Genomic DNA, 144,179 nt, shown 5'->3' with positions numbered 1-144,179 from the left:
TTGCTGACTCCATGAAAGGTTTTTTCTTACTGAACATAGATATGCTGTTTGAATCTCTAATGCTGAGGCAGCAGTCTGTTGGTGCAGCCTTCAGTATGCTGTCTGTGTTGAGTGAATCTACTTCAGGACCCTTCCCTGAGCTATGTGATTTTGTTGTTCTTACATATCTCCATGTGTTTAGTACATTTACCATGGCATATGTCCCACTTCCTTACAAACCTCACCACTCTGTGAGAATGACAGATTAATTAACAATGCTTTTACAAGCTGCGCTTTGTCAGCTCAGTTTCTCCAGATACACCATATACATATACTCCATATACAGTAAGTGGAGTGTAACTACAATTTAGTGTAGAGCAGCAAGAGCAGCAGCAGGCCTGGCACATAGCAATTATAATGATCATTGCAAATCAATAGCATTGAAGTTGATCATCGCTTAATGAGTACTTGCCTTTCCTCTGCCTTCTGCCTTCTCCAGTTCTATCTTGTGCATTTTCTTTTTTTCCCTTTTTGTGTGCACCTACCCATTCACCAGTCACCCATTCACCATTCACACACACACACACACACGTCTTTTTATTAAACAAATAACATTGTCACAAACCAGTATTTTTATCTTTCTTTGTTTAATCTACCTACTTTAAATCTGCATTTGACCTAATTCTTCTTCTTCTTCTTCTCAATAACAATAACAATAATAATTCCATATAAAATATTTTTCTAAAATAAATTAATTTATGTAAAACAATTTATAGTTACTCTTACCCAGTCATAGCAAGATATATCATACAACTAAGGGCCTAAATACAGGACAACAAGTAAAACACATGGCAGGCAATAAAAGACAGGAAATTTTAGCATGCATCCAGCCAGATACAAGTGTATACACAGTTCTTAAATTGCTGCATTTAAATGATTATGACACTACAAACTCAAACAAATTTTACCAACATGTGACACACCATGTTAAACATCATGTTAAACATGGGAAAATACTGCTTACTCTTTTTAATAATTAAATAAATATGTGCTCATCGGAACACAGCCATGAATTTGTTTATTCTTTATTTGGTACGATGAACATTTTGAACCACGACCAATGTTCCGGATGTAACAGGTGATTTGAGGGTCAGTAATTGCACAGCTGCTTTTACCATGGCTATTTGAATAGTTCTGTCACACATTACTATGAGATGGCTGAACTGGTATGAATTTCGGAGTTAGTTCAAGCTGAATTAAAATTAATTCATGAGGTAGACTGTACAGTACTAAAATCTGTCAAGTTATCAGCCCACCAACTAAAAGTCATGCTTTGATGGATGCAAGTACAACATATTGTGCACAAAGCACAGCTGACTGAAATGATCAAAAAAGATGTAATGTAATAAAATGTAAAACAATGTAACATTGCTTTGGTGTGCAAGCGTACCATGCCTGTTAGATTCAATGTAAGTGACACAAAGCTACAAAAGGAAAAAGGGAAAAAAAAGTTAAAAAAAAAATCTTAAATTTCATTCTTTTCGAAAAGTCAACTGTTTCCTTATTCTCACCCTTTCTTGCTTGCACACTTTTAAGAGTGGTGAGAAGCTATTGTCATTCAGGACATCTCAGGGAACTCATGAACTACAGTGACAGGACTTTAGAGAATGAAAGACTCTTCACAGGAAAACGTTACGACTTGAGGACATTTTGACCTCAAAGACCTTTTGAAGAATCTTGTCTTATGTGTTGATGAGCTGTACAGGACATGTTAGAAGCTTTATCATGAAAGCTAGAGAGGGAGTAATAAAAAAGAGACACTTGCCAAGAATATGATAATTTATTAACTACTTGTAGCCTAGTAATAGCCTGATGCTACTTCATCTTCCTCTGGTCACATTATTATAGAGGGGTTTCTTGTTAAATGTTAGTTTTTAATGTGATTTCATTGTCACTACAAATGTGTAAAAAAAAATGTAATAAAAACAAGTATATAAATATTGATTTATATAAACATATAACTGTGATGTTAACTATGCACAAAATAAGACTATTCCGTATCATTTACCATTGTAAAATTTCTATTACATTAAAATTTTACTGTGTGAGAGAAATTCTGTATATGTAATCCACAAGGAACTTAACATATCCCAAAACAAGTGCATTCCTAAGCCTTTTTTTTTGCTGTTCTATCTATTGGTGGAGACTCACTGCCATGTGTTGGTGAAATTTCCTGCATTCATCTCCTAACCTTTGGGGATAGATTGACTAACTAGTGCGCACATGCTGGTTGGGTGCTTTGCCTGCAAATAGGCAATGAGCTTTTGAGTGATGGTGGAACCCTGATCAGTGCACATCTTCTGGAAGGCGTTCATGCTGATAGGGGGAGAGGCCTAAGCAGTATGTGGTTGCTTATCCATGCCGTGCTGTGAAGGGGGACCGCTGTATGCCAAGTGGCACATGCAAATTCCATTCGCTAGTTGCTAAGGGCACCGTGTGGCAAAGATGGGTTTGTGGAGAGGGGGGTTAGGGAGAGGCAGAGTGTATTTTCTTCATTTATATAAAATTGTACCCTGGCAGGGGTACATGGCAGGGTATACACTCTGCCTCTGACCCCAGCATGGGGCCTGACATTTCATGCCATTCAGCTGAGTGGTTTCAAACTGAATTGTGCAATTTCACATATTGCCAAGCATCCCTCCACATGAGCTGGCCTCTGCAGATATTACACAATGACTGCTTTAATTAGGCAGCTCTCTAAGAGGTGAACATCACACAATTTCCCTGTGATTTTTTTTGTATCATACATCAGCTTTGGTTCTGATGTCTTGAGGGTACTACTGTACTTGACTTTCCGGATAACACTTTTGTACGTCCTCAGCAAGCTTATTTCTGTCCTGCCCCACAATATAAATCTAATTAGCTTGTTTTCTCAGTGTATAAGTCTTCAGTCTAACATCTAATGCAAAACAACTCTACACCTACAATTCATGTCAGATGAGAAAAAAGTATATACATGTCCATTTCATGCCCTTGATACAGTACAAATGGAAGGTGGTAGGGGATATGTGAACTATGCAGGAATGTGGAGTGTCCCCCTTTGAAGAGTGTAACTGGACTCTATTATTAGGATATTAGGATGTATATTAAATCGCCCCTCCTACTGTGGCAGTTTTATAAAATGAAAATCAAACCTGGCATTTTGTAAACATATAACAAATCATCACATCAAGAAATTACATTATTCAAATATGTTTGGAGAATTACATAAAACACAAAAATGACACCTACATTAATCATGGTTGCCAAAACCTTGTTGTATGTTGGCACATTAATCAATGCCAAGATTGTGCTATAATGATTAGAGATTCTAGAAATTTGCATAACATCTATATGTACTTTTTACTGAAGGGAATTTCTGGGACTGAATGTCAGTATGGCTGCTACAATGTGAAACCATAGGCTACAGAAAAATATATTCTCCATATATTGACGTTTTTTGTTAAGGTGAATGGCTTGGCTGCTGGGGTTTCTAGAATGCAAGGAAAATGGGTAAGGAGAGGATCTATATACATTCAGTCTCTGCTTTCTTGAGTTATAATATTTAAAGTAATACCTCAATAATGACAGAATGCACCAAGGAAGCAGCAGTAACTGGACACTGGGGATGGCACCACAGTTTCTGCAATGAAAATGCAGATTTATAAATGCCAAACACAATGAGAAATAAGTTCCTCTAGATAAAAGTATCTGCCAAATAATATTCAGACTTGTGTTTTGAGAATGTAAAATTGCTTTCTCATAATCCTCCCAAGATGTGACCACAATCCCTCTGTGTGTACTAAATAATTTATGATGGCACAAGTTAGCAAACAAACCATATGTAGGTTAAATGTCTTCACAACTTACACTGAAAATGTTAAAGGATGATTCACGTTGGAGGGAGCACATATCAATAATTAAATACATGTTACAAACTGTACCGTGTTAGCTTATTTCAAAGCTTTAATTCAGCATCAGTAGATACATTTTCATTAGGTTAATTAAAAATCAGTTCTAGTAAGTTAAGGAGCTAGCATATATCTCAAAGCTATTTAAAAAAAAAATCTTAGAAGAGAGAGCGTTTACATCATACAATATAGTACATCGTACAATGTAGTAGTTGTGACATCTGGTGTAAATATTTAATTTGTACCTCTTAGCTATCTTCAGTGGCTGTGAAAGCTTGATTAAAAGCATCCAATACAGAAGGATTATCTGTGTAGATACCAAAAAAAATGTCATTTAAGTAGGTGTATAAAAATGTTGTTGCATAAAAGACATGCCTGGATTGATTTTTAAGGCTGTCTTCACACTTGGTCCCCTTTGCTGGTCCAAACTTGAGTGCGATTATTTCCCCCTCCCCCTGCCCCTGCTGGTCTCCTTTCACATTACATTTTTTGGTTGCGAACCCTGGTCCATTTACATCATCAACACATAAGGAATGTGCAGCTTTTATTTACCAATGCCGCTAGGCAATGACGCAAAAGGGAGGTTTACTTCCTGGTTTTAGATCGGATAGCGTTCACACCAAATGCGAACCACACTGGAGTTCAGGTGAACCGTACCCCCGTTTCCTGGGTACGTGTCCCTGTACCCAGAATAGGGGTACGGGTACGGTCCCTGGTGCGCACCCAAGTTTGGAAAATAGCATTCACATCAACAAAACAAACCAAACTGACGGCTCAAGCAGACTTGGGTCCACACCAAAAGCTCTAGTGTGAAAGCACCCTAAATTTCCCTCCTGTCCTAAAAATAGACAATGAGATGAGAGATGTGGTTGGAAAGAGAGTAGAAATACATCAAAAGGTTTTCAGAAAAAGGGCTGCTTATGCGAGCATTTTGGTGACATAAGCAGGAAGGAAACTGTTGCTGTGGTTTGGTAAATAGTGTATGTGCTCAGTATGGGCGGAGACATAATGAATTTCGCTGAGGTGCAAGAAGGAGCCTTGTGGGCAATAGATGGTGAAGTGAGGCAGGGTTTGGTATAAATGCTAAGAACTAGTTCAATTTAGTATAGTTATATATAATATATAACTATATAATAATATATTATATAATATAGACAGCAAAGATGAATTTGGCTTTTTACTTCTAAATTCAACTACGTTGTCAGGCTCTCAGGTGGAAGGACCTAGGTGCAGACAGGAATTTGGTATTTATTTGACGGCAAGCCACAAAACAGTAGTCAAAAAACAGTCCAAGTCAACACCAGAAGATCCACAAAAACAGGCAGAAATCCAAAATCACAAGGCAAGGTCAAAGTCCAAAACACAGGCAGAAAGTCAAATTAACCAGGCAGAGAAAAACAACAGGCAAGAAGAGTAACTCAAGAGGCAAAGCAGAAGAAAAAAACAGAGCATGTAGATATACACAGGTGGGAACAAAACAGGCTAATACACTGAGACAAACTGGCAGAGAAAACAGAGGGGTATGTATACACAGGCTAATAATGAGTTAACAGGGAACAGGTGAGCAGGATGGGCTTCAGGTGGTGGGTGTGGCAGAAGAGCAGATAGGCAGGACAGGAGTTGGGACAATGGAGCACTTGGGCTGTAAACAAATACAAAAGCACATGCACGCAAAAACAAAAGCAAAAGACACACCCACACTGACAGACAGGAAGACAAGGAAACACAACACAAGCAAGACATCAAGCTCAAGTACTGACACACATAGGGAAAGGATTTTCAACAATATTGCAGACGTAGAACTTTCTTGTCCATTACCTTGCCATGAAAGTGTTATTTGGTTTCACTTTGAAATGAGAAGGTTGGGATTACTGTTGCTGAAGCAAATTTTACATCTTAGTCGACTGTAAAAGTCCAGTGTCCACAAGAAATTGAGAGTGAATTCCTTTGTGAATGCTTCCAGTATAATCCACTGATGGGAAATCAGTCACAGAGCTTTGGAAGCTTGCAGTGACTTCTTTCTCAAAGCTAATGAAGGATGTACCAAGATGTTCACTCAAAAGGACCATTATACTGTCAGGTTCCACAATATAATTTCTTTCTGTGGCAGTGAAAGAAACAAATAAGAGCTCTAAAAGTAAGTAAACGCAGTTGTGGTTGATACTGACCATTGCAGCATCTGTTCAAATCATTGGCTTGAGTTTTCCTTTCAAACCCTTTTAATGCCCCCATAATGCATCTGTCCAGTTCAGAAGGCACTTTATGTGGACACAGATGTATTTGGGAGGGGTACAACATATTATTTAGCGCAGAGTTCTGCTCCATAACAGGGTGGGACTAAGCTTTTTTCACACTGCATTCACCACTGTCTTCCTATAATTCAGCAATTCAAATACACTTTGTAGCTGGGGCTAAGAATTTACAGTTAATACAGGCTCTTTGTCTCCCAGACTTGCTTGCTACCACCATGACGAGATCAAAGTGCTTGTCAAAGACTGAGACAGTGTATACTGTAGACAGTTTACTGTGCTTAGCATCTTGGGCTTGTTCTCTGATGGGAGAATCTAAGGGGGGAGGGTGGACAATGGAAGGGAGGTGTCACTTTATATTATGAATTCTAATCCAAATGTTTTACTTTATGCATTTTATCTGTATTTTATGTAAGCACATTTCACAATAACATATTGCTGAGGAAAGCTACTGGTTTTTAATGACATTGTCAGCTGCAATTTTTAATGTTTTTATTTCTAGTTTTGGATTGGAGCAGTGAAAAAAGAGTATGTGAAGCTCAAATCTAGAGCTTATGTTTGATTTGGTATTTTAAGATATGTGTTAATATGATCTGTAAATCTCTTATCAACAAATTAAAATAAAATTTTGCTTTAGAATAGGGGGTCAAAAGTCCTTATTACAAGCTAATTAATGTCTAATTAGAGATATATTGACAAAAATAGAATAATGATGACCAGTAAGTCCCTTGTAAGTTATCAATAAATGGAAATAAAACCTGGCTTTAGAATAGGGCATCATATATCCTTTTGCTTGATAATTACTGTCTTATTAGTGATCAATCGGTAAAAATGAAAAGACATTATTAACAGCTACCTCATGTGTCATATCAATCCCATGATGTAGCCTTGTAATTAGGCATGTACAGTTTAAACCCAATACATAGTAATTGTCATGTTGCTAATATGTTGCTAATTACTTGCCTCACTAACGCTTTAGTGAGTTATATTATGCATTAGTCATGATAAGCAAAGCTTTAATTGCTAACAATCGGCTAATAATGATACATATAAGGCAATTTTATGAAGTTCTTAATTATGCTTTAATAATGGCCATTATGGTGATTATTCTCTGACTTATTGGTGTCTTAGTAATTCAGTTTGCACTGCTATATAAAAGAGTTATCCATGACGTAAAATAATACCCTATAAAAAAAATAAAATATATATATATATATATATATATATATATATATATATATATATATATATATAAATTTGACAAAACAAAATAAATAATGATTCCATTTGTGAAGGGGTTAGAGCACTTTGGGTATCATCACATACGAGTGAGAGGATTAAAGAGGAGAGCTGATGTTGGCTCAGCAGGGAGGAATTCTGTATTACCTAATCTGGTTTGAACTCAATTTGAACGACACATTCATGTGTCAACATCCATTCAGTGTCATTTGTGGCTATGTATGACTCAGCTTGGTCTCATGGGATATACGTACCTCTGAACACATTTTTGCAGAGCCACAAATACGTACTCTCAGCTACATTTTGAAGTTTTGAAAAACAAATGTCCACTGGGGGGTGCTAAAGAGAAGCTCAGACTTTAATGTAACATTACGATCATTTTGCCATTGAAATGGACTGTAGTTGACTTTATGATGTTTTTTTTAAAGCTACACTGTCTTGAAGCTGTCAGTTGTCAGAATTGTAGCTGCAGGTACGTTATGTAACTAGGTGGCCAGTGAGCTGTCATCTTATGTGTTAGCTAGTTAGATTTGTATTTTTGGTGTACTTTAATTTATGTACCCAGTAGTACATAGCTATATATCGCAAGAACACTATTCGTTCTCTTTGTTTGCTTGCTAGCTAGCCAGATGATAGTGATGGTACGTTTACGACCGATCCAAATCTTTTGAACGGCTCTTTGGTACGAACGAAGGGATCCGAGTTGTACTTGAGAGCCATTCATTTTATCGTTGCACCCAAATTTGACTGTGTGTCCTAAGTTCAGTCAGTGCAGCATAGTGGTTATGGAGCAGGAATCGTAACTAAAGGGTTGGTGGTTCGATTCCCGCTGATAAAGCAAGAGATTATAGATAAATCATTTTTTCCCCCTCCCCGATTGTTTCATAGCAGTTACGCTGTAAAGCACAAATACGCAATACAAGTATCATTATTATGTGATTATTTCGCAGAAAAACCTAGTAAGCCCTGCCCCCTAAAAGAAAAGGAGCCATAAGATCCAGCTCCCTTCAAAGAGCCGTTATTCCCATCACTGCTATATAAATAGAGCAGTCGGTGTGTTTCTGTTGGTTATCACGATGTGTTGGCTACCATGCTCAAGTTGTCGTGGCCTTTGTGGGGGAAAGAAGATAGCTAGCTAGCTGATTGGTCTGCATTCGCTGCCATCACAGCCTATACCAGATGTGTAAGCTGAGCTAATATACTAGTGATAGCTGGATAGTGAACTGGCTAGGAAAGTAGGTAATGTTATATATTCGCAAAACAAATTTAACAAATCACCAATTATGAGCGCATCCATATGTGCAAACAAATGCAAAATATATTGCATTGCTTTCTATGTATTTTTACTAGGTGTGTAGGCCTAATGTTCACTGATACGAATCGGTGAATCTGTCATCATGAGCAGTTAGGCATGTTGAGCGCTTCCATGTGATTCCGTTACATTTATCATAGTAATAATAATAATAATAATAATAATAATAAAAAAAACATGACGTCTATTTCACAGAGCTTCTTTTTAACACCCCCAGTGTTTTCAAAACTGCGGCAAAATGTACCAGAGAGTACGTATTTGTGACTCTGCAAAAACGTGTTCAGAGGTACGTATATCCCATGAGACCAGGTAGAAAAAACTTTATACAGCATATTAGTAGCAGATTAGAAGTAATTTTCTACTATATTGATCAGCATGCATGCTATCGTTTTTAACTACACATGTTACGCAAAAATTCTATAATGTATATATATATATATTCAAAAAGGGAATGCGCATCAATTGGCTTGATTTAAATCAACACTTTCTCCCACCCACTAATCACGTTATAAACATGGTACAGACAGTGACTATTTTACATATTAAAAAGCTTGTAAGTGTACCTGAGGGGAGTTGAAATCAGCACTGGGTTTGTAACTTGTGATTAATCAGTGAGACAAAGTTTTGATTTGAGCACTGCAGTATATCCTCCCAATTGATAGTGCTGAGTTGACAAATAGCCACATCCAGCTGAGAAGCTACACAGGGAATCAATGGAGGCTAAAGGGTTTCCAACAATGCCTGCTTTTCTCTATTGTAGCTGTGCTGCTGGTGATACTATCTTTTTTATTGACTCTCAGTGTGAAGGATATATCAGTAGAAGCACAGGGATGCATTCTTTCTGTAGGAATCCTCAGCTGGCTTCAAACTTCAAACGCTTCCTCAAATTATCAAACTGCAGCCAACCAGCAGTCATAGGAAGAGCACGCAGCTGATGCTAATCAATGACAGACCTGACACGTTCCAGCTTTCAGAACTGTGTGAGTGTGAAGTCTGATTTACACAATTCCAAGGGCTGGCAGTGCTTTCCCAGAACTGCTGGGCACAGTGGCACAGACTTTCAAGTACAAAGAGTTATAGAACATCATGAGCTCAAATTTGCTTCTCCCTCCCATACTGTACGCCTCAGTGTGAGCATGTGTATAGATATGTCATTTTGGTGAGTAAGAGAGACATGCAAAGACTAAGATTATTTAGACCAAAATATCTCAGTCAGACTCCCTAGCTGTCTCTGGCATGTGGAATTTTCAGTTATAGCACTCTATGAAAACTAGTATAGACAAATCTCTTTTATACAGGGAAAAGTGGGCTCCAGCCAATAAAACTCCCCCCTCCCAACATAACCTGTGATGGGATAGTCAGTACGCTGAGCCAGCCTGTACATGGACCCAAGATGGAGAGTGTGAGCCCAGCCAGGCCCTGGCTGCAAGTCCTGAATGTGGCACACATGGCTACAAGTAGAACTAAACTGAAGCAGCCTGCTCCTGATGACAAGAATCCATTCTCATTCAATTCAGCTTCCTCTTCTGCATCTTCCTGGCAGCTATGGATGACCAACAAGCATAAGAACCTGGTGACCTTTCGAGGACTTTTTCAGAGCTCTTCCTTCCATGTTTGGGGAATATGGGGAGCTCCTGGCTGACCTGTCCACAAGCAGTCCTTTGTCTTTCTGTGCTGAAGAATGCATACATAAGAGTCCAAGGTAAACTCCTGAGCCACTGAGCACCCACCAGTGATACCGTTGCTGCTACTAGTTATATCCTAGTAGCCTGACATAGGTCACGGCCCTCTTGTTGGTAACTGGAGGGGAGGCATGCAGAGGAAATGCCAGCTAGGTCCTAAATATCAGAGGTGTCACTTCCACAAATAACACACACTGTTTGTCTCTCCTTGTAATCAAAGCCTAAACACTATGTGTAATACATTGAATGCAGATATCTTGCATACGGAAAGTAGTGCCTCAACAGCAGAAACCATAGCATGACAGAATTTAAATAGTCTTGCTAAATTCTTGCTAAATGCAACCAATCCACATCAGTTATGTGCTGCTTGTGGTGGAGTATGAGAAATCATGGAAACAGAAGTAATATCTTTGCAAAGCTAGGGGCTCTGCTTCCCGCCCTGTAAATCAATTCAGCACCCCCCAAAGGGAGAAAGTTGATTACGCCACCCCTTGGTTTATCTGGAGCAAAGGGGAGCTCCTGATAAAAGGCAGCAAAATAGTATGCAAAATACATGCTCACAGCACACAGTAAAGAACCCCAATATAAGCTTGGATATTCACTCAGTCTGCTGCAGTATCACGCATACCAATTTAAAGAAATTAGTTAAAAGACGAATTACAATTCAAAAAGAATAGCTTCCGATTCCAGAAGCTAGTTCCTACGCCACCCCGGCCGTGGAATTAGGAAGTGGTTCACAATCCAGGTGGTTACAGCTGTGAACACCACCGTTAGCAGAGCCAGGTTGCGGAGGGATCCAATGACTATGCTGCTATGTGCTGCAAACAACCCACAGGAATAAACCCGAGAACTCACAGGGACCCAACCAGGTAATCATTCTACCTCAGACCTACTCCAATGCAGGTGTATATATAAAAACAAGAAAGGGGCAATGAATGTCAGGTTATTATGGCTGACACACCTTGGGCCCACGGCTACACAATGATAGCTTGTATGCTCAAAATGGAATGGAGATAACAGGACTTGTAACTTTAAACTGATCATTTCTCTCAACCTGTTGTATTTAGAATGCTTACCAATTAAGTTATTAGCTGGTTGAATGATCAATATGAATAATAATGATTCCCATCATAGGCTAGTGATGCAATTGGCCATAATTGCTACTGCAAGTGATGCTCGGTGTTTGGTGCCATTAGTAGACACTCACTGTCATAGGAGTGTGTCTCCAAATTCTATATTCTGAGCATTTGCCAATATTAGTAATACGCAATTAACAAATAATATGCACAATCTTTGCATGGTTTTTCTGAATCTTGACTGTGAGTCTCTCTTGTGCTGCATGTTCAAAGCATGTGTGGTATGCATTTACAAGACAATTAAGGTCTGTAATTTTATTGTAATAAATTTAATTCTGTCATGATTTATCTTTTGTGATGTGAAGAAAAGAACGCTAATGTACCACATGAGATGCAGTTATGAGGCTTTACATTTAGTGATTTAGCAAATGCTTTTTTTTTTTTCAGAATTACCTGCCAAATGGTGTATTTATTATTATATATTTACTCAGCCAGTTAGCATGGTTGGTCATTGAAACAGACAAAAACTGAGTAAAAAAAATGCTAAGTTTAAAAATAAGATTTCTACCTCTTCTGTTCCAACCCTTTGAGCGGCAACTGCCCAGAGATCATAACAGAATATAAGTATGGTGCTAAATTAATCCAGTTGCTTGTAGCTGATGTAGTTGCCTTGTCATGCAGATATTAGTTGTTTCTCCAAAATATCTACTCTCCATGCAGCTGTCTAGGAACATCAAGCTTATAAAAAGTCACACACTGAAGAAATAATTTAACCTTTCACAGGAAAGTGCTTTGCTTAATTTTGGGAAATACCTGGGAATATTTCATTCCCACCAGTTGCTACTGTTAGCTTCAATAAACAAATAAAGTGAACCAGACTACATGAAAGTCTTTGTTGACCTCTAAACCTGCATCACATATGGTGATCAGTTTGGTGCAGAGATTCAACCAGACCAATAAGCAGAAAAACCTGTGGCTGAGTGAGCCCATTGGTATTAATCTACAGTGACTTACATATTCTCTCTGTGTAATGATTCCGTAAGCTTCATAGAAACCAAGACTCTGTTACAGTTGTCTATGGAGCAATTCATTTGAGCAGGAAGAGCAGCAATACTAAATGCCTCTTTGTTTTAGCTACTCCATCTCAGCTCAAATTTTGCACCAACAAACAGGTTATGCATAGTGAGACACTGACAGTTTGAATGGTGTTGTTTTTGAAGCACTCAAGGAAAAAGTTGTCCACATACAATACCAGTTTTATAGCCTTTTTTTTCAAGATTTTCGCATCATTGCTAACACACTGCTAACTGCCTCAATCTTTCATATGCATTATTTGAAATGGTCACACAGACTGAAAGGTTTTTACTTCCTGGCTACAGTCTTCACTGAAGCTTCAAAGTATTTCTGCATGCATATATTTAGGAGGTCAGATACAATAGTTTCTCTAGACTTTTTGTTCAAGTGAATCACATTATGAGATCACAGTATCAGATCCCTCAGTTTAATTCCTATGAAATATCAGTCTACTTTTTCAATGTACATACACAAATCAGGCAACCAAAATATGTTTAATACGGAACCCTGTATTACAGAGCAGTTTTTCATAATACTTGGAATAATTGCATTAGATTTTGATTACATTGAAAAGATATAATCATAATTCTGACTTGTTCATTACTGGGAGACTACATCCGTATCTTCTGAAATGCACTTGGGTCAGATATACACTACACTAGGAATAATAGAACATAAACACTCTGCATTCCCCAGAACTCTGGATGTGTGAAGATCTTCCTGAGAGGATAAATAATAATAGCATTATTTTAAAAAAAAACATTGCAATCTAATTCAGTAGTAATCAGTTTGACTGTGTGGGTTTCACTTTTTCAATAGAAGTTTAGTTACCAATGTACTATAATTTACACAATAATTTGCAACATGGCTTTTATCCTCAAATCACTGTAGGATACATGAATAAATTCTCCCACAATGCCTTCCCCTCTGACTGGTGACATGCCCTGTTCATAATTAATTTCACCACTTGAAATCTTAGTGTAATTGAGGTGGACTGGGGGACAATTAGTGGGGTCTAATTTCCAGGCTTGTTCCAAATCTCTCCTCACCCCCTTAACCAAGAGGGCATGTCCCACGGCTACATAGTGACAAAGGGCAGCTCGGTCAGGGAACAGCACCATTTTGTGTCTCCCCTGCCAGTTAAAATGCTATTCAATTGTGTGTGTGTTTAAAGTACATTTAACATGCAGAATACAAACAAACAGACATGCTCAGTCTGTATGATTTCCTCTGTGGTTCTAATGTGTTTATTTGTCACATGGAGTGCAAACACTTCCTCTGATGAACAACACTATCACATTTACACAACACATGTTGCATGACAAGCACCGTGCATGTCAGCTCTGACAGTACCAGAGAACACCTAGATAGCCTAGAGCATGGAGATGATGAGACAATTGCAGCTGTCAGTGTGAACAAACTTGAGTTGTAAACAGCAAGCCATTGGGATTCATAATTCCAACAATAAATAAACTGTTATTTGTTATGTGTGCCAAAGGTTAGGTTATTCTCAAGTTCTGTGCATTTATGCATTAGTTAGCCTTATCACATTACAACTATTATGTTTGGCCCAGAGGTGGAGGTAAGAGAGATCAGTATTGTAAGTCAATGAAGTTACACAAATATAAGGTTATATAGATGTAATCCGTGGGGTAAAAGGTCAACTGATTAGCAGTAAGACTGGTTGGGTAAACTTTGGCAAATCTTGACTTAATTGGGCTGGATGTTGCTTAATTTTTACGGGACAAGAAAATGATTTCCTAAATGATCATTAAAAAAAAAAACTTAGATAACCCCAGGAAGCAAAATTCATTGTTTACAAACAAGGTCTCACATTGTTACCTAGTTTCTTATACTCCCCAGGAGATAAATGTTTTTCTTGCAAAATATGCGTTGTAAAGTAGTTCATGTATTTAAATACTAATCTCATGTTGAATGGATTAGATTAAAAAAATAATCAAACAATTCAAAAATATTATCACCAGTAAGAAATCTTTAAAGTGGGTATTTCACATACAACATGAATGTATTTTCAGAGAGGGATCTTTTCCTAAATAAATATATATATAGACTAACAGTCTATAGTCACAGTACTCACTTATCCCTCAACCCACTGGGCAAAATCGGTTTATGTGCATTTATTATGAATGGATGAAACGATGTTTACTTATAGAAATACATTATACATTAAGGAAATTCAATTTTACATACTTTATTCTGCCTCTCTTAAAGGTACTCTTACTAGTGTTGCTAATTAAATATATTTGAACATACACAAAGCTGTCAGGTGTCATGGAAAATGACTAAGAATTCATTAATGATATAGTGGAGATTTTATAAAAAGCTAAGAAAGAACTCTTTCTATGCAGGCAGCCCATTTCTGGAATGTCTGTCAAATCTGTAAATGTATATAATTGTGGTCTAATATGGTGTTTTTTTCTTCTTGCAAGGAAGGTGCATAAATTGATGTTTGTCTCAAGTCAAATACAGGAAAGATTGGGATTGCATCTGTATAGACACTCAGACCTTATGTTCCATTTGATGTCAGTCATCCTACGTTGGTCATTAAATGCATATCTAAACATGCATAACTATGTATGCATAATTCAAATTTTCATGGTCACACTGCACACATTAAGCAAACTGTCTGGAGGCACACAATGAAGTGGACATTTGTGATTGTGTACATTCATACATAGTGTGTATTCAATGTAATTATACTAAACCTTATAATTTCCGTAACGCCATTATTTTACATTAAGTTTGGTATAAAAACATTAATGCAAAAACATCAAACACTATTACACATGTGTATTGAACGTTTTATTTATATTGAACGTTGTAAATTAGCGTTTCGCTACAAACACTAAACACAGTGCATCTGGTCCTCGTGCCTAAATGTATGCTACCATTCTAACATTCAGTCAGCGCATGGAGTGCCTGTGGCTTAGCAGTGTGGCGAAAAGATCATCCTATTATTCTGTCTTGTATAAATTAACAAAAAAAGAAAGAAAGAAAAAGAAATCCGCTCTCAGACGGGAACCCCACATTTAAAGCGTATAATAGCTTTAAAGTACTTTAAGTACATGTCATTTGCTAAAACTAAAAAAAAAGCACTGAGGAAAAAAGAGCCACGCTTATATTCGAAGCAAATAACTTCGTTTTACAAGTTTTGAACTAACCCAGCCCAAACATTTTAATATACTTGTAGGCCTAGTCAGTGATGTCGTATTTTTATATGTTGTTAATGTAAACATAGTACGCTGCAAATGGAGCAAGACACTACAACGCTGTGCCAACGGACTGTTTTTTTAATCGCCAGGTATGTTGTGCTGTTTGTGGTGTGCGAATGTATTCATTGCATTTGGAGGTTCATTTCTGTACCTTGTAAAGATGGGTTCAAGTGACTAGTATCTTAGCCACATGGGAATGTGTGTGCACATGTGGAATACAAAGAAACACGATAACAATCTGTCAGTTTGGGAAAAAAACCTATACAATCATTCTATATGCCCTTTTTTCCCGCGACCGGTGACGAGAGTGTGCCAACGCTGTGCCAACGGATTGTTTTTTTAATCACCAGACACATTAAAGCATGTGCATGAACAAACACAGCCTGAGGAGTCATTTGCTGCTGCACAACACACAGACCAGAGACAGAGGGTTACACCAGCTAATCAGCGCGCATGTTTGCAAAGAGGAAGGAACGAATCTTTTAGACTAGGGATTCAGTACACTCAGTTCACCTCAAAGATTCGTTCAAAAGGATTCATTCGTTCATGAACTGCACATCACTACTTTCCAGTAGGTGAGCTTACAAGCAGAACAGATGGTGAACTGTCAGTAGATTTGACATGTCGACACTGAAGAAGCCGGGATATCAAAAACGAAAAGCGAGGCAACAGAAAGCTGAGAGGGAGAAAAAGGACCGACACTTAGTCACCCAGTGTTTTCCAAAGAAAGGTATATTTATTTATGGACCTTCCTTTGGTGCCCATTAACACATAGCTACCTATCCAACATTACTATTGTGGCTTAACCACTGCCTGGATGCTAGCTAACTAACAAGTTAAGTTAACTTGCAGTGCAGTGTCATTTCAGCAGGTTAACTTTATCGCCACCGAAAATGAGATGAGTGCAATTTTGGTCCAAATATAATTAATATAGCTCAGTGAATTTGTAGCCAGCTAGTGCACGCTCTTGTTATAGCTAGCTAACTAGCACACATGCTAACTAGCTTGTTCACTAATCAGGTATGCCCTCGTCATGCACAGATGCAGCTTCAGGATTAGGAACCCTTCCCTCAACCCACCTCCCAGTTGAAGGAGAAGGAGGTGAGCAGTATGTCATTGATAATATATTTACAGCGCAATCCATGAAGCTAAAGGTCTACAAACTGATTTTGAATATTTTAATGTATGCTGTATTACCATGTGAGCAGCTAGGTATCTAGCAAGCATGGATTACAACTTTAGCCAACACATTTAGCTCATCTAGTTCTTCCAGTAATGAACATTGACAACTGGCACATTAAAATATAATGGTTAGATAGCTAGATAACAGTTAAGACAGCTCATCTGGTGTAAAGGGGGTATTGCCACTTTTGTCACCCTTTTTATGATTATTTTTTCCAATCAACCACTGCTACTAATTAAGGATACACACTGACCAAATTTGAACTACTGAATTTTTATGAATTCCTCAAAACTGATTTTGAATTGGCATGTCTTTTTGGTAGAAAATAACACTCCTCCTTAAACATAATAAAGACCCAACTCTCTGCTCAAGCTATCACCCATTATCTCTGATTAACACAGATATTAAAATCATCAGTAAGGTACTAGCCACAAGATTAGAAACAGTCATACCTTCTATAATACACCCCGATCAAACAGGCTTCATTAAAGGCAGGCATTCATCAAGTAACATGCACCGCCTATTCAATCTAATCAGTATAGCCAAAAACAAAAAACCAATACAATTATTTTGTCATTAGATGCCAAAAAAGCATTTGACCGGGTTAATTGGACGTTTTTATTCTCCACATAAGAAAGATTCGGTTTTCGGGGTCATTATTCAATGGATCAAAATTTTGTAAAACTCACTGACAGCATCAGTAATCACAAATGTACCCAGTAATCACTGGTATCACCACCATGAACACAACCCATAAGGTCAGTCTTTATGCAGATGACCTATTACTATATTCACAAAATCCTCTAACATCACTTCCAGCTATTTTCAATCTGATTGGGACATTTTCCACCATCTCAGAATATGCAATCAACTGGTCAAAATCCATTATTCTCCCAGTCAACCAGGACCAGTGGAATGCTGTCCCCCCCAATCTCTCACTTAATATCCCTACAGGTAGCATTCAATATCTCGGAATTGATATTTCCCCCAACCTTTCAGAATTGTTTGAACTGAACTTCATGCCACTTCTTAAAACCATTGGGAATCAGTTAAACCGATGGAATAACATACCACTCTCACTCTCTGGCCACATAGCTGCGGTAAAAATGTCAATCCTACCAAGAATCAACTATCTTTTCTCAGTGATTCCCGTCTTTCCAACGTCCAATTGGTTTTCTACTCTAAACTCAATAATCACAAAATTTTACTGGAAAAATAAACAACCAAGAATTAAACTCTCAGTACTTCAAGAAAGCAAATTGTGTGGTAGCTTAAATGCCCCAGAAATTTAAGCTAGAGCTAGAAAGTTAATTACTTTCTAGCTCATCAGTTACAGTACATAATGAAATGGATATCTTCAGACATGCAACAAGACCCCTGGCTTGAAACAGAACAGTCAATATGTGAAGAACTCACCATTAAAGACCTACCATTCTTGTCCCAATCAATCAAAAAACATAATTGCTATAAGACCATCACCATTTCAACAACGCTGGAGGCTTAGTGGAAAATCAGTAAGATCACCAACCACCCACTTAATCCGTGGAAACTCACACCAATTTGGAACAACCCAGATTTTTTAAATCAATAAGACCACCTTCATATTTAACTCATGGAAAAGTAAAGGAATCACCCACATACACCACCTATTTGAAAATGATAAATGTTTGACGATCCATGAACTAACACAGAAATATGACATCACCCAAGAAAACTTTTTACAGTATCTCCAACTTAAGAATGCACTTAAAAATAAAATACAACTATCCAACAATAATTTGCAGCCACCACCATTAATAGAAAACATAGCATCCATTTCAACATCTAAGAAACCTTTGTCTAAGCCATATAAACTCAAATCATCACCAAAACAAAAAACACTATCCATCCCAATTACAGACTGGGAAAAAGATTTAACAATCAAGACTGATCTCAATTTCTGGAAACAAATATGTAGCAACATCTACTCCATGTCTAACAACTCCCGACTACAGCCAATCCAGTATTCTATTATGCACAGAACACACGTCACCAATCGCAGAATGCATCTCATGGGCTTCACTGATACAGGTATCTGCCCACAATGCACCCTCAACACAATTGTTATTATCACTCTTTTTGGCAATGCACACCAACCCAAAATTTCTGGCAAACTGTAACAGTTGAACTCTCCAAATTTCTAGGCCACACTATTCTACTATCCCCATCTCTTTGCCTTCTAGGAGATCTCACAGCCATCAATCACCTTCACAAATATCACAAAACCATACTTATCACGTTGACCATAGCCAAAAAACAATACTCCTTAACTGGAAATACAGGCACAAACTCTCAATGTCACAATGGCTTAATCTGCTAATAGACTATATCTCAATGGAACGAATCTCAGCTAAAAACAATAAACAATCCAAACAATTCAGTGATACCTGGGAACCCATCCTTGTAAGCCTCAACTTGCAGACAAATTGACCCCACAGCATTCCTTTCTTTCCCTCCTTCCTAACTTATTAACTTTTTTTTTCTCCATTACCACTATTCATTGGCTATCATTATTATTATTATTATTATTATTATTATTATTATTATCATTATTATTATTATTATTATTGATATTTCTCTTCTTAGTATTGTTGTTACGGTTATCACTTATAACTTATTATTCACAATCACTACTACTATTATTATTATTGATGTTGATGATCACGATGATGAAGATTATTATTACTCTTACTGTTATTATTACTATTATTACTGTCATCATGTATGATTATGTACTGTTACAACCAGTATTATTGTTGTTATTATAATTGCTGTTATCATTATTATTGCTGTTGTTATTATTATCATTTGTCATTATTATCATTAATATTATGATTGATAACTGAAGATTATTAGACCCGATGATGGTTTGTGTTGTATGTTTTGTTTGTTATGTTTGTATGTTTATCAATAATTTTGTGTTATACTTGTTTATCTGTCAATAAAAAAAAGAAAATAACACTAATGAGAGATGCCACTCATGTACCTCTGACCATCCATACATCAATGGTCAATGACAGCATGTTAAGTATTAGATAATTAACATTAGACTACACTGGAGCTACCAGTCTACAAATTATTAAATTTTAGGTCGTCAAATGGGTTTTCTAGGTTGGTGGGTGGTCTAGTTTTGGGGGCCCAATATTATATTCTTTCAAAATTTCTAGTGGCGCCCCTGAGTCAGACTAAAGTTAGGTTACAGTCCTCTCCTCTGTATCGATGGAAAAAGCAGCAAAAATGTAATGTCGCAAAAAAGGACATATCCCTCTGCAATATTGAGGTAGTTTGTAAGAGGAAGAAATAATAACAGTAAATGTTTGAATTAAAGTGGTTTATTTTGGAATTTTTCTCATTTTTTCTGAACCTTTTGCACATCTGCACATGGTTCTCAAAAATAATTATTCAGCTTTATATTTTATTCTTGAACCATTATTGTTATCTTGTTACAGGTTCTTCTGTTCATTTTATGTCCTTATTTAAGTATTTATTTAATTGATTTAATATTGTCTGTTTTTTACATTTGCTTTTATTTTTTATACAAACTTTACTGAGGGAAGTACTGTTTATCTAAATTATTTGATTTTAATTGTAGTTGACTGTTCTGCACTTTTGCACATTGCAATTTTTTAACCAAAAGCAATTAAAGTGGTTAACTTGTTTACAGTAAATGCATTGTCTGTTGGTTTATTTTGTTACTTTTCAGTACACCACGTTCAGTATGCCACTTATTACTGTATCATTTTGAATATTAAAGTGCAAATTAACACTAGACCACTCTTGTGAGTTTGCTACCTTTTAAGATTAAAAACCATAGAAGGGTAAAAACATGCCAGGCTGACATTGGTATGATGTAAGCAACACAGCTACAACTAATAAAATTGATAATGGGTGTGGTAGATTTACAGCACGTGTGCGAATGATCAAGCATTGACAATAGTCAATAGTATTGGCGGCGCCGAGGCAGTGGGGGGGCCCCCAAATCAAATTCTGCTTAGGGCCCCATAAAGGCTTGGGCCGGCACTGTTCAATGTCTTGCGCGAGTCCCTTTCAGTTGTCATGGTTGCCACTATGATACAATACTCAGTAGCTCCCTGGAATGGGTACAGCAAGCTGTTTTCATCAGACAGTGCAGTTCTTGGTAGTGCGGGCCATCAAGTTATGTGTGGCCGGAATGTGAGAGCCAGTGCAGCTGGCTGTGCAGAGTTGCAGTTGTGCTAAGATGACTGAGGATCATCACTGGATACCAGGGATGACCCTGGAGGAAATCCAGTAATGCTGGGATATGTCAGGTTAGCAGGTGATGCCAGGACAGGACTGAGATACAAGAGATTAACCTTCCAGTTGTAGGTGAGGGTCTGGAACTATGCCCAAACTGTGTTGCTTTGCTTGCTCAAACTGGCCCAAGGCACAATGGGATGTAGGAGGAAATGTAGAAAACTGCTGTGGATTGTGCAGTTACCAAGGCAGAGAGTGTGATTGTAGGCGAGGTCATCATAGGCTACCCAGCTGGTGCTTGCTATCAGGCATGGGTCCACCTCATATTGAGCAGCTGAACAGAGTTGGAGATATCACAAATGATGATTCTATGCATGCGGAAATGGTGCTGTTTTAGAGGATCAGCTCAGACCATATGCTTACACTGGCTGCTATCCATTTCTCTAGCAACTGAAACTGTATGACCTGAAATCTGTAGAACTCATCCATCTCACTGAATTGTCGACTACTGCCAGGAGAAACATGACGTCAGTGGTTAAGATGCTTTATTCAAATCAATGGGACCGTACTGCACTCCTTAAATGATCTTCTGTCAGTAATACCTGACTATTGATCAACATATCCTGAGTCAAGGGATGCCAGTTAATTCCAAGGAGTCATGCCTGAGATACTGTAGGCATAACATTACATTTATATTATCTTAATAGCTGCTCCAAAAAATTATTGTATGAATCTACATTGAGGCTTTGGGTAAATTTATATCCATTTGATATGGATCAGGGTGACTCACAAAAACACCATACTGGATACACATTTTTTTTTATCTATTTATGCAACATCTGACTGAGCTTCTAATTTGTTTTCATGATGTCTGCATCAAATGTAGATCCCTTTCCTTTTTAATGATGTAGAATTGGGTGGTGGGAGGCCAGTTAGCCCCATTCTTTTAAGATGTGGGGGAGAGGACAGGCTGCTCAAGACCCCAGGAGAATACATGTTATACTAAAAACCTGAGGGAGGTGGTAGATCCCAGCATGGATGATTCAGGCTTTTGTCAGGGCTCCAAGCAGCACAACTGTATGAAACGTTTCACTTGGCATGAAGACTCGTCCCTTGACCAAAGCCAAGGCAGGACAGTTTGCCAGTGGCACATCAGGCAGGATTTGCAAGAAGAGGAAATAACTCCACTCTTGCCAGAGGATTTGTCATAGATCTCTATCCAGAAACAAAGAGCAGGGCTGGTCTTACCCTCTCCACTTGACCAAAAATAGCGTGAAATCCAAACAAATACATTGAAAGCAATCCTCATTGCAGTGACCCTTAGTTAATGGTACATGTGGGTGATGCATCCAAAAGCACTGCTGAGTGGAATGTGGTGAGGCACACGTGTCATATGCAGTGAATTAAGGGTTAATTGCCTTGATATGTAGGATATGAAATTATATCACCTGTCTACAGCAGTGGAGGTCTCCCTGTGACCTCACTTTAATGTCAGAGACTCAGTAAATTCATCATGCCTTTAAATTATTGTGTGAATGAAACTTGTGTCTTTCAATGCAGTAACAGTTTATTACCTGTATAAGCTCAAATAAAGATTAACTGTTCAAATAAAGATTAACTGTACAGGTTATCCTTTGTCTTTTATGAAGGGATCAAAAGATTTCCAGGCATATTCACCTGATGAACCTGTAAAATACAGTCCAGCCCCTCACACTCCCTTTCTACTTCTGATTTCTGTCTGATAAAAAATAATTTACAATAAAACAAACAACACAATTAAGCAGGAGAGTTTATTAACCTTGTGCTCACCTGTCAAGACATGCAGAAATATATTGAACTGCTGTCCTTTTTATGTTCGTCTGGTAACTCTTTCAATATGATTCCTTCCTTTCACCATTGGAATAGCGTTAGACTACTGAGAAGGTGCAGTTCCTGCTGCAGGAGGTGACATGACAATCAGAATGATTGACAGTGTATTGTAGTAACATGGCTCAACCTTTCTCCCCTCAAGTCATAAGGTGTGTCAGAGGAGTAAAAGCAAGATGTGAAATCTTTATTGCCACTTGAGTGACATACTGCTGGACGTTCTAGTCCTTGAGAAACACACCTAGTTCATCGGCTCAATACTGCATGAGAGTCAACCATACCTTGTTTACAGTAGCTAAAGATGAGCTGCTGTTAAGTCAGGATTCACAGTTTTCTTTGTGCTTACATACTCTCTAGTTTTTTTTTTTCTTTTTTGTCGCATTATTGTGAGGGACAGCACCCATTCTCGTGTGCTTTTAGAGAAGGTTGCTTCCACAATTGCAAGCACTAGCATAATCATACCTCTCTCATTTTCCACGTGTTGCTAGTTTTCAAGCATGTTTACAGACATCTGTAAATTGTGCTGGACAAGTTCATAAGCACAAACAAGCCATGCTTTAGTATCAGTTGTCATGCAAAGATAGAGTGAGGGGGAGTTTTCATCTGGCATTATCCATCTATCTATGTTGGTGACTTCTGTCATGTCTGGTTGTGATAACATTTACATCTTAGCAGGCATATAAACAGTAATTATGAAAGAAAAGGGCATAAATAAAATGACTACTCATAAAGATGGTTCTGCAGGTGCTGCTGGCTAGCTACCAACAATGAAAATGAGAGCTGCTTTTTTAAAGCACTTGCTTTGTGTTACAGGTCATCTGTCACCTTGGATGCAACTGACTCTCTGAATCACTCTCTCTGGTATGGCAATGTTCCACAGGTTTCTGAGAATTGGGTATTGAAATGAGCAAGGTGGTTTAGTAGATTGACAATGAATTTATTTAAATACAGCTGCAAGCACACAACCACAGTCTTACATGAAAAACTGTAATAAAAACAAATAAACAATGATGGTCCACTGGTTGATGACTTTGATGTCACCCCACCCCCTGATTTGCCTACCAGACTACTTTGGTTGAATTACCCTGAATTTTCCACTGACATTTAATCATAGGCTGACACAGTTACCTGTTGTTTGCCATTTTTGTGATGTGAGAGGCAATCAAGATCATGGTCAAACTGATATTATATACTCAAGAGATAAGGTTAAATGACGATGAGCGTATACATGGAACAGTGTTGGCAGGTGTGTTTTGTTCTCTATTGAAATGAAATGACAGTCGGTCTTTGTACTGTAGATATATGACTTCCTTCTCTATTGCCTTGAACACAGCCACCACTCGATACTGTAGCCAATGCACTCTCATGACACTGGCATAGATGCAGTTGTAGTTATTAACTACATTTTTGCATTTTCAGGACCTGTGTACTGGAAAAGTGATCTCCTTCTACAGTCGAGAATGTTATGGTTAATGTACTGGTAAAGACAATATGATCATTTTGTGCACAGTCACTGTTTGTCATGCCTCACATTAATGAGAAAAATATGAGAATGGCTTTAGCACTATGGGGAAATTTTCCTCTAATATTAGATACTAATTGTTACATTTCATGTAAGTATTGTATTGGCAGGTGTGCTCTGATGTTTGTTCTGTCTCTGCCTATCTGTTTCTTCAGGCTCCTGGTTTGACTGCTCCTGCCATTTCTCATCCGACTGGTCTCCATAGCTGTCCATCACCCAGCTCATCATCCAGTCATCATCCTCCACTTAGTCTTTAAAGTTTTGTGTGTGCCCCTTCTCTCTCTCTCTCTATCCCCCTCAGCCTCCATTTTGACATCGTCCTGTGCTTGTGGAATTTATGTCCCTCCCCATGGACTTTTTCCCTTGACCAGGTTTCGGACTAGGTTAGTCTGGGGTACCCTTTACACAACCACATAGGAGGATTCGCTGCTAAGTAAGAGGTGAGTGTCACTCCCTATATTTTTTGTTAGTGTAGGTATTTAGCCCTTGGTGTTAGGTTAGATAGACTGGACTGAGTTTTATTTCATTTCTTTGTCACCTCCTGTGGTCTCTACCTGTGTCAGAGTGTGTATATTTTGTATCTTTTTTGTAAACAGGACCTTCTTGTTTCTTTTTTTTGTAAATAGCACCTCCTGTAAATAAACACTGTGCACTTTCCCACACTGTTCACTGTGTCTCCCTCTCCCCCCAAACCTGCTGGGACGGTGTTGGCCCACCGAGTTTTACCCCTAGACTACCAGGGTGGGATGTAACACTAATATACTAATATTAGTCTGCAAAGACAAAATGCAAAATGTTCATCCATTTCATCTAATCGCATATTGAGCCATGCCCACATAGAAATTTTCCTCACAGCAAGATATTCAAGCAACAGTTCTAACCGCCTTAGTCACTTTATATCGTCACATCCATCTATTATCACTGATTAAAAAAGATAACCTATGTGCTGTCTGAAGCTCTGTCTGCCCCTCCCTTATTGAATGTGACTTTGTGTTGAACCTTGCAACCTTCATTTTTCCATTGTTAATATAAAATAGTAAATCTGTCTCCCAAGTTCAGATATGCAGAAAGTTAGACAACAGCAAGGAATTATTTGCTGTCTTCACTGTCCCAGAGGGAGTTTGCTTGGTGACAGCACATAAATTAAAATGCGTGGATGGAGGTCAGATCAGCAAGAAGAAATGGGTTGTCTGGATTACAACTGGGAGAATACGTGGTACACTTCTAATTTCACCCTTATAAGCAACAGTCTTGTAGCATGCCTTTTATTTTGTTAACATGCTTGCAGAGAGAATTGGAAGTAACTGCTGTAGTGATGGAACATTCTTTCCCAAACCAGGGGTCATCTAAATCACAAATGTCATTTGTGTTTGCATTGAGCAAACACATCTCCTTTGATTAAGGTTTAGGAGAAGAAAGAATCAGAAACATTTTGAATCTCTCAACTCTGAATATGCTGTATTGCTGGAACTCATGAATATTGTCTCAATATGGTACAGTTTGTACAGTATTGTTTTATACTCCCTGCCACTATAACCTTCTTTGTGTTTTCCCAGTGGCCAGCTCTGGAGTTTTTCTTGAAAATCACATCCCAGCCAGACCCAGTCTGACAAGAACGTCAGAATTAAACATCCCTCCCCAACTGTATGAACACCCCTCACTCTTCACACACGCACACACAACACAGGGCCTGTACAAGCCCATCTCTACACACACACACACACACACACACACACAATACAGAGCCTGTACAAGCCCATCACTGGGGCACATTGCAGGATAGTCAAGTGTGTGTGCCTCACCACTGTCACGGTGCATTTATAACTCATTTTCAAAGGTGGAGGGAGCGGTTGAGAGTATATCACATTGCATCAAGAAGCTTATCAATAGAAGGTAGGTTTCATAGATGTAACACAACCATGATATGCCAGTTCATTGCTTCTTTGAGTGTGACACCTCACACTCCCTTTGACTTCCAACAGCTGTTCCGTGAGTCGGGACAGAATTGCTTGCATTTTTCATTTTCAAGGTCAGACTCTGTGTGAGTGTTTTTATGAATAGTTGTAGAACGTGGACTCCTGAAGGTCTGGGTTATTCCTGGTTTGCAACAACAAAAACTAGGATACTTGACTGAAGCACAGAGAGAATCAAACCTATATACAGTAATTACCCAAAAAGAGTTTTTTCATGTTACTTCAGCTTTATTTCACAATGTTATCATTTCACTTTGACACAGTGTTCAAGAAACCCAGCAGCATCTTAACTTATTAACCCTTACTAACACTTTGTGTTTTATATTTTAATTATTGTGCACAGCACACTGGCCCTGACAGGTACACAATTAGGATTTTAAGTTGAATGGAATCTCTCTCCCTTTGTTGATGAATGAATATTTGCAGACAGTAACAATCATTATTGTAGAAGACCTACACTAGTATACAGTAGATGGTACAACGACAAAATAAATGAATAACTTTTGCTGGATGATAAATACAGTTTCATCCATTCCAAAAATCTTACTGTCTCATTCTTTCTGCCAGGAAGTTGTGAACAGAGGTCTTAATGACTGGCAGTAGAGATAGCTTATTAATCTTCTGATAAAGTATCTCTATCAGCACTGTGTGTTCACATAGTGCATATAAGAGTGACAGTAATGTTCATTTTCTTTTACAGCATTTTTATGACTGAACAACATTTCAGAGCATGAATGTTACCTATTTTATTCTCCTAACATCATTGACATATCTTTTAAATGTACCAGTGGAAAAAATGTTCTGTTACCGCAAGCTGCCCTTTGGAGAACATATTTTAGATTTAGACCATAATTTAGATTTTAGTATTTTCAACAGTTTTAGACCTTGACCTTGTAATCTTCCTTTATGTGGGCTGTAGAGGACGTGTATATCTGAAGGTATGCTTTCACTCTTCATAGTTTAAGGAGGCTATTTTACTGGAGTCAGCAATGCATGCTTTATAATTGTTTTTAAGGACTACAGTTAATAAAAACAATGAAATCTGATGCTCCAAATTCAGTACGCTGTGAAAACATGTTCTTAACCTGCTCCTAGGCAAACCTGACACACACCAGCACATCCCAGATTCAAAGCTAGCACATGATTATACTCAGGGTTGGGAGGGTTACTTTTAATATGTATTCCACTACAGATTACAGAATACTTGCCCTAAAATGTAATTTGTAACGTATTCTGTTAGATTACTCAAGGTAAGTAACGTAATCTAAATACTTTGGATTACTTTCTGAACACTGTTTTTAATTTTTAATGGTTTTTTAAAGAATGTTCATCCGATCAAGGTTCTGAACCGTTATTTTTACAATGTTCACTTAGCATTGTTGTGGCTAACATTTTGTCACCCCCATGTTACGTCTATGGGCATTTCATTGCAGTTTCTTCAGAATTGTAATGGTTAATTCAAAAACTATACATTACACAAAAACATGAGTTAGAAAAGGCATGAGCCATGCTGAACACATTGTGAGTGAGAAAGGAGTAGCTTAACAATTTAATGTATAATATGCGTAGTGTAAAATTGTTGGAGTAATCGCAGTTTTGAACATGTGAAATTTCACTTGTTTTGTCACTGTATCTACTTGTTAGCTAGTTATCTGAATAGCTAATCCAGTGTAGCCAAACTATGTAAGATAGCTAGCTAGCGATCAATATTAGCTTAAATAATGAAAAAGAGAGCTTACTTCAAGATGTTTCTTCAGGTTAGAGGTCGACTCTTTTGAAGCGGATAACAGTTTGGTTGCTGGCAAGCACAACTTGCATTGTACTGTTATGCTGCGACCTTTGCCAAATTTGAAAGTAAAATGGTCCTGGTATTTCCATGACATAAACGCGTTGCACTGGTTGCTTTCTGTCTCACTCTCCATTCTACTGTCTTGTGAGTGAGTCAGGCAGGCTGCGTGCTTTTTTCTTCTTTCTTTTTTTTATTTTTGTGAGGGGCATATGGGAGATACACCTTGGAGTTGCTTATCATTGGATAGATTTTCCAACTGAATAAACATTAAATGAAAAAAATAAATGGAATTAAATGAAAAAAATCCAATGTAATCCCTTCAGTAATTTAAATATTTTTAAAATGTAACTAATTTGATTAAAATCAATTTAAATGGCAACTGTAACGGAATACAGTTACTCATATTTTGTATTTTAAATACATAACACCATTTAATGTATTCCATTACTCCCCAAACCTGCTTATACTTAACAGGGATAACATTTTCTGTGCATCATTTTCATTTTCTGTGTGTGTACAACAGGTGATTGTGTAGAGAGGGTACTTTGTGTTGTGTGTCCATTTCTTTAAAGTGCAACTACAGCAAGTTGTGTGCTTGGTGATCATCCACAAGAAACTGTCACCATAAAATCATGTTGTTCTGCACTGTCCTTAACAATCTGTTTATCAAGCAAATATGAGCAGGAGACAAAGGGATTCTCTTTCAACCACTATGACATCTTGATTAAGAATGTGACTGCTAATGGGCCCACCCCTCTCAGTGGCACTCATGAAAATGACAAGATATCAAATGACTGAGAGACACTATTCATGACAATATTAATCCACCATCAGTCCTGCTTTTCACTGGTAAGTAAGCATGTAGTAATGCCATTCCATTAAGTAGCCTGTTCATTAACCAACTGTGATCCCCAGTCAGCAACATGGTGGTAAGGCACAGAGATTAGAGCCAAAAGATTGACAGCATGATTATCCAGTGGGGTACTACTGTTATACTTTTGGGCAAGGTACTTAATCAATGGATGCTCCATTACAATACCGTAAAACTTCCAATAATAGCCGAGTCTCCAATAAACGCAGGCCTCTAATAATTGCCGGTATGTGCGACCCTTTCAGTTAAATAAACGCCTGCCTCAAATAAATGCCGGGGAAAATTACTTTTCGTGACTATATAAAACGAAAGAGCAGTGGGTTAAAATGTGAAAATAAACAAAAATATTCTGCCTATTGTGGTTTTATGAGAGCAGAAAATAAAGTAGGCTAATTTTAACATTACGGCATAGCACTGACAGCTGAAATGTTACATGGAATTTGGTTTTTGTAAATTAAATCGTTTTGCAAGCATAATTTTAGCCAGTGTGTTTCCTATGTCTTTTGTTGGGGATGCTTTAGGCCTATTTCTTAATGACTTTGCAGCACAAACAAATAATTTTTTACATTAGGATAAATTAGGTTGTTTTAGTAAATTCAATTTGCCTTGTTCATCTGTTCACGAATTAGATTAAACTAGGGCTGTCAACGTTAACGCGTTAACACTCGTTCGCGATTAATCGCGAAAGTTTAACGCGTTAATGTTTTAACGCAAATTAATCATATTATCAAATTTGACCGCAACTAACTGATCACATGTAACTTATTTGTTATGGTATGTAGCGCGCGTGTTACCTTATATGGTTCGTTATGTTTTCATTTGCGTTATTAAGTTTCTTATAGATTTCAGTTAGCATTTGCTATATTTTTAGAGTTAAATCGCTGTTTCCTCAAAGCCAAAATTAGCTACAATTTCTCCAATCTAGTGTTCTAATCGCACCTGTGTAATGTTTGTTACGGAGGCTACTTGGGAAAAAAACATGGTCAGTTCAGCTACCAATAACTTGCAGAAGCCTGAGGGCTTTAGGTGAAATAAACGCAGGTCTGTTATTATCGCCGAGTCTCCAATAAACGCCGGTAAAGTTAAGTAATTAAAGCAAATAAACGCCTCGGCGTTTATTGGAAGTTTTACTGTGTCTGTGTGTGTGTGTGTGTGTGTGTGTGTGTGTGTGTAATGCAATGAGCCTGAAAAGATTGCTATGATGGAAAGGCAACAAAGAAATGAGAATCCAGATAATGAGGAAAAGGTATATAAGCACAACACAGACAGAACATCACAGACATTTCACACTGCACACACAGCCATGCTTTGATCCTCTGTTCTTGTATCTCATCTCTCTCAAGTTGAAAGATGCTTTCCTGACATGTTGTAGTTCTCTTTTGTGATGCTGAGGAGTAGGCCAGTCTGCCAATAATTCATCTTAGCAACTTTGGTGATCAACGTCCATTAACAGTGCTGCATTGTGCAACAAGGCTGCTGGGAGTGACGTGCCGAGTCAGCCATCAAGATGGAATACACACATCATTGATTTTAGACAGGAGTGCTGCTCCAGCAGCTGGCTCCAGCTCAGAAATCCCTCTCCAGCACTTTAGCACTAGCTCACAGGGGAGTAACTGATAACATTCCATCCCTTGCACAACCCTCCATTTACATCTGTTCTCCAGAGATGGAGACATTTTGTGTTCCATTTGGCTTGCATGGTGCAGACTGAATTGCCTAAGGTGCAAACTTATTGCATCTTAGGAAGTAAGACTGAGGACAAGGAGTAGTCTGTTGCTGCAGTCTGCATTATTATTATTCTTATTATTATTATTGTTGGTTGTTGTTACTGTAGTGTGTGTGGCCTCCAAGCCTTTTTATCAGTCCTGATATGGAAGAAAGAGGTCACGAGCTGGTCACCAAAAACAGTCAAGTTGCCTTTGGTCTTTTAAAGGCTGAAGCAACTTACTGGAGCAAAAGAAAATAGCGCTGCTTTTGTGGCAAAGCAGACTGCTCTCATAGAACGAGAGGTGCCAAATGACAAAATATCAAAATGCTACACACAACTAGATGCCCCTGCCCTCTAACCCGCAACTGTCCAGTAGCGACCACAAACACCTTGGGATTGGGAAAAGCAGCTCCATAATTACTGTGCTGCCCCATCCCCCAGTCCTTATTGACATCCTCACTGTAGGGGGGGCTGAGTCATTTTACAGATCCCATGAAGAACCCCATCTCATTTTTACTTCTAAGAGAACAGAGAGAGAATGTGGCGCCCACAAGGCCACCCTTTAGTTTGAGCAGTGCCAGATTTCTTTTGCCAGCTGTTATCTCCACTCAACCAACATGTGAAATGCAGCCCAGAGGATAATGCCAGTTTGTTATTCTTGCAACCTGAAACTGGGTCAGAGCAGTGTGCCTGCTCTCTTCACACCAGTGTCTCAGGCTACAGGAGAAAAACCATCTAAAACCATCCTCCCTCCATTAGCATACAATCAATCACGCCAGATGCACACCAGATTGCGTTAGTGAATGTGTACTCTGTTATGCAGCTAGCCTAGGCAATAAATTACCCACTCTACTCAAGACACATTGCAGATACCTAGCTGTACAATTGTGAAATGTGTCTTATGTTCAGCGTGGTATAAAGGTGGTAATTACTATAGAGAAAAAAAAAAAAAAAATTATAAATATAAAAAACATAATATTATAAAACTATAGTAGATCAGACAATCTGTGTTCAAAACTGCATGAGAACATCTAAGTAATTTAGCGTCAGAACCAGCGTCAGAACCACAAATCATAAACCTTCAGACGCATTCAAAAATGTTAACCAGACATTTAAGTGTGTTCACTGGACATATTCACGTCACCTTTTGTCAATAACATTACCCAAACAGCTGTGTAGTGTTCCCTCTGATGAGAGCTTCAAGCAATGCTGGATGAATTCACCTGCAACAAAATTTTTTAACAACCTGGGAGACCCCACTTCATTTCCTTACAATTCGTAAGAGAACTGAAATACAAAACTCAAAATACATCTCAGCACAGAAGATCTATAATGACTGTTAAAACTATTAGACAGACATATAAAAGTATATTTTTTAGAAAGTGTTTATCAGGCATATTATGCACTTCTGTAGTTCACTCAGATGAACCCTTTCATTTTTGCAATATAACAGTCAAGAACCAAATCTGAAGATTTAAGTCTTTGAATGGGCTTGGTTGTAATCACAGAACTGCATACCCAGTCACCCAGTGCCCAGGTGTCATAGAACTGCCATCTCACTTCATCACCTCTCTGTCCCAAACAAACTACACCTTAGAATTCCATGTTTGTCCACTTCTATAAACAGAGTGTAAGGGCTCAGACAAGGACTCAGTCGCAGATCAAGAGAACTTCAGGTTCCAGGCGGGTTTATTAATGACGGCAGGCAAGTTGCGAAGCAAAAGCAGGCAGGGTCGAAAACCGGAAGGCAGTCCGTGGACAAAAGCAGGGTCGGTAACAGAAGCAGGCAGGGTCAGGAACCGGACAGGCAAACGATCAGGCAACAGGACAAAACAGCAGGCAGAGTCAAACACAGAGAAATCAGACATCCAAAAAACTGCGGGTACGAAACAGATACGAAACACTGAGACAAACTGGCAAACAAGACAGGAACAAGCAGGGTAGAAATAGGGCTGGGAAGATGAGGAGATGGGATGCAGGTGAGCAGGCAGGCAGGTGAAGGTAATGGGGCAATCAGGTGGGTGGGGACCAGGCGGGGAGCGGGGCGGGGCTGGAACACAAGGAAAAACAAAAAGCACATGGACAGGGAAAAACAAAAACACCACAGCTAGGGGGGCGGAGCCCTGACACAGAGGCAGGGCTTTGAGAGCGCCACATGAAAAGGATGCTATTTACAGCACCACAACCAAGTGAGAAGGATGCTGAACATTAAGGAAGTTAACACTGTGGTACAGAACCATCAAAGGCAAACGCAAGGTATTAAGTGGCTGTCAGAGTATGCTCTGCTGAAACTGATGAAAGGCTATCCCATTTCCAGATTTTAGTGGGCTTCTGTCAGATTACTATGGGCATGTTTGTCATGGTTGGATTGGAATATTTCTGAAATAAAACAATATTCCCTGAGGTCTTGTTTCTTTTGCAAATGAAATATGTATGTTTTTCTTTACCATACAGCAACATATCATAGGTCATATTCCAGAAATAATATATTAATAAATGTATTAATATATTATATATAATTATAATATACAATACATATTGTATACCACTCCCAAGACTAAAAGATAGGTTTTAATTTAATGAATTTAATGATAAGACAACCAAGAGTCCTGGGAAAAACTCAGAATTATTTTATTTCCAAAGTGGTACTCTGAATGCTCAGTCAACTCTTTATAAAGGCACAAATTGCGGGAAAACCAAATCAAATCAAGAAAAACAGAAAGGAAACAAGAAGCAAAACAGAAAGTTCCTGTGCTTTGAGAGATACCTTGCAGGTACAACTAATCGTGTTGCCTGGTTTGCTTAACGCATATCAAGTCAGGCTGTCTCCTTTCACTTTCCTGCTCTCTTCACACCAGTGTCTCAGGCTACAGGGAATTGCCTGCACTCTCTAAAACCATCCTCCCGAACACTGTGCTGAAGCAGCGCTTCATGTGAAGGGCAGATCAAAAGCTTCACGTTCGAGAGAGAGGCAGATCAAGGTAACAGGGCATGAGGAGGGGACATTTAAAGGCGATGTGAAGCAGAATGAAATGTATCACAGAGGAATATTTAGGAATATTTATTTTCTGGTATCCTTTTCAAGGGGTGGCCATATACACTAGACAAAAGGTTGCATGCATTTTGTATATGTTTCCATACTGGCATAATGAAACATCATATGGACAAGGGCTTAATTCTTAATTCTTTCTTTCATGCAAAGGTCACACAATATCCTTTAATGTATATCCTCTGATAAAAGACCCCTGAATTCCCTAGATATGAGTGGTCTTTTTCCTTAACATTTCCTATAACATTTCCATCCAGTGACTGATATCACTGATATCAAGACTGAGTTGTATTCATATGATATAGCTAACTTTTTCTTAGCATGCATCGGCTGTATTTCACAAGTGCTTTTGCTAAATGTAACGAAAGTGTAAGCTATAAGGGTGTTACCCAAAACACATGCTGAAATGTACAGAAATCACAATTATCACTGTAGCCCAGGCAGACCCTCTTGGGCAGTGACTGTTTTTGCAAAGTACATTCCATAAGGCTGTAGTGCTACCCTCATCAGCACTGGACGCCAAAGTGGCCTCAGCAAAATCCACAACCTTCAGTGTGGCAGCTGTGCCATTTTGACTAAAGCCTTAGAGCCAAGTGAGACCTATGTCTAAGTCTTAACTGCTGTGGTGGATATTTGTGCCTGTGCGGTGTATAGGATACATATTTGCCCCTTAACTTTCACTGGTTAATCATTTGGATCAATAGGTTTGATTGTATTTATTTTGGTGACGTGTTGATAGTGTTGGGGTGGTGATGGTGGGGTGGGGGAGGGGGGGTCACATGCCTAGCTGGCACACTAAGCTGGCTGTCTCCTAGCAACGGCACGAAAAGCAGCATCTCTCCACTCACTGGGGCTGTTGTTTACAAATTTCTGATCTGGTATGTTGGGCTGTTTGGGTGAAAGTAGGGCGTGCATGGCAACATGAGCCGAGTGAGAAAGAGCCCTGGACAACAGGCCCTGCTGAGTTCTTCCTAGTGACAGGTTGTTCATTGGGTTACTGGGCTACGGAGGCTATTATATTGTCACAGAGTACTGAGTCAGCCGTGGCATAATCTCGGCATTACCGCTACTTTAATGTGCCTCATTGTGCAACCAGAGAGGATTTCATGTAGTCAGTGCAGTTGTTTTCTGTTATTGTTTTCATTTTGATTGTTTTGTTTTTCCTTTCTGTTGCTTTCATGAGCTGCAACCTTGGCTCAGACAAATTGCTCCTGTTTCAACCCAAAATGTAAACTGACTCAGACACCAAAATCAAAGTTGATGATGGGCTAATTACAAGCATGCTCAAATGTGGAATATTTCAGAATTTATGACAGGACGGTGTTTACACACATAGCTTGCAACACTGGGCCTATTCAGTCAGAAGAGGGTCTTGGCAGAAATGGCACAGCAGGTGCGCTTTACGCATTATGTTTTATTTTTACAGCTTCAATGGAACGTGAGAATGGGTGCGTTTATGCTGCTGGGCAGTGGGACCTGTAGGCTGATGTGTTTCGATGGAAACATCTCACTAGCACAAGTAGGCCCTAACACCACAATAAAACTTCACTTTACAGCGGCACTGCATTGGCCATGAATGTTCACAACGGAATGTGTAGATTGTCTGTGGAAGGTTTAACAGTGGAAGCATCCAGTCACGTGCCACATTCCCTCCTATTAACATCAAGTCACCACAGTTGACTCCAATCACATACTTATAAAATTTAAAATAGATGTTTGAAGCTGAGGATTCCAGTTCAGCAATTCAGTATTGACCCTCACACCACCATGTCTTGTCAAACAAGCCATTTACATGGATCTGGAGGTCCAGTGGTAAGTGACAGGCTGCAAACCATATAGCAGGGTCCACACTGACGGGCCCCTTGCAGGCTTAAAAAGGAATGCCTCCTTTCACCTTGCAGTCAATTCCTCTGCTATTGCTTTCATCAAAGCTGCCGGTCATAAATAATAGAGTAGGCGCACCTGTCACTTTCACAGCTTGTTTTATAAATGAACACAGTTCCAGGAATCTGAGAGTTTTAGCGGTAAGAGGAAACCCCTAAATCTAATGTTGCTTAGAGGCCCTGGAGACCCACAGACAAGTCCATTCCTCTGAGGGAAAAGAAACCTTCATGTCAATTAAGGGTAATAAAGCATTGCGGCCATGATCTTATCAGCTCTTATGCGCTTATGCCATAAAGTCTTCACACAGATAAGGTTCCACTCCACCCCATCAAAGTTTAGTTTACACGGAAATGGGAGAGGGAGATGTGTGGGTGCAGACTGCATTGTTAAAGTTATTATGTCCAGGCCATCGAGAGGGCAATGATATGCTTATAAATTATGATACACTATTTTGGATAGGTGCATGTGGTAATAATTGAAAAATGTACGGATCACCTCTGTCAGTTTGCTCCATGAATGAACAAGGGCAGCTACTTCCACTCTGGACACCACAGCTTAAGGTCAGTACCTTCCATGTACCTTCTGAGAGATTGAAGATGACAGGTTTTCTCTGCCCCACACTAGCCAGCAGAAGATCACATGTACATGTGCAAAGAGTGAAAATTGAGGCTAGGAGCAGGGTTCCCCTAGGAAGGAACCAACAGTTGACTGAGGCTGGTGTTTTTAGAAACTCTTGACTCAGACAACTGATTCACATATATACTGTAACGAAAAAAAACTTGTCTTTCCATGTTGCTCATTTACCGTCCAGCTTGAAGTAATTTATTTAAAAAGCATTGTAACGCTGTGTTACGTTAATAATGTAACTTTGCAACTTCTAGCATGAGTGTAAAAACTGAAATCATTTGATAATCTTCTTATAGCAAAATGTAGATTCTGTATGTGATCACACTTATATGAAAGGTTTAAAAATAATACCTGATCTTTATATGGATATCATAAACCTAAAACTGAAAATTTCACCTGTGAGCTTTATTTTAACATCACTGACTGGATGTAGAATATATATGAAGCATTATGAACCCCAAACCCACCACTTTGAATGTGCGGTCACTGAAGGTGAGTCATTATTGATGGCTTGACTACAGCATTACAGAATTGTCACATTTATGACAAAAAAGAGATACAATCTCTCTCTCTCTCTTTCACAGCCACCCTATATCTGGGGCATTATGCGAACAGTATACTACTACTAAGGCACATAGTATAATACAATGATCATAACTGATGAAGTTTCTTTTATCAAAATTTTGATTATTTTATTTAGTATTTATTATCTTTATTTTATATGTAGGCATTCCTACTCTTTTCAAAGCCTGAATTGCACAAGATAATACTCCCATTGAAAGTAGTAATATTAAGTAATATTGTTAAAAATCTATAGTGTATATTTATAAACCACAAAATGGGGTTTGTGTCATCACTATCTAAAGAGCCCTTAGTCTGCTTATAGTCTAAATACAAAACTAGAAAGACAGGTATCTCTTGACACAATTCCTTGAATGCAAAAAGCACTACATCACTCTCCATGTGCCCTTTCAAAAACTCCAGGGACTCTAATATGTGCAAGTTTTCACGTGGAGGACATTTTGTTTTGTAAGATCTTACATTTCAGTAATGTACTCCCTCTGCACAGAATTCTGCTTTGTTTTGTTTTGCTGCTTTGTTCAGAAGTTATATTGATATTTCACAGCCTAAACATCTTGGATTAAATTATCCTAATCGATAGAGAGAGCAGAATAATTAACATCCTTTAGAATCACCGGGTAAACGAATGATTACTTCATCAGTTACTACAACGTAACATTTTATAAAACCGAATGACTGTAATTATATTTCCAAATCTATGGTGTGTACTGTGTTTACAATCTTTTTTTTTTAACAGTAATAGCAGTATAAGTCATTATATTATGGCCTGTATTGTGTTATTGGACAATCCCATATGTGTGTAATACCCTGAGGTACTTTTATTTAATAGTCTCAGAAGTTATGAAGTGTGATTATTTAATCTCCACTCCCTTGCTGTTCTACCCAAATCCTGCCTGTCTGCTCTAGGTCAGAAGTTCACAGGGAAGGCTGTGCTGAAGAACTCAGACTGTAATATTAATATTCTATTGGTCTTTTTTTACAGAGCTTTCAGTTACAACCTCACACTACTTGGAGAACCCAGACCATTATCCCCATTATTTTGGGAAATGATTTTCCACTGTCAACCAGGTCTGTCTGGAACACCTAATCCTGTGACCTCGTGTTATATTTAGTGGTGCAAATAAAGTAGATCAAATTAGCCAGGATTTTGAAATGCCACACATTTCATCAGAAAATATCCACAGTAAATTAGCCATTTTTGTTTTTCCTTTTAGGATCATTGTCAAACACAAATCCATTGGTTTAGGCTGGTAGAAGGTTTTTTTTTTTTTTTTCAAAAGAAGATCTTTTAGCTAATTCTGAAATGAAGTAACATGGGTGGGAAGTGAGTGCTATGGTGAGATTCTTTTGTTTGAGTCTCAGCACAGTAATCCGGGTGCTGACAGCTTGTCAAGCAGAACTAACAGCACTGCAGAAGCTTGCCAGTGTTGTGAGGAATGTAGCTGTGTCTGCAACCCCTCAGTGTGGGTGTTCCTGCTTCTGTGTCCCCATGCTGGAAGTCACCATCAAGCCTAGGCTTGAAGAACAATAACAAACCCTTTTATTGTTTGACATGACTGGTGACATATCCATGAGTTGAAAAACCCAACCACCAACCCCCTGCCACTCATACGCCCCGTCTTCATAGCTTGATTGATTTCCCACCAAGGTAAAGATTCAAGGTTAATCAAAGGTGCCAAACAGGCTCTGGTAGCTGCAGCCTGCTTACAGCAAGAAACCTCTTCTTTTGTTTGGGGTGATGGCAGTGAAGTACATACCAGATGCATTCCCAAATAGCCCCCCCCCATTAAGTATGTACTTTTGTGACATTGTGTGAAGTGTAGACTTATTCACCCAATTGTCTTGCTTACTTGGGATCCATTCTCAGTCACTCTGTGGCTGCATAGGCCCTGGCTCATTCCTCTGATCTGATTTTTGTTGGTGACATTGTTTGTTTAAAAAGATAAATAGAAAGAAAAAAGAGATGTCCGCAGTCAGCAAAAGAAGCTTTCCTTGCAGGATCATCTCACCAGTTGAGCAAGCTCCAAGTTCACCCAGCTGATGACAGCCTAGCAGCAGATAGAAAGCAATAGGTTAAAGGAAACATCAGAGCAGCCACAACAGCCTGTTTGGTAATTACATCATGTCCTGCTGATCCCTCTGAAATGGATCTTCAGTTCTTCCAATCATGTGGGAGAACCTCCATGGCCAGAGAAACCAATGCCTGTGAATTTCCACCTCAGAAAATGGGGAGGAAGCAGACAGCCCCCCAGTGGTGTTCCCATCATTCCTGACTCCGAAGTGATGGTGTTTGAGAGAGCTCCACTGGAGGATTAATTAGAGCTCCCTCTCTGGCCTCATTCTGCCAGCTGAGCCAGGCCTGTAATTTGCTGAGTCCCAGGCAGGGCCTGGAGAGCTGTGATCAGCTGTACAGTTCTGCCAGTGGGAGACCATGGGTGTATTAGAAGCAAACGAAGCTCTTCTCTCACAGATGCCCTCCTCCACCCACTATAAATCTCATCATCCTTACAAATGCTTTCCTTGCTGAGAAGCTGAAAAGACTTATTTTTTTGCCCTTTATCCCATCCCAAAACAAGCCAAGCACACACACAGACACAGTGCCTCTCCCTTGCTTATTTTAGTCAGCAGAATGGCGATTTGTGTAAGCAGCGGTGGTAATGTGCACAGCAGCCTCTACAGCAGATTCTTTCAGTCTGAATATGGGCTGCACATGGACACTCAGGTTATCCGTAGTGCAGAGTACAGGGTTAGGTTTATCCAGTGATGGTAACTGTTGCACTTTCTGATGCCCTCTGTGATGCTGCAAGAGGGTGTTTGACCCCCCTGTTTCAGTCCTGTGAGTCAGTAAAAACCCGCAGGGCTAAATGACCAGCCATCTCTCTAACCGAGTAGGGCTGGAGGAAGCAGTTGACAGAGGGAGCTGAAACACCAGCCATGTTTGCCGACAGTGATTCATAAACTCTGAAGAGCAAAGCATCGATGAGTCATGGTCTCAGTCATCAATAGTCACAGCATCTGAAGGATTTCATTCCAAAGAGCCACACAATATCCTGATTCAGCCAACTGAATTGGTATATCTTATCTCCATATCAGCTACACTATACCTACTACTTCAGGTTGCTTTATAGCATAGCCTATTGAATAGAAACAGCAACCTCTGACTTTAACCTGAAAAGCCGGCAAATTGAACACAAAAATCTAGCCTACAGCTGTAATCCAAATGTACGAGTATCTTACTGTGTGTGATGTGGGAGGGAGAGGTGACTTATGTTTTCCTTGGCGACAGAACTCTCCGATGTCTTAGGTGAGCTGAGCCCAACATCAACACCATGTTGGGCTGTGGCAGCCAGTGGCCATTGTCCCATAATTTCCTCCATTATGCCAAAATTGGAAAGTAAACAGCTTGTTGTTGCAGGATTTGTGCCCATCTAGTCGCTCGACTATTCTTAAATTCTTTGAGAATGTTTAACATAAGCGTGGTCTCCGTCGTTGACCAATTTTTCGCACATTTTTTATTTTTGAACTCTGTCATGCATAGTAAAATCCCAATACGCCATTACTTCGCGTAATGAACATGAACAGAAAGTTCCAAGTGCAGAAGACAATCCAATTGAGCGTCTACATGGCTAATGTTTTCCTATCGAATGGATTATCAGAAATCTACACCACCTCTTTAAATCCAATTGAATTCTCAATCAGATTGGGGTATTTCATTCCGATCAAGGTGTTTACACGAGGCATTTTCATCCAGATTGAGCTTGAATCCGATTATTAACGGAATATTAGGCTCCATGTAAACACACCTTAAGTCTTTGTGATTTTATGCACTGAGTTACTGCCAGATGATTGGCTGATTAGAGATTTGCATCAAAGGTGAGTAGGTGTACAGGTGTACCTAATAAAGTGGTCACTGAGTATATATATTAATTCTAAAATTAATGGTTAAACCATTGTTTGAACAAAGAAGCCCAGGAAGTGTTCTCAGTGTAAGGTAGATCACAGTTTAGCAGGGATTCCCAGGTCAGCAATCTATTAGCAACCAGAGAAGTCTCAGGTTCACCAGCTGTGCTATTATGATTTTTTTTATCCAGCTGTGTTCCAGTACTAAATAAGAAATCATATCATAATTATCCTGAAAGAATGAGGCTTTTCAGCTTTAACCGTATTCCATTACAGTTACCATTTAAATTGATGGTAATCAAATTACAGTTACATTTAAAAATTATTTAGATTACTGAAGGGATTACATTCAGGGTGCGAAATACGCCGAGACCCCTTGACTGACAGACCCCCTGAAAGCCTCAGCAGCAAAATTTTGGGGGGTCTCTGGAAAAATCTTTAAAAAATTATTTGTCACTTGCAATTGTCACTAAAAATATATTTTAACCCTTAAAGCCCGACAGACGCAGCCCACGTCCAAATTCACATCCCTTCTTCACGAAGTAGGGTATTCATCGCTAACGATGCTAGCTGCTTGTCTATGCAACGTAGTGGCGAGAAAAATAATTTTGAATTTACATCAAATTTAATTATAGTTACAATCTGCATACAGCTCTGCGTCCATCTCCACACCCATTACTCTTGTTTGAATTACTCATGAACCCGTCATTGTGTAGATATGGAACACATATCACAAGAAAGAGCGGAACCGGAGCTTTGTAATGATGGTAGTCACATATTTGTACATACCGATATAATCACATTATGAAGACAGATGAAACTTCTGCAAAGAAATATCTTTACTAATTTCTTCACCCATTTTCACACTCTTGCTTCTCGGATGAATAAGTCACGGAGTCCCTATCGCTTCACAACGCACCGCATATCAAAATAAACAGCAGAACTTACCCTTTCTGATGATAGGCCTACTAGTTGTTTCTCTGTGTGACAAAGCGTTGTCAAGTAGCTAATCCAGTTTTGAAATCACAGCAAATTTCTGCATTGTCCCCAACATAGGGCTAACATTAATGATATAGCCTTGGTGATGTGTGTGCAAAGCCTAGTTGATTGCCTTAGCTTGCATCCATGAAATCCTGTATATTGCGTAATGAGTCTATGTAAGACTTCAGCATAACACTGGAGCACTAGGTAGGGGCATACCTGCCAACACTCCCATTTCTCCCGTATTTCAAGGCCATCTCCCAGTGCCCTCCTGTTTTGTTGTTTCTCCCGGGAAACTCCTGCAATTTGCATGGGCAGACTTTATTATGAAAAATCGTCATTCACGGATCCATAAGTTTTGTATGTTTGTGTTATGTTACCCAAGTTCCCAGATCGTCTATGAAACACAATCTGCACACACAATCCACACACTACATGCAATTAATTATTTACCTATTTATTTACTATCCACAACACCCCCCCCCCCCCCCCCCCCCCCAACTGTTTATTCAGTTGGAAAATCTATCCTATGATAGACAACTCCGGGGTGTATCTCCCATATACCCCTCTCGAAAATAAAAAAGAAAGAAGAAAAAAGTGCACAGCCTGCCTACCTGACTCACAAGACAGTAGAATGGAGAGTGAGACAGAAAGCAACCAGCGCAACGCGTTTATGTCATGGAAATACCGGGACCATTTTACTCTCAAATTTAGCAAAGGTCGCAGCATAACAGTAGCCTACAACGCAAGCTGTGTTTGCCAGCAACCAAACTGCTATCTGCTTCAAAAGAGTCAACCTCTAACCTGAAAAAGCATCTTGAAGTAAGCTGTCTTTTTCATTATTTAAGATGATATTTATCGCTAGCTAGCAATCCTACACAGTTTGGCTGCACTGGATTAGCTATTCCGATAGCTAGTAGGCTAGGCTAGTAGGTATAGTATTAAAGCTAATTAGCTCGAGTAGATACAGTGACAAAACAAGTGAAACTTCTTATGTTCAAAACTGCGATTACTCCAACAATTTTACACTACGCATAGCCTATTATTCATTAAGGGGGGTATTCTAACATGCGTGTAAGTCAAAAAAGCGCGCAGTTACGCATTTTTAAGCCTACGCGTGTTCTCCCCTCGACGTAAGTCTATGATTTGCGCGCCATGAACGCAGTTACACGCTTCGGGCGGAGCAACCCCAAAATTTGGGCATTTCTTATGTAAACACCATTTATTTACCATTGATTTACACGCTTTTCAGATACGCGCTTCTGAGGGTTGTAGTAAGTCAAGTGCCACTACATGGCAAAATACCATATTGCCTTTTAAGTTGGCGGTAGCCTTACTTTTAACATTATTATACATGTACAAATAAAGTTCAAAATGTATGATATTTGTGTGTCATTACTTTTAAACTACAATAGCATTTCTTGTAACCCTATATTACATTGTTAAACAGAAAAAAAAACATTTTACATCACATGGTGTTGTGAACAAGCCTGGTAAATAATTAGTTCAATTAGAATAAAACAGAAATATCAATTAAGATGAGTAGGCCTATAAATAGCAGAGCATTACCCATTCATTAATCAGTTTAGCTAATAGAGAGTACATTGGAAGAGTCATGATGAGTGATTACTAATAAATTTTTCATAACAGGCTACTCAGCATGAGTTCAAGCGTGGAACATGCATTTTGTTGCACCTTTTCCTCAATAGTGCGTTTTTATTAATCCTTTCAAAAGTATTTTTTATGCTCTGTAGCGCGTGTTTTACGTTATATGGTTTGTTATGCTTTCATTAGCGTTATTAAGCTTCTCATAGTTTTCAGTTAGCATTTGGTTTTTTTTTTTTAATGGTAACTCGCTGTTTCATCAAGACTAAAATTAGCTAGAATTAGCTAGAAATCTAGTTTTCTAATCACACCGGTTTTAGCATACACGCTAAATGGCTAATCATACCGGTGTGACCGTACGCACCCTTTCAATGGAGTTGCCATCGGACGTGAAAATGCTAAAATCATCAAGCAACTAAGGGAGCTTTTGAAAAGACCATGAACTTCATGCTCCAGCAGTAGAATCCATCATCTGTTCAGACCGAGAGTCATCAGGTCTGAGCTCATCAGCAGGGTGGGTCCTTCAGGAGAAAATGCAACACAACAGCATGAACTCACACCAGAAACAGGAAGGTGTCATTAGTTACAAAAGCTGCAGTTTGAGAGCTTGTGCTCCAGGGCTTGGCAGCTTTCAGCAGTTTTATTTCATTAGCAGGGGACAAGACATTGCTGACACTGACAAATGAGGTGACATGGCTGTCACATTGTTGAATTGCACCTACTGTTCCTCCTTCAGAGTGGCAAGATTGTTTTCTCCAATTATTCCAGCAAAATATGGAAATATTTATGGTGTTGGGGTTTCAAAGGTCACAGCTGGCATCTTGTTCAAAATAAGCACATCCATTATATCACTTTGATGTATTTGCACACTGCAGCAGGCAGTAAAGGTAATATTTATTGCTATGTGTTCATTCAACGTGTTCTCCGATATTGCTTGTGAGTAATAACACATGTGACTGTTTCTCCAGTTGTTTTGCATATCATTTCCGTTCACTTTAAGTGAAACATGAGTACCCAGCATTGCCTTAAAGTAGAATGGAATAAAGCTTTCTTTTAATATTAGTGTAAGCAACAATGTTGAGAAACATGTCAATGTTATTTGTTGATTGACCTGAAAGGACTTGTCTAGTCTCATGGTCATCAAGCATGTCTAGTTTCATCAATCCATAAACATATGACTGACTAAAATCTGGTTCCATCAGATTGTTATTAAATAGCACTGTAGAAAAGGGCCACATGTTTCTGTCTTTGTCTGTGTCTGGTGTCTTTGTTTGCGCATGGTACAGGTATGCCACATGACGTCAGGTAAAGGGTGCACGGAAGTAGGGGTTATGGGTCACGTGACGTCAGGGTCATGGGTGCACGAAGGTGTGCACCTCAGGTATTTTAAATGTCTATGGCGGCAAGCAAAGTCATCGGGGAATTAGAGTGAGTACCAGCATGGTATATTGTGTGTATCTAGCTGTCTCTTATACAAAGTTTAAGTGCAACTGTATGTATAAAGTTCTTGAGACAGTGGTGCATTTTTTGACACATTTATTTTCTAGTATTGTTTTGTTGTTTGGGTAGGGTGGTGGAACCGGTCCAACGGTCTGTTGCAGACTGGCCGGTCCCCACCGTTTTATTTCATTCTTTTGCGCACCGATCTCCAGAACTCATCTTTTCTCTACTCCACATTACCTTCTCCCCTCTCTCAAACAACTCTTTCTGAAATTCCTGTACACTGCTATCTCTTCATCTACCTTTCCTCTGACCCGTCGTTTGCCTGGCTGGACCAAAAACTAAAGAGTGAGTAGCCGGGTTGTTGTGTTTTTATGTGCAGAGTATTTATCCTGCTAACTGCCCTGTGACTGCCTGTAGTCACCTTTGGCAGGAGTCTGGCCGTAACGGCGCACAACCCCCACCTCTCACAGGCACTTGTTTACAACTTAGTTGAAACCTGCCAAAACCGGTCCTGCTGCTCCCCTTATCAGCAGGACCCCCACAGGTAACTCGAGGCACAGGCGCACCCCCAAGGACAGCCCCCAGGTCACCATTTGCCCTCTGGCCTGTCAAGTATCCTTCGGCCACCACTGAGAGCCTCAATAGGGCCAAGGATACGGGACAATATAAAGGTGGTGGTGACCTCCCCCACCTCAGTACCACGCCAATAACCGAAGAGTGAAGAACTCGGGAGACCAAGCCCATGGGGACCAAGCATTGTGTTGTGTGCGTCTGTGCCAAAGTAAGTAGCATACCTCGGTTTAACTGGTTGTATTGCAATTGTCTGTAGAGAGAGAGGGGTGATGTGCATTGTCATGCAATGCATATTATGTGTGCATGTTAATTAAGATCACGTTTGTCCTTCATGTGTAAATGTTTCCATTGCCATAACCATTAATGCAGCTAAGAGTCTATATCTCAATAATTGGATACAATGTATAGCCATCCCAGTGCAATGTATGTTGCAATATTGCCTGAATGCCCGCCTGTACATATTGCATATAGATGTTAAATGTAAATTTTATAAATGCTGTAATTGCACTACTATGTGGCATTGTATATTGCACATTCCCAATATGAACCATCAGTCCTGATTTATTCTCCCTGCTTATTCCTTGCAGGAAACCACACACACTCTCAAACAACACACTCACACACACATACACACATCCCAAAATCCTCAATAAAATTCTGAACCCGGAACCTGACACCCCACTGTTACAGCAGCATTAACCTGAACCTAGTTTACGGGTGAAACTAACTGCCCCCTCAGTTCCAAGCATTTACATTTACATTTATTCATTTGGCAGACGCTTTTATCCAAAGCGACTTACATAGGTTACAGTTCTTTACAATGTTGTCCATTTATACAGCTGGATATTTACTGAGGCAACTGTGGGTTAAGTACCTTACCCAAGGGTACAGCAGCAGTGTCCCAGCGGGGATCGAACCGGCAACCTTTCGGTTACGAGTCCTGCTCCTTAACCACAATGCTACACTGCCACCTACAAGCACCATTTCATTAATGAGTAAATGTGTGCCTTAGCATGTACAATATATACAAATCAATTACTGAGCACCAAATCTATGTGATAACTGTAAAAATAGTGCCCTGTACTATAATGTATCATGAATGTTGTGTTCCCTAGAGAGAATCTTAATATTGAGCTTACAATGAGTGAGGGGAGCAAAACTATACCCAAAGCAACAGAAATTATACCCCTGCTCAAAGCTAAAGGGAATCCCATTACATGTAATTCACATGTAAAACACCTGTTGTTCAGGCACTTCAAGAGAAATATTGAAGAAGGATGGTCAGTATTGCAGTTGACAAGGAGTTTAGCAGAGGCTGACAGTGTTTGTGGTTTAAACAGCACATTTCTATATTACACAATCCAAGAAAAACAGCATGCTAACAGCACTGCGCTTGCTATAGATGCTCTAAAATGTGCAAATGGGTAGCTGACATGAACCTGCAGCCCACATCTGTTGACATACACACAGTGCAAGAGTTTATAATTGCATATGCTTACACGTTATCAGAGAGGCAAAATAGAACGTGGCTGTTATGCTGGAGACAGACATAGGAGGTGCTATGGAGATTAATGGGGGTTTAATAAGTCAATAAAGGGATGGGATTTACCCAAGCCTTTTTGTCTTTTTTGTTTATACAGAGAAAGATTTTGAAATGTGATCAGTACTCTGTGGGTATTACCTGTTCATACCTATATGATTCAGTTGCTTTGAACACTTTCAATGTGCTTTCCTTTGGATTTGTGAAAATGTATAAAATCATTTACTGGCATATATTTCTGGCTCAATGTTGGGAAGAGCACAAATCTTTTCATTTTATCATCAGGGTCATTTAGTTGTCAGTCACACTGTTTTTATCAGCTTTAACATGCAGAAGATCTTGAAAATGTACTGTACCTTTTGCATAATATTTCCCTGTTTTCTTGATAGTGGGCTTCAGTCAAACAATTGAACATCAACTGCTTTTCAGTTATAAGTAAAGGTAATTGTGACCTTATTCAATTCAACATGAAGAACCCTCCATTTCAGGATGAATCCAATAGAAATGAATGCAGCCTACGCACTTTCTTAGGAGAGATCTCCAGTGTTGGGAGGATTATTGAAATGACCCAGGGCCACGGATTGCAGTCAGCTACAGTAGATACCCCTTAACCTGCTGTCAACTGTCATGCTTATGATCCTGAACAGCCAAGTTTCCTATGACCTTTTCTCTCCTTTTGATGTGCGCATGCATCTGGTTGCGTAGGTCTAGCAGAGGCCCATCTGCCTAGTGCCTAGTGAGAGAGAGTGTATGAGAGCATTCAGGGTTAGCAAATACTGGAGAAAATCTAAAATAAAAATATGCCTTGTAGGATATATATATATAAACTTATATGTTGATGAAGCAATAAAAGTAAACTTTAAAACTATGGTTTGGATCCCAGGCAAGAGAAAAAAGCCATGTGTAGAACATTCCTCGGGCTACCTACAGTATACGATTCTACAAATTGATCTCTATGGTGATCAGTCCTACAGAATATGTGCTCAAGCTGCTCAGTTGTTTCTGAGAGTGTCAAATTCAACTACATTGCCACTAATGCTCCAACCTTGGGATCATTACTTACAGTGTGCATGCACAATAGTTTGAAAACATAACGCTTTTGTTTTGTCTGCAGACGCTAAGGATTGTGAGCATGAACAGCTCTTGAGCGTGAGCCAGAGAGTGGAAAAAAGAGCCTTGCCAACTCATTCTCTGATGTTCAAATTCCAATTCAGACACCAATATTTGCTTCCAACACCCAGTCCTTCAGACGTCCATCTCCATTGTGTTGGAGCCAGTAAGGTCGGAAGTGGAGGGAATGCAGAGTTAAAACTGTAACTGCCAGAGATAACGACAAGGAAATGGATCTCTCCCTGTGCACACAGCAGGTCCTGGCCTGAATAAAACATTCAAATGTTGATGATGCAGTACATGGCACTGGCTGCATTATTCATATGTCCTGGTCAGAGAGATGGTGACGGAGTAGCGTGCAGAGCAAATACAGGCCACAGAGTGTTTGCAATGCCAGGATGTCCTTTTGGCCCACCCAGGAATGAGCTGTAATTACCAAGGCACTCCTGACCAAATCTATGACCTGCCCTCTCTGCCACAAGCTTCACAGTGGAATCAGCAAAAGACTACAAAAGTGGGGGTATACAGTAGCTGGCATAGCTGGCTTCTAATTTTCTCACCTGATAAATTAAATTTACTAGCCGGTCCACTTTGCCACTGTATGTTCTTGTCAGTTTTTTCTCATGTATCAAATGACATTTGTCCTTTTAATCCCTTTAGTTTTTTACTGTGCAAATAGTTAATTTTCTTAACCATTTCTTGCTAATGAATACCATATTTACACTCATATCAGTTCTGTATTTGGAATGGGAATAGTGAAGATTGTAGTGTGGTAAGCACTTGCAGCAAATGGGAGACCAGATATTCACAATGTAATAGCAGTGTACATGCTCCTCAGGACAGCTGTTCATTCATTTCCATGGGCGTTAAATGCTTCATTTAAAAAAGTGTCTTTATTTTTAGAATTAACTTTGGTAGTGTGTTGTATTAGCAGTTCATTAGGGTTTAAACCACAGATAATCAGAGTCTTCCAGGCGCTGAAGTCTGCCATGTTCTCCACTAAAGACAGAGCTGCTCATTGTAGCAAAGGCACTGATTCAGAGATTCACAGTGCGCTAGGGCCTAGGAGGGAGAAGGTGTCACAGTCAGCACCTGCTTCCCCAGTCAAGGCAGAGGAATGGAGACCAAATGGTGATGTTACTGCGCCACCTGCAGGCACAGAAAACAGACACACAGTGGGTGTATTTTCATTGCCCTTCCACCATTCCCTCTATCATCCAGTACAGTATGCAATGGTGCAACCCCAGCCAGAAACGTAGAATGACCACACCCATTTGGAACTTGACTTTGCAGTGTCATCATGCTGTGTGGTGATTTTCTTTGAGTCAACAGCAGCTTTGGAAAAGCTCATGATAGAGGGAAGAGAGTAATAGTAGAAGTAGTAATAGACATAGTGTATGTTAAGAGGAGGGCACAGACTGTACAAATACAGTACAGTCACTAACAAATAAATGTCTTGTAACTACTGAAAATCCTACAGCTGACTATACAGATCCTGCAAAGATCTTGGCCCAGGTGACTTAATATGATTCATTAATGAATGGTTATGGGGTGTTCAATGGAATTAGAATGAATTTTATATTAAACAACATAAAGGATTACTTTCAGTACCTGTATTACTGTGATGTTGTTACACAACAGCAGAATTGCTGTGACACAATTAACTGATAGGACTGCATACTGACAGCCAGCTGATGTCTCAGTGTTATCTCAAAGCAAGAAATTAATGCTGTGGAGTACATTCAGTAAACCATTTGTAAAATATACTGTGTATTTTAATTGCTGCACTCACATACATACATACATACATATTTATTTTATTTCATACATACACCAGTAGTTCCACAAATAGCTGAATACTGAATAAATGTGTTGCTTATGATCTTATTACATCTTCTTCAATTAAGACAAGCATGTGGCAAGGATAGCTGTCAGTTATGGAATAAGCACATGTACTAGGTCACAGATACAATGCCTTTCAAAATTAGGTTTTTTGGGTTTAGGGAATTGTTTTCTTCAGGTGTTTCAGTCAGGTATTTTACTTGAACAGGAAGTTATATCCATGCTCCAAACACCAGACAAAGAAGGGCAATGCTATACAAGCACAACAGGACACAAAAACTGCCAGGTTGTTCAGGCACAATTCTGAATCGTGCAAGAGTGCTTGGCCATGAACTTCAAGGAGGAATTATGTCATTTCAACTGACAAAACTTTAATGTGGGTGAGAGACTTTCCATTTTAAAATATAATTGGTAGAATAGAGTATCTGTCCCAATTGGGGTGTAGATTTGGATATATTTTCACATGGTACATCTTTTGGATGTCATTTGAATATATTCTGCATTTATTAATTATTTTTTGAAAGAAATATACTATACTGTGTGATAACCTTTTGAAAATGAAAACAAATGAATATTTGGGAGGTTGTACTACAGGAGCTGTCATGAAAATATTACATATATTACATCCTGTTCCATGATATCTCTTTGTATTTCATTTTGGTGTATAAAATAGGTTATATTCTGAATAAATAATGGGCATATTCATAATGAAATAATGGAGAAGACAATTGCTCAGCTAACAGCAGCTCATAATTTCCCTAACAATATTTTGCAAATTTCTCCAAACGAACTCCACATTGCAGCTTTTATTATCTGGTGTTGCAATTTTTCTCTTCTACTTTGAATGACACGGTTCCCTTTTACACTTCCTCCTTTGTGGTCTAACTTCCTTTTTTTCTGCAAACCTGGCTAAAGCTGACAACAGGAAGGCCATACTTAGAATCAGACAACCACAAAGCAGGAAGGTGTCTCCCCAATTAATCCTACCAGGCTGGGAGATTCTGTCCCATCTTATTTCATAACTCCTGCAGCTTGTACAATTGTTCATTCATTAAATCTGCACAGGCCATGACAGGGAACAAAATAAAGAGATAGAAATAACCCAAGGCTTAAAATGCTGGCTAAGAGCCTACGAACATAGCTGGAAAGTAATAAGGTGTCTAACATGATTCATGTTTTATAGGCTATGCCTGCAAGAAACCATCAGTTTCCATCAACGATAATTTCTATTTAAATGTCAGGATTTAAATGACTGTTTCTAAAAAGTAACTGATTTTTAACTGTTCTGAGCTTAAAGTCATGGCGTGATTAAAGTTATGACATTGCTCTATGTTCTACGATCAGAGAACACTAACAGAACTCTCTACTAGCTAGCTTGTACCTTGTCTGGCCAACTAATATAATCATGCAGTATTTCTAATATTGTTGACTCTTTATATGACTTTTTGCTTGTATTGTACTGTGCCTCACTTTGTAAGTTTCTTTGGATAAAAGCGTCTGCCAAATGAATAATTGTAAATATAAATGGTAACTGCATCTTTGTGACTCAAGCACTATATCAAATAGAAAGGGCCATTCTGTTATCTTGTTACATTTTACCAAAGTACTCTATTCCACTTTATTTTCTACCAAACATGTAATAAGATATGCTTTTGTGCATCGTAGTGCAGGTATGATGTAGATATAAATTGTAACTGAACTGCAATGTAAATCAACTGCATTACAAAACAGACTAAGAACATCAAATACTATAAAACTTACATTAATAAGATCATTTTAAAAAGTAAAAGACAATTGTCTCCAAGAGTAGGAGATCCCATGGGACAGAAGATATTAAGAGTATAAACTGAACTAATAAGGAAATTGTAGTCTATTTACAATGATCAAAAGACCATAAAAAATATTAGAATCGTTAAATCCAATGTGGTGTTTGAAGTTATATCAAGGAGAGAGAACAAAAAATTATGAAGTAATTAATCTCACACCAGCTGGGGATATGTAGGTGTGCCAGAGTAAATGTCATAACAAATAACAAAGTGGCCACTGCTGTTGGACATTACTGTGAAAGCAGCCAATTCAACATCTTTTTAAATCAACAGAGGTGGTGCAAGAATGGAAACTTGAAAAGAATGTGGATGAGTCTTTTGAAGAAGAATTATGTCTGCTTTTAGTTGCTGTAAGTATGCAAAGATGCTATTACATTTCACATACAATTTTGACCCTTTGCATTCCAGCTATTAAAAATGGTGTTTGTCATGTTATTCCTATAGTGGTATGAGATTTGACACTGTGTTATCCCTAGGAGCGATAAAGGAAACTGGAACACTGGTTTAAATATGGCTGAGGAAAGACAGAAGAAAGAATGTAAGACCTGTTGCCGCTATCTCAATAACTATACTGCTGTGGGGGTACTAGTGAGAACTTGAGGGATTGCTGTGGCCAATGTGTGCTTTTTGTAAGACAACACTTGCTACTGTTCCGAATTGTATCATCCTAGCTGTTTTTGTGAACAAAATTTAATGGAAGAACAATTAATTTATTGAAGTTTTTTCCCTTTTTGTTTGTGGTTCATTCCATTTCTCCTAGGAATGAAGCTGCACCAGGGAACTCCCTGGATAGCATTGGTTTCACAAATTTATTCCTGTGAATATATGCCACAGTGTCTAACAGATCTGGGGCTCACAAAGGCTGTTATGGAGTCTGACATTACTCTGAAAGTTCATTTGACATTTTCTAAGCAACTGTCTAAAAAACAACCAACTGTTTTGGGTTTTATATAAATTGTTTTTTATGAAGTCAAGGTTGGTACAGCAAAATATTGTGGTTTTGCTGAATGTATTGCTCTCTCAGACGTTAGCCTGATCAAGTATGTGTAACTGAGGGCTGAAATTATCAACATTCAATCAATGACCTCAAGTTTTAAAATACAGGGCATTTAAATACAATATCTAATAACTTTGATGAATGACATTATTTGAAAAGAAAAATTATATGAAGCATGTAGAATGAATTCAGCTTTTGTCTAATTATGAGAATACATGATTGGAGTATGAAGCAGCAAATAGCCCATTTAAAGTCAGCTGCACTACAAACAGACAAAATACCACTGTATATTGTGCAATTTTACAAAGATGCTGAAATGAAAGCAAAATAAATACAGAGCAATAACATAAAAAGAAATGTGAAAAGTGGGCTGGGAAAAAGCACATATTGCACCCTCCAGCATATACAATACCAGATGCATACTCTTCAAAATATTTTCAGAGAACAAGGGGTAAAGTCAATGCAAACTCTTCCAGTATTGCAAGATGAAACTCCTTTCAGTGCACAGACCTGAATCAGAGAAACCCTGTTCTCCTCTCTGAATCATTCATGTGAAATTGCGTTTGTAATTAGCTGAAAGCACTAGTGTTGCGGAGTTATGGAGTCACTTCAAGCCAACCATCCATCTCTCTGAATGGGAAAGATGTCTGCAGGTATGTGGGGTTGTGAAAGGAATGAAGGACCTCAGAGATCTACACACTGATGTTTCTCTTTGAAAGGGATTTTTTGATGAGAAGCTCTTCCTCCTCAATGCAACATGGCATTCCCCAGATCCTACATCTTATCTAACAAAGACAAACCCTTGCTTTGATAAGCCCCTCCAGTACAGGGGTCAACATCTTTTCACTGTGGATTTCCTCTTCCTTTCAGTGGTCAGGCATTCATTTGTCAGTGACAAGCTTTCAAAGTCAATCCAAGAAAATTATTTGTGCTAGTGAAAGCTTTATCTAGAAAAGCTAAAAAATTGCACTTCCAAAGAATTTTATAAATTTAGCTATGAGATTCTACATATAGGGATATATTTTGGGTTTGGGAATATATAAACAGGCTAGCGTGACCCAACCGTTCATATTTTGGCAGTGGCTACACTGTGGCATACAGTAGTTTTTAAGAAAATTGTCAGTGCTCCCGCCCCCTAGCTATTGTGTTTTGTTTTTCCCTGTCCATGTGCTTTTGTTTTCCTTGTGTTCTAGCCCTGCCCCACTCTCCGCCCTGTCTCCGCCCACCCGATCATCCCCTCCTGCCTGCTTACACACCTGCTTCCCATCTCCTCATCAGCCCAGCCCTATATCTACCCTGCTTGTCTCTGTCTTGTTGCCAGTTCGTTGCAGTGTGCCTTTACCTGTCTCGTTCCTGCTGTGTTTTCTGCCTGATCGCTATTCCCCGCATCGACCCTGCCTGCTCTTCGACCTTGCTCCTGCCTGCTGTCCTGCCTTGTTCACCTGATCTTCCTGACTACCTGGTTTGACCCTGCCTGTCCCCGGCTTTGATTCCTGTCTGTGTTTGGACTGCCTTCCTGGTATTTTGACCCTGCCTGTTTTGGACTGCCTGCGTGTTCTGCGATTTTGTTAATAAACGCCTGGACTCTGGAGTTCTTGTGGTCCGCGCCTGAGTCCTTGCCTGTGCCCTGTCAGTACGAACTGGCCAGCATGGACTCAGCGGACCTTCCTCAGCTGAGAGCAGCGTTGGAGTTGCAAGGTACCCTGCTGGGAACCCATCAGAGCCAGTTGGAGGTAATCGGCAGGTCCCTGGAGAGCTTCGCCACCAGCATGGCCAGCATCACGGCTCAGCTGCTGCAGCTGCAGCAGAGCCGCCCAGCGCCACCTGCAGCCGTCTCTCCCCCTGTTCCGCCTGCACCTCCGAGTCTGGAACCCCTACTGCCACCTCCTGAGTCATATGCCGGTGATCCAGGTACCTGCAGGTCGTTCCTCTCCCAATGCTCCCTGGTGTTCGAGCTCCAGCCCTCTATGTTCCCCACGGACCGGACGAGGATCGCATACGTGATCACCCTGCTGACGGGCCGTGCCAGGGAGTGGGGCACCGCAGTCTGGGACGCCGGTGCCTCTTTCTGCCACTCCTACGCAGCCTTCACCGAAGAGATGAAGAAGGTGTTCGACCGTTCTAAGCACGGTCGTGAGGCTGCCCGGGAGATGCTGCTGACCCGCCAGCGGGGCCGATCGGTGTCGGATTTCGCTATTGATTTCCGCACCCTCGCTGCCTCCAGCGGGTGGAACTTGGAGGCTCAGTATGATGCGTTCCTCAATGGCCTCTCGGAGCCCATCAAGGACGAGCTAGCCACCCGGGAGCTACCTGCCAGCTTCGATGCCTTGGTGGGCCTGGCCATTCGTGTGGACCAGCGCCTGATGCTGCACCGCAGGGAGAGGGGTTCCCGAAGTTCTCCTCAACACCCCTCAAGCCTCTGTGGTCCTGGGTCACCCCTGGCTAGTGCAGCACAATCCACACATCGACTGGGAGGGCAATAAGATCCTGGGCTGGAGCCCCTTCTGCCACTCACACTGCCTTCACGATGCCTTGGTCCCTGCTTCACCAGCCCCCCCTGCACCTGAGGATTTTCCTGACCTCTCGGCAGTACCACCAGAGTATCTGGACCTTAAGCCGGTGTTCAGCAAGTCCCGTGCCACTTCGCTGCCCCCGCATCGTCCTTATGACTGCGCCATAGAGCTCCTGCCCGGTTCATCACCCCCTAGGGGGCGCCTGTTCTCCCTGTCCCCACCGGAGACCGAGGCTATGAACCGGTACATCCAGGAGTCCCTGGCAGCAGGGATAATCCGCCCGTCCTCCTCGCCCGCAGGGGCTGGCTTTTTCTTTGTTGGAAAGAAGGACGGCTCTCTTCGTCCCTGCATTGATTATCGGGGTCTCAACGCCATAACTATTAAGAACCGCTACCCCCTACCACTCCTGTCGTCTGCCTTCGAGTCACTACAGGGCGCCACCATCTTCACCAAGCTGGATCTCCGCAATGCCTACCACCTGGTCAGAATTCGAGAGGGGGACGAGTGGAAAACAGCTTTCAACACCCCCTCTGGGCATTATGAATATCTGGTCATGCCATTCGGTCTGATGAATTCCCCAGCTGTTTTCCAGTCCCTGGTGAACGACGTCCTCCGGGATATGCTCAATCGGTTTGTGTTTGTTTATTTGGACGATATCTTGATCTTTTCTCGCTCCCGGTCCGAACACGTCCAGCACGTTCGTCGCGTCCTTCAGCGCCTGCTGGAGAACCAGCTATACGTCAAAGCAGAGAAGTGTGAATTCCATCGGGGCACCATCGCCTTCCTGGGTTTTGTCATCTCCGCGGGAAGCATCCAGATGGACAGGCGGAAGGTCCAGGCGGTAGAGGAGTGGCCTCGCCCCACTTCACGTCGGGAGCTGCAACGCTTCCTGGGGTTTGCAAACTTCTACCGCCGCTTCATCCGCAATTATGGCATGGTGGCTGCTCCTCTCACCTCTCTGACTTCTGTTAAGACGGCATTCTCCTGGTCCCCTGAAGCCGAGAAGGCATTCGTCGACCTGAAAACCCGGTTCACCTTAGCGCCTGTCCTGACCCAGCCGGATCCTGCCCAGCAATTCATTGTGGAAGTGGACGCTTCAGACATAGGAGTGGGGGCCATCCTGTCTCAACGCTCGCCGACAGACAACAAACTTCACCCCTGTGCCTTTTTCTCCCACCGCCTCACACCCACCGAACGCAACTATGACATCAGTGATCGGGAATTACTGGCAGTCAAACTGGCGCTGGAGGAATGGAGGCACTGGCTGGAGGGGACGAGCATCCCATTCCTGGTGTGGACCGACCACAAGAATTTAGAGTATCTCAAGTCGGCCAAACGTCTGAACCCCAGGCAAGCCCGCTGGTCCCTGTTCTTTTCCAGGTTTGACTTCACCCTGTCATACCGCCCCGGTTCCAAGAATGGTAAGCCAGATGCCCTTTCACGCCAGTTTTCACCCGCAGAGGTACCCCAGGAGCCCAGCACCATCCTGCCCGCTCGATGTGTGGTCGGGGCTGCTCAGTGGGACATCGAGACCGTCGTCCGCACTGCTCTTCGGGCCGAACCGGGCCCTAGCACCTGTCCCCCTAACCGTCTTTATGTTCCCCAGTCTGCTCGCTCTCAGGTCCTGCAGTGGGGGCACTCCTCCAGACTCACCTGCCATCCCGGTGCCCGACGTACTGCGGCGTTCATTAGCCAACGGTTTTGGTGGCCCACCATGAACGATGACGTCCGGACCTTCGTCTCTGCCTGCTCAGTCTGCACCCGGAACAAGACGTCCACCTTGCCGCCCGCTGGCCTGCTACAACCCCTGCCAATTCCCAGACGACCCTGGTCCCACATCGCCCTGGATTTTGTCACTGGCTTGCCCTTGTCTGACGGTAACACCGCCATCCTCACTGTCATAGATCGCTTTTCCAAGTCAGTACATCTCATTCCACTGCCCAAGTTACCCTCTGCCAAGGAAACAGCCCAGCTGCTCATTCACCATGTTTTCCGTTTGCATGGACTACCCACTGACGTGGTGTCCGACCGGGGGCCCCAATTCACCTCTCATTTCTGGAGAGCTTTTTGCAGGCTACTGGGTGCCACGGTCAGCCTGTCATCTGGGTTTCACCCCCAGTCTAACGGCCAGACCGAGCGGGCCAACCAGCAGCTAGAAGTGGTACTGCGTTGCCTCACGTCTCAGGAGCCCACGGCGTGGAGCCAGCAGCTACCCTGGGTGGAGTACGCCATCAACTCCCTGCCCTCTGCATCCACAGGGCTGTCCCCCTTCCAGTGCTGTGTGGGCTACCAACCTCCCCTATTCCCGGCCCAGGAGGAGGAGGTGGGGGTCCCCTCGGTGATGGCGTTTGTCCAGCGCTGCCGTTGCACCTGGAGACGTGCACGTACCGCACTGCTCCGCTCCTCAGCTCGAGTCAAGCGGTTTGCTGACCGCCATCGCTCCAAGGCACCCCGCTATCGCCAAGGTCAGCGAGTGTGGCTCTCCACCCGGGACCTTCCCCTCAAGGTGGACTCCCGCAAGCTGGCTCCCCGCTTCATCGGCCCCTTTCCCATCGCCAAGGTAATCAGCCCCGTGGCGGTCCGGCTGAAGCTCCCGCTCTCCCTTCGCCGCATCCACCCTACCTTCCACGTCTCCAGGATCAAACCCGTCGTCCGCAGCCCTCTCTGCCCGGCTCCCCGGGCTCCTCCGCCTCCCCGCCTGATTGATGGAGCACAAGCCTACACTGTACGCCGTCTACTGGGGGTTCGGCGTCGGGGGCGCGGTCTCCAGTACCTGGTGGACTGGGAGGGCTACGGACCTGAGGAGAGATGCTGGGTCCCAGCCAGGGACATCCTGGACCCTGGCTTGATCCGGGATTTCCACCGCCGGAACCCGGGCTCGCCTGCTGTGACGCCTGGTGGCGTCCGTAGGGGGGGGGGTACTGTCAGTGCTCCCGCCCCCTAGCTATTGTGTTTTGTTTTTCCCTGTCCATGTGCTTTTGTTTTCCTTGTGTTCTAGCCCTGCCCCACTCTCCGCCCTGTCTCCGCCCACCCGATCATCCCCTCCTGCCTGCTTACACACCTGCTTCCCATCTCCTCATCAGCCCAGCCCTATATCTACCCTGCTTGTCTCTGTCTTGTTGCCAGTTCGTTGCAGTGTGCCTTTACCTGTCTCGTTCCCGCTGTGTTTTCTGCCTGATCGCTATTCCCCGCATCGACCCTGCCTGCTCTTCGACCTTGCTCCTGCCTGCTGTCCTGCCTTGTTCACCTGATCTTCCTGACTACCTGGTTTGACCCTGCCTGTCCCCGGCTTTGATTCCTGTCTGTGTTTGGACTGCCTTCCTGGTATTTTGACCCTGCCTGTTTTGGACTGCCTGCGTGTTCTGCGATTTTGTTAATAAACGCCTGGACTCTGGAGTTCTTGTGGTCCGCGCCTGAGTCCTTGCCTGTGCCCTGTCAAAAATGGGCTATTAGCGAGGAGGATGCAGGTTTCATTAACATGTAGTGCCACAAATCAGGCAAATTACTCAGTTTGAGTTGTTTCAGTAGAATGTAAGCTGTCTGCCGAGGAAATAAACAATAATGTAACAAATGTAATTGAATGCCTTCTGACACTATTCTGACAATATTGACAGACCTGCTGAGCCATAACTCAGCATGAAACCGTAAAAAGAAGTTTGGAGACAGAGTACACATCATTTATCAGGCTGTAAATGTGTTGAAAGGTGGCCTTGCCAGGGGCCTTCACTGTGTATGGTGGGCAACATTTAAATCCTGGTGTGGCACAAGCTCCATTAATAACATGACAGTGAGCAAAACAAACAAACAACATGAGCAAAACCCTTCTCTATAAAGTATACAGTAATGCTTAAAATGTTGCATACAGCACAGTTTGTCTGTGCATTCACTCTCTTTGTCATATGAGAGGTTCTGAAATCTACTGTATACAAACATTGTCTCATGTCCAACTAATTCCATCCAGTTGGTTATTTGCATTTGAAACCGTTATCTCTTTGAGTATCCAGATCACATAACCATCCTGTTACCTCATACTTATTTTCAGTGTAGATTCACATGTCTCTATGCCACAGTTAATGTTGTTGATGCAATGGGTCTAAATCCCCTGCAGATAACCCAGCTGAGCATTCATTTGACCAAAATCCATCATCACCTTCGATGTGCTGGGTCTGAGCCCCTGCCTTTAGGTGGCCCTTCCAAATGAAGTGTGGTTTATAAATAACAGAGAAGTCCACGGGAAGGGATAGTTTAGACTCCAACTCCCATCAGACCATGTTTTCCTCCAGCTAATAAATTAGATGCATGGTGGGGTGGACCACTGACTGCCACAATGAAGATTCAAGCTGCAGCACTAGTAGGAAGCGTCTGGGTCAGCCAGATTGCAGAAAACTTGATCCTACGTATTTCATTCTAGTTGCAGGAGGTACTAGGCCTCATTCCTTGTGAGGTGATTAAACTGTTGAACAAAAAATACTCCTCTCAGAAATAAACAGCTTGTGGCAGAAAGGATGTTGCAAATTATCTGCTTTTTATATAGGACATGTTTGGATGATAGGAGCAGAAAGCAGTCGGAGGTTATTTGAGGGTGAATGGCACTCTGTCATGCCAAGTCATATCTTACATTTTCCTTCCTCTGAGAAGTTTGAAGAAGTCCATTTTTAAAACCTCAAAGCCTAGTGATCTGCCTAGGTTCATATCTGCAGAACAAATTTAAACAATGGCTGACATTTACATTTACATTTATTCATTTGGCAGATGCTTTTATGCAAAGCGACTTAAGAGTGAGGCAGAGTACAACACAAGCAAAATGCCATATAAGGCATCAATTATGTTAGAAGTGCTGCATGACCAAGTTTCAATAGTTGGCCAGACACGGTACAAGCTAGCTGGTAGAGGTATGAGTGCATGAAACCATAGATTTGAAAATTTTAAACAAAGCTAAACAAAGTTAAATAAAGTTCAAGACATAGGATATTGCTTTAGGTATTAGTGTATCAGGTGTCCAGGTGAGCGTGGAGGAGCTTTGTCTTCAGGTGTCTCTTGAAGACAGAAAGGGACTCAGCAGAATGGATGAAGTGTAGAAATTCTCGATGAGGGGACAATGGCAGAGAAAGATCTGGATAGTGATCTTGTGCCACAATGTGACGGGACCACCAGACACCGTTTGGTAGCAGAGCATAATGGTCGGGAGGGAACACAGGCTTGCAATTCCTTTAAATAAATCAGCCAGAGATTTGCTTGAGGCTGATATGAACCTGCTCATTATGTTTAAGTGTCTTGGTTCAACTGAATCATAAAGTAATTTTATTCAGTAACATACCCTTTTAGGCTCCTAAAGCATTTCATAAAACAGTGCTCAGCTGTTTGACTGTTTGGTAGTTTGGCCCAAAGTAGTATATATCATAGTTCTATAGAACTAATGTCTTATCTAATCATGTCATGTCCATACTATGTCTGGCAAAGGGTATTGACTAACTAAACAACTGTTACAGCATATCCATAGGTCTGTGATATCTGGAGAGAGTTGCTTAACTGTTTGCCGAATGCCTCCTGGATTTAGTCAACAATTTAGAGGAAGTGGGTTTGGGTGTGGTCTCAGAGGATTACAGTCATTCTTAGAAAAGTGAATGTACTTCTGTTAGATAAAGGGGTATTAGGGGGCTACGGTTAATGAACTGTTCATTTATCAAAATGGAGAACAATTATTGGAATTCAAAACAGAGTCACATGAATGGCAGTTTGGATAAAATGGATTGACATGACATACTTTAAAGTGTGCACTGAAACCAGCTGCTAGCCTACATATTAACTCAAATAATATGTACTGGCCCACCACTTTGGCATTGTTTCTGCACCTCTGCAAGAAATGATCCAGTGAGTCTTCTCCACAGTCCAAAGCAGGTGTTACACAGAGATAAAGGAGTCCCCATTCACCCCTAATCCACAGGGTTGTGTTATGCAAGGATAGAGAATTTCCCATCAGCCCCTAATCCACACATTTCAGGACAGTATGCTATGAAAATTTGGAACTCCCACAATGTCAATTAATGTAAAAATTTCTATTATTATTTGTACTGTTACATTGATATGTTTGTATTTATCTCTACTCATGTCCCAGGGCTTGAAAAAATACTGACATTTGAAAATTAAGTATAAGAAAAAAGTTTCATCAGGTTGACCAAGTAGGCCCTATGTTTGGTGTTTCCAACCACTTACCCTGAGTGTATTTTTTCATGGAACCATCCAATCTGTCCAACCATCCAAGAAAGTCATTCAAAGGTAAAGCACATGTTAAGTTTTTTACAAACTGTCACACAGAAATCCCTTTTGTCCCCCTGACCCTAGGGCCGCACTGGCATACAGTATTACACCTACCCCATGTGAGCATGGTGATTGTGACAGTGCAAGTCAGATTTTGAAAGCCTCTTCTTGGTGATTAATGGGAGCATGTGAAAGAGATGTTCAGGACTGTGAAGTGTGACCAAAACAGGGATCATTCGTTTAGGCCAGGGCATCCTCTGTTCCCAAGCCCAGCTGAAACGTAGGGAGAATCTACAGATGGGGCTGAAATATCACAGAGACAGAAGCATACTGTATGCGAACAGCCTAATTTGGAGTCATTTTCACACCTTTAAAGTTTGGATGGATTTTGCTCAGAAACAGATGAGTGAGGAAAATGTCTTAAAATGTCCTAAAGGAAAAGCGCTGTTAGTAAAGGTCCAGAACACCAAAACGTGTTTCGTTGCGACAAAGAAGCAGATTCGATGTTCGCAACAAAAGACAGGTAGGTTTATTAGCACAGCTGGCCGTGGGAACATCAGCATTGAGCAGAAGTTCAACAGGTATAGAATTTAGTTCATTTTTTATACAGTTAATAGCAGTCACATTTGCATATGAGTTATGATGACCAGCGGGGGTGCTGTTTCTGATTGGTCTTGTGGAGCTGTGCATAGCTAAACAGCTCCCTCTCTAATTGGGTATTTCCTGAGCCCTGTAACCTAATTGGCTCCGTAGGGTTCACAAGAGGCGCCGTTTGGCTCTGGTCGGATGTAGCGACATTGCTTTGTATTTGAATACACATCGCTTGCCCCCAGCATTTGTATTCGAATACACATTGCGTGTCTCCGGATCAAACGCCATGCCACTCCACAAAACTGTCTCCCAACAGTGCCCTTGGTTAGAGGAATAAGTACATTCATGAATGAATGAAAAGTTAGTAAAGAATTAGACTTGATCCTGATACACGTGGTGGATTAAGCTTTAGCAATCCCAAACCTATGCTGTTTATTTCTGCTACTGCAGTGTCCAATCTGGTATTTATGGCCACAACTTGTAAAATGAGAATCAACGGCTTTCCCTTACAAAACACTACTTACTGAAAACTAGAGCACTAATACAATCACTGTATCTATATATTTAACATTGATTAACATTATTTAACATTTTTCATTTACTGCGACAACTTGGCGAAACATGAAGTGTAAGGACTGCATTACCAACGACTATAGACACACTGGAAGTAATTATTGTCAGTACACCAGAAACTAACAACCCATCTTTTAGTGGGTGGCATTAGATCTTTGAAGGCCACAGAAAGACAGGAGCTCCTCCATCAAATTTCTTGTCAAAAAGATGACTCTTTCCAGAGATTTCCTCCAAAAAGAGTGCTGCGATCACAGTGTGTAATTGGTTTCCAATCAGCACCATTTCAAAAACAGCAATCTGGTGGTCTCCCATTGAAGCGCTCACCAGGATAGGTACCTTTAGCCATTTGGTAAGAGAGAGGTGGAATTCATGTTGAAACAAAGCTGTGTACTTAACCTGTCAGTATCTAAAAGCCTTAGCGGTGTGCTCTTGCTCCAGTAGGCAACAGAAAAAATCGCATCCTAATGGTATCATTCACACTGCCCAGAGAGACTGCCAATAGACTGAAGCTGATGTGTTTACAGATGACGCCCTTTGTCAGTAAACAGCTCTTCATTTGTACCAAAACAGGCGGTGTTGGTAGAGCTGCGTGAGTTTATCATTTTATCATTTTGGCCCAATGTGCTCACTGTTTTGGGGATATAATTGTTTTGAACAAGACCAAGGGTACAGGATGGCATGGCTGCTACATGACTTTATGATTGTGAAAATCCTGCCATGAATTGAATCCTCCCAGAACCTATTCAGTTTGATCCCCTGTACGGCACTGAGACTGCATCACTCTCTCACTCCTGTTGGTTTTATTAGCACGACATGATGCGCGTAGCATTCCGCATGCAGTTCGCCGGGCACCTCAGCCCCAGTGCTGATGCAATGCGGGACTGCAGAACTGAAGGACCCACCCAGCTCTACTAGTCTCTAGTAGAGTCTCTAGTCTCTTTACATCTCCCTTAGAGAGAGTGTACAGTCGCACTGAAACAGTAGAGGATTGCAGAGCCAACAAATGACTACACAGACCTCCCTCTTCTCTCTTTCTATCTTTCTCTCTGACCCTCAGAGTAGTACCAAAATACTGCAGAACACACTAAAGACTACACATGCCTCTCTCTTCTTTTGTCGCCGACCCTCCCACCCTGATTCGGAGGCACTGCAGGACTGACCCAGTAAAAAGCAACCCCCTACCTCCATCATTCCCTCCCTCCTTCAACTTTCAGCCTCACACTGGTGCACGACAGTGGCTGCCACCCACATCAAAACCATGCCGTCTCTCCCTTCCATCCCATCACACCAAACTCATTTCATTCACTTGCACTCCATCAATCTCCCAGGCTTTTTGTACTGCAATAGTCACAGAGGCAAAACTTGCTCCCCTGGAGAAACACACACCACCCAAGCGTGCAATGAAGGGCTGTATCTTATGTTCTGTTTTCCAAATGGCATGTCACATTCTGAGAAACAGGACAGACCATATTTGTTGCATAATGAGGAGCCTGCACTGCACAGTTTCCTGTTTAATGTCTAGAGCTGACAGTGGGAAAGCTGAATTTTGCCAAGCTCTTACTCATTTGACATACCACTGCAAAGATGATAGGGTATTATTGTCATCTGCTGGCACGCTTTTTTATGACTAAAAGCCAAAACAAACCTACAGAGGAGGGTTTGAATTCATTTAGTACACGCAGGTCAGTAGCCCCACAGCGCTCAGCAATTTTACAGTCCACCCCCTGTGAATGTTCCATGAGTCAGAAAAGTGGGAAAGTGTAAGAAAGTTGCATGGCAAATGCTTGAAGTAAAAATGGTTACAGGACCATTTCCAAAAGTCTCAGGAGAAGGACTCACGGCTACCACTGTCTCGGAATAAGCTCTCACCAGGCCACTTCCTGTTTGACATCATCATTGTCATGATAATCCCAGATTCCCACAGGCTTGGAAGCAGGTAGCTGTCAAACCTGGGGCGGGTTCTCACCTGGCAATGGCAGTGAGGGGGGTGGTCAGTGGAGGAGTTTCTCCCCATCCTGCCCCTGGAGGCCAGCCCCCTCGCCACTTCATAGTTCCATAGTTTCATAATTCATAGAAATCCTCTTAAACCTTAAAAAAGGACTAGCTTTCGCTGATCATGTATCCTCAGCGATCACCTGTTCCAAGAATTGGAATATTCTCACATGGTAAACTGATGACATTATCTAATCTAGATGATATTAGTAAAAACGTGTGCAGAAATGAACCTTACACAGCCCGTTCACTTGGTGATTGGCCATTGACGTGATCTGACTGTACACTTCCCCTGAGTTCATTTTAAAACATTGTCTTCTTCCTCAGAACAAAATTCATTTCAAGCTCCTATTAGATGACTTTTAAGATAATTATGAGGTTATAAACTGGATGGTACAGGTATAAACTACATATACTTTTTTCTGGCTGCCCCTTGGCCATGAATATGAGAGGTTACACATTCATAAAGTGTTGGAGAAGGAGTTGTAAGGGGCATGGAGAAACCAAAGGGACCCCATCGTGGCTCAGTCCCTCAGTCACGCCTGGTCCGGGAGAAGACCTTGGGGGAGCCCGGGGCAGTGTGTGTCTTCTGTGACTTTGTGTATCTGTTAATGGGAAGAGGAAGCAGAGTTGGACACCATGTGGTGATCTGTGGACCATATGCTGTGCATTTCATCTTGTAATGGCCATATTGTGAGATATTGCTCCAAATTATGGGTAGCACACCATGTTGTCTTTGGCAGTCATCCCTCAGCAGGGAGTAAGCCTGCTGCGGAAGCAAAGTAATAACAGGCTGAATGAGGGTGACTTGGCATTGCACGACTGTCGTGGGAACGTTTGTCTGAGCAGCTGGAAAGGCCATTAGGAAAGCACAGCTCCTCTGACTGCAAGCAGCACTAAGGATAATTGTATTGCAACAAGAGGTTACCATGGACAGTCAAGGCTAATCAACAAATTGCACAAAAGGCTGTGAATTACCTCAAGGCCAAGACTACTGATGTCTACAGCACAGCCTTTACATTATCAGTGGTGGCCTTGCAGTGGGAAAGGGAACCGGCGATGCCATGGTCAGCATGGATAAGATAACTGAGGCAGGATGGGCCTTTCAAAACAATGACTGAAATTGCTTTTCCAACAGTACTAACATACATGCACAGAGCTCAGCCTCCACCTGTGAAAAGGGTGTCAGAATGTGGAATGCATCACATGTGTCAGCCATAAGCTGCTGTTTCTGGTTCTAAATGGAAAAGAGATATAGCTACCTATTCTCTGCTATTATAGTGGTTGACAGGAAAATCAGCTCACAGGCAGGGACCAATTGGCATAACAGAGTGGCCCCTCATTCCGTCTGGTTGTGTGGAAGTGAAGTCCCAGGCCACCCCTCGCTATAGGAATGTCAGCCATCTTTTTCCCAGCTATTCCAGTTACTCAGCATCCACATCACCACACAGAAGGGAACAAGGGAAGAGGAGGGGGGCTCTGAGGAGGAAGAAGGGGGGATGCTTGTCATTCACCAGATGCCTAAAAAATAAGTAATAGTGGGATGTAGGAAAGAGAAGGAAAAAAGCCATGAATCAACTGTGGGGACATTAAACACAATAGTGGACATAAATGCCGACTGAGTAGTTCTTACATCCTTTTAACTGCCTCAAAAACGGGAGTGGGCCCCATAAACAAAGCACAGCTCAAAGTGCGTATCAGGCAGTTTGTATGTTAATGTTCATTTTCAGAAAAGGGGAACTACATTTTATTTCACATCTTTCTCATGCATCAAGTGTAAAAGTAATTGAGAAACTACTATTGTTCAGAGCAATCATTCAAACTACAGTTACAAGTACCATGTTGAGAGCTTCTTACTGCTTTTAGGGAAGTGTTTCACACTCCTACCACTCCTGTGTGCAACTTGAATCCTTGTCCACAAAGCTGTCTTGTACATGAGCTTGTCTTTGGTGAAAGGGTTATATACTTTAACAAGATTCCTTTGATACTTTAAAACATTCAGTAATGTATTTGTGTTTAAATTAGCTACTCAATATTTCAAAAAATGTTTCATACGTCAGATCGTTAAAGTGAAGAGCTTTAAAACTTTTTATATTTGCAGTTTCTTAATTTCCTTCTGATGTTATATTGCATTGTAACAATCAAGTAAATGTTAATAACAAGCAAATTAGGCAAAAGGACAGGCACCCTTACACAAAATTCAAACTCTGAAAATGAAGAGAAACATTTGACTGGTGCAGAGAAACGGTAACCCCTTCTGGCATTCCTCTCCCTTGTGAGCAACATGCAGACTAGACACTCTCCTGGTGTGAACTCACTTCAGCAGGCTTTGTGAAAGGGTTTCAGCTGGGGTGATCAGCTCAGAGGCAGCAGAAAAAGACACTACCACACACACCCAGGTAACAGCACCCTCACTCTGTAACACACTGGTACACAGGCACAGTATAGAAACGCACAGAGCTGGTTTTCTACTGGGGCAGACCAGGTTAAGAATCCTCCTTATGGGCATGGAGACGGTAAGGCTCTGGAGCTGTATCCCTGGAGATTGTGGTGTCTGCACACCAGAAGCAGGGACTCATTACAATACTACAGCAGGTAAGGAAGTTATGGTATCAAGGTAAAAATGATGTTACAGTATGCGGTAGACATTAGGTGTTCCATTCCCTCATCCCCATCATGCATGTAGGCTGTGTCCCAATACGAAGTCAGCTGCCTTAGAAGGCAGCATTTGAAGGGAGCATTTTCACTATTTTCACAATTTTGCACACTTTGCCTTTGTAGGCACGTCCCAAACTGAAGTCATCATAAAATGCGTCCTTCTAAGGTGCCTTATTTTGGTTATATTTGAAGGCAGCATCCGATGTGTCCTTCGCCAGGTAGGGTATCCCATAAGTCTTTGCAATTACCTCAGGCTTCTCAACTTCCGTTAAATTAATGGCGGCTGAGAACACCACAGCAGTAGATGTGGTGGTAGCAGAGGAGCTCATTATAAATGTCTGTATACAATGAACTCAGTAATTTGTTGTGAATATATCTAGAAAATACATTCTAATTATTTGAATAACGTACATAATGTTTTTAAGCCTTGGTGAGCTTTTCATGAACAAGCTATCTAGCTTGCTAGTAATCACATTACTTTCCAATAGAACAAGCTAGCTATCCAGCTAACATAGCGGTAGTTTGGTTGTTCATCGAACAAAGGTGAAGTCTTTTACAGCTACTGAAATACTTAACATGATAATCTGATTAAATTTTTTGAGGTCTTGCCTTTTCCGTTGGGATGCTACCTTATATGGGAGCTCACTTCTAAGGATGCAGGCAGCAGGCAGCTGACTTAGTATTGGGACACAGCCCTAATTTCATGTGTTTCATCTTAGTGTGTATTTCTTGAATTGGTTTCACAGACCCTTAAATTTTAACATGGTATCCGAGAGTTATAAAAGGGGAAATGGTGAATCGAGTGCTATGATTCCGGGAGTGTGGGAGGACATTGCGCTTTTTCACTGAAATGTGCGGGACCAGATTTCATTTCACTGGACTGTTTGACTGTGAACATTGTGAAATCAATAGCAGAAATCATATGAGAAAAACAGGCAAATCACTGCATTTACTAAGACAATTAACCATAAATACAGAAGACAGCAAGTGAAAATTTTTTTTCATTTGCACTCATTAAAATACCACTCAACAACAAAGACTGCAGGCAAGAAGTTTAGAAAACCAAAAGCTTTTTTATTTTGTACAACCGCCATCTGTTCTCCATGTACATGTGTCTGCCTTGTATTTCCAATTCACACGCATCACAGTTTGAAAGTTAGTTTTCAAATAAAGAATATCACGACACTCATACAAAAAATCAAAACTAAAAACAAGATGTCAAATATAAACAGTACTATTTTCATAATTATTTTCTATTTTCATAATCCATTTTACTTTGTACCCTTTGTATAACAAAACATAATTTAAACATTCTTCCTTAACTTTACTGATGATCAAGCAGAACCAAACAAAAACTGAAATGTATCCAAACATTTCATTTCATTCTTAAATAAAGGAAAGGGGCAATTCTGTCATGCAGAGGAAGCAATATTAAATATTAATTAAAACAAAATATTATATATTTATCTTTTTAAATTTTCAAGTCAAATTTCTCCCTGCACCCTCACATAGAAAAAACCAGAAACAGTATGCTTTAATAGCTGCCACTCGTTGTATGGCCTTTCCAAAACATAAAAAATGATTTTCAGCAATTTAATTTGTATAAGATTTTGGCACAGAAAAGACTCACATGATAGCAGTAACATTTTCTTTATAAAAGTGGAGGGTAAGGGGAAGCAGTAGCGCTTTTTCTCTCTCTTTTTTTTTTTTTTTTAAAACATTCTGTGCATCGCTGTCATTGGAGAATACTGTCTCCCAAATTGTGTGAGTAGCAGGCAGTTGTCCCAAGGATTGGTACTATTGCAGCATGGCCTTAATGTGCTTGGAGGTAGAGTCGTCGTTCAAATGCTTTGTTGTGTACCTGTGTGGGGAAACATGCTGTTTAGAGACAGGCATGGCTGTAAAGTATAAGGCAGGGGGGCCCCGCAGTCCAAACGGGCCCTGCCCCCATCTGTCAACAACTATTATGATAAACATTTTTTTTTTTAAATCTTGTCTTATTTAAAAAAAAAAAACACACAATTATATAGGGTGCACATCATAATATTGTCTATTTTCAGAGCCATTATTGGGGTAAAAATAAAACAAATATTTTAAAAAATCTTTGCATCAGAGACTGTTGTATTGTCACCGTGGGCCTGAGAGAAACGCAATTTCAATCCTCCGTATGTCCTGTGCATATTGGAGAATTGACAATAAAGTTGACTTTGACTTTTGACTTGACTTTTGGTCCAATTTATACATTAGGCAGAAAATTTGAATCAGTGCCTACAACTCAGTGACATCACCACAGTCTGAAAACAGGGCCACTTTGAAAATGAAACGAAAATACCAAAGCGGTGTCCAAAAACGGCACAATAAACAAAAATCTGCTGAATTCACTGCCAAACTTCCGAAAATAACATCTATATTTGGAACAGTAAATCCTGTCAGCCGTGAAGGATGCAGTCTGTCAGAGTTAACAGGTAGGCTAGATGGTTGCTATAGTTTAGACAGCTACAGACAGTGTTGGCAAGATAAACAGTTAGCCTATTTGTGTTTAAATTATTTCTCCAATATACCATTTTACTGGCGTGTAAGGGTGTACTCACACTAGGCAATCCGTACCGTGCCCAAGCACGTCTGACCCTCAAAGTCAAGTTTGTTTGACTAGTGTGATCGCTCCGTACCGTGCCCGGGCCCACTTGAAGAGGTGGGCTCGGGCACAGTTCAGTTGGACTCGGGCACGGTATGCATCTAGTGTGATCGCTAACCGTGCCTGAGAACGGAACTCAAACAAGACGTCAATGATGCGACTGTCCCATTTAACAAATATATCCGTTATAGCAACAGTTAGCTGGATATCTGTTAGTTACACACCCAGTCATAATAATTCCTTTAAACCATCATTTGATTAGCTAGCTGACTTCCTTAAATATAACAAGCTGGCTACCTCCAAAATTCGATTGGTTAGCTCTGTGTAGATCTATACCTAAAATAACTCTGTGGATCCCCACATTAGCTTGATTACTAGCAAGTGAAATAAAACTAACCATACGTGGCGATGTAAGCATTGCTGTTGTCAGGGGCTTAGTCAGAGTATCACAAAGGAAGCAGCCAACCTGTTTAAGTAGCTAGTCTTCAACAATCGTTCAGATAGGTAGCCTGTTAATGAACTAGCTATGTTTGTCAAAATTTTTTGACGCTTTTCTTCAACACAAAAAGTTCGCATTGTGATGATGTAAGCGTGCTCGGGCCTGGAACGTTAAGCGCAATGTGAGCGCAGGCCAGCGGGGGAGTTGGGGGGGGGGGGGGGGCAATCGTGCTTGGGCACGGTACAAGACAACCGGGCCTAGTGTGAGTATGCCCTAACAGCGGATTTTTCTGCAGCTAACAAAGTAATCCTGGGTGCTTTCTGGCAATGGTTAGCCTTTTAGTTTTTTCCTTAGGAGCGACCATTTAAGACAGAGTACAGCTGCATTGGATACACTTTACAGTACTCGACGGCACTTGATAAAATCAAATGTTTACGGTGGTTTCTGAAGTCACACTCTTTGCTGCATGTTTGGTGTTGGTTCTGACCGTTGGTTGCAAAACACATTTCTGAGAAATGCAACAACATGATCAAATTAGCCTAGTAGGCTAAATAATAGGCTACATGTGTAGGTCACATGCTATCCTGACTAAGGTCGACTATTAAGGACTGACAAAGAGATGGAACGGAATATTTCCCATTTTTATTTTATATCTTTAGGGTGCCTATCATCTCAAGGATGGCGTGGAGTTCTCTGTCCGTCGTCCATTAAGCAGTCATATGGTGTGACTCTCCAATCACTCACTCCGCTCGTGTGCCTGTCTCAGGGCTATCCAGGCGTAACACCCCGCAAATCTATACGCAGCTGTAGGTCCTGTTTTGTGTGCCTTTGACAGTGCATTGGTGCCTCATATTCCTTCATGGTAGTCCTCCCGGGGTAGGGCTGATGCGATACTACAAACACTGCAGGATGTTTAAGCAGAGGCTCGTGTAGGCTTCCACATCCCTGAGTTTCGAGTTACCCATGAATTTCCCTTGTTTACAATTACGCTTTTTTTTTCCAGTGCTTGGAGTACTTGTGCTGTTGCGCAATATGCTTATATTACAATATTTCGAATTGGCTTCCTATGGCCATAAAAGCCATATCAATATTGCTTCCTCTGCATGGCTGTTGCAGGATCAGCACCTTGACAGCGGTTGTGACACTATAGTTTGTAATGTTAAAAAGCTCCAACAGTTTAAAATTTACTCAATACAATTAACTCCATAATGTGTCCAGTATTATAAAGTAGTCTGTTAAATTTCGTTGTGCGTTTGAAATGATAAGTATCCTCACTATGAAAGATGTTAAAATTCGCCAGCTCTGTGCTGCAGGAAAGGGGCCCACTCAGGGTTAGCTGCAGGGGGGGCCCTCACATATTTGCGTTACGGTGCAGGAGACAGGCTGTCAAAATTGACACAATCTGCAATGATACAACTCATTTCCTACCATGACTGAACTCAACCTTTTGGATTAGCAAATACTAAAGCCTATGGGCAGTGATGTGGTGTGGGTGGAGTGACTGATGGGATGGGTCTGATTGGCACTTGCCCTCCTTTACTTGAAAAGAGTGCGGGAGTGAGGCCCTGTCTGTGTGAGACATGAAGGTGTGAAGCTGCCTAAGGGGTGACCATGGGACTGCCAGGGAAGTGTTACCACAGGCCACAGCTGAGTCACGGCCAGCTGGGAATGCCCTGAGGCAGCAGAATCAGGACTTTCTGCCCTGCTTTAGGCTCATCCTGAGATTATATACAGATACACAGTACCAGTCAAGTTTGGACACCCCTGATTAAGATACTGCATTCAAAGACATTTTGATCTAAAGACTTAAATGCTGCTTAACTGCTTAAAATTTGTTTCTTAGACATATAAATAGTGAAGTAGTTTTTTAATTAAAAAATACTTTTGGCTATTTTGAAGAATCTAAAATATGACTTTTGATTTGTTTAGAAATTTATATTGTTTATATTTGTAGAAAAGGGCCACATGTTTCTGTTTTTGTCTTTGTCTTTGTTTGCGCACAACCCCCACCTCTCACAGGCACTTGTTTACAACTCAGTTGAAACCTGCCCAAACCGGTCCTGCTGCTCCCCTTATCAGCAGGACCCCCACAGGTAACTCGAGGCACAGGCGCACCCCCAAAGACAGCCCCCAGGTCACCATTTGCCCTCGGACCTGCCCGTATCCTTCGGCCACCAATCAGGGCCTCAATAGGGCCAAGGATACGGTACAATATAAAGGCGGTGGTGACCTCCTCCACCTCAGTACCGCAACAATACCTGGGAGGTGAAGAACTGGGGAGACCAAGCCCTTGGGGACCAAGCATTGTGCTGTTGTGTGCATCTGTGCCAAAGAAACCACACACACACACACACATACATCACACACACCCACATCCACCCATTCCCAAATCCCCAATAAACAACTGAACCCAGAACCTGACTCCTGTGTCCTGACCGACACCCCACTGTGACAGCAATTTAGCCTGAACCTAGTCACGGGTGAAACTGCCCCCTCAGTTTCAATATTGTTTTTTGGTCACTGCATAATTCCATTTGTGTTAATTCATAGTTTTGATGTCTTTACAATTATTCTAAAATGTGGAAATTAGTAAAAAGAAAGTGTGTCCAAACATTTTACTGGTACTATATGTGTGTGCATTATTGCCACAAAACTGTCAGAGATACTACAAAAAAAAATGCACTAATTGGAGTATGAAATACAAAAAAGAATTTAAAACTAAAAGAAAGGGAAAGTGACTTGATGTATCAAGTGCACACAGAACAGACCACTCACTAAAGACTGCATGACAAATACTTGGCATTTAAATCTAGTCATTTAGCAGATGCACCTATCCAGATCAACTTGCAATGTAAAAGTACAAACTGCATTTAATCAAGCAGTAACAATGGAACATACAGAACACAACTGATCACATCTGAACACTTCTGAGCATGCATCAGTCCCCTGAAAAGTGTTGTATTAATTAGTACCACAATAGAAGAATATGCACTAGAGCCCAACCGATACGGGATTTTTAAGACTGATACCGATTTCAATATTTGAGGATTTAAAAATCCGATAATGATATATCAGCCGATATTCTTTTTTTTTTTCAGAAACGTAACATAAACAAAGACTTTCCCGAACATTTTGTTATGTGTAGTTATTTCAGAGTCTTCTCCAAGATACCATGACATAATGCAGTTCAAAACATAAACTTGTTTTATTGTTATAAATAGTACTTTGAACAAAAGTACAACAAAATATATTAAAGCTTTCATAAATAAGAGTCAAATGTATAAAAATACAAAAAAAAGTTTTAAAAAAATATCATGCCGTCTTAAACTATGCAGTAAACTGATAGAGTGACCTAGAGTAAACGCTGCTGTTGAATGCATCTAATACTACATGACTGTCTGCAACGAGGACTTGCGACTACACATTTGAAAGAGAAGCTAGATAATTTGTTTGGCTACCAAGCCATGTTAGATACTTGTTCAGCTCACGTTTATTTACATGTGCCCTCTGGTTTAACCCTTTCGCACATAACTTATTTTTTATGCTATGTAGCGCATGGTTTGTTATGTTTTCATTAGCGTTATTAAGCTTCTCATAGTTTTCAGTTAGCATTTGTTACATTAAATTGCTGTTTCCTCAAAGCTAAAATTAGGTAGAATTTCTCCAATCTAGTGTTCAAATCGCACCAGTTTTAGCATACACGCTAAACGGCTAATCACACCAGTGTGACCGTACGCGCGAAAGGGTTAATAATTTCCAATGCACCCACTGTAACTACAGACATGCGAGTCGCAGATATATTTACCATTGCTTCATTTAGACAGAATAAGTTAAACGCTATAGTTTAACTGCTCATTAATGTTAGCGGTCTTCCACTGATAAACATGGTATCAGCTAGCTTTGTGGGTAACCTAATTTAGTAATGGACAGCGTATAAGCTGCTGTAAGTAGTGTTGCCAGAGAATTTTTAAAATGACGAGGGAGAAATGATAGGACCGTTGTTTGTTTACTCGCTGCCACACTGTTTCATAAATAAACCTACAATCAAGTTTGTCAACAGCTTAGCCTACTCCACTCAACTACCATAACGTTAAACATAATTTTGATGTTTGACTTACGGTACCGGCTTTCACGGTACTGCAGCAAAACCAGGCATGGCTGACATGAACGTTGTCAGGCTTATTTAGGCTAAGAGGAGAAGTGATGGGGGATATTTATTATTATTTAAGTAATGTATTTCATGTGGCAATTATCAATTTACCATGAACACAGATGACTGAACACTCCATCGTGGGCTATTCTGCACGACTCTGCTTGGGTCAGCTGATTGTTGTGATTTGTGGCGTTACAAACACGTGTGTTGCCAAAAGTGGAGTTGCAGTGTGCCCTCTGGTGGACAAACCACACAACAACAACACTCATACCATGGCTGAAGGATCCATTTTCCATCTCTCCGTTTCTTTTTTTAAATGTCATTACCGATTTGTCTGCGTTTAGCTCATATCGGCCGATAATATCAACACACCGATTTATCGGTCAGGCTCTAATATGCGCTACAAAAAATGTAAGTGCAACACTAAAGTGCATATATTCATACAGACAATACAGCAAAAAACATACCCTACAGTAATAGGACTACTCAAATAAGGGGAGGATGAATTATGGTTTGGGAGGGAAGCTAAGATTCAGACTGAATGTGGGTTTTGGGTAGGTATTCACTGTAAGATGGCCAGTGACTCTGCTGTCCTGAATGTAATGTAATGTAATATCCTGACCTCTGTGGATAGGTTGAGCCAGAACAGACAGACAGACAGACAGACAAACAAGGGAACGCAGGTGGCAAGTCAAATTTTCACCTTCAACCTACAAGGATGACAAGCGTCCTGTAATGTCCAGAGGGCCGGTGAGGGAAAGGGTTTACCTGAGAGCATTGAGAAGGCCTTCCACACTGTTTGGAGGCTGATCTCTGAGAACCTTGATGCACCCTTTCATCTAGGTGAAAATAACACCATAATTTAAATAAGTCACAGCAGGTCAGCGTGGAAAGAGCAGGCTTTACAGGAGCCATGGTGGGATGAATGGACTCACGTCGATTTTGGAGGACTTGGCGAAGGCTCCGACCGGGTGCACGTAGTCGTAGAGGATGATCACTCCCACCATGACATTGAGGCAGAAGGAGGCGGTCTCCTCGCTGGCAAACCGGCTGCGGTACTCACTGTCCAGACAAACACACACATAGCCCTTGAAGTGCTTTAACACTGCACAGAACAATGGGAGTTGCATCCCAGATACACATTTACACACCACGGTCCAACGTGTTCACCCACCACAGCTTCTCACTCAAGCACACCAATCCCATTTGCCACGTGCATATATATTCACCCACTGGACATGCATCACCGCACAACAGCAGACAAGAGGCACATGTCCGTCGTTAAAGACGACAGGACAGGTGACATCTTTGTAGAGCAGATCTCCTTACTTTCAGTTTATGAAGGAGCATGGACAACTTACGGCGTCTCCAACATGACTTTGCACACGCTAGCCATTGTGCTTAAGCAGTCCGTTGTGTTTTCAATTGGCAAGTTCTTGTTCTGCAAGCCCAAAAAGTAACATATCAGTAAACAGTACTACATCATGACTTGGTTTCATTAAACAGGTGTTCTGGGCACTGAGGATTCTTGGTGACTTGATCCATGATTATAGGATGACAAATAATCATAATCTAAGAGCCACAATATACACAAAATTGTTAAGGAGGTGCAAACTGAATCTGAATAACAAGATATTCTAATGAGGATATGAGAAAAATAATGACATTTCAAAGGAACAGAGACCAAATAAATTCAAATTGAGATGTGACACAAAATCTTACACATTGGTTGTACAAAACAACAGATGATTCCTTTTAACAAGGCAACTTGTTTTAACAGTGTGGATGAACATAGACTGCATATATACATGAGAATTACTGAAGCTTCTTGAAACATTGAGTCAAATCAGACCAGGTTCTTGGAACCCACTCATGTTGCTATAACAATGTATGAAATTATGTACAGGCAGTAACACAACACACATGACCTTAACGAGCCCACACTTACCTCAGACACAAACTTCGTTGTGGCATCACTTAATGTTTTCAGCATTGGCGTGGCCTCAGCATAGAAGAGGGACATTCTGTTGGCCAGTTCGTTGTTTACTTCATTTTCTCCTTCTGCCTGGAAATAAAGATTTGAAATTTGAAACTGAGAATTATTATCCTCTTGAACATTATCAGAGCAGCAGACAGCACTAACAATGTACTTAAAGTTAACAATTCCTTAAGCATGACATTAACAAATGAGGCTGCATTTATTTTACTACTTTTCCATTTTATGCTTAGTGAAACTTTGTTTTTTTTTCCTCACATGTATTCACCACTGTTATAAGAGGTCCAAAGAGTTGTCCATCGCCAACTGGGAACCCATCCTTTACACTGTACTGAAAACATTCTTCATGGAACATCTTACCCCTAGTCAAGTCACTGAACTGGATACTCAGTAGCATTTCAATACCCTCTCCTAATAGACAACACTATAGATTATAATACATGTGAGAAGAAATCATGGACTTTACACTGGGTAAGTGGATGAGCTCTCTCTGTACTGTCAATATACATATTTCTATTCAAAGTCAAAGTCAAAATTTACAAATTCAAAACAACTTTATTGTCAATTCTCCAATATGCACAGGACATACGGAGGATTGAAATTGCATTTCTCTCAGGCCCACGGTGACAATACTACAGTTCGACATAACACAATGACGACACTGAGAGACAAGAACAAGAATTTTCACAGAAAACAAGCTACAAATTACACATATTTACAGCAAGGGCATCCAGGCACATTGTAGGTTTATAAATATGAAGAATAAATATAAAAAATATAAATATAACTACATATTCCACAGGAATACGACATAGACTGTTTTTGTGTGATTATTAATGTTGGGAGTAGGGATGGGTGGAGAATAGTCCAGGCTTCAGTATGGGGGGGGGGGGGGGGGGGGGATGGGGGGTTCAAAGTTCAGTTCTGTGTTGGAATTCCTATATATATACACCTCCTGACCAAATGCTATTGTTATTAGTATGCATGACAAGTTGTAGATTTTAGGTATTATCTACACAATTCCAGGTAATACTGGTCATTAAAATACATGTGGAGTAGGATCATTGTAATTTGAAATTAATCGATTTCATTTAGTTTAGTTAATTTAACCCAGTGACATTGCCTCACTTATATCCTTAGATAGTTAAGTGCATAACCTGCCAAGTCAGCTTAGACCCTAAAATAAGTTGACAGTAGTTCCCTGTAAATGCATATTTACCACTACAGCCTTTATAGCATGGATGTACTGTATTACGCAACTTGGCATTTGGGCAATTACAAGTAGTAGGGATGATTTAAGGGAGAAAAATTCAAAGCAACATATCAACACTGTAAGGTAAGTCAACCTGATTGGAATGTCATTGGAATGTCATGAGCAGTTTTGCAATGTCTAAATCAGTTTGCAGAATAACCCCACCATTAACTATATACCACTCATGCAAGCGCTTATGGTAGAATTCACAAACATCGATATCACCATCCTCAGGACTTCACAAATAAGATTTCAGACACATCATGTACACAGAGAAGTCACTGAGCTGAATGAGATGGGGCATGAGTGATCAGCTTTAGAGAGACTGTTTTCACAGTGACTTGCTTTCTTTTTTCAATCAAGAACAGCCAGTGTGGAGGAACGATTATGGAGCTCAGATGTTAGGACGGGGAGCATACTGTTATTTGACACACAGATTTATGAACGCTGAGGTGAGGATGGGGGAGACTGGCTTTCACAGGGGGAATACCAGCTCCATCCTCCAGTGATGCTTGGGGGCTGAGGGTTATGCTAGGCCTCTGGGGGCACACCTGACCCGCCCCCATGGGAGAATAATACACTTACAGCCCTCGGTCAGGTGGTGATACAGATGGCTGCACATGAGCAGGCAGTAATATAGACGTGCTCCCAACGTGTTCTCACAATCTGCTGTCACAGCCCTGCTACATATCACCATTCTGCTATGCTGGGCCTCACAGTTTCACATTTTCGCTTTTACACATTTTTCCTTTTTTATTCTGCTTTATTCATATTCTATTATGCTTTACATCTGGTGTGAAGCCATGAAAGCTGGGACTGACTTTAGCATAAGAGAGAAACAACACTACTCCTGTCTGCTCCTGCTGTCGATCAAGAGGCCAGACTAAAAGCCTTTTCACATTTCCTTGTGGAGGATGTCCAATGTTCTTCCTCATTGCAACCTGTCAATGAGACTGAAATTGTCAAGACACTTCATGTTCTGCCATTAACCTCCTGACTGCACCACGTGCTTTAGCCCATTAAATCACATCCTCTGTCAAGCACATCTTTTCACCCAAGGACACGATGAATTATTCAAACAAAAGGCCCTTCCTGAATTGGTGTAATTGGCATGAAGGGGGCAGGGGTGCTTACCGGGACATTGTTGATACGCATGCGGTTAAGAGTTCTCCTGTAGTAGCTGAAATCATTCTGGATGGCTGGATTCGTCATCTGCCGGGAGATAATTAAATACATGAATGAAATGCTTGAATCCAAACATCATGGTTAAACAGTACACTGCGTTGTCTGAAGCCCCCACCAAAGGGTGGATACAACAACAGTCTTCAGTATGCCACCTTGCAGCTAGTGGGTATCCTGAGTACTGGATTAAAGGTATCACTGTTATGACTAGGGTATTTGTACACAAGCACAAAATAGGACTGAGCAAAGGATCAGTGAAAGAAATGATTCGTTTCCATTTTTTGGGGGAGTTTATTCCACTTTACGACAACAAGGTCACTATCCTATCAGCTACTCACTTGCCTATGAGTTCATGTGTTTTTTCAACAGTAGAACAAGGTGATGTGACTGGTATTTCTTACAGACAGACCAACAACAGTAAAGTGAGATAATGGCAGGGATGCTGGGTGCTTGCCAAGGATGTTTGTTTCAAGAGCGCCTGGCATCATTTCCCCATGGGCCAGTCCATAGTGGGATATTGTGACTTTCAAACGGAGTCAGAGAACAAGCTGCAGGATGGCTCCTTGGTTAGGGAGAGTGTGGCAGCAGGAGCTTGTAGTTGTTTGGACACCTGCTCCCTTCATAGGGAGCCCCCATTCCTTTGAGGCTTTGCACACCACCCCCACCACCAACCCCAGATTTCTCACCATAGCATTGCTATGCAGTCTGTGTCCCCCCCCCCCCCTTCCTTTCCCACTCTGAAGACACAGTCAGCTATTCTGAACCTCTGCAGGCTTGAGTCTCTAGGTTACAAATATGCTAAAATAGCTCAACTGGTAACAACGCTGGTCATCAGAATTTAGTGGTGCAGTGGGTACAGGGGTTCAGATTTCATTCGCAGACCTCCTACCACATTTGTTACATACAGAAGGCATTAATATTGGATATCTGATAAAAAAAAACAGCTATGGTGTAGAAAACAAGAGGCTAGAAAATGGGAATTAACATGGCTTTGAAAAGAGGAGATGACACGTTTTGTGGGGAACAAACCTTGAACAGGAACATCCTTAAGCCAGTTGGCCCCTAGACACCCTGGCAGATCCACCTGCCACATCAGTACACTGAGAAACCATGCTGATTACACAAACAGCACATTTACTCTCACTTCTAGTTGTGGCTGCAGTAATACAGAAACCCTGCCATTAAGGATGGGCACGACTGGCACCGATTGACTGACCAGCACTAATTATAAGCTTGTACCAGATCAGACAGGCCATTTCACTTCTGACTGGGTTTAAACAGAAAGCACAAACTAAGTAGGTCACCTCACACGGATGTGAGTGAATGATTGATGAATGGGGTTAGCATGCCACTTTGTACCCCCTACCTTCCTTCTTTTATTGCTCAGTCCAGTGCAGTGGGTTTTAATTGGGGGCTTCCCGGCATGTTGCCTGGGGGTGCCTGGGCATGGCTGGCAAGAGATGGTGGGTGGTGGCGGGGAGAGGTCTGCCAAGTGGGGTAACACTCAAGCGGAGAGACAATGACAGGCCCCAGGGTGAAGGGGTGTCAGAGGTGGGGGTGAGGATGGGGGTACTCGGCTCACTGTATCGCCCCATCTCTCTAACGAGGCCAGACGAGGACTCATTTAATCAGCTCTGACAGACACTTATTACAACACCATCCCAGGTGGACTCCTCATCCCCCTTAGTGGAGAACTGTGTCATTTGTTTGATTAATGGGCTATTATAAAGATCTGTGCTGAGCCATGATTTGGGACAAATATCATCGTTCACAGTTCACCTTAATAAGTGGTGAAACCTGGAAAATATATATAATGCAGCTGTGGCCTACATTTGGCCTTTTGAATACTATAGCTGGTACAGCCATAAGCCTGAAACATGGATCATTTAGAGAAAGAGAAAAGATGGAGAGAAACTAAGCAAAATTAAGCAAAGAGCGAGTGAGTGTAAGAGTGGAGTGAGGGTCAGAAGAAAACTGGGTAAGCAAAAAAGTGTAGTGAGAGAACTGAGAGGGAGTGAGGCAAATGAAAGAAACAACCGAGAGTGAGGATACAGAGGGTGAAGAAAGAAAAAACCTGAGAGCGAGACAACTCGCAGAGAAAAGGATTAGAAAGGAGAGAAAGCGAAATTCAGACAGAACAGAGACTTGCCTTGAGCTCGTCAAAGCGGAGCGTGAAGTGCAGGATCTCAGCAAACTGTTTGGCGAGAGCCTGCTCCCGCTCCAGGTGCTCGGTGGGGCTGTAGCGAGTGCTGGTGAGAGCTCCCAGAAGGCTGTGCAGTGCCGCTTCTGTGAGAGGAAATCGGAAACAAAGCTGGGGTCAGAGGTGGACCTCCTTGCAGGGACCTGACTAGCCACACAGAGGGCCTTGCATCCCATGTACAGATGACACGGCTAGGATGCAGAACAGAGCAATCACCTACAGCTATTTACAAACTCCAGAAAACACCCACTGGATGAAACAGAATGTATGAGGCACCAGTCAGAGTATAGGGGTTTTAAAGTGATCAACTGATTGCATTATGCTAATATTCAGAAGACAAGGGGGCAAAACAATGGGTCTGATGAGCATAAAACAACACAAAAAATGATGTGAAAATAAAGAAAACAAAAGAAACACAAGCTTCCCTCTTTTCAGTATCTTATTAATGCTGTGTGCATTAAATTGCCTTTTGCCCTGGGTAAGGGTTATATGGTCACACTGACTGTTGACCTATAAATTATTTGGCATTTACAAAGGGTATCAAATCCAAGTTTGGAGTGCTGTTGATGAATTTTTTTTACATACAGTTTTTAACATAAGTATTATTTACCACCTGCAAACAATTCAATACAAAATCGGATGACATCTTAAACCAAGAAGTAAAATCATTACCAGTCTGGCGCTTACAAACACAGAAAACACTGTGTGTCTGAAATTAGATCATGGAACAGTAACATGGTGATTTTCAAGATGAGTGAGCAGCGGGCTCTCTCTCGGCCAGGAGAAATCATCTAATTATGATTATGGCACAATAATACTCAGTTAGTGGCATCTCAATCTGCATGGCAGCCTCTCTCCTTCTCACACACAGACACACAGACACACTTGTGACACTAAACTGAACACTGAGGATGTTCTAATGCTACTCTACTAAAACACACACACACATACCCACCAATGAGCAGACCCAGACAGCCCGGCCTACTGTAAACCTGGCAAATGATGCTGCAATACAGACCCATCCTCATTTAAGCAAATGCAGCAAAGTGACTTTTACTGACAGGATGAGGGCTTTCAGTGCAGTAAATCGAACCGATCTGTCATCCTGTAATAACAGGTCTTCTGCTTCTTTCACAGAGCCCATGGATTAAAAATAGAAGTGCACTTTCACCTCCCAGACAAAATAACTCCTGACAGGCCTGCTTTGAGGTCTGTGCGGTCTCTCGGACTGTATTTCTAGCCGCAATGGGGAGAGGAGATGCAGATGTGAGTCAGGACTAAGGAGATGTTGGATCCAATTAGATCACCAGAGACCAGCCTCACAGAACGGGGAAGACACACAACTGCAGATCACTTCCTGCAGGGTTGGGAGGTGCTGGCTCCCATTCACCTGAGTCAGCAGAGTCAGAACCAGTCAGTTTCCATGAGAATATAAAACACAGGGAAGAGCTTTGTTGGATGCACCAAACACTTACAATCAGTAAATTAAATATTTATTTAAATGTTTAAAGATTTTTTTTTCCAGGAATCTACAAGCTCCCAGCTCCAATTAAAGAGTCCAATATTCCAATCAAAGCTTCAAATGCTTTTGAACCAAAATTTATAGATAAACTCCTGACAATTTCCCAGACATCAGCCCATGGCACCCTTTAAGTTGTTAAGTCAGACAGCTCCCAGCTCCTGGCTCCCAGGCCAAAGTTCTTGGGGAGCTGTGAAAGGGGGAAAAGCCTGCTTGGCTCAGCACAGCTCAAGCTAACTTCTCAGAAGGAGGACACAAACATCCCATTATGCACATCCAGCCAGACAATGAGCCAATCAATGGACATCAATAAAACACATGATGTAGGAGTGGAGGAGTGCTCAAAGATCAGAGAAAAGCACAGCTTTCAACAGAGGCTTAACGTTTTATAGACATTTGGACAGACATAATGTGACATAATGATTTTGTATTTGTCAGACATTATCAGTGCAATGTATTCCATCAGAGAAAATGTGCCTCACCTACAATTTCAGGGGGCCTATGTAGGATGTGTGCAGAATCCATTCAATTATTCTTTATTTTTCTTGTAATCGCCCCCAAATGTTCTGGTATTATCTTGGATATACACTAGTGGTGAGTGTTGAGTACCTTTCTTTGGCAGTATTTTAGGATCATTTAAACACCAAGTGTTCACTCCATTCCACACCCCAAAAGCACTGATCACAGCCACTAAAAGTCAGTATGCTAAAAATGCCTTTAGTATTTTCATAATCATGTTATGTATGTATGTCAATGCTAGTTGCCTGTAACAATCACAGTTCTCAATGGACAATCAAATAGTCAAGTCAGTAACTACATTACATTCATTCAGCAGACGCTCTTATCCACAGCGACTTCCAGCACAAAATAATAGAAGTGTATCCATTCAAGTTGACAGACCAGGCTAACACTCCCAGACCAGTGAGTGTGAGCATAATTTGTGGCAGGGCCTGAACAGTAGCTATGCACACACTACCATACATCAGTCACTAGATCGCAGAGTCCAAAACACACCACAATACTACATGTAAAACAAACAGCAAGTACTACAAGTAGCAGGTGTTAGGTGGTGGGGATTGAGGTAGAACCAAGAGGCAGGCTGAAGACGTGGGTCTTCAGTCTGGGTGCAAATGTGGCCAATGATTCTGCTGTCCTGACCCTCATGGGAAGTTCATTCCACCACTGAGGGTCCCATTCACTGTCCTGTATGTCAGCACCAACGTTTTGGACTTGATGCAAGCAATAACAGGAAGCCAATGAAGTGCAATGAGGAGGGGAATAACTTGACTATGTTTAGGTAGATTCCAGACAAGTCGTGCAGATGCAATCTGGATTAGTTGTAGTGGTATGATGGCACATGCAAGAAGACAAGCAAAGAGGAAGTTACAGTAGTCCCGATGTGAGAGGACCAGGGCCTGAACTAGGAGCTGTGTATAATACATAGTGAGGCAGGGGCAGATCCTTCAGATGTTTAACAAAAAGAATCTACATATCCAACTCCTTGCTGCAACCTGAGAGAAGGACAGTAGGATATCAGGTACTATGACAAGGATTTTGACAGTGCTATAGGTGAAAAGGCTTGAAGAGACTAGGCTGAGGGAGGTCTTGAAACAGGGAGGACCTAGATGGTATGAAAAGCATCTCAGTCTTAGCCAGGTTAAGCTTCAGGTGGTGTTCCACATCTACTGTGAAATGTCCTTCAGGCAAGCTAAGATGCATGCAGAGACCAGTGTGTCAGATGGTGGAAAAGACAGAAAGAGTTGATTGTCATCAGCACAGAAGTAGTATGAAAATCCCTAGGAAGAGATGACAGAGATGCTCTGGCCGATTGAAGAGACTCGGCGATGGAGAATAGGGCACTCTCTGTGGAACAGCCAGCCCTAACAATAGACTGAAAAGGGTCAAGAAGGTACTGTAGGAATATAGCTGGTTAGCTGCAGCTCTTTCTTTTGACAAGCACAAGATGCGAATGCGAATATTGGTTTAAAATAATGTCGTTAACACTAACTGTCTTTAGTGAGTGAAACTAATCTGATCTTGTAGACCACCGGAAACTATTTGGCCTTTATTAAAGCATAATTAAGGAATTATTAGGCATTTTCATAAACTTGCCTGATGTGTTCATTTTAGGCCAATTGTTAGCAAATAAACCTTTGTTAATCAATAGTAATGCATAATATGACTCAATTAATAGTTAATGAGACAGGTAATTATTTAATTTTAATTAAAAACCCTGCTCTTAATGCAAAATGGATATATAGCTACATATCAAGTCAGCAATGCCTTGCCCATGTGATACAACCTGTCAGTGTTAAAGTGGGAAAGAATCCAACACAGGGATCTGAGATGCACAGATGCGAGAATGTCAAGCACTGGTGTTTTGGAAATTAATGGTGACTGAAAGGAATTCAGCAGTAAGAACTATAAGTAAGAACAAGAATATTACAACGTTATAATTAACAGCACAATCGGCAGAGTTAATTCAAAGTCTTCTGTGGTCTGACAGATGAGGCACTACTCCTAAAGAAGCCAGAGTGTTTAAGCAGTGCTGTAAAAAGCTGCTGGACTTGCATTGTGACACCATGCATTAAATACTATGGGGACACCCCCCATCCCCCTCCTCTCTACTGCTTATAATGCGGCTGAGTGGAATTGCAAGGAGAAGTGACCTACATTGTTACATAACTGGCTATGGTGGGATGGCGGCTGAACTCATTTTCCACCATTAAGCGGATTTGGTGGGGGGGGGGGGGGGGGGGGTTGTAAGGGGTTGGGGCAGTCAGCCGTGGAGGTTGGCTGCTCCTGTTGTCCTCAGCCCGGGTCAATGTCACCACTTTTGCCCCAGTCCTCCTCCCTCTGTTGTACCGAGGCCTTTGAGCTGTCAGGATTCAGCACGGTGCAAAGCAAGCATCCAATTATGAAATTAGACACTGCCAGTGCGGGGTGTGGGGACCTGGGGATGACCACCATTCAAGTTATTCAGCAACTGCTTACATTGACGTACAGAATGTCAAGCTACGAGTTCATCTGTATGTTCTGGGTGAGCATAGGGAGTGGCCTTGGCCCGGGGCAGGTACATACCCAGCCTCAAGGAGAACTCGTAGAACTTCTTCAGCTTCCCCACAAGCGGGACCACAGCGCCCCACGCCTTCTCCTGAAGGCTCTCGTCATTTGGATTCTGGATGGCCTGGCGAGGGATGGCACAATGAAAGAAACAGGCGTCAGACATACACGTGACAGAGCACGGCCCAAAGTTTACACTGCTGAACAAGGCCCAGGGGGCCCTGTAACACATGACCTTCTAATCAATTACTTATTTTAGTCCATGTGAATTATCAACTGAAGCATGAACAAAATGAAACCCTTTCTTTACGCATCCACATCAATATTCCACATAAATCACATTACTTAACAGTTAAGATTACCCCTTTTATACACATTTTTTTTCCTCCATAACCATCTTCAGAGGGACACAACTCCACTCCACAACTCTAGACAAGTTTGGTCCAACTGTGTTTTAATATACATGTCAATTACATGAAAAGCTACACAGCTCTGCATAACAATCAACCAAGCAAAGCCATCAACTTTCAGTGACCCAGAGACTAGCAGAGATCAACATTTATTGTAAATCAGAACAAAATGGAGACAAACAATGAAATGTGGGTTTTGTACTAGACCTCTCGGATCTCCTCCCCTGCTCCCTTGTAGCCCTGCAGGTCATCCAGAATGCCCCGTGCGTCTTTCAACACCACATTAACCTGGTCCCACACTTCTCGCTCCGGCTCTGTGGGCTGTGCATCTGGAGACGGATCAGAACCTCTGAGCTAGGTATACTCACTGTGCAACAGCCTCAGAGCTATATCTGACTCTGAGCTAGTACCATCACAGCAAAGACAGTTTGGCGTCCACTTTAGTCTGTTACCTCATTCTGGTTTCAGGCGATACTAAAAACTCACTTGAAGTTATACAAACTTGGGTAAGGTCATATGGGGTTGCAGTGCGGTACTGAAAAATGATCATGTGAAATATCAAGATGTTTAAAGTGCGTGGATGCTCTATGGCTGGGTAAGCAGGCAGTACACTCCGCTCACTGATGTCATGCATACTCATCAAAAAATAAAATTTTGTGAACCCTCTCCCTAGCTCCAATGCTCTTAGCCCACGTTCAGATGGAGATTGACTTGGCTGACATATCATAGTGCGGCTCTGGCTCCTCTCTGAGTGCTACTCCAATCGAACCCCGTGGCCACAGCAGCAAAGAGCAGGGAGGGTCACCTGTACCACTCCATGGACTCCAGCTGGCTGCCAGGCAAAGTGAGTGTGGGTGTGAGAATGTGCTGGTTTATCCACACTGTAAAAAGTTGAAGAGGAGATATACAGTATTTACGTGTGTGTGTGTGTGTGTGTGTGTGTGTGTTTGTTTGTACAACACATTCAGGTATTGTGGGGGCAGTGTGTATTGTGGGGGGAGTGTGTGTGGATGTGACTGCTTGCCTATGCATCTGCAGGTTCTTAAATGCCATGTGATGTCCACTGGCTTCTTACCACAGTTGAGAGAAAATAATCCTATGTACTGAACACACATATGTGGGTATATAAAAATATGTGAGAGAATGTGAGAACCATGGAGAATGTGTGTACTCACATGAGCATGTAGTGAGTATGAAAGGAAGTATGCATTTGTCTGTTCAAGGCTGTAATTTCTTCCAGGCAAGTGAAGACCTAAGTACTGGGAAAACTGTTTTTGCCTGTGGATCTGACCATGTGTGGCTCCTCTAAGGCCCGCCTCTGCTGCTAGTTTGTTTAATGTCTTGCTGGGTCTAAAGACATAATCACTCTCTTAATTAAAAACAAATGCAAAACACTTAACGATGAGCAGACTGTTTCATGGAGGGAGTGGCAGACTACTAATTATGAGTGCAGAATAATTGGGAATAATGTATAAGCCCTATTAAACCGTCAGCACACATGGTGATGTCAAAGCACAAGAAATGCAACTGTGTGAGAGTTAACAGCGAAGTCTCTGAAAACCCAATGACAACCAGGATTACAAACACTACACTCCATTTGACATTTGTCATGGTCAGGCTCAAATGTGTCTGGTGAAAAAAAACAGTTTGACAGTGTTTAATAACATTTCAGGGTACTATATATTAATGGAATTTTAATAAAATGATCAGATGTTGAATAACAGACATTCAATTAATAATGAACAATAATCACACAACTTCAAAACACCAAGAGCTCACAAAGCATTCACCACACTGTTTGATACCATTTGATTTTGTGTTACGATAACAATGTGCACTATTTAATATAACCAAATAATCAGAGCTGGTATTACTTGAAATTCCCATGAACAATCCATCAATGCACCATCTTAGAATGTAGACCCTTAGTGTGTAATAGTCTCTCGGCAGGATTAGAGGTTGGTGGTGAATACTTTGTCAATGGGTGCAAATACAGTACCAGTCAAAAGTTTGGACACACCTACCCATAGAAGGGTATTTTTACTATAATTCTAAAATGTGGAAAATAGTAAAGACATCAAAATAGTGTAATAACACAAATGGAATTATGCAGTGAACAAGAAAGCATTAAACAAATATTTTATGACTAATTTTATTTTTATTAGTATTTTTATTTTTTATTATTATTTTATTATTTAGATTTTAGATTATTCAAAGTAGCCAAAAAGTTGGGTTTCTTTTATATTTTTTGGAAAGAAATTTATACATTCATACATAAATAGTGAAGTTGATGCCTAAGAAACAAATTTCAAGCATTTAAGGGCAAGTCTTTAGATCAAAATGTCACTGAATGCATGTCTCCTATTATCTTAATCAGGTGTGTCCAAACTTTTCACTGGTACTGTACATGATTCTGAGGAAGGGGGCAAAGAAAGGGGAATCATTCCTGGAATGCTCCAGTTACTCTTGACGAATCTGACTAGTAGTTCCACCACAAACAAAGCACATGGGAAGTAATGGGAGAGGCCAGGCAAGAAAGACGAACAGACTGGATTAGCAGCAGGATCACACCGCAGAGAATGCTGAGAGAGAAAGCACTGTGTGGTGTGGAGGGTGTTAAGCTTAGGAGTGAGAAAATGGGGACAAAGATAAAACAAAATCTTACTTTCAAAGTCAAGGAAAAAATTGGGTCCCTGCTCAAGGTCTGTGCAAGTCAAAACTTTTAGAAGGTTCCCCATATTAAAGGTACCTGTGAAGACAACAGAAAGAGAGTGAGGTTCCTTTAACATAAAATTAAACAGCCTTGAAATGTTGGACACAAAGTCATGGGGGGGGACAAGTGTGAGAGTAGGAAGGAGAGGGTTGAACTTGGTGCCCCTCACTGTTTTCGGTTCCATGCCCTGCGCCCATATCAGTCGCAAACAACCTGGCCCCTCCCAGATGTGCCAAATACAGCCATAATGTGGTTTTCCTGTGAGGGGCCTGGCCCACCAGATGTCCTCAACGCCTCACCCTCCGGATTCACAACAGTGACTCATTTACCAGAACCACACTCCCTTTATTGTGAACTTCAACTGACCGTGGCTTCTTTCTCAATTCCCAGCTGATAAGCTTTTACCAAGAATAACAAAGCAGTTATAGACAAACCTGCATTCCACTGCCTAAATAGCTTCACAGGCCTCCATATTATTCATGTGTGGTGCACCTGTACCCCCTGGGTATCCCTGACTGGACCATAGTTTCACAGTGTCCCAGAGTGGCCCTTCAACCCCACAGACATCACAATCCTGACTGATCACCTATTGGAGCAAAACAAATAACAAAGGAATGGATTGGAACATGAGGTAGAAGAAAAGCCAGCTACACAGAAAATTTTCCAATTACAGCTACAGTCAGGTAGCTTCAGGCTACTTTATCTTCCTCACTTAAATATACCTGACCTACTAATGCAATCCTCTGCAGGTGGGCTGGCTTCATGCCTCTCCATTTGCAGCCAGGATTTCAAACCCTGCAGACATTTCCCACATGCCACTGAGCGGTTTGAGAAGACCATAAAGCCTTTTTAAAGGCATTATACTGCCAGCCTTCAAAGACTTAATGACATGTCTACATATTTACCTAGAATGCGAACAGAATGGCCATCATAAGTAAACTGTACACCATGATTCAATGCAGATGGAAATCCGGTAGCTTTTATTCAAATGGTGGTAATATTAGGCCTTCACGACTGCCATGTCCCATAACTCCGCCCTGCAGTGCTCTGGCCGCAAGCCCGGTTTCTTTGAGCACGTCCCACTGGAAACAACATGCCTGTCTTTGAAGCAATCTGCATCTGCTAACTGTTCACCTTTCTTGTGTCCCACCTGATACTGGTCCTCTCTCCAGGTGTAACAGTGTAAAATGGCTCTGCATCCTGAAGTATGTGTGTCTGCATGCTCCTACACTTGTGTATGTGTGCATGTGTGGAGCAGTCTTGGTCAATGACTGCTTTGTGACAGGGCATAATTCCACCTTGTTTACAAACACTCATGGCCAAATGATTGATTATTCAGCCTACTTCTGAGCCCTTCCTGGAAAAGGAATGAAACCTGACACACATCGAGCAGAAAAACACTTGGGTGTACCCTTTTTAAGTTCTGGGTAATGGATGTTTCAGCACAAACTGTTTCTGGTCATTCATTTGACAAGTAATAACAAAGGCATCACTCAAAGCTCATGATCATCACAACTTTACTTGACCCTTAGCTAAGTTTAGACATTGGTTCCTCTGATGTTTACGATATCCCCATGGGTTATGCAGGCACATTTTCATCAAAATGTAATCTGTTTAATATCATGAGCTATCATTATACTTTAATACTTCAATCTATCCATTGTCTTTCACAAAGATGTACCATGTACGAAAACTGGAAGTGCAGGATATACCATTTACATATACCAAGACAGCACACATAAGGTACCAGATAAGGTACTTTTACCAAGCTTCACCTTAATCAAGTTCATGAGGCACTGGACTCAGATTTGTGGCAGTATATTGTGGCAGTGTGCTGGTCAAGCTGCATATGGTTGCATGAGGAAAATTCTCAAGAAACCACTGGTAATCATCTTCTCCATCATACCTGTACCAGGTATACATTTATTCAGCTATGATTCTACCTACTGCTGGATTCAAACACGTGTGGCACTCCGTTATCCTTCCTTCACAAAACTACATAAAACAACTTGTGTTCAGCAATCCACATCCTGTGCTGTAAGTGTAGAATCCCAAGGTCCTCATCCAGTCAGTTATACAAACTAGCAGGACATGGTTTGGAATGCTTGGTCATGCATGTAAGCATGTAGTATGTCACAAAATGTATCAAATTGCTCAGCAAGTAGTGACCTAAACTCGCCAAGTTTAATGCATTCATTGAGAATAAGCTGTGATATAAGCTGTGATATTGAGTCGATTGGTCCAACACAGTGCACACAGGCATTACCATAGCATGATATGAACAATCCCATTTTCCTCTCTGCTCAGACATGCTAAACCTGCCAGAATTCAAATCCTAGCAGAGGAGACAATGTGGGGGTTTCTCACACATGGTTTCTTCACAGCAAAACCTCTTCACCGGTGCTTGACATACTAATGCATTCTTTATACCACAGCTTGAGTGCCACTTTTTTAAGCAGCCTCTAGATGTTGTCCCCTCATTCAGCATGTCTTCTAAGGTCATAACTGAAACTATCTACTGTAACTGGTGATTTAAAAGTTAAATAGGAAGATGTTGGGTATTCTGTGTTAGAAAAAACATGACAGACAATTTATAGCCATACCCCAATCACAACTCAACTTACTGTGCTCCATTTCTGTCTACGTTCCATGTTATTTAGTACTACAATTTCAAATACCTTTTCAAAAAGTCCCAAATATAATGCAGAATTAGGGGTGGACGGTATAAACGGTATAGAAAGTACACCAGTATGAATTTATCCTACGGTATGGATTTTGACTATACCGTGTTGACCGGTAGAGCCCTCATAGATCTAGGTGTAACTTCATCGAAAAGACGCAATACACATCTCGATACATTGTCAAAGATCTGATACATTAAAGATACATAAGAAGCAACTACTAATGCTATACGATATGATTCACCCCTATTGTGATGCAGTACGATTCAACACGATTTGATTCAACACAATGCAATTCAACGCGATACGATGCAATGCAAATGAATATGATGCTATGCAATTCAATATGGTACAGTTTGATTTTATTTCTTTGGTTAGTCGTGCTGCCTGTGTACTTTATAGCAGCACGGCAATTGCACGCGTCTTGTCAAAATGTCTGTCTCTCTTGAAAAATCCGAAGGGTCGCCAAACATTTGTCGCAATTCGGTGGAACGTGTAGCTCTTCCTCCTCCATGATAATCTGTGACTTGCCCGGACACGCCTCCAACCCGCGCAAGAATTGGCCACTGACAGCAGTGGAGATGAGAGCATGCTTGAGAAAGTTTAGAGAGGAGGAATCAATCTAAATATAAAATTACAGATCACAGATTATTGGTCACATTTCTAAATAATAAAGGCATAGGATCTCTACTAATAATTTATATATAAATAAATCGAATTTTACCGATGCAAAGACATTACAAACGATGCAAATCCAAATTGTATCAGGTGCACACTTTTTTAATTGGGGCAATCCCATCGTAAACATTTATGCCGGTGCATGTACCATGGCCTCTCTGGAATCCAGTTGACAGAAATCCGTCATAGCAACGGAGAACTTTAATCCCTGAGTCAGTTTTTATTTTCACTATTGTTCAGCTTGATTTTATTATATTTCATGAAAAAGTGTTTTTCAGAGGTGGAAGTTACCTGAGAAAAGGTTTTGTATTTTTTTCTATTTATTATTGCAGTTTTGCAGGATAAATGTTCTTAAAATACCTCTTTACTATGTGAAATATGTCCTAGTAATATAGTTAAGAGTACAGTAATAGCTGCCATGCAGTTGCCATACCAGTACCCCTTGAGAAGCATTTATATTCTAGAAATTTTAAGAAAAACGAATATACCATGAGATATACTGTTACCGTCCGTGCTTCAAATTATACCGTGATATAAATTTTAGGCCATACCGCCCAGCCCTACGCAGAATCTTACTTTCAAATGATTGCTCTTACTTGTCAAATCTCTTATACGTACACATTTTAAAGCATTACAGCACATGAGGCTGTGGTAGATCATAAGTATAATGACAGTTAAAGGGTTTGGTAGGGCACGATCTTTATAAACATTTTATTATTACTACTTTTTTTCAATTCATATCAATTCATAAAATGATATATATTTAGACTTTTATATATTTATAAAATGTATACATTTATAAAACACACACACACATATATTTACATATTGAACAGCCTCTTCATCTGTTATTCTCTACATTGGTTTAAAATGCATAAAACAAGCAATTTCAGTCTTAAATCTTAACCTAACTGCATTCACACTGCAATGCAAGACAGAAAAGAGGAAAAAAAGAACATAGCAGGAAAACTGAACAAAGCTAGAAACCAAATCAAATGCCTGTTTTACTACCACTTCAAATAACTTTCTGAAGGAAAGCAGTCTTGGGTTATGTAAAATCATGCTCAGTGGCAATGAACACAACTAAAAAATAATAATTTAAAAAATGTTAATTTAAAAACCTGTAATAAACCAGTAATAAATAATATATATTTATCTGAGTGGTTATAAATATAATAAATTGATCATAGGAGAAATTGACAATTAAATTTAAATAAATATAAATTCTTTACCATCAACTGACCCACGTCAAAATCCTTCATTCAACAGTGATGGTGGTGGTGGGGCAAGGGCAGTTATGGTGAGGTATCGGGCAATCACATTAGTCAGGTTATCAATGCTTGCCTAATGCCCACATGAAGGCTTGTAACAGAGAAGGGGTTCGGTGCTTGGGGCACTGAATGGGGGGTTGGCTGTTGTAGAGGGAGATTATCTTACTTCTGATCAAATGTAAGAGTCTTGGTGTATTAGAAACACAAGTCACATGTGAGGGGGTTCGATACCTGGAAAAACCTGAAATCTCGTGAACATGACCAAACAAGAGTAAACAGAATTGCTCTTTCAAGTTCACACCTCGCTCAAGCTGTGGTGAGGTGCCGGCAGCTTATAAGTGGTTCTCTATGGGAGAAGGAACCTCTTCGACCACAGAGATAAAGGCATCCGTCCTGGGAAGTTTATCTTGCAGAGCACTGAAACCACAGCCTATGAGAAGTACCATCCACCTGGAGAGGCTCCATCAGATGCCTAGGAAAGATTCCCACGTGAAGACATGCCAACAGCATGTTGTACTCACACCGACATGACACAAATTACACTTCATCTGATGTGCAAAGTTCAAAAAGGAAAACCTTGCCAAATGCTCATTCTTAGAAATGAGCTTTTGTTATGATTGACAGTAAGTGTCATACTAGATTTTTTGCAGCTTTGTTACACAAATTAATACTAGTGGTGATCCCTCATGGAACAAATTAAAGTAATGGTAAAAGGGTTTGTCCACAACAGGGATCTCCAACACATTGCTCGCGAGCTACCGGTAGCTCGCTGCCTGTTGAGTAGCTCGCTAAAAGGTTCAAAGATTATGTACAAAAAAATCCGACAACAAATAAATGCACACTGGAAATTTCTTCCCATTTCAATCCAATCAAATACACAGATGTCCCACCCCCCTCCAACACAAAATGATATCAGCTGTCAATCAAAGTTAGGCTACTGTCAAGTTTGCCAACACGTCGTCACGTCAGTTACCCTGTAGGCTAGCTACTGAGGTAGTTACTGAGCTACAGCAAGGAGTTCGGTGGTGTTAGCAAGCTAGTTTAGCTTTCAGTCGGTAAAAGATGAAACGTTCAGCGCCACTTCAGGGACATTCTAAAGCTCTTAACGTGGCTTAATGTTCCAAAACAGCGATCAATGATCACCAAATTTCTCTTGGACATGTCTTGTCATAAACACTTTCACCTGTCAAAAATGAAAAACGAAATCACGAAATTGATGTGAATTTAAGATGCTTTTGGTCCAAAATGTGAGCTTTGGATAGCTTTTTGACATTTGATACATGTATATACAAAAAGCAGCTTAATTCAGCTGGTTAATGTGAGTGTTTTGATATATTACTCATACTTATTCACATAATGTAAGACATGAGAAGCTCTCCGCCACTTTCATTTTTTCAAAGTAGCTCTTAGATGAAAAAAGGTTGGAGACCCCTGGTCTACAATCTGGTGTGAAATGGTACTATGACAACATGTTTGTTACACTAGATGTTCCAATGGGGAGCATGTGCAACACTGTCCCAAAGCCACATATCATCCTTGCCTAATTCTGACTGCATGGAAATCACAGTTTGTGCCATGGCAAATGAGCACAGATGCAAATAATGCTAGAGGAAACATGCAAACTATGCTTTTTGCATTTCACCTGAACAAGTTAAAAATCAACCAATGGCACTGACAGTGTGTCCACTCGAAGCTGTAACCTCCGGGGTCAGATGATCGATGACCTTTAACCGTAGTCATGCTGATCAATTTTTTCCCCTTCAAGCACAGAACTCGCTGAACAGCAGGAAGCTTCCGGAATAGTGTGTGCATGCCACGTGCGAGCAGGACATAAGCCACGTTTCTGTTCTACGTAATTCAAAGAGACAAGGTGTGGAGGCAGTTTGCTGAAGTGTAACTCAGCTGTGGAAAGCATGGTATGTATCTGTGTACCACAAAGGAATCTTGGGGGACCAGTCTCTTCACACCTCGTGTGAGGAGCTAAAGCTTGGAAGCACAGTTTGGTACCAACACAATCTTTCACAACGCTGTTGAGAATAAAGCACTCCAAAAAATGTCCTCGCTGTGCTCCTGCAAACTGTATGGCTAACATGCCAAATGTTATAAGCTGGTCATATAACAGAAACCAAAGATATGCTGAGAGAGGAGCCATTTGAGATCCGGCTTTTCAGCTTCCCACTGTCTACTCACACCTCCACTGCATGCCTGAGAGATTAATCTGAATTATTTCCCTCTGGCAAAAGAAGCAAATTAAGTAGATTCTAATCACTGCTTTCCCCCTACACTGCACTTATACAGAAAACAGCTCCCCTTGGACAGGGATATATGTGTTTGTTTGTATGAGCCTCTGTGTGTTCCCCCATCCCATTACGAGATTAGCCTCCTTCAGCATCCAACACAGCCAATCGGCTGGAAAAGCAAATGGCTTGCCACCAATGATGTAGCAGCAAAGAAGTGTGGGCCAATTGCAGGGGTGCAACGAATAATCGACGCAGTCGACTAAAATCAATGACCAAATCAGTTGCCAACGAATTTAATTGTCGATTAGTTGGTGACGTCATTGCGTGTGTTTTTCGTGCTGACATGGAATACTCAGACATGTATCTTAAGCTACGTTGCTTTACTGGAGTGAACAATAGAGATGGCAACACCTTCACGACAGGGTTTCTGCTAGGATTTTTTCTTGCCAATCCGGTGTCCGGAAATAATTTATTTTACCGGACAAATTTGAAACTTACCACTCACATTTAAATAACAGTCTATGTTACAAACGCAAATATAATGTAGACCTAGGTTGACGAAAGAATGACATCGACCTCAAATCAGTTTGACTATTTAATGAACAGTAATGATTAAGCAAAACGAACAGTAACGGTTGAGCAAAACCTCGACATTAGCCGCTAAAATGTAGGCACTTTGGCAAGTTTTTAATCTATCGTTTTTTTATAAATTTTACCAGGCAAAAACTGGTAATTACCGGCTCATGGAAACCCTGCTTCACGTACAAAGACCTCAAAAGTGTGGCAGCATTTCACCCTCAACTCTCCCAAGAAGGTTGTGAACTGCAGCATTTGCAAACCTGACCTTGCCTGTAATAGGCGCATATCAGTTATGCTTGAGCATCTGAAGAGGTGGCACGTTGGCTCTCTGGATGATGAAGACTCATCTCGTTAAGTTAGTTAGCTAGCTAGCATGGCTAATGTTAATGTTAAAAGCCATGTTACTTCACGTTATGAGCTAACATTTTCTATTTTGAAATAAATTTTCTCTTGATCAATAAATTATTAATGACGTTGAACATACAGCGTAGCAAATAATAACCTATTATTCACAACGATCCTGTTCACATTCCAAATGCGCCCTAACTTCACAATGTTAAGCCAGAGCCCATCTGCCAATTAGAAATTCTCTGCTTAAACATAGCATTGTTGTCTTGGTGACATTTATGGCTGGAGATAGTGTTGCTGTTGAGTGCACAAGTTTAGAGAACACCGGAGAATTTGATACTTTCTGAATCCCGAAAGATTTCTACAACACGTGTCTATGCACGTGTGCCCAATGTGGGTTGTATTAATTTTAATTCAAACGACTTATGGGCTTGTTGGATCTCGTAATGCTACCATGGACGGCTTTCTTCAAAGGCAGCAGACTTGTACTTCCCAGCAAGAAACTGCCCTCACTGAATTAGTCCTAGTAACCATTCATTAAACGACATATTTTTGAATGAAGTTCTCAACTTTATTGTTAGTTAGCATATGCCTAAAACAAGCTCAAGCTAAATTTAAGCCGATAGATAAATAAGAGCCATTGAGTGTGTGATTCATTATGCGAAGAGTCTATTTGTTTCAATAATCGATAGATTATTCGTTAGCTGCAGCCCTAGCCAATTGTGGCCTGGCTGTCGGAGCACTCCTTCCTTTCTCTCGTCCTGTGCTGCCACCTCACGGGCAGTTTTTGAGCTGATCTAGAGGCTCTGTGCCCCCCTCCCCAACCCCCCATACACAACCTCCAAATCTCCTCAAACCCTCTGACATTACTAATTCAATTACAAAACTGGGGTCATTCAAAGAAGAGGGATTTGTAGCAATCAGATACAGTGTCCCAGCATGCAAAAGATGCTCTGAGGTTCCCCAATCCATGCTGGACAGTGAGCCTGCGTGATGTCATTGTAAAGGTCAAGGGGATTTTACAGCAATAGACTGGTGTGGTGACTTTCCTTAGGAACGCCACTGAAACGGTCTACTCCCAAAACTGACAACGCATCTGAGCAGCCAGTTCGGGAAGCTGGATGTAAAAGACTGGTATTTCCATTAACTTCCATTAACTTAATATTTAGGGCTTAAAATTTTACATTTTCTGATCAAATCTGCACATCTGAGCACATATACCCAAACATTACATTTAAGAGCAACCTCTTTAAAAGTCAGTTGTGTTTTTGTTGATCTTTTTGTTCTTACTTCACCTGAGGCATAAAGTCCATCAAATAATAACTGATAAGTAAAAGAGAAACTGTAATTATACAATAACAGTGGGGACAATATTCTTCCCAGTGCGCCTGCAACGCCTTCTCTGTTGTGGTGCTGAAGATATCTCATAAAAAGGTTGTGCATGCATCGTGAGGAAAGGGGAATATAAAGCACTGACTGTGGAAAGAAATGGAGGGGCTAACAGCCACACCCAACTCAGCTCCCAGTGTGTGCTCATCCCTGCCAGGGGCCGGCTTGTTTTCGTTTGGTACCCCTGCTGCGTGCTCGCATGCTCTGGGCACGGTTGAAGGGTGTCCACTTCTATTACAGTGTGGCTCTACTGAGCTCCCACTGGCTGCGGTGCTCTCTCCCGACCCTCCGTGGTATCCGTGGGGTCAAAAAATAAGCCAGTGCCATCGAAAACAACCTGACAGCCAATCACAAGAGAGGCGAGATTTGGAGAGGAGAGTGCACAGGGAGGTGAGACTTTTAAGCCATGAATAATTGAATAGGATTGGAGTATTGCACCAAATATAGGCTTCTAAAAACCGGCAGGGAGCTGAAGTCAGGGAAGAATTGTATGCTCCCCACTATTACAAAATGCTGGGAAAAGGTCTGTCAAACTGACCAGTTTTCTGCTTTCTACGTGTCAGGTTATCCTATTATATACCAATTCAATTGTCATAAAAAACAAACCCAAATGCAGTACAAAAAAATGTTCTAAAGAACTCTAGTTGTTTTGCTTTGACTCATAAATCAATGCATCTAAAAGGAACATCTTGACCATTAAATTGTACATCAGTTAAGGTTGTGCTAATCTATGTGCATACATGTGGTTGTGTGTGTGTGTGTGTGTGGTGTCTTGGAAAACCGACACAGGTTATACATAACTCCCCCTACAGATGAGTGCAGATATGAGGACAGCATTTGGGAGCAGAGGGAGATACTGCAGGCATTCCACTGCAGTGTTATGGCACGTGAAACCACGTCCCTGTGGTACTAGTACTGCAACTAGCCAGCATGAATATAACACAGCTTCACCCCCCAAACGGGAGGGAGGGTCATGTGGGGCGCAGCAAGGTCCATCTGGTGATGGGTGTGGCTGGGGCTCAGACACAGAGGGAAGGGCGTGGGGGTTGGGGTGCGCTTAGACGCCAGCAGCAGAGGAGCCAGCTTTAAACTTGACCTAGATTCTTCCGGTGACACGCCACATTGAATTAGCCCACTCGGCCGCTTAGGGGCCCTCCGGAGCTCACTGATGCCGCCCCAAATCAGACAGGCAGAAATTGGAGATACACTTCCCAAAACTGGACGGGCACGCATCTCCCCTGTGCTCCCAGTCTGTACTCCCCATCACCCTGAGGCTCTCTAACTGGTGGGCCATTTTTGGATCAAAACAAGCCATGTGTTTGACTGTCCTGGATTAGAGGGGTGCAGGTGCTGTTTGCTGGGTGAAAGGAATGTGGTTCATTTCATCTGTTTACTTGTATTCTTGTGGCCCCTCCCTCATCACCTGAAGGTAAATAGTAATTAATGTGTTTAACCAATTACTTAATGTTCATATGACACTGAGACAGAAGCAGAAGCTACAAGATACAAAGCATACCACTCAACTAGGAAGTTCAGAGGCATATCAGATAAGTCCCTACTTGTTTACAAAGATCTCTCTGCTACTCATCTTAATTCAACATTGTTGGGCTTACTATCACCTTCAATTTTCTTGAGAGAATCTGCCACTAATCAGAGTTTAGTCAAACAGGGGGCCTGCTTGTTAAATGGGATATATCTGAGCACAGACTTTAAAATGGCAGTTTCCTTAAAATGGCTGAGGAGACCAGTGTGAGAAAATGATGCACACAAGCTTAATCTGTATGAAGAATTACTCACAGTACGAATTATGGCGCGAGATGGGTACATATGCTAAATGGGTGGAATGTATTGATATATAGTAGGGATGCAACGGTTCAGTTAACCCATGGTTCGGTTCGTACCTCGGTTTTTGGGTCACGGTTTCGGTATATGTTTTGTGTGTAAGAAGAACAAAAAATTCTACCATTTCCAAAATTCTCTTTATTTTGCTAATTAGCAAATACAAATAAATCCTTTATAACATATACAAAGCAAAACTTTAAAATGTAAACATGAAAACACTTCAAAATGTTAAAGTGCCTCCTAGCATTGACTACTGGTATACATTATACAGTAGTATAAAAAGGAGGGAAACAATTTCAAAAGAAAAAGTGCACTTTAGCTTTAACAACTGGTAGCCATATACAATCTGGAGGAAACACAAATTCAAAAATGGCTAGGACTTAGCCCATTTTAAATAAAAGAAATATAAAAGTATAGGCTATATTCAGGATGTAAAGTGCAGTATCAATTAGCTATCAGCTATTTATTCCTCTGTTGTGAGATTCTTCTGTAAAAAGATAAGCTTATCAACATTCTCTGTAGCAAGGCGAGAGCGGTTTGCATTGACAATGTCCCCGGCAGTGGAGAAAATTCTCTCACCTGCAACAGAGGTTCCTGGGACAAAAAGGTGACGTTTTGCAAGTTTTGCGCCATGGGGGAACTTGCACTCATTTGTCTTCCACCACATGAAAGGATCGGCATCAACATGAATGTAGTCTGCTAACCTGTATGAGGTGACTTCCTCCTCAACTATCAGGGAAAAGGGCCTGACCCATTCCTCTGTTTTGAAAACTTCTCCATATAGCTCTGCCATGGCTGACTTCTTCTGGGGGGGGGGGGGGGGGGGGGGGGGGGGGAGGATGGATTTCGTTCCTCTCTGGATGGCCTTGTCTCTGCCAGAATAATGACAAATGTTTACGATAACAGCTATCTAAATATATATTCTGCTTCTGTGAACTCAATTTAAAGGACCACAATGGAAATAGGCTCTCAAGCTTTCAGTGTTTTATCCTTTTGACAGATATGAACAAATAGATCATGTATATGCATTTTTGTCAGTAAAAATATAAATCAAATATTATGCAATCATAAAATCACACAAAACATGATAATCAAATAATACCTGTGGTTCATGCTCCAGTATTTCTGTGGCGAGATCCCTGTAGAGTCTGACACGGGAAGCTTCATCAAGGGAAGGCAGGGATTTAAATCTGGGATCCAGGGCTGTGGCTTTTTGGAGGTAGTTTTGAAGATTAGGGTCTGTGTATCTTTTTTCCAGGTCCTGTGTAATGGCTGCTTTAGCTTCTTTGATTGTTGGACTGTCCTCGTCTCCTGGTGCCATGGATTTGAGAATAAATTCCTTCAGAGGGATGATCATTGATGTGGTGGGGGTTGTTTCACTGCTCATGAGAGTCGTCACTGTTTTCAGTGGTTTGAGTAGTTTAATGAGTTCTTCTGCCAGTTTTTGTTCATCATCAGTCAACATTGCCATGTCATTGTTGACAGACCTTTGTCCAGTAATGCAGAGTAGATGGCAGGCTGCTGTTCTACATACAGTATTGTTCTAACATGTCATGTATTGTATTCCACCGAGTTGTGACATCATGGATTATCTTGAGTTTAGGTACGTTTAACATCTCTTGTTTCACAGTCAGTGCATGGAGGGCTGTGGTGCTTTTGTGAAAAAAAGTGACATCTTTTCTGATCTTACCAAGGAGGCGGGACACCGTGTTGATTGCCACTGCATTCTTGGCTGTGAGGTTTACAATGTGAGCAAAGCAGCCTATCTGTGGTCCCAGTCCATCAGTTTCATGTATCGCATTCACAATATTTGCTGCGTTATCTGTGGTGACGGGAATGGTCATATTTGGCCCGCTCCAACTTCCACTCAGAAACTACATCTCTCAGTTCCTCTGCCAAGTGCGTGCTTGTATGGCTTTCATACAGGGGACGAGTTCGCAGTACAGCGCTCTTCATTTGCCAATCCAACATATAATGGACCATCACAGTGAGGTAACACTCTGTTGCCCGGGAGGTCCAGCTGTCCGTAGTCAGTGCGAGGTTTTGCGTTTTAGCCAAATCGTCTTCAGTGCCTTTGCGCGCTGTTTCATAAAGGACGGGGATTACATTGTTGGTGAAATATGTACGGGAGGGCAGAGTGTAACGTGGATCGAGCGTTTTCATTAGGTGACGAAACCCCACATCTCCAACCACCAAAATTTGAGGAACACATGGGTATAGTTCCTTAAAAACAAAACCAACCTGCATCATTACCTACCTATTAATGACACGAAGCAGCAATGTGTTTGCATTAGTTAGCTCAGGGAAAGCTGGTTTGTAAGGTAGCTACAATGAGTGACAAAACGTAGCTGACTGCCAGTAGCAACTTTGCAATTGTGAACGTTTTCTTGCTAGCCTAATATGAACAACTAGCTAGCTAGCAAACGAACATGAACAACTACGTTTCTCTTGAATTGCGCTAAATTACATTGCATTCGTGAGCAAATGTTGCTGTTCAGTTTAGCTAGCTAGCTGGTTAGGTAGCTAGGTAGTGGTTGTGCACTGTATTAAAGTTAAAACTAAAAAGCTGTGACTGCACTGCACATACTGTATATATGAATATGTACACCAGGCATCACCGTGATTTCGGACCCTCTTCTCCACGCATCATTTTTTTTAAATTTATATCTGTACGTATCAAGAGACAAATTGTAGAGTATGGGGAAACCCGACACTCCTCGATGTTTGACTGGAACCAAAATGTTGGATCATCTGTTTCAGCAACGTGTCACGCTGCCTTTGCCGTGTCGCATTGCTCAGTATTTGCATAAACCAGACCCCACCTAGTTGGCTTTGCAACAGCCACTTGTCTCTTGTTGCTGTAATTCGGCAACTCAAATTGAAAACGAATGGTAGCTGGTCGCTTTGTCTCTCTCCTGTGTCGTCCCTGTGACTGTAGGGTAGGCCATGGTGAATACTGAGAGGTCGTATCATAGTAAAAAAAAAAAAAAAAAAAAAATATGTGGGGGAGAAAAAGAAAAAAAAATGTTGGGGACGACGACGACTAGCATTTGCCTTCAATACGACAGTTAGGCTATGTCAGAGCCCGTCTATTTAATTGTCTGGCTATGCTTAACCATAGCGGAATTGAACCTAGAAAACCGGAAAAAATGCATATTAGCCTAAAATATCGATCCACAAATTTTACAGATCGAATCGGACGGATTTTAAAAAACGATTTATTGAAAAAAAACAATATTTTTGCACACCCTTACTTAGCATTTTAATGTCTGTCATCTGCTGAGAACATCAATTCCTTTTCCCCCTTGAATAGTGTCCATGACAAGTACTGTAATTTTTTAATAAAATATACAGTATGTTGGTAAGGGCTCTGAATTACACAGCATATTCTGTACTCATGCATGGACAGTTCAACAATATGAGCAGACAGGATGACACCACATGCAGTTAGATGCTAAGGGCAAGAGGCTGGGGTCTGTGCAGCACAGGGCCCCCGGGCTACAGATAAGAGTGGTGAGACCGCAGTGCTAGGGGGACTCCTGACTGTGAATGGCTCCTACGGGCTGGAGCAGCTCTGTTCAACACAGCCAGTCATCCAATCCCCGCTGTGCTGCCTGTACAGAAATAAGCGATCTTTTCCTCAGAGCCGATTCACTTACATTACAATTACTGCATTTTAATGTTCAGCGCTTGCTCTAACAGAGCAGAGCTGTCATTCCCTGAAATTAGCCATCAGCATCCTTGGTAACCAACGTTTAAGATGAATGTCTGATCATTTTGGTGCCACAGCTTCAACATGACCATCCAGCCAGGACTTAATTTGGGCAGGGCTTATGACAACATGCAATATTGCTACCATGTGCCTTCAAGACCCCATCTTGGTGATTTCATTTATTAAGGCTGAAACAGGGAGGTGTTACATGCAGCTAAGAGTAGCCTCTCTCCTTTCTGTGCCTCCCTGGGGTACTCCCTCCAGCCTGGGAACACTGCCGAAGCCCACTGCCACGGGCGAAGTCACAACACAGCCACATCTACAGCGATAGTCCCCGTCCTTTGCCATCATGCTCCCATATATGGCCACCCATCCATCTAGCATCATTTGTCTTGGTGACACACCACGCGCCACAGGTCTAAGTCACACCGAGTCCACCCAGCTGATCAGTCACAAGCCTGCAGGGACGTGGCTGATCCATAGAGGGGGAATGAGTATAGATCCATAGCAAGTGGAGCAGTACATGAATGAGGACTCATAAGTGTATTACTGAAATCACGTGCAGAGGGTTGGAACATCAGGAACTGAGCGTTTTCATAATGACAAGCCCGTATTTTCTGTTTCACTGGTTGGGCATTCAAGTTGATCTCCGCAAGCGGGAAAGGGCTATTCCTTTGTTAAATCAATCATGAAACCTTGACTGAGAAAGTGCCTTGGTCCATGTGCAATCATCTTCTCATACACACCATAATAATGTAACCAGATGCTTATCCACCCTGCAGACCAAGGCTTAGGGAAACTCAAAGACCTGGCCAAGCCTGCCACCCTGTGGCTGCAACTGGGATGGAGGAACACAGCAGCATGGAGGAACACTGGAGCAGGTGCAATGCTTAATACATTCCCAGAACCTGTATGTTAGGTCACCACATCTTGTTCTGACATTTCTTCATTATGAGACTTCATTATATGTATACATGTGTAATAAAATCTGAACTGTGTTTCTCCTGGAATGATACCTAGACCATCAACCATAATACATGCCCTTAATGTGCGTTTTACAAAAAAGCTTGAAATACACTATATGGACAAAAGTATTTGGCCACACCTGTTTTTCAGGGTTTGGGCTAGGCCCCTTATCTCCAGTGAAGGGCAATCTTAATGCTTCAGCATACCAAGACATTTTGGACAATATGCTATGCTTCCAACTTTGTGGCAACAGTTTGGGGAAGACCCTTTTCTATTGCAACATGACTGTGCTCCAGTGCACAAAGCAAGGACTATGAAGACATGGTTTGATGAGTTCGGTGTGGAAGAACTTGACTGGCCCGCACAGAGCCCTGACCTCAACCCCATTGAGCACCTTTGGGATAAACTGGAACGGAGATTTCGAGCCAGGCCTTCTTGTCCAACATCAGTGCCTGACCTCATGAATGCTCTACAGAAAGAATGGGCACAAATTCCCACAGAAACACTCCAAAATCTTGTGGAAAGCCTTCCAAGAAGAGTGGAAGCTGTTATAGCTGCAAAAGGGGGACCAACTCCATATTAAAGTATATGTATTTGAATACAATGTCATTACAATGTAATGGTCAGGTGTCCAAATACTTTTGTCCATATAGTGTATGTATAACCACAAGTAGATAAACATTAACTATGATATTAACATCTAGAGAAAATTAGCAACAGCTGTAGACATGCCAAGATCAGACATCCCACTGTGTGTCACAGCCTATTCACATAATTTCTTTGCAAAGAGTGAACAGACTGAATAAGAGTATAACATGTAGCACTAAATGAGCATTTCAACTAATCACCAATTTTCATGTGTCATTTTTAATCCTCTGATGGTAAATGCATCATAGTACTACCGCAACACAAGGTCCCTTGCATAGGCCCAGTTTCAGTTTCAGTTGCTGTGTTCAGTTGCAATGTTTCACCGCTACTGGAGTGCCACTACAGTGTGAGGATAGGTTTAGAATTACCTCAGTAACTGACAAAGTGATAATGCAGGTTCAGAGTAACTGACACAGTGACATGGTGGATTCAGCACATAAGGCAATTCAACCGGCACAACAAATCTGATTCAGGCATGCTAACATTTATTATCTCTTCCATATTTATGAAACGCATATTTGATGGGCACATATGAAAGGAAATACATTTTTGAAAACTTCTAGAAAAACATTCCCCGCTATGCAATGCATCTTCAAGTGTTCTTTTCAAATCTCATCACATTCAGTGGTTCATTCTCCACTATAAGAGATCAATCGTTGAACAAATCAAGGAGCTGGAATTTTTTTAGGAGCCAGAAATGGAAGTTATAACCAAACTTTCCACAAAAAGAATACTTCCCCTCCCCCATAGCTAGTTACAAAAGCACTGCTTCAAGTTCCCTTTTGGTCAAGTTATCCTTTAATAAATAAAATAGGTCATGCATATCTATCTTTTCGTATTTCTCAATGGGATGTTTTGCAGCTAATATTGCTTCCTTAAAACTATATTGTCCGAACACAGTTACAAATTCTGCATTTGCTCAAGGTACCTATATGACCAGAAACTACACCAATCACAACCCAAAGGCATAAAGCACTGCAGGATAAAAGATGTACATCTATGGCCACATTAATGACACTACATTAATGGCAGAACAGCTCTGCTCATAAAATTGTAACAACCTCCAGCGAGTATCAAATAATATAATGATTGTAGCTTGCATGATGCTCATAAATTGCAACACACTTAAAACTCTCCTAAACAACCAGCTATTTAATGGGGTTACAGCACATTAATAAATGATGTACATGACTGAAATATAGAGACTTTGATATGGTCTTTACATACTGCTCCACTTCCTTGCACTTCCCCGCACAGAAGCTCTGATTCTCACAGCCACCAGAAGGAGACAGTGTTGGTTTGTTTTACAACTCATCACGAGCTTATTTTAACCACTTTCCCTGGCCTTTTTAATAACGTGATCAGTCATCAGCAAACGGCTCCAACACTCGCCTTGAAAATGCAACAGCATCTACATAATTTTCCCCCTTTCCGTGTTTAGCATTCCAGATTGTCAGCTCCTGAGTTGGGGTGTAATTTATGACCAGGTTGGACACTGCACTTGCGGAAGTGCTAAGGATTTCCAAGAAATTCAGGGGATTTGAGATTCGCTGAGGCACCGGCGTAGCATTGGCCAAGTCATATTTCCACCACAAAGCAGCAATACACTTGCAACAGCCAACCACAGCTCTAATGTGAAGTGCAGTACTCAAGAGGCGTCCTCAGAGTAGACAGAATAGGAATGCTATAGATATAACGGTCTGAAAGCATGTTTGTGGAGTAAGTCTAGCTCCATCTATCAACAGAAGAAAAGAATCTTTGGAAACCTCATCATTAATATGGATGTCCTGCAATTTACCGGCATTCGCTCAAGTGTATTACCCACTGTTTAGGTTTTTTCAACCATTACATCCATCCAAAAATGTTGGTCCATGCTCATGTGAATCCCTGAATTTGTCTGCTCTCTTCTGAAGAGCCCTGGCTGGTCTTAGGGCCAGCTTGTGTTGTCAGCTGGAGAAGAGTCAAGTTCTTATCTCACAGGACAAGGTTTAGAATTTTATACTGTGCATGCAGGCACTTTGCATACATTATGAAATCCATCATATTTAATGTTGAGACTGTGCTTTTCCTTTAACACATATGTATGGTATTAGTACAGGCTTGCCATTTTTCACTAGGATCAATACACTGTGTAATGTGGCTCTAAGAGAGCGATGCAAATGAGTACAGTAGAGGGAAATCTTTAATTGGGTCACTTGTCGACAGCGGGGCATTGTTTGGCCCTGCTATGCTTCCCAGGACTCTCCGACTCCTGCGGGGCTCACTCCATGGATTCCTTACACGGCTACCATTCGGGTTAGGGTCAGGGTCAAACAAGCAGGCTGATGCCGCCCTACTAGCAGCACTGAAACTGCATCCATGAAAACCAGAAGGAAAAAACACAGGGGAAAAATGCTAGGGGCAGGAACACATTCGGCTCCAAACCGTGCAGGAGCTCGTCTCCCCAGCCGTCGCCACTGCTCTTGTGTATTGGAGCCACCGCGGCTCTGTTGCACTGAGGGCTGGGGAGCCTGCTCTGTGCACTCAACGTTATCTCAACAGGCCGGGAAAAGGTGAAACATGGAAATGGAGGAAGTGGGGGCTTTCTGTCAATGTGGGAGCAATGTTTCTGCGAATAGTTGGTTCAATAATAAACAGAAAAGTTCTTTGCTGAAAAAAGCACATCGTCAATATCAAAGCAAATGCACACCTGTATGGTTTTCAGTGCTGGTGCTGACAAAATGTTTTCTTACCTTAAACCAGTGTTCTTTCCTCAGAATCTGGGCTCACAAGCTGGATGGAGGAAAAAAAAAGACTTATTTGGATTACACAGACACAAAACACTTCACAGTTTCAAATAGTTTAACTCAAGACACATGCAAACATTCATTTTTAAGGCTATAATCTCTCACTGCCAGCAGTGACCAGACAATTTTGGAAGAAAATTTTCTTTTTTCATATTTTTTAACTTTGTGATCACAAATGACCACACTTCTGATCCATCATACAAACAAAACATTTACCAAAAAAAAAAAAAACACTGCTTTAATCATCAACATTTGTCACCCCTTATACATGAGGAAAATGAGACCTGTTACCTGCCTAGATTACACTGTATTATTATACACTGTGCTTGGTGTAGTATTATACTTTACTGAAAGCCTTGTCAGGATCAAACCTGTTCTAAAGACAGTCATAAGTACCATGAAAGTGTTAGCCAAAGCAATATCTTCATCTTAGAGAAGCAAACAGTTGTTTCCTGCAAGTTGCTGGAAGTCAGTCAACTTGTTTGGAAATCTCTTCCATTATGGCAAAAACTCAGAGAACCTGGTCTGGTTTCTGTGTGGGTGTGCAGTCAGGTGGCCAAGAGTGCAATTTGAGGGAATATGTTCCAGCAATTCTAGAGGTGAGGGTTTATTAGATAATGGTCTGTGCGAAGTAGTGAATAGCACCAGAAATATCTGTAGCAGAATGGCTCGACTCATTTACAGCGAAAATTGAAAAAGAATTGGGGCTGTAATAGCTGATCTATAATATAAATCACTATCATTACGAAACATCTGGAGTCTGTTCTGCATGTATGCAGACTTAACCGTGCTGCCTAGGAGGGCTTCAAGTGAATCAAAGGGAACTCGGCACCAACCTTGTAATTCCATGTTTACTCTAGAAATGTGCTTTACTTAAATTGTTTATGAACTCAAATCAGAAATTGTGACAGGTTAGCGAGGGTGAAATGCCACAAATTATGTTTATTATAAATTTATATTATAAATTCTACAAAACTCTAAAAAACTGTAAACAATTCCACACTGATGCCAATCAGATTCCAGACTTATGGCAGAAAAAGACTATTTTCATTCACCAAAGCCCTACAAATTTTGGCTAACGTCAAAACTGCATATAATGAAACAGTTTCAGCTTTCTTTTTTCACCACTTGCTGAGCTTGCATATTGTTGTTTAGCTGTCTGAGGCTGTTCACATTATTACAGAAAAAACTTGATACCGAGGAATACACTGAATCAAGTTTGGACAGGCCCCTGTATTTAGCCTTTTCACCTGGCTCGTACCGCCAATGCGCTAACGTTTTCTGAATTGGGTCTAAGGAACAGAAGTGCCCTCACCTGTGGCTGTTATTTGTAATCAAACGACATGTACCAGCACTGTGGCTTGGCCCCCAGCCTCGCTTGTGTGCAGGCACTCTTCAGTGACCTTATGCCTCCGCGTTGCGCAACAGCCCAGCTCCAAGAACCGGGAGGGAGAAGAGCCCATATTACTCAAGTCCATTTAACATCCCACAATGCACTTCGCTGACTTCAGACGGGTGGCTATTGTACAAACACTGCTGTACAAGTGCAGCGCCAGCTTCTAGGGAGCTGTAAATAATACAACAGGAAGTCCTCCAATTGTTTTGCCCATAGTCAGGCAGGTCTAATAATAATGAGCGCTTGTCAGGTAGTGGTAAAAAAGACAAAGCCTGACCGATGTACTTTAGTGGAGACAGTGCTTTGGCTTTAGTGTAAGACATTTGAAATATATTCAAATTCAAAACTAAAGGAGAGAAAGGATTTTATCATTTCAAAGTGAAGTAAATTAACAGCTTTTCTTCCTGGAAACTTAAAAAGACAACATCAGTGTGTTGCTGTTCAATCAGTATTAGTTAAACACATAGCCATCCATGTCTTATCCTGTTGATTTAAATGTATCATAAGAATTCAAACCTTAAATGGATCATGTCAATGAATCAATATGGCTCTATTCTGTGATCATAAGGAAAGAATACTCATCAGCCCCCCTTATCCCCACCTTCTGGGAAAGGCTTCCTAATAAGACTAAGACACTAATACAGTGGATATAATTGCAGGTTTTTGAAATGTAAAGACAGAAATAACGACAATGTAAAATGTCAGACTTTTTCCATCTGTAATGTGATCTTCCAACAAGCAAAAATTCAGAGAAAACAAATAGTTAATTATTAGGAACATTTTAAATAAAAAAACTACTACACCCTGACTGCATAAGTGCACACCCTTTCATAATGGGGGCTCTAGCTGAGTTCAAAGTTAACCAATCACATTCAAAATCATGCCTGTAGGTAAATAGCATACACCTGCCATCAATGAAAGTGATTCTGATTAAACCCAGATTAAAGTCAGCTGCAGCTGTAGGACTTGCTTGAATGTTTGGGGTTGCCTCCTACTGGGAGAGCCATGGCCCGCACAGAGTTGCCAAAGAAACTGCGACAGCTCATTGTTGTAAAGTACCAATCAGGAGAGGGATATAAAAGAATAATCGAAGGTACTGGATGTACATGGAGCACTGTCAAAACCATCATCAATAAGTGGAGAAAATAGGGGCAACACAGAGACATTGCAAAGATCAGGATGACCCTCCAAGGTTGATGAGAGGATGAGGAGAAAACTTATCAGGGAGGCTACCAAGAGGCCAACAGCAACACTGAAGGAGCCACAGGAATTTCTGGCAGGTACCGGTCACTCCTTGCATGTGACCACCATCTCTCCTTTCTGCACATGTGTGGGCTATGGGGTAGGGTGGCAGTATGGAAACCCTTTCTTACAAAATGGAACATCCAAGCCCGTCATAAATTATGCCAGAAGATTCATTCAGTCTGCCAAGACCATGTGGGAAAATGTGCTACGGTCTGACGAGAAAGGTTCAGCTTTTCAGCCTAAACTGTAAAAGATATGTTTGGTGCAAAGCCAATAAAGCTCATCATCCAAGACACACCATACCAACTTTGAAGTATGGTGGTGGTAGCATCATGCTTTGGGGATGCTTCTCTTCAGATGGGTCAGGAGCTCTTGTCAAGACAGATGGGATAATGAATATCTCCAAATATCAAGATATTTTGGCACAAAACCTGCTGGCCTCTATCAGAAAGCTGATGATGAAGAGGAATTTCACATTCCAACATGACAATGACCCAAAGCACACATCCAAGTTGACCAAGACCTGGCTTCAGAAAAGTAAAATCAAAGTCTTGGAATGTCCCAGTCAGAGCCCAGACCTTAATCCCATTGAAACTTGTGGAATGACCTAAAGGGAGCTCTACACAGGAGATCCCCTCGCAGTTTAAAGGAACTTTTTTTGCAAATTAGAGTGGGATAAAATTCCAAAGTCTAGATGTGCAAAGTTAACAGACGCTTACTCACAAAGACTTGCTGCTGTAATAAATGCAAAAGGTGCTTCCACAAAATATTAGTTGGGCAGGGTGTGCAGACTTATGCAATCAGGGCGTTGTAGTTTTTTTATTTAAAATGTTCCTAGTAATTAACTATTTGTTTTTTCTCTGAATTTGTTTATTGGAAGATCACATTACAGATGGAAAAAGTCTGACATTTATGTTGTTGTTATTTCTGTCTCTACATTTCACAAATCTGCAATTTCATAAGGATGTGTAGACTTTATATCTACTGTATCAATCAATATGGGTTTATTCTGTCACATAAATGCTGTATTCTTCATGTATGTATTTTGGCTTATTTGCTCTGCATGTGTCTGCAAAATTAGAAGAAAGGCAGGAGAGCTTTGGGGTTCAGGGTCATAATATAGTATGGTCCCAATCTCCTAATGTACTCCCTCTGCACTACTGGATTAGCGTTATACCAAACTGGGTTCCACATGGCAAAAGCTGCAATGTTTTGGATGTTCGTTTGCTCATTTTTACCCTCAGACACAAAAGTATCCCCAGTTCTTTGATTGTAATAAATCACTGTGATATGCTGCATGATTTTAAGGGATTCTAGGTTTAGTCGACATTTCAGCCCCTCAGAACTGCAGGGATTTAATAACATAATGCCAGCACATGCACACCAGCCTGGATTTAATAATAAAAAAAAAAACAGAAATGGTATCATCATTTTAAAAGCCACTGAGAACGTCTTCCAACATTTCTTTTGTCTTATCATCAAAATAATCATTGACAACTCACTGAGACAAGTTACAAATTTGAAAGTATGCACAGTAAAATAAAGGTTTAAATGTAAATATCTTCACATTTGTCAGGGGCAGCAAGAAAGTGACACAGTATAACTCTAATGACCTTCAAAAGTATGTGGTGTAGTATTGAATGTTACCAAATGCAGAACAGCACAATGCTATACTACACCAGGTTTGAGAATGTACCGTTGTAATGTTGGGTCGTGGATGGGCTGCAGTAAGTTTCATTAAAAGAGAAAGGGGGTTGGGGATACTGGCCATATGACTCAGGGATTTAGGTGATGACAGGAGGATGGCTGTGACTCCGGCTGGGTCAACACTTACCAGCAGGTGAGATCTTCAGGTCTCTGGGGGAAGGGGAGGGCCCAGCCTGGCAGACAGCCAAGGTCACACAGCCTTCCTGCTGGGATCGGTGTCTGAAAGCACGCAGGACATGAGAGAATGACGAACGGGCCCAGGCTTCCCAGGGAACAAGAACTCTTACTGGCTGGCTGCCCAGTCCATGCCATTCACGAGAACATGAAGACAGAATCCTGTCTACAGCAACAAAATGCTGACATTTTATGGCAAAGCTCTGTGATCACACCATACATTTAAGTTCAACAGTCTCTTTCAATTTCTAATGTGGTTCTAGACTCTTGCACAGAATCAAATCTCTTGCACAATCTTTACCAGGCAGAAAGTAAACTGACTTTACCCCACAGAACCCAGACAAGAACTCAAGAGCAGCATATTCATGGACTCTTACTTTAAAAAAAGCAATCTGAATCTGCTATAGTCTTGCACTGCTCATTGGCAAGTCATCCCTGTTGCTTGTGAATCAATGGGCAGTTACACAATTTACACTCCTCTGCAAAAGGGGGAGTCCAGACACAAACAGACAAGACTCAAAGTGATCAATAAGGGAAATGGAGTAGCTTGCTTTGGGTGTGGGTGTGGTCGCGGGAGGCAACTGTGACAAGAGGTGCGATTGGTTGCACATTCAAGACAATGACTGTTCCTCGCCATTTCCTGGCTTTGAGTAAACTGCAAATTAGTACTGTGATATAAAGGCTCAGTGAGAGTGTGTGCATAAACAACTGACTGCACATCATGTCATGGCAACTAGTAATAAAAAGGTACAATCTTATGTAAGATATCAAAGTTTGTACAAAAGAGTGGATAAATAGCACATCAGACCTCTAGTGAACACTTCTGCAAAAGAATAAACTTCTAAAAGACTATCAATGACTGGTACTGAAGTCAACAACTATCATGTGCGCTAAAACCCTGTGAGCCTAAACACCAGAAAGAAGGGGGACGTATTGGCTGTGTTTTTTTATACACAGTAATAAAGGTCTCCATTTATGCTACCACTGCTATCAACTCAAATATTTAACCAAATCAAATGAAAGACGACAACAAAAAAATGACTGCATCTGGGGTTAATAAGGTCATGAATGTCGAACACACTTAAGCTCTTTCACTATTGGTTGTTTACTTGTGTTGTGAATGCAACAGTGCATGCACTGCATTTTTGAATTTTGGTCAAATTATTTTGGCAGCTGAGTGGCTCTCATAAGCCTGGTCACCTGTTAATCAATTGGCCAAGGTCCTCCCTCAGGCATGTGGGCATATCGTGTGAGTCTAGGCCTACATCATTCCCTTGCTTAACCTAAAAGCACAAAACCATTCTGTCCCCAGAGGAGCCCTCCACTACAAGGTAGGAATTCTGACTTTATGATGACACTGGGTAGTAAAGTCTGTGACTTTGTCGTCTCAGCTAATGACACCTCCTTCCATCCGAAGCACGCCCTGAGGACTTACTGTCCATCTGAAATTGGGAGCTTCCTCTGGGCCAGAGCACAGTGACAGTAAACCTGCCAGCTGTGAGTACCCTCTCTATGCAGCAATGCTGCTGTTTCTGAAGGGGCCCAGGCTGACTGTGAAGGCTGACGAATGGTGAAATACCTGACTCATCGGCATACAAAGGACAGAAATGTTGTGGCTTTCATACCCCCACAATATCCCCACCCCTTTCTGGAGTAACAGCAGCATGTGCTCATCCAGGGGGGCGTTTTTGGAGGCTGGGCCTGCATCTGAATCAAGACCCAAAAAAGCAACCGACTTGTGCTTGCAGCCAAATAAATCCAATCAATGCTGATACCTTGTAGGCAGTAGGATTCTGACTTTAGACCTACTGGGGCAAAGTTACAATTCCAGCTCATACAACATCATTAATTATCAGCTAATAAGGGCTGATTACATGGCAGTGAAAAAGCACTGACTCTCCAGTGCATGTGTGGTGAGAGGGCTAAAGTTATAACTGGATGACAGCATATTCATATCTGTTGTGAACTCTACTCAATCTCTCTCTGTGCACAGTTGCTGATGTAATGGCACAGTCTGTGGGTCTGAATGGTTTGGCCCAAGGTCTTCCTGGATCCTGAGTGATTATCAGCTAGGCCAGTGTGCTTTCTGACATCCCGAGATCACTGTTCACCCAACTACAGGTCCTTCTACACTCTTCCAACTCAGCTCTTGCTGATATCAGAATACTGTGATCACTGTGGCTGCCTGTGCACCACTACTGTTCAGTCACTGCACATGTGGCTGAGGAAGCCCAGCATTTTTCAGCCTGGCCTTCGAGAGAGCATTACATAACCCAGCACTGCTGCAGCACTGAGGCTTTTTGATTGCAGCAAATAGTTAGTCAGATTGAATCCTCACCTTTAAAGACAGCTATTTTATCTTCCCTAGAACAAGGACACTATAGTTCCTATGGTCTCTTGACTTATCATAGTAAAATGCCAATACCAGTGCATACACAATAGCTTTCTGTGAAGTGATGATTCACTCAGACCCAAAAGCCAAATTTTTGTTCAGTGTGAAAACCTTTACAGTTGAACAGGAAGTGGCTTTGAACAAACATAAGTGAAGCATCAATTTTCTAGAACTGTTCTTCACACCAGACCTGCGGTGGTCTGGAAATAAAGGGAGACAGGTTTTCTCATTAGGTCCAAAACTTATAAAGCAGAAGACACAAACAGATGTGAAGTTGAAATCATATCATCAGTGGAAGTCCCACTCAGCAATCGACCAACTGCCAGAACTAGGTCACAACAACAAGGACGGAGGGGCTCTAAAAGAGAAGGAGAGAAGGACGTGGGATAACAGAAATAAACCATGGCTGTTTCTCACTGGAGCACCATTCTAGGGGAGATAATTAGCAGTACAAACACATGGGGATGCGTGTGGAACATTTGACCTGTAACCTGCCTGTACGGTTTCAATCCCTGTGAAGAGAGTAGTGGACTACAAATTGAGCAGCTGGACTTCTTCAATCTCTTATCTGAGTAGAACACTAACATTGACCTTTAAGGCCGGGGGAATAACACGATGCCTGCCACTCATTCAACCTGCTCCATGCTATGGCGCATAACAGGCCATTTTTTATCTCAAGCTACTATAGCGATGAGCATTACAACAGTAGCAGACCATTGCAGGGGGGGGGGGGGGAAATGACAGCACTAATAATAATAATTCAGAATCAATTTTACAACTGATCAAATGAGCAGAATAAACCTTCCAAACAGCCACAACATTTTCAACTTTGTATTCAAAATCATATTTTTCCCACAAGACTGAAACTGCCAGTGCAGAGAGTTATTGCAATACATCCGGCACTAGCTGCCTTGTACTATCCTGCTGGTCAGCAAAACTCAGGTATCAGGCAGCCATTGTTTCTCAATCAAGTTGGAACTCAGAAGCTGCCAGAGAGACTGACAGACTGTGAACTCAGGATGTTGCAATTCAGAGTGGCGAAAAAGAGCGAGCAGATTGGCTGGGTGGGTTTTTGGCTGTGACTGGACTCAAAAACAACCTTTGTGAACTGACCACCTTATCACTGCTATCACCCATAAACCCAGGGTTGCTTCACATTCCTGCCCCTCCCCAATGACAGCAACTGTGTTAATCACAATCTTCTGAAATCCAGTCTTTGGGTGAAATGCTTATACTGATGGACCTTGGACCAACTGTCCTTAAGTTAAAGCAGACAGAGTGAAGGGTACTGTGAAAACATTACAGACTGATAACTCGGTGCAGTGGAAATACAACATTTGCAAGCAGCTTCACACTTGGGACTGCAGGTAGGTCTGCTATTTAACTGCAGATTAGTTCTCTTGAAATATAGTACCAGTCAATAATTTGGAAACACCTGATTAAGATAACGGGGAAACATGCATTCGAAGACATTTTGATCCCAAGACCTAAATGCTCACTTAAATTTCTAAACTATAAACAGTGAAGTTGATGCCTTTGTAAGAATTTCTTTCCAAAACAATTTAGTAAATTTTGGCTAGTCTGAAGAATCTAAAATCTAGGATTTTTGATTGAAGTTTTGATTTGTTTAAAAACTTTTTGGTCACTGGATAATTATTGAATAACTGGATATTATTTCATTTTTCATCATTTTGATGTCTTTACTACTACTCTGAAATGTGGAAAATGTGGAAAATGTGTAATGTGTCACGGCTGTATGACAGAGCATGGGAGATGAGGGCAGAACATCCTATTGCTCAACATTCTTCCCACTTGGTTTGAACTTTGGCTGTTTTAGCATGGCCAGAAAAGAGAAGACAATCGCATATTGGATTTTCTTGTAGTCTAGCATACATACAATAACTTTGTTTGCTTTCCTTTCTATGCAATCAAACTACAAGCCAAAATGTACAATGATACTATAAAAATATTTTAAGCCCACATATAGTGTTTTGAATCCTCATAGACTAGTAAAGGCAAATTTACAGTGCAGTTGGAGCTCAGATTATGGAGCTCAATTAATTCTGCATACAGCACAAAGTTCACCAGCCGGCATATACATGTGTCACCAACAAATAAACCATTACCAGATAATTGTCAAGGTATGCATTGATGCAATCGGGCCTTTTATGGTCAGAACACTGCACTCTGCATTCCAGCACTAGAAGGACAGAGGGAGACAATGAGGAGACCTGACCTTTGAACTTTCCAAAGAGAAACTACAAAATGCATACTTTTGGCAATATTAATACATCTTTGGCATTCTACCAATCTCTGATTACTTCTCCCTGGCTATAGCCCTGACACTCATGCAGAGACAGATCTTAGAATCCATCACTCTATCCAGAATCTTGGACTTCAGAGTGTTCAGTTCTCAGCCCTTGGTTCTTGTCAGGAAGTGTGGTGCAATCAGCTCCCTTAGGGCACTGCATGGACCACACAGCTCCTCTATGGCCTGCTTCCAGCACTGCTGTACAGAACTGCACTGGGATTGCAACTCATGAAGAATCACATCAGAGTTGAGATGTGGCCTGAAGAGGTGGGTCTTCAGTCTGCGACAAAATATGGCCAGTGTTTCAGCTGCCAGGCAGATAGTGGACTTGACTAGGATATAGGGCTGCCACAATTAGTCGACGTAATCGATTACGTTGATGCTGAAAATGCGTTGACATCAATATTTTAAAGCAACGCATCATTTTTTAATTTTTATGAATTTACCTTTTTTGATTTCTAAAACACTTCAATTCCTTATAACAAATGTTTTTCTTCAATATCACTACGCAATTGCTGCACGCATGACGTCAGTCGTTTTTTGGCGCCAGTCATTAGTTGGCTCCAGTCAATGCTACAGTCTTAAAAAATCATGGCGGCTGCAGCAGAGTCCGACTCAGTTGCGAAAAAGGTTCAGTGTAAAAGTTTCCATAGACCCAAGGCTTCGAAAGTATGGGAGTGCTTCAAATTATCACAAAACTAAAAGGTGGTTTGTACACTGTGCAATGTTTCGATGGCATACCACAGTAGCACTAGCGCTATGCACGAGCACCTGAAGAGAAAACACACAGGCGCTATTCCGGATGATGAACTGCTAGAAAAGGCAAAACCACCGTAAAGGCCTTTGCACACCAAATCTGTGTTTTTCGTATTTCGAGTTTTTTTAATCCGTCATCCGACAAAAATCGTAATGCACAGATGCGTTTCATTATTCCATTCGTTGCGAAAATTTGCAGTACAAGACAAAATGGAGTCCTCAAGCAGTGAGGATGATTTTGTGGTCCTTTCACTTCTTCAAAGTAGAAAAAAAAATCCAACCAATGGATTGGGTCCAACTAATCCTGAGAATGCGTCAAGAGGAAGGAGAGTTTCATCTGCTGATAAAGGCGCTGCGAAATTATCCCGATCGTTTCCAGGTCCATTTCAGGATGTCAATGGTCCAGTTTGATACGCTGCTACGCTGGAACCACACATTAAAAAGAAGACCACCAATTTCCGCGACCCAATTGATCCTGAACAGCGGCTGGCAGTATGTCCACACACACACACACACACACACACACCACACACACACACACTTCATGAGTTTAATAGGCAATCCAAATTATGCTATCGGAAAAGTGCGCACTAGGTGATCAGCCTTTCGACTGGATCCGAAGTTATGTTCAGGGCACTATGGCGTCAGATTTTTTTCAAAAGTTGCGAACACAGGAGGGCATACGTGCTTGTGCAGGTTAACTCTGCTCGCGCGAATCAACCTGACTTTTGACAATTTGGGGGCGGAAACCAAGGGAGTCGCTGGCGCTCTTATGATTGGTCACTTTCAATGCAATCACACCCACACAACCTCCTTGAACCTTAACTGACAGCTTCCGTGAACTGAACGACAGGCAGACACCGTTTGGCTAGAGGCTTGTTATTTTACATTTTCATTTATTCATCTAGCAGACATTTAGTATGTGGGACAACATACACTGTAAGCCGATGTATTGGAAACTGAAATGCAATTCAAATGAAGTCACTAATCATTACGAATATGTCCTACTTGTATAGCAAGGCTAGTTGTCCATTTTTCAAGCTGAAGTCAAATTTCCACTCTTCATTACAAAAGGTGGACAATACAGCCGTTTTCAACTTAATCCTCTAAAGCACCTTGAGTTGCATGCACTTTGTCAGAAACGTGTCTTTCCTTTTAAATTTGTTTATGCTCCTAAAAAGAAGCATATGGATGTTTTATGTTTTTGACAATCATCTCTGCAAATTAATAAAATTACGGTTAAACAAATTTAAGAGTAGTGTTTTCATTATTTTGAAATTTTATTTTAGATTTAGAATGTTAATTTTCTATAAAATATAATACATTTTAATGTAATGTAATTTCACATAACATCAACATTTATTTTTGGCCTTTCATAGGAAAGACTTTGGGCACCTCCAGTTTAGAAGAAAATATTTTAAAGACGGCAGGGGAAATTAAACTTTCATTTCTTAGAGTTATAATGTCTTATTTAAATGTTCTGTTTAATTGGTTGGGTATTCATGTGCAATTCGTTCAATAAAAGCATGTTCAAAATAATTTATTTAATTTCTTTATTCTGTGGGCATAGGTTATTCAATGTTTGGGGTCTATGTTAGCAGTGTACCTATTAAAGCAGAAAGACATAGGAACTGTATAGCTAATATGCACACTTCAACATTTATTTATCGCAAGTCATATCGTCATCGCAATATTGCACAATGTTATCGTACATTGCAGATTTTCCTCATATCATGCAGGCCTACCATGAACATGACATTTCAAGCTCTCACCACAACCATTTACAATGTTTACAAATGATCTTGCACAATCATCAAATCAGATTACTGACAAAAAGCAAAAATCATTGGACAACTGACCCAAAACAGGGCTAGACAAAACAGCCATCTGTTGGTATGACCCTCTGCAACTTTGGCTAAAGTGAAACCGCAGGACTTCATAGACTTCAGTCATTTGGAAAGTTAGTCCAGTTAATATAAAAAGTGCCTCACAGAAAACACAGCACACAGTCAAAACTATCAAACACATTCTTATTCTGGACTCCTGGAAGGTGCCCTGTTCTTAATATTCTGAAGGCTATTATTTTAGGCCACAGACATGCAGACAATAAAAAGGGCGTCTACTACCTGTTAAGCACACACAGATAACTGGGCTGCCAACTTGTGTATAGACCTTACTGAAGGAAGAAAGACTGAAAGGAACACCCTCTATATTTAACAGTGAGAATCTGTTCAAATTAGTCTTACACTAAACCATCCTACCCCTAACACAACATTCTGAAAAGGGAAGCTGTGGCTCTCCTCTGCAAATGCCAAACAATTTAGAGACAGGCTATTCCGGTTTTAATTAAACTGTTTATACTTCCCCTTACTGTGGGGGACACGCAAAGGACAGTGAATGGGACAGCCCCAAGTCTACAATCAGTCTTTACACCCTATGTTCTGTCAAGATTGCTGCACTCTGCATCTTCAGGGCAACTAACTGTCCCATCCCGACAGGGTCGCTCCTCTCAGACATGATCCCTGTCTGTGCTGGTCCCTCAGTGGTGGAATGAACTCCACAACGGAGGTCAGGACAACACAATCACTGACCATCTTCCGGCGCAGAGTGAAGACCCACCTCTTCAGATTGCACTTCAGTCCCCACCCCCTAACACCTGATATCTCTAGTATTTGATATTTATTTTAGTTGTAGTGTTGTCATGTATTTTGGATTCTGTGTTTTAGGGACTGTTGCATCATAGTATACTTGGCTTCCCTCAGTCTAACTTGTGTTAACTTGTGGTCGGGCTCAAATAGTGTTAAGCTCTGTTAAGCTCTGTCTGTAAGTGTTGTTAGCCTGGTCTGACACTTTTGCTCATTTAACTTGAATGGATACACTTATGTTCTACTGTGCTTGAAGTGGCTCTGGCAAAGAGTGTCTGCTAAATGCATGGAATGTAATGTATGTACTGTATGGTCTACGATTTTACTTTTTAATTGACAACTTCCCCTTCACCTGACAAATTCACCCTCCCTCATGTTAGCAGAGGAGACTGACTGCCCGGTGGATTAACACCCTGAAGTAAAATTGTGCAGAGCTGCAGGTTAGATCTCTGAGCATACCAAGGTATCCCTAAAAGCTTCTCACTCTCACCTCAGTCTCCTCTAATCTTTGGTGTTATTCTGTCATTTATTCTATATAGTGTTTCATTCCACACCAATCTCTAGTCATATTCATATAAGTATTTCAGGGGGTGTAGTTATTTGTGAAACTGCAGGCTAAAAAAAAATTCACACTGACAAATGAACATTCTGGCAATTTGGGGGAAATGTTTCCTCTAACCCGGTGGTGTATTTGGACTGCCACACCACTGAAAGGTATGAGTGCAGTGTTTCTCCAGGAAGTTCTGCTCTGGCTTTTATCTTCAATGCAATGAAAAGTTATTTATAGCCCTCACATGGATGTCTTTATGCAAAAATCATTTGCATGTTTCCATCTCCCTGCTAAAGGTAGGGGTAAAATGAACAATGAGGAGAGATACAAGTATATTTATTTTCCACTGGAATATGGATGCATTGGTCTAATGTTCAAATGTATCCATGAAAAAAAAAACAAACATGACTTTTCTGTTGGCGCAGGGCAAAGACAATCATCAAGATCATTCCTAAATGAGAGAAGCAACAGTTTTGTATCATTCAGACACTGAATGATGTGCTTAAGTCGTTCATATAGCTTATCATATAGCTGGTACTCCTGAGGTGCTGGAACATGTTTCAATGGCAGCTGTTACTGTTCTGTAATGATTTGTGAAATCTGCAGCTGATACAATGAGACTGTATAAGTTCATAGAACAATGAGTGTGGCAATTTCAAAACTGAACCAGTCAGCAAAAACAATTCCCAAACCCTTGGGTTTCCTTGGTTTCCTTGCCGCAACAAATTAAATTGATTTCTACTTCTTAATATTTTAATTATACATACTAATGGCAGTCTTAGAAAAAAATGATTAATCTCTGTCGACCTCAAAACCTTTTGACACAGTCTTATGTTAAATACATCAAATTGTTCATCATAATTACAATTAAAATCATAAATATCACAGAGAAACACATTTCATAAAACCTGCAAACTGAAATTAAAAATGAGAGTCACAGACATTTTCTATTCTGTGTCTGCCTAACAATGGCCAAACAAACCTAATCCAGTTGGCCCATCTAAATATCACTGCCGTCAATTGTTTACAGTTTTCTGAAGGGACCATGGGGGTGGTGGTGTCACTTTCTACAAGCAGCATGATAATTCTCCTCATTGTCATCACTGATTTCTGTTCCTCTTGAATTTACACACGCATGGTAATCATGTTTAATGTCTTGTTTGAAGGGGGTCATATCCTTTATTTCCATCTCTGTCTTAAACAGGAAGAAAAAGATCATCCATCTTAGCTCTGTAACAATTTCTCAAAAAACACAGTAGCTAACTCACTTTATGTCAGCTGGTAATATTTTATTTACTTACTCAAGGCTATGTTTTGAGCAAGTTCACAATGACCACAGTGAATGTGGGCTTGTGTTCCTATGACTTCCGTAATGGGTGTAACAATAAAAACTGCTGGAAAACTTTAAAGACAAGGAGTGACTTAAACAGGAATTTTCCTTAATGACCACTACTTCTTACTGCAGTGATTTCAGTTTCCTCACAAGGTTTTGCATCATCTACTCTCTTGAGGGGAGAAGTAAACAAAGCCTTTTTCTGATAGCATGAGACAGCAAGCTGTGTCTTTGCTCTTTTCTGCCCTCATTTTTTAATTTAGCTTCTAATCAAATTAAACAATGAGGGTGGAATCCTTAAAGTGTGCAGTGACTGCACATTGCACTGCGTGTTTCACTACCTGTAATCTGCAAGTCTGCAATCTGTGACTGCATGTGTTTCCTTCGTTTTCTTTACAACTGAAATGACTGGTATTAAAAAATAGTTATGAAGCAACTGTGATTTATTTTATGGTCGATGACTTTTGGTAATTTTCATTTGAAGGGTTTTTTGCATTGAGTAACTCCCACAAGCTCAGTACATCTATTTAGTCAAGCCTTCTGAACATGCTGAACTAATAATGTAGCAACCAGACAATAATATTTTATTACTGCTCTTTCTCTGTAAGAGGTCAGTTACAGCTGAAAATAGTAACGAGCTGTCTCTCACAAGAAACTTTTCATGAAAATCTTATTTAATCCATCATTCCTTACCTTAAAAGTAGTGGGTATCTATATTGAAAATCTCTTCATTTGTTTAAGAAAAAAAAACTAAACTGAAATGATTTCATTGTTTCTTAAACAACATTATGGTACCTAAATTCTAGGGCTGTCCCGAATGCCATTTTTTGGGCTCCGGAGCTTCGGGAGTAATCAACAGCAAATATTCGAAGCTTCGCCCTGGGGGTGGGGGGGATCTGGCCAAGCATGATTCTGGAGGGACTTAGCCAGACGTTTCTCCGTTCTCAGCAGAGATGGACGGCATAGCGCTGCAACACGTGTCTTTCGGTTTTAAGCTTTCAGCTGTTTTCCGACGGCTTTGGTGTGTTTTATGCATGTTTGTTATTCTGAGGGATGTGGTTGAACGAGGTCCTATCCATGCACTTTTTGTGACATAACAGCTTGTGACAATTTCTTATCATGGGTAAATTATAGACCTACATAAATTCTCATAATAGGCTCCGAAGCACAGAAACAGCATAGGCCAACTAGCTCCAACAAATTTAAGATTTGAGATTTATTTATAAGATTTATATTTATTTATTGTCATTTCTCAGTACTCGCATTCATTGAAACGAAATTTGTCCTCTGCATTTTAACCCATCCTATACACTCATCGCCATCACTGCTTACGGAGCCGCGGTATTTAAAAATGGAAGCACTGGAAGCAGAGAGAAGCATGGCATCGCTACAGCTAGCATCCTGCCAGGGTGACAAACTTAACTACGGGTCGGTCGAAACCATTACGCCCTCTGTTCCGAGTCCCAAAATAGGAACTATGCGATCGCCGTCTCTGCTAACGGAGCCGCGATACATTAATTGTCATAGCTGTAATGATCACCTTTATTATGCATTAGTATATTTCAAACACAAAAAGCACTGCATGGGGAGAATTTGAATATAGTAGATGCTGGACTGTCAATCTGCTGTCAGTTTGATGCCTAAAAATAATACAAAACCAGAAAAGCCTGTCTTATACATTGCATCAAGAACAACTGTCCTGGCACAATGACTCAAAAAATACACAGACCTATCAGCGAGCATTCACCAACCAGAAGACTGCTGCATGGTAGAGTCACTGTAGCTGCTTCAATCTGACTTGATACATTTGCTTTTTATAAGGCTAGCCAAGGGCGGAGGTTTGCATATGGACAGTAGGGACATGTCCCTACCAATATTTTGGGAGGACAGAATTGTCCCTACCAATATTTGAGCAAATTCATTCGCATTATCTTTAAAGTGAAGTCATATTAGATAATTCCGATGTGCCCTTGGTTGTTGTGTCCCTATCAATGTTGACATCAAACCTACTGCCCTTGAGGCTAGCTAAACCGCACCCAATCAAATAGGTAGTACTGATACCCTGGCTAGACAGCTTTTTATAAAGCTAACTGAATAGCTAGCTAGGTACAAAAACAACTTACATGGTTAATCTGTAACTAGCCCACTACCCAACCTTGTTTTAAGTCATTTAAAATACTCAAGTCTACCGAATTGTAACGTTACCATACCTAGGTAGTTAGAGGGGATGATCAAAACAGGAGCATATTTAATTTTATCTGAAGGGACTTTAAACACCTAGATGCAACTGGACCTACACTGTCCACTGTAACCAGGCGAATTCAGATCATTTGGAACTGAATCTGTTTGTAAAGGAGTTCAAGTTCAGTTGCATCTTCCCTAGTCTAAATTAAAGTGAACAGAGTAGCAAAAAATAAACTGTTGCACAAATCCATGGTGAGTGAACTTGGTGTGAAAGCTACCCACAACTCTGGGTACAAACCAGCCAACTTTCTGTGCTAGCTACCAAACATAGTGTTGTTTGCTTAGTTACTGTAGCTTGCTAGCCAGTGGATAAAGATTTCTTTTTCTATCAACAATATGATAAAATTCTCACCTTTGCTCAAGTTAAGGCAAATTGTGAATGCAGACAGACAGACTTTATGTGAGAAAATCTAAACTGAAAAAGCGGTAGTGAATTAGCACAATAACACAGCTGACTACATGCAGAAGACCAGAAATGCTGCATTTAAAGAGATGGTGCACATTTTTAATGTAAAAAGCTCACAGACCACTTTTCTGAATGCACATGGATATCTCCCCGAAATCTGTTTTGTGGCTTTTAACATTTATTCTAAAAAGTATGTGTTTTGTGTGTGTGTTGACATTCTTGTGACAGGAAGCAGCTATACAGTTAGGTCCATAAGTATTTGGACAGTGACACAGAACAGCAGGCCAAAAAACAGCTTCTCAGTCAATTGTCCAATTACTTTTGAACCCCTCAAAATGGGGGGGGGACTATGTATACAAATTGCTGTAATTCTTAACAGTTTATATTTTTGTTAAACTCCTTGAATAAAAGCTGAAAGCCTGCACTTCAATCACATCTTGATTGCTTCATTGCAAATCCACTGAGGTGGGGTACAGAGCCAAAATCATGAAAATTGTGTCACTGTCCAAATACTTATGGACCTAACTGTATATTAGGCATAGAACTAGTTCCTTGTAATTTAGTATGCATATCAGTAACCAACTAAACTTACAACTAAACTTAGCAATATAGTAGGGAGGAATGTTACATAAGTTTGGGGAAAGTGTTAAGACATCAACTGCTATTACTAATTGTGTTTTTAACAATCTCTGACAAGGCTGTCCTCTCACTGTATTAGGTACATGTAGTCTCCATTTAATGAAGAAATTATTTTCTCCTTAAAACCACTCCCAGCGGTATGTGCAGCACAGCCAGCACTGTAGCAATGGCAACAGAAAAAAACAAAGCAACACCCCGTGTATTAATGTGAAGGAGTTGAGGCTCCACCCTACTTTTACTGTGTTGTAAAGTGCTGTCCTTAGGGCATTTTATGTACACCTGAAACTGAAACTAACTACGGTGCATATTCGTGCACTAGATTAAGGCCAAAGCTCTTGCCAAGACTAAATAGATGATAATTTCCAACAAGGAAATTCATAGAAGGAAACACTGTCTGACCTAATATAGGACTTGTGCTTTCTAATTGGAAAATGATTTATTAGTAAAGATATATCTGAATGCCAGTATTCCTCAGGCCTTAGACCTGCTTGTCAGTAGTGTATATTACCATGGTGTTAAGAGTGATTGCCATACAGAAATATTATGTAGGCACTGAAGGTCACTGAAGATACCTCCCTTGACTAAAGCTATGGGCATTATTCCACAACACCCCTTTGCAGTCTTTACAAGCCTCAGCCACTTCAACAAACCCCCAATTTAAGAAATTATGATCAATCAATTAAGAGAAGACATTCAATGCAGAACACCAACCACACAAGTGAATGGACTCAAAACTGTACCTGAACTGACAAGAAAGTTAACATGTAGTACCACAAGATGTGCATGTGCATGATGAGTACTACATTTGTTGTTCGACATGATTTGGAAATCAATACCACTGTAAACACAGGCTGAAAACACAACAATTTTTGGAATATTGCGATTTTTTTAGCTAGATATGTGTTAGTTGGAATGCAATAAACTAGGGGTGCACGATCTTGGATTTTTGCCGATATTTGATACGCCAATATTTTCAAACTCATTTTGGCCGATTGCTGATGCCGATACCCATATAGTTATATATAAATAAATAAATAGATGCTGCGTAATTTAAAAATGGTCTCACTCCCCTGGAGCCGCAATATTTATTTTGAATGAGCAGAGACACAATAAAGTTACAGAAAACGTTTTTCGCTGTCCAGTGTCATTGTGTAAGTGTTCAAACACAAAAGTTACGCCCTCTGTTCGAGTCCCAAAGCAGGAACTAGGCGATCGCGGGTTGTCTTATTTCCCATTGCCTTCTCTGCTTCCGGAGCAGTGTGAGATCACTTTGGCAATAATTTCTGATGACATGAAATGCTTTCATTATTACATTTTAGGTATCAGTCAAAGAGGGAGTGGAATGCTAAGGAAAGAAACAGTCAGCAAACCTTGAATTTTCAAAAGCATTTTTTCATTTCAGTTAACTGAAATGGGGATTACACACATAATAAAAGTCTGGACTGCCTTACATGAAAACAGAAAACTCATAACAGAGAACAGAGCAAGAGATGAAGCGAATAGTTGCTTTTTGCTAGATTCAGTAAGATTTGGGATCAATAAGCCCAAACCTAACAGCTCACAGAGCTCCAAGATCAGAAAATGTGCTAACATTGCAGGTAAAATGCGCAAAGTCACCAAAATCAGGTGCAGCAACACAAAACAGTGGCAGAGTGAAAGATGTTTTGGGCTGTGTCAGAGCCTGCATCCCTCTTTTTAATACCCTAAAACTGAAATAGGTACTTCCCACTGTGCCTTCTCTTTAAAAGAAAATGCCAGGACAAAACAGCACTGACCTTACTGGAAAGTTATAACTTAGTGCACTTAAACAAGCACACTTTTTTATATCCCTTTTCCAAGTTGTCTTATTGACAGCATGGGTTATGAGAATCTGAGTACACCACAAAGCACCAAGTGTGTTGCACTGCTTGCTCTATGGAAGGGCAACTGCTAGGAATATCTGTTGTGAACATATGGTAGACTCATCAATACTGGATCACTACTGTGTGACTGCAAAGACCTGAGAGATGAAGATGCAACTGCAACATTTGACTTTTACCAGTGCACTTCTCATATGTAAGCTTAAAGAAGTCAAACAACAGGGATCCCATGAATTTAAGAGATGCTGGGGAGATCTTAAATTCAAAATTCAAACAAAGTGTGAGCAGGACAAAAAAAGAGAAATTACTTGCTTCATTTCAAATGGAAAGTGAGCAATACAAATACACTGGTGTCTCTCCCTGATCCCCACTGATCCTGCACCCTGTTTGATTGGCTTACAGACCAGTAAGTTTTCCTTGAGTCTGCTGTGATGGATGTGCATTAGGTTGCTTAAATGACAACAGCAAGTTGCAGACTTTGCTGTCAAGAGTTCTTGCTAATGCTGAGTGGGAACATTTTAGTTAATTGATGTTTTGTACAGCTGGTAATGTTCTCAAATAGAGCGGATGTGAAAAATGAGTTGCAACAAACATCTTAACAGTGCTTTGCATACATGAGGTTTCCTAACAACCAAGCAGGGGAGAGTCTTAGCAACACCACTGAGAACAGGCTTCCTAAGAAGGCCGACATAAAATACAATGATGTGACACCAAAATGACTGGCTCAGACCAACCTGCTGCACAGGTATTGAAAGCATAAAAGTATTTTACCCTGATTAGGCCAAACACCCTGACCACGCATCATTAAATATGTTTGAGTCAATTTTTACATTTGAAGGGAGTCTGGCTTTAAAAGTGAAAGGTGTTACTTGGTAGCTGTAAAGAGCTCAGGCTGCAAAATATTCTTTGTCCTTGAATTAAAATTTAAAAATCTTTTTGCTGAAACAGCAACAATTACTTTTAGTAAATATATTTCTATGAATTGTGGCATTAAGTGTGCAGTATTAACTGCTACTCTCATCTCTGTACACCAACTTGAACAACTGCATCAGTCTGTCAAACTCCATATTCACATCAGTCTCTTTTTTATGCTGCTACATCAGTCTCTAGATTAAGCCCACACAAAGTGCTTATGTGTTTGTGTGGGCTTTATTTAATGCCCAGAGCTTGGCCGCAGGGTCCAATGACACTTGATGATGATGTTACAGCGTATGTATGGCTATTGCTAGGAGCTCACTGTCAATGAAAGAACTACTTCTTATGACTCTGTGAAGGTTGCTGACAGGATGGCAAAGGAGAGTTACAAAGGGGAGGGGCCTGTGTCGTCTTGCTCTGTTACTCTGCGTCACTGGGCTCACAAAATCACTGTGACAGGATGTGAGAATGAGCCAAAGAGTGCTGTAAACCGCCACTGAGGACAGCACATAGACGCATACAAGCATACAAATGCACACACGCACATGCATGCCCACGCACACACATCCACTCCAGGTCATTGTCTATGAGCTTCTGTAATCTCTCAACACAGACAGCAAGTTATGCAAGAAAGCTCTTTAATTCAAGGCATACGGCACATTTTAAACATATCTACACCGAGTTTCAAAGGTTTACATGTGCTTCACACACATTCCCACAAAGCATTGGTACACTGTTGTTTCATAAGCAGCAGCATCACATCACAAGTGCCAGTATAGACCCCATCTAACTTTAACAATGCAGACAAACACAAAAGTAAATTTTTCTCATTAAATTAACATTTACAGTCATTTACAGATTTCATGTGAGCATACAATAAACACACTTAATCTTGTGTAAGTAGTAAGAAGGCCAGTTTGACCCTTCTTGTTTTGACATGTAGTGCAGACTCCTGGCTAAAATGTGAGTGAGGTGTTTAGCTTATTCACAATCTGCTCTGTTGAACCTGATCTGAAGTGAAAGAGCACTGGAAGACAGGTAAAAAAAAATACACATGAACAATTACTTCTGTAACACACTATGAGAGTGGTGCGCACACATAAATCAAGAGAGTGAGCTGCCCCTGCTGGAAATGGTCAGCGTGAAGTGAAGCAATTCTGGAAAAGTCTCATTACACCCAAGAGAAACAGTACTTGTAAAGAAAACTTCCTGGCTCTTCAAAAAAAAAGACAATGCAAGTTACAAGATGTCTGTTTTCACATGTGTGCCTGTACTGATTCAATGCATGAGTAGCATGAAGAGGCAATGTGTCCTGCAAAAACAAACAAACACTGGTGCTATAGTGCTTTGAGTGCATCAGACCTGCCTAGTTAGTAATATCGTTCGCAGTACAGCTAGCAATCAATGTGTGACAAGTTGTCAGAAGGTATCAACAGTGAATTTTAGAATGCTATGTATGCCAGACTGCAGATTATACAGTGCAAGGCACTACACAGAATCGGTTTCATCCCAATAAAACTCACAGAAAGCAGTCACAGTGATATTTTCTCAAAATTAGGGGCCACAGCATTCCAGTGAACCCTACTGTCTGCCTCCCAAGTTACAGTTCTCCAACTATGATGTCAAGTTCTTTCCTATCATAGATCCCCACACCCAGACAACATCATGCCCCAGAGCTGGAAAACAAATGAACTACTGCAGTCACACACTGGGTTAAATTAATGACTGATTTGACAGCTAACATTCCACCCAACCTGTAAGAACTACTGAAGCCTGACTCAAAAGCCATCTGCCTGTGTATTGGAATAAATCACTTTCTTAGATATTCTTCACATATTTAACTGATGCCATTTCTGTTTTCTTAACTTGCCCTTTTCCTGCTAATGTCCCCACCAAAACTCAGCCATGTTAACTGGTTAATGCAGCACACTGTGATTGTAAAGTCCCAAGTTGTTAACTTCCTTTGTTATATCAAACAGGTAATGTGGCAGGGGCGGAGGGGGAAGCTCGTAGTGAGTGATGGTAATTAGAATATGCGCCATTACTGAAGGGAGGAGATGAAGGCTGCATTTTTGTCATCGTGGTAATGCTCATACCATTCAGCTGTTCAAGTCATTAGACCTCTGCCGTGGAGGAAATGATGGTGCCAAAAAGAACAATTAACACTAACTACAGAATCATGTCTTTGTGGTCTAGGCCCCCCTCTGATGTGGAAACAGCTCGTCAGTAGTTGTGTCAGGGAAATAAATCCTAGCAATATACGTGTTTCTACATGAAGTAGAATGATTAAAATATAGCCTAAATGCCTCCAAAATATTACAGTCCTGCGCTGATCTGATCGAACAGATTTCACAATTGTACAAGCCTCTGTATAGTTCAGACGCTTGTATTTTTTAGACAAGGTAACCTGACTCAAGCTGGCTGACGTGCCGCAATGACGACCGCTAAGCATGTCAACAAGTACATTATCGTGCTTAATCGATCAAAACTTCCACAGAGGAGTGTTCACGTTGTGACAGCTGACACCAATTAAGCCGATTCACACTGAACTTTTGACACATCGTGTAATGAAGCAATTGAAAGAAAGATCTTGCCTGGTGGTACTGTAGAAAGCTTAACGCTACTAATCCGTTCCTACCGTCTTCCGCACACAAAACAGAATTCCATTCATACTCGAATCCCATTGCAGAAACAGGTTGTCGTAAACAGCAATTTAACAACTCTTCTCTGCTGGCAACAGAGTGTCTAGTTAGCAGCCTCATAACCCACCAATGCAATGGTTGCACGTCCGCCAAGGAACCGGCAACTTATTTTGGTAATCATTCATAGGCTTTGCACGTTAACAACCCGCTACAACGGCTAACCTACATGATATTACGCGTTAGCTAGCTAACTACCTACAAACAGCAAGAAGGAATTTAAGGATTTCTAAGCACATGTATCCGAGACCTCAGGCACCTCCCTTGGCTACAATTGCCCTTTTCAGTCTCCTGTTCCGCAGAGTCAAGCGAACCTGACAAAAAAGTCGACGCATAACAAAATCAAGACGTTCCAACAGCGTTTTGTTTTTACCTGATACAAATGCACGTGTAACGAAAATCCTTGGATTACATAGCGTTGATATCTCGCTTTATATTTCAAACGGCCGTGAAAAAACGTCTCCCTTCTCGAACAGCGTGAATGCACAGACATACAGCACTTCCACCTTCAACAACAGCGCCGCTCCGTCCTACGGCACCATTCACCGCGTCTTCCCTAGGTCCTAGAGAGTACGGAGTTCACTGCTTTGTCTGTACTTAACTTGTACACGTAATTAAGATAATACGCCTGTAGTGCTAAACCGTTAAATAAACGCAATTTAAATGTTAACCGAACTAACATATTTTACGCATTGAACCCTGCAATTTCTACACCAAAGGTCCATGCAAATAACATTTTACGGACCATTTATTTCGATGTTGTTATGCCTGTGAAAATGACAGTTTTTTTCAACAAAACTTATGTCCTAAGTCACAACCAATCAAATGAATGAGAAAAATATCATTATGATTATTTCCTGTGGTCGCAGTGGTCTTTTCAAACGTGCGTCTTAATTCTATGTGCAAATCTATTTGGGACACACGACATTACTTTGAGGTTAACTACGCCATAGAACGAGTGTCAGGCATACAGAAATTCTGGATGGGCTAAGTGCCTTCTTAGGATTATTGCCTGGTTGACTGACAGCTGATGTACACTGCTTTGATGTCTGTGTGTGGGTACAAAGAACCTTGTCTAACAAACAGAAACACATTCCCTGAATAACAACTAGCATAATCAAAAGGGTACAGGAAATGAAGTTATTTAAGCAGTGCAGATTTTAATCCACTTGGTTATACTGTTTTCTTTTTGCTTCAATCTGAAATGACCTGCTGAGAGTTTTGTCTCATGCTTAAGGTGCATAGAATATTGTTCTTTGATCCATCCCACCCATCTTTCTAGATTCATAACAAATTTTTCCCTAAGGAGAATGCAAACACATTTTGGAATCTAGGATAATTTAACTTCCTACCTTTTCTTTCCTAGGAGACTTTGCTATGGAATTTAACAGGGTTACAGCAAAAAAAAAAAAAAAAAAAAAAGAGGGAGGGAAGGAGAGAGATGTGTGTGTGCACAGTATATATGATCTCTCACTTTCATTTAATCTCATCCAAGCAATCTGATCCCACCTGCATTACACTCAGTGAACTGATCTTTGATGATGAAACTGACTGCTCTTGAAGATCCACTTTAATAATTAAAGGCTGGTGACAGCAGTTGGGGTTGCAAAGCTCACATGTGGTGGCTGGTAACTGCATCAGTGGCAAATGTACTCCTTTGAAATACAATTATGTTGCAAAAAGCCAATTTTCCACATAGCAATAACATCTCAAATGAGTATTTAGTTCTCAGTTAGTTTATTATCTACAAGATACATAACTGTGGGATGATAATACAAAGTACATCACTGTGATATCAAATTAGCATCCAAACACACATTTCAATAAATATTATGTTGTCGTAACAGCCAGCCTGTCTGTCAATTTAAGATGTGACCTAGAAATCCACATAACATCCATATATATAACCTGTGGATGGCAAAATGATTAATAATTTTTCATCACCTCTCAAAGACCCATGCTGATGTCAGCTTGTTTGGCATGCACACACAGATAAGGAACTTGATTTAACAAATGATTTGACTGTAAATTCCACGACCATTGAAAACCTCTGCTCTGATCATTAGGATTTACCTTTGCCCAGCCATGGATTTTTACCAACAAGCAATTTAAACACTACCTCAGCCTTGTTGTAACAACAGTGCAATTGACTTGCTAAGTGGAAAGGCATGACAGGTGCAAAAAGAAACTAGGTGTCTATCAGTTCTGATTAAAATCAGCCTGAAAGTTCTTACAAACTGTGGTTTCTGTCACCAACTAAGGATGCCTGATGATGTTTCCTTCATGTGGCACAGCCAATCATCTGGCAAGAATATACTTCCACTGAAACATTTGCATTACATTGCAATGTCTGTCTCTCTCTTGTTAAAAAAACACAGCAGTACCTGAATCATGACATAACAGGCACTGGGGCATGACTGTGGGCTAACAAAGTGAAAAACTACTGAGCCCATGAACCACTCTGGTCCTAGAAGTGTGGAAAATTGTGCCCAACATAGCACAGAAACCACTCTGATTGTAGACACTCCTCTAAGCCAAAAGTGGAAAGGACTCAATTGCATGTTCCATAGCCCCGTCCCTGGCCCTGCTCCCCCTGAGAGCTTCTCTTACCAAGTTTGAAAACATTACAGGGGTGGAAGTGAACTGGATCAATCTCCTTCAAAGTGATGAACCTTTTAACTGCAGCCCTGGGACTCAAGAGGATTTTAAAACACAAACGCAAACTCCAGCATGCATTTCAACTTCAGACTCTGCAACATCAGACTGAGCTCAGCCAGTATAGTGTTTTTCCTTCCTAATGAAAATAGCTGCTTTATTGATGCAGCAATGGGCACTACGCCTTTATTGACAGCATGTGTGTGTGTGAGAAGAAAGCTAGCCCTGTGTTTGTGCCACACATCTGTGCATGGTGGCAAAGCATGTTTGTTTTGCTTCAATTGAGACAGAATGGAAAAGGTCACTTATGTTAGGTTTTCACTCATAAAGACTACGGACAGCAAATACAGAGGTGAATGCGAGAACAGTGCTAACCTGGCATATCCCAGCATAGCCACTGCTGTGACCCAATAAAAAAAAAACAAACGTTACATTGAATAGGCCCCAATTTCTGATCCTAAACCAGTACCCAAAAAGTGTAGTGAGGCTAAGACTAGGTGCAGGTTAACTGATACACATCAATGTTTGGAGCAGAGAGAAGGCAGAGATGCTCCTGCTCCCCACAGGGACATGGCGAAAAAATCCTTTCTGATCGAATCAGCAAAGGTGAGCCATGACCTGAGAAAACAGTCAATTCAATACACCATTGTTATACGTTTTGCTCACAAATGAGTGCTTTCAGTCCTTGAAAGCCATGACCCCGCAAGATTTAGAGGACCTTGTATTACAAATTAGGTAACTTCCTATCCAAATAATTACAATTAAGAGATGAGCTAAAACAATGATGAGCTAAAACAAAGAAAAAGAACCAACCCTGTGGCAATAAAAGACAGCACACATAGTTCTGATGCTTATTAATGCACACATTTTTCAGAGAAATACTTTGCTCAAGGACACAACAGTAGTCACAGCCTTTCATTATTGAGACCTTTGCACAAACCCAAGCCCCAGACTAATTCCAAAACATTACTCCTGGCTTATGCTCATGTCCCAATTACAAATCATTCATTAAAACCAAGGACGACTGGGAGCAATGATAAAAGTAGCTGAACTTAAATTTGATTCATTTCACATCTTCAGTTTAAATGCTGCAGAAATGATCTTAAACAGACATCTAATCTCATGCCAAACTAACTCTACTTACCTCCACAACTTCAAATCATGAAAGCTACTTTCCAAAAGTCTTGATCAAGGTCAAAGATCAAACTGGATTCAGAAATGCAGCATTTCATTCCTGGCCTCTACCACCCAGGGAAAATAGGAAGTTGTGTTAGAGATTGGCATGATGCTCTAGCTTGTTTTAATTCAACCAAAGCAGGGAAGATTCTTATTGCCTGATGCTGACAATAACTACCACACCAATTTTCTTTACACTGGTGGTGCTTTAGAACATAACAGTATTTTTAATTTAGTTTAATTTATTAATATTAATACAAATATTGTATTATAATATTCATTACTATTACAATATTCATTAAAATAGTCTTCAAGTACTGTATTTGTGAATATACTATGTTTTTTTAAGTTATTTTTAACTACCCACTTTGTAATGCATGAACACAAAAGCATTTATTTAGATGCATTTCAGATGCAGTACGCAGATATTTTTAAAATTCTTGCAAAATAAGTTTTATATTTTTAAATTTTAAAATCAGCTTTCAGTGATGACCGGGCCGTCTGGGGTTAAGTTAACTGAAAAATAATTGTTCTGACAATACTTCCACATTTCCAAATAAAGTAATGAAGATTAAACAGGCAACAAAGCCACGTTCTCCATTTTGAGTGAGAAGCAGCAGCCTTTCCACTTTTCAGCTTGATGCATGTCTGCAAAGCTCAGTGCTAAAACAGGAAGTGATGAATAGGAAGTGGTAGCCCTGTTACTACTGCAAAACAACACACCATGGCTGCATCCGAATACTCATACTTCCATACTATATAGTACGCAAAAAGCAGTACGTCACAATCCGTAGGGTGTCCGAATACTTAGTAGGCATTTCACAGTAGTTGAACGGTACCTGGATGACCTACTACTTCCGTTGAAATTTTGAAGTATGCAAACGTACCACACTACACTATCCCATAAGTCAGCTGGAGCCCGAATGACCGAAGAAGAACTCCCCGGGAAAAAAGAAAGAAGATGGCGGTGTAGCCAACTCGGTAAAGCTAACAAATCCGTTGGCTTGTTACATAACGTTAGCATTTCATTTTGCCTCAGGTTGACAACCAGCTAAGTAAAGCAGACTGATTTTTAAAACATGTAAACATTTAAACATCCGGGTCAAAATACAGGTTAAGATGGCGGCATACGTCCGCCATCTTAACCTGTCCGAAGTAGTAGTAAGGTCCGAATTGTGTCCTTACTACTCGCTCGCATACTCAATAGTACGTACTACAGTAACGGTCGGGTAGTACATTCTTAACCGAAGTTAGTGAATACTGAGTATTCGGATGCAGCCCATATTTTGCACAGTCAATGGGACACATGAGTTTCCCCCGCAGGGAATGGCTGGGGCCTGCTGATAAACAGTGTGAACCACTCCACACATACAGGACCAATGCAATGCTTGCTTTGAATAAGACCCTACTTGAACTGCTCTAATGAAAAATGAAAACTGCGGTGGTCAGCTGAGAGAAAATGCACATATAACACACCTTTCCAAAGCACATCTATCAACAAGAGTTTAGAAAATAATTTCTGTCAATACTATCCATTAATAAAGCAAATAACATGTATATGAAGTTCATAATACTGAAATGTGTTATTTTTCACATAATCTGACTATCACACCTACTGTCCTGCTGCACCCAACCAGTATGTCTCAACCAATGACCTTCACCTTCTTGTTCGATTCAGGATGAGTGTCTGTCCTCAAATGCCACAGGTTGGCACCTTTCGAAACTGTAAAGCATCTCTAACTCTTCCGGGCTAGGGTATGTCTGTTGAATATTTCTTCAATATTAGCTATCCGTATTTAATTTTTTTTTAATATATATGATCTTCATCATCCTTACTATCCCCATCTAAGGAAAGGACACCAAAACAAAAACAAACACAACATGGCTCATTAGTATTGTCTACTGTTCATAGGAAGGGTGAGCTCTCTTCAGTACAACAATGCTGATCAGAGGTCCTACCCATAGGGTGGAGACACCTGCATTAGAGTTATGTGCTCGTACTGGAATTGTCTAAGTTTCTTGCCTCAGTGAGGCCCTACCTCTAGGTTGCACCTCCCTCACAATGTCCTCAGCGTGCAGCCTCCCACTTATCTCATGGCCACAAGCCATCCTCATTGCTGATCAAAACAAATTAGTTCCACATTATGTGGAAAAATAAAGGAGCAACACAGCAGCTGCATCACTCAAAGAGATCTCTCTCTCTCAGCAGCTTCATTATCTAACCATGGAGGGTCTATTTCAGAGTAGGAGTGGACAACAAAAACCCACCCAGATATTATTCCTCACTAATAAATCCAACAGTGTTGACACATTGACATGTACATATTAAAATATATTCCTAGGATGCAATTCCTGGTGGATATTTTCCTTTATAGACAATAATGGGTCATGCATTTCCTTTGCTGTGAGTACTGCCCAGAATTACATTTCCTGTGTGCCTGTGTCTATGTGCTCTTAGGGAGAAAGTGAAAAATATGTGTGGGTAGTGCACACAAGAGATAAGTGGATGCATTATACATGCACTGTATGTTCTAGTGTGTGTGTGTGTGTGTGTAAGCAGCCTATGGTACAGCCTATATGTATGAAACGGAATAAGGTCAGATTTCAACCCCTATCAACAGGTGAAATGCGCACACACACACACACACACACACACTTGGGAACCCCGCACACACAGATACACACACAGACATGCGCAGACATACATACTTCCTCTACCCTTGAAAATCTAGCTAGGCGTGAAGGCCTATGAGAAACAAAGTGCAAATCAATTAGCTATGTGCATCCTTGCTAGGTGCAAACACTTGGCACATTTTGCATGCTTACATCCAGCACCAAATTTATGACCTAAAAACAAAAAATATGCAGTACACTGACAAGGACTGTATGGACATTTCTGCTGGTTTCACTTGCACAGAGTAAGTCTGAGATGAGTAAAGCCTCAGCATGATGGAATCAAGCCAAATGAGCAGTGCTGGCATTTACAATAAACCGGGACAACCATGAGCCTCACAATACAATGAACTTATGACCAAAACTGGATCATGAAAGGGGAATATGCTGAACTGCATTATAATCATCTTCACAATCATCTTCTGTAAAATGATCTGTAGCACAGGGCATAATCGATCAATTGCCGCTCCATGATGATTAAGCGGCTCTGCAGGGTTGGCCTCTTTATTACTCTTGAAAAAAACATTTATTTCCGTTTACCCGGAGGCAATTCCGCATTTGAAACTTTGCCTTAATCTTTTACTTTTAAGTTAAATACGTTGCAACACAGCGTCTCCGTTCGAAAGTAGTGCTTTTACTTCAGTCATGTTTTTCCCCTTTTTTCCCCACAAAAGCTTCTCTATATCAATACAGTATAATATTCTAGAATGTTATCGTGTTCATCTATAGTGCTGTTCATATCATAACAATGGCTTGATAAAGTATTTTAGTGTTAAAATGTAAATAAATAGTCAAACTTGTCAAAACACTGCACACCCGCTTGATACCAAAGATGAAGTGATTACACTTATCTCCATTTCGGTGTCACTTGTTCATGTTAAAATAGCCACAGCTCCAACAAATTCAAACATTCCCGCTATTCTGACTGTCATTTTATATGGTATACAATTTAATAAATACCGTGTCGAAAGAAAAGAGGAAGCGACAAGAGCAACAGGAAAACGGGAGTTCCTTGAATGAAAGGAAGTATCTGTCTTAGCGTCTTTCAACCGTTATCTTCCACCAACCTCTCCTAAGTGCTGGTAAACACTGAAAATATGGCAATAAAACCCACAGGTTAAGATCAACATAAATCTAATGTCTGAGGGCACCCCAGGTAAATGCTACATGGCTCTCGGTTTCGGCAATAGAATGGGCGCGACTACGCAGCCATGGTATTGAGGGGAAGAGGGGGGAAAGTAAAACCCGTCAGTGCATCGCCAATATTATGCAACATTAATTAAAAGGTAACAATATTCAAGATTCATTACAGTCATCGTTCTTTACATGTTCTTCAAAGCTTATGAGGGGGGAAGCCATTGCCTGTTGCCGCTTCAAATGACAAATATTGTCGAATATAGTTACTACAGTTTTGGAGTGGCTAGTACAAGTATAGCACTATTAGCGTGCTAGCTATAACGCCAAAATGCGCACCTGGGAATGCTGCGTGTTTTTTCAAACAATTAGGTAGGTTTTAGAAACTGTGAGCATGCTAGCAATGCATGTGGCAATTCAAATCCGACTTCCACTTGAATATAACAACCTTTTTTAGCTCAGCTCATGGGACACGGCTGCTAGGAAATAATACCATTACCACAGGTTAGTCTAATCTGTACGAATGCATGATGCACATATTTCGCTTGCACAGCTAATTATATCTTTCACATTTCGGTGTAAGTCGAATACAAACATAAAGCACACAGCCACCACGAGAAAACATACACACACAATCTGAACATATGCTGTACCTTCGAGTTCTATCTTGACCGAGACGAGAGTGTGATGGAAAGTCGCTGTATGGACACCACGCTAGCTTACAGCGGAGAGACTTGCTGTGATGCTTCTTCAGCTGTCTGCAGTTTCCGGGTTGGTCAAGTCCAAACGTCATTGTGTTAGTTACACAGGTTCAGGCACGGCGCTCTACGAGAGCAGCAGGGGATAACTATAAAAGGAATAGACCTGATGAAGAGAACCGAAGGCGATAACATCCGCGATCAGTAAAGGACTAGTTTTAACACGGATTTAAATGACACAAATATGTAGAAGTGGCTGCTTAGCTCTCTGCGTATACGCACTCCGTGTTTATTACAGTCAGGCGTGCTTTTTGGTGTAGATTTATAAAAATAAATCTATTGCCCCAATGACCCAAAAATGTGTGACATCGGATTTGTGCTTCATGTTTCATGCAGTAGACAACACATTGCTGGCTGAATGTTAGCACCAACGTATGTCTAGAAATTAGTAACTTTAACATTTTGTACAAAGTCTATCTACACGTCAGCATATTTTATTATTATTATTATTATTATTATTATTATTATTATTATTGTTGTTGTTGTTGTTGTTGTTGTTGTTTTGTTGTTGTTGTTGTTGCAAAGAAACATTTACAGTATCACGTGTTCGTTACCTTTTGCTAAAATTTGTTATCACAAGGGTCCGAACTTCTGAATGGCCCGGCCTGACCTATTTGTGCTAATCCATGTAATAGAACGTCTTTCCAATGCCGTCAGCTATCTATCTGTGAGCCGTTCTCTAAACTGATACCGCGGAATCAAGCTTATACTTGATATATAATGATTATATTTGGATCGTGGTTCCGATACCGAGAGGCAGGTCCTAGTTAAAACTAGCCCATTAAGGAACCGTCAATGGAACCTTAGCAATTTATTGACTTGTATTTTTAAGTTTTTAGGTTTTTTTTTGTCTTATTTCCAGGCCGGGAAAAGTGCACGTGTTTCTAAGAATGCGTTATTTTCCGCAGCTACGATCATTTTCAATGAACTAATCAGATCACTTATATTGTAGCCTATTTAAACAAATTAATTGTCATTCATGTTCGTCGGTAGAGGACATGTATTGGTTTAATTATGACATTGCGATGAGTATTTGGCTTGAATGGTTTTCATGTGCAGCGCTGATTGATCCACCTGGCTTTAATCAAATTAACAGGCGGTCCATTAATTGATTCGCTACTTCATAAGTAGGCCTGCCTCCTTAAGCGTTCATATGGAAAACTACTCTGAAATTTGTTAAAAAGACAAAAACAATATACCATACATTAGGCTAAAACACATACTTTGACATAACCCCAGACCACTAGCGCTGGACTTTCTGCTTGTGTTACTCCTCTTAGGAATTTAAAAATGCCCAAGGACAGAATCCACATAAACGTTGTAATTATTGGCCATGTTGACAGTGGCAAATCCACAACCACAGGTCACCTTCTTTATAAATGTGGCGGTGTGGACCCAAGGACCATTGAGAAATTTGAGAAGGCTGCATCACAGGTAAATGTGTTTTCCTGAAATGACCATGTATATTTTCATAAATGTAACACTTTAATTTCACTGCATTACATTTTGGTTTTTTTTTTTTTTTTCCCCCAAGCTAGGCAAGAGTTCTTTCAAATATGCCTGGGTTTTGGATAAACTGAAAGCAGAGAGGGAGCGTGGAATCACGATCGATATATCACTGCTGAAGTTCAATACCCACAAGTTCTCCATAACCATCATTGACGCACCAGGACATCGTGACTTCATAAAGAATATGATCACTGGAACATCCCAGGTGTGGTGTTGAATTGAATCTCCTGCGTGCCTTCAGCTGAACTTGTTTTAATCTTTCAAAAGTAGATATTTTGATAACCGGATGTAAAAGCACTTGGACATTACAAATGTGTAATTATCCAAATGGTTGATGCTTTCAGTGCTGAAAACAACTGATTCTCACCTGTCTGCAGGCTGATGCTGCACTCCTGATAGTGTCTGCAGCCAAGGGGGAGTTTGAGGCTGGAATATCCAGAAATGGGCAGACGAGAGAGCATGCTTTACTGGCATACACTCTTGGTGTCAAGCAGCTCATGGTCTGTGTCAACAAAATGGACGTGACGGAGCCACCGTACAGCCAGAAGCGCTTTGAGGAGGTGGTCCGTAACGTGACAGTGTTCATTAAGAAAATTGGCTACGACCCCACATCAGTTCCCTTTGTTCCTGCGTCTGGATGGAGTGGTGAAAATATGCTAGCTGCTTCCCCAAAGGTAAGTATCAGCCTTTTTCATGACTAAGCTATGCCCATGATACAGTGCCTGTTTGTGTGTGTGTGTGTGTGTGTGTGTGTGTGTGTGTGTGGCACTTTTCATGCAAAGTTTTAATTGCACAGGAATTCCTTGTTCATCCCATCCACAGATGCCCTGGTTCAAAGGGTGGAAAATCAAAAGAAAAGAAGGCAATGCAAGTGGTAAAACCTTGTTGGAAGTCCTGGACGCACTTTCGCCCCCTGTACGCACTGTTAACAAGCCCCTTCGACTGCCCTTGCAGGATGTCTACAAGATCGGAGGTTAGCGGAGAATTGAGGGAACCTTTTGGCTGATACTGCATCAGGAATGACTTGTGGACATGTAGGCATTTGTTTGTGTGCATTTAATAAGTACAAGATCACACATGCTGTAGTGTCTGGTCAAAATTGCCCAACTAGTGTCGCTAACTGCCAGAAGCCATTCCCTTCCCCACTGCCTTTATGAACATCTGCAGGGGTGGGGACAGTCCCTGTGGGGAAAGTTGAGACTGGGGTCCTGAAGCCTGGCATGCTCTTGACCTTCTCCCCGGCTAAGCTGACTGCTGAGGTCAAGTCCATCGAAATGCACCACCAGGGGCTCCAGACAGCTCTGCCAGGACACAACATTGGTTTCAACATAAAGAATGTAGCTGTGAAGAATCTACGACGTGGAGATGTGGCTGGGAATGCCCAGCACGACCCTCCCTCCGATGTGGCCAGCTTTATTGCCCAGGTACAAATGCTCTTTGCCATCTGTTTCTCAATAGTAGGAAGCATGGACTACTGCCTGATTTCTCATCACTCCATTTGTCATTTTCATCTTTGAAGTTGGTTAGAACCAACAATGTTCCTATAGCGGTTTCTACATTTCTGTATGGCTTACTTGGTCCATTTGCATGTAAACTCTTTCCTGCAGGTCATTATTCTGAACCACCCTGGCATGATCAAGGCTGGCTACTCCCCAGTGTTGGACTGCCACACCGCCCATATCACTTGCCGCTTTGCTCAGCTACAGGAAAAGATTGACCGCCGGACTGGCAAAAAGCTGGAGGACTGGCCCCAGGCCCTGGTGTCTGGTGATGCTGCTACTGTCAAACTGGTGCCCAATAAGCCCTTATGTGTAGAGAGCTTCTTCAACTACCCTCCTCTAGGTGAGCTGTGGGTGTTAACTGCTTTGGCTGAGGGAGGACTGATCATGTTCAAGTGTGATTTATGCAGTGTAAAGCAAAGGCACTGTAAGTAAAGCCCTTTGCTCCAAGAGCTTGACCTTTTATTTGGATTCTATATTTATGCAAGCTTTTTCTCTCAGTAATTTCTGCCTTTACAATTCTTGGTGTCTATTCCCATTTGTTGGGAATGCAGCACAAGTCTCAATGGTTTGGATATGAAGTTTGTACCATGTGCTGATTCTGCATTCATGCTGTTGTATACTTCCCTCAGGTCGGTTTGCTGCCAGGGACCTGAAGCAGACTGTAGCGGTTGGTGTCATCAAATCCGTGGAGAAAATTGACCAAAGCTCAAAGAGGCTTGCACAGAAAGCCCCAATCTTAAAATGAACTACTTTTAGTTATGGAGCCATCTAGAATGGCTAAAGGGAAGATTTAAGTTGAGCATTAACTAACTTTTGTTACTAGTCTGCATTTAGGGGACTGCTTATTTTAGGTATTGGGTCTTAATTTACCTTTTCAAGAGTTCTAATGGTTAATGCTCAGAGGAAAGTGACTTAGTTGTGCTGATGGTTTATGGAATAAAGTACTTTGCAAAGCCAAACTTTAGTGTTAAAATGCTGTGGATCAATGTACCCACACCACACATCTGAACTAGTATTTGTGTACACTAATGCATTATAATAGTTCTGCATCAAATTGTGGTACATGAAAGGAACCAGTGACGGCATCTAAATTAAACCGGGTGTAGCGCTAGAATGAGCACATTTCACCGATTGGGTTTGCATCGGTGTTATCGTAACAATTTGCCAACTCTGCACGGACAGTTACTTGAATATATTTATCTGGATTTGACATCTGGGGTCTTTGCTTGTTGCCTTTTGGAAAGGTACATGGCAAAATGTGTGCCTGCTGCTAAATGCAAAAGGCTTAATTTGTG

General features: G+C 41.0%; 2 protein-coding genes across 5 annotated transcripts; one reads left to right on the top strand and one right to left on the bottom strand.

Annotated features, from left to right (window-relative positions):
• Nucleotides 1–68,911: 68,911 nt before the first annotated feature.
• fam49bb (family with sequence similarity 49 member Bb) lies at nt 68,912–139,880 on the bottom strand. Of its 4 annotated transcripts, none has more exons than XM_036521121.1 (13): nt 139,769–139,880; nt 112,682–112,773; nt 108,153–108,192; nt 89,019–89,102; nt 86,561–86,682; nt 85,962–86,067; nt 81,311–81,447; nt 79,114–79,191; nt 76,680–76,796; nt 76,093–76,172; nt 75,667–75,793; nt 75,500–75,570; nt 68,912–69,365 (listed from the first exon to the last, which is right to left on the bottom strand). In XM_036521121.1, exons 4-13 carry the CDS (start codon nt 89,089–89,091, stop codon nt 69,302–69,304), a joined length of 975 nt encoding a protein of 324 aa, XP_036377014.1. In that variant the 5' UTR covers nt 89,092–89,102; nt 108,153–108,192; nt 112,682–112,773; nt 139,769–139,880; the 3' UTR covers nt 68,912–69,301. The 4 variants fall into 4 exon arrangements, with proteins under 4 accessions (XP_036377014.1, XP_036377015.1, XP_036377017.1 ...); XM_036521122.1 differs by lacking the exon at nt 139,769–139,880 and adding an exon at nt 131,851–131,991; XM_036521124.1 differs by lacking the exon at nt 112,682–112,773.
• A 1,283-nt stretch (nt 139,881–141,163) lies between these two features.
• Nucleotides 141,164–143,629, top strand: si:dkey-37o8.1 (uncharacterized protein LOC407641 homolog). The gene is made up of 7 exons (XM_036521347.1): nt 141,164–141,307; nt 141,408–141,587; nt 141,760–142,056; nt 142,205–142,355; nt 142,550–142,806; nt 142,990–143,224; nt 143,514–143,629. Exons 1-7 carry the CDS (start codon nt 141,164–141,166, stop codon nt 143,627–143,629), a joined length of 1,380 nt encoding a protein of 459 aa, XP_036377240.1.
• Nucleotides 143,630–144,179: the final 550 nt, after the last annotated feature.

This window comes from Megalops cyprinoides, chromosome 2 (genome assembly GCF_013368585.1).
Source record: "Megalops cyprinoides isolate fMegCyp1 chromosome 2, fMegCyp1.pri, whole genome shotgun sequence".
Lineage (NCBI taxonomy): Eukaryota > Metazoa > Chordata > Actinopteri > Elopiformes > Megalopidae > Megalops > Megalops cyprinoides.
This window is presented reverse-complemented; position numbering and strand designations above follow the sequence as displayed.

Excerpts from the sequence above, each read along its gene's own strand:
- fam49bb (XM_036521121.1), bottom strand. The coding sequence starts at position 89,091 with ATGGGGAACCTTCTAAAAGTTTTGACTTGCACAGACCTTGAGCAGGGA. Across the intron at positions 76,797-79,113 it reads TGCGTATCAACAATGTCCCG|GCAGAAGGAGAAAATGAAGT; the intron begins GTAAGCACCCCT and ends CTTTATTTCCAG. Across the intron at positions 76,173-76,679 it reads CAACGAAGTTTGTGTCTGAG|AACAAGAACTTGCCAATTGA; the intron begins GTAAGTGTGGGC and ends TTGGGCTTGCAG.
- si:dkey-37o8.1 (XM_036521347.1), top strand. The coding sequence starts at position 141,164 with ATGCCCAAGGACAGAATCCACATAAACGTTGTAATTATTGGCCATGTT. Across the intron at positions 142,057-142,204 it reads TGCTAGCTGCTTCCCCAAAG|ATGCCCTGGTTCAAAGGGTG; the intron begins GTAAGTATCAGC and ends TCCCATCCACAG. Across the intron at positions 142,356-142,549 it reads GGATGTCTACAAGATCGGAG|GGGTGGGGACAGTCCCTGTG; the intron begins GTTAGCGGAGAA and ends GAACATCTGCAG.